Genomic DNA, 143347 nt, shown 5'->3' with positions numbered 1-143347 from the left:
AGAAAATCTCCCTCAAGTCCTATGGTCCTACCGAACTACACCCAAAACCTCCAACGGTGAAACTCCGTATAGTCTGGTGTACGGCACTGAAGCCGTAATTCCGGTGGAGATCGGCGTACCCAGTCCCCGAACTCTAAATTTCTCCTCAGAAATGAATGACGACGGACTGAGAGCAGAACTAGATCTCGCCGAAGAAAGAAGAGAGTTGGCGTGCATAAAAGCAGCCAAGTATAAGGAGCAAGTAGCCCGGTATTATAACCAAAGGGCGAAAAAGCTTCAATTTCAAGTGGGAGATCTCGTCTTGAGAAACAACGAAGTAAGCCGAGCAGAAAAGCTGGGCAAACTCGAGCCCACATGGGAGGGTCCGTATCGGGTGTCAGAAGTCCTCGGCAAAGGGTCTTATAAATTGACTCACATGTCAGGAGAACAAGTACCCCGAACATGGCACGTCTCCAACCTCAAGAAGTTCCACTTGTAAGAGACAAAGTCCGGTCAGTCTGTCTTGTGTCTAGTTCGGTCATAGGGGTACATGTTTTTATTTGTTTGTTTTTTACTTGTACCTTTTACTTGTCGTTTTATAAAAAGTTTAAAGTTTTTTTTCTTTCATCTTTTTCATTTTTTCTCTATGTGTTTTGTCTCTATGTGCTTGTCGTCTCTTACAAATGGTACCGAGGTATATCGTTCTTTAAAGACTGATCCCCTTTTTAGATCGATTATTAAAGACTATTGTGAGTCCAAGCTTCTAAGGAGGATATAAGACCACAATTCAGCTTAACAAGCAGTCCGTCTGAAACGAACTGCAATAAGCCAACGATTGTGAGTCCAAGCTTCCAAGGAGGATACAAGACCGCAATTCAGCTTAACAAGCACTTCGTCTGAAACGAACTGCAATAAGCCAACGATTGTGAGTCCAAGCTTCTCAGGAAGATACAAGACCACAATTCGGCTTAAGAAATAAGCACTTCGTCTGAAACGAACTGCAATAAGGGAAAGTCCGATCCACGCGATAAACCTCGCCGAATTAGGACGACCAAGTTCGGTCAAAGAAGTTTACCTCATAAGACCGAGGACAACCATGTCTAGTCAAAGAGGTTTACTGCATAAGACCACTTCGGTTAACTGGGAAAGTCCGATCCACGCGATAAAACTCGCCGAATTAGGACAAGGGAAAGTTCGATCCCGGCGACAAAAATCGCCAAATTAGAACACAAACCAAGTCCGGTCAAAGAAGTTTCCTTCATAAGATCAAAGACGAGTCCGATCAAAGAAGCTCACTTCATAAGACCGATGACGAGCACGATGAAATTGTTTCGCAGAACTGTAAGCAAGCAGTGATAAAAGCGAAAGGAAAAAATTTCATTTATTAAATCTCGTTCGGCAGACAATTCAGCTCCCCTACGAGAAGGCATTACGCCATTACAAAGGACTATTCTACTGTCCGCGGTTGCTAAAGTTAAGCCACCTATCTGCAAAATCCTCTGGAAGCCGAGTTCGGTTGTTCCGAGCAGATGAAGAATAAGCAGGTCGACGAGATGCTATCCTCGACCCAACGCCTCTTCCCCGAGCCCGAGAAGCTCTAACCCCTCGGCGATGAAGAGTCTCTGCAATAAGCATCTGCTGATCTTGCTCGCTCATAGTCACAACTCCTCGGCGAATTTCAGTCCGTCCCTGTCTTGACGATTCCGGTTGCTCCTGAGCCCGTTCTCGTCTTGACGTTTCCGGCTGTTCCGGAGTTCGTTGTTGACTTGGAGTAGGATTTTGAACAAGGGAACCAGAGGCTTGATCTGGAGTGCGAGCATCTGTTGGCGGGAAATGCCTAAGGAATCTCTCGATTGAGGGACGCCGGGAAAGAATGATGTCGTACCGAGAAGCCCAGCGCCGTAATGATTTCACAACTTGTTGGCAAGCCGAGCTCTCCAGCGCATTGTTCCTCCGGAGTACATGATATTCCTCCCACAGTTCGTCAACTCGACTCTGAACATCTGATATGGTCACTCCCCCGCGCACACGGATGTAATCCTCGTACGCAGTCCTCTCAGCAATGGTCGTATTCAGCTCGGCCTCCAGATCCTTCTTATCGGACTCTAAGTCCTTATTATCGGCCTCCAGCTTCACTAAACGAGCCAGAAGCTCGTCATTCTTCGTCTGATCGGCTATAGCTCTTTTCTCAGCTTCGTCTAAAGCCGAAGAGTACAGCCGTTTCCAGTGAAGTATCTCCTTCTCCTTGAGTACAAAGCAGCTATATTAGTTCGGCAGCTGTACCGAGCAGATAGTAAAATACAACAGGAATAAAGGCGAGTACGAAAAGCTATACGAAGACAAGTGTAGAGAATTTTTCATTCACAAGGAAAATTTTTTACACTAGGAGGGCTTCAAGGCCATTTTACAAGGAAGAAACTAGACTAAGAGAAGGGAGACGAAATCATACTCCGCCAGCTTCGTCTCCGGCTCCTCGGTCTGGTACAGCTTCTTTCTCCTGAGCTACCTCAGCCTCGGCCTCGCATCCTGCCGGCCTCGCCTCCGCCTCCTGATCGGCTTCCTTCTCCGGATGCCCGGCCCGCTCGACTTCGGCCTCCTGCCCCAGCGGCTCGGCCTCACCCTCTCCGTTGTAAGTCGAAGCGGGTGAAACGGGTCCCACGGAGGCAAAGATAGCCTCCAGGTTCTCGTCCCGATCAGCTCGACAACTCCGGACTCGGTCTGCAGAAAGCAGGACCGAGGATGAAGCGAGCTCCTCAAGGAGCGGCAGATTCTGAAGCCGAGCTGCTATCTCTCGGCTGTACAGAGGCAGCACGACGTCGGCCCCCTGCTCGCCCTTATCGGTAATTAGCCTTACCAGACTACCGACAAAGGCCGAGAACTGGCCGCTCAAAAAGAGTTTCTCCGTGTAAACACGGAGAGCCTCCCCCTGGGCAGCCACGGCGGCAGCCTCCTTCTGAGCCTCCCGGTGCTTCGTCTGCTCTTGCAGGATGATGAGCTGGTTTTTGGCTGACCGAGCTTCATCCTGAGCCGAGATCCTAGCAGCTCGGGCCCTCTCAAATTTGGCCTCAGCCTGTTCGGCTAGACTACGAGCAAGATGCAACTCCTTCTGCATCTCCTCGTAGTCGTGGGATGCTTTGGAGAGCTCCACGGAGACGAGCTTGGCTCTCTGAAGATGAACAAGGAAAAAACTCAACAGAATGGCCATCAAGAAATGTGGAAAAGAAGCCAAGTCAGAAAGCTTACCTCCACAAAATTCGTCGGCCATTGAAAAGGCTCAGGGACGTGTTCCGGGATGTCTGCAACCACCTCGGAGATGACCAGGTCTTTCCCCGGCACTCTTGGGGACTCATGAAATTTCCCCTTCCCTTTAGCCGAACACGGCTCCGGCTCTTTCGGATCCGAAGAAGAGGTTTTTTGCCTCTTCGGATTCTTCTCGGCTTCAGACGCCGAGCGAGGGGCTCTCTGCCTCTCCGGCTCCACAAGCTCGGAGGACTTTCGGATAGCCTTATTCAACATGTACACTGCCAAAAAGCAAGAAAGCCAGGTTAGTTTTCTTCGTTAAAGCAGTAGAGCATAAAGATAAAGAGAAATCCTCACCCTCGGCCTCTTCGTCCGAAGACGAGATGTCGAACACGACGTCGCCCTTGACGAGCTCAGACTCCGTGTATTGTTTCCTAACTATGGGAATCTTGTTGAGCTCGCCATCGAGCTCGTCCAACGGTTCAGGCCGAGGATGACGGATAACGGACTTCGGCCCTCTCCAGGGAAAACTAGGAGCCGCGGTCCTATCATAGTAGAAGAAGCGGTTTTGCCACTTCGGCCACTTCGTTTTACAAAAGGCCCTAAACGGCTGTACAGGGATCAAGTAGAACCAAGACCCCTTCCTCTTAAATTGAAAGAATTTAAGGATCGCCTTCAAAGACAAATCCCTTCCTAACCTACGGAGTTCGGCAGCGAAGGCCGACAAGTGCCTCCAAGAGTTCGGAGTCACCTGGCCTAAAGGAAGCTGAAAAAAATCTAGTAAATCTATAAAGGCAGAAGGGAGGGGGAAACGAAGCCCGCATTCTAAGCAGGCCTCGTACACGGTGGCGTAACCCTCCGGCGGGGAGTCAGCCCTATGATCACCGTCAGGTACCACCGCCTTCCCCCCAGGAAAAAAGTATTTTTCGGGTAGGGATATCACAGTATCCTTACTCAAAATACTATGGAAATACTCTACGGTCTTCTCCCCGGACTCTTTCCGGCCAGAAGACCCCTTACCGCCTCTCCTACCGCTACCCGACTCCGAAGAAGAAGAAGAAGACATTTTTCTTACTTTTTGAAGGTGAAGAAAGTCTGAAGAAATTCTTGAAAGCGGAGAGAGAATTTTCGCAAAAAAGAGAGAGTGCAGAAGAAGCAGTCGCAAAAGTGCTTCAATGATGAAGAAAGGAGGTATTTATCAGATTCGGCGAAGATTTCAAAATCGTCGCACCGTTTCGAATCCCACCTTTTCAGGATTCAACGGCCGGATTTTACTGTCGCATTTAATGCAAGGCACGTCCCCTGACATCAGCCTCCCCCTTGCCTTTATCCAGAATGCCGAAGTGACTCACTTCGCCGAAGTGATTCACTTCGCCCTTCGGGGGGGTAGTGATGGGGTACGAACTAAACCCTAATGGCAAGCCCAATAACAGTGACGGCCCATCAGCCCAGAGCCCAAGAAAGAGTATCTGTTCGGCACCAAAGAGTTCGGCACGACCAAAGAGTTCGGACTCAGCCTACAGCTCGGTAAAAGCCGACCAGTCAAGCTCTCCTCTCAGATCGGCAAGAGCTGATCGGTAAAGTCCAGCAGTTCGGTCTCAGCATTCGACCGAACTAGGAGTTAGTGGACTCATGAAAGGCCTCCACGACCTCCGCTATACCCACGATCTATTTAGTGGTACGAAGCAGTTATTGAGCAGTTATTGCTCACCCACGATCTTGTTAGTGGAGCTGCAAACCACGATCCTAGTTCAATGTATAAATAGAACTTAGATCAGATAGAAAAGGGTTAAGCTCTCTAGAGATAAAATATCATATAGCAAGTCTGTGTTGTAAGCTGTAATCCCAGATCAAGCAATACAATCTTGCCCTCCCTTCTTCCCGTGGACGTAGATTTACTTCAGTAAATCGAACCACGTAAATTCATTGCGTCGTAGTCTTTATTCTCTACCAGCATTTACTAACATCAAAAATTCGCGGATTCATCAGTCTATTTAATATATCCTTTGTTATACATATACTCCATCTTTAATCTCTAGTATTATCAATCTTTCCCATCTATATTTTTCTTTCATTTTTGCGAAATTAATTTATCTTCCAAACCCAAAGGAATCTCCTACTACATTTTCTAATACACCAATATACTACACCTTTCCCTCCTATTTTCTCTCATCCACCTTCTCTCTACTTATTTTCGTTTAAATAATTGTGCTACTTCTTGTTAACATTCATGCAACTTCATTTAAATTTGACTTGAAATCGCTCAACATAAATAGATTTATTACTTATTTTTGGTCTAGAAATATATAGTCACATTTTGATTTTTTTGCAAGCATGTATTTTTCAATTAAAGGTAATGGAAATAACTATTCTTGTTTAGTTTGATATACATGGTAAAGACAATTATGGTCAAACCCTTATTATATAGATACGACAAAGATTGGACTGACATAACTAATTTTTATTCGACCGACCAAACAATTGTCAAATTTACTACACAAAGAATCATTATTAATTGTGTCGGTTGGATCTTTATCGTATAGACACAATGACGATTCGACATAATTGTCTTTACCTTTTGTATCAAATTAACCAAACACATTTTTGTACAATTGTTATATACGTGCTCGGAAAAAATGAAAATGTGCGTACAATTATACCCAGGATTTCAAGTCAAATTAAAGTTTCGCATAAACTGTTAACAAGAATTCACACAATTATTAAGAGTTAAAAAAAGTAGAGAGATCAAATAGAATGGAGAAGATGGATGAGAGAAAATAGGGGATAGAAGGTGTTGGGAGTGGGTGTTGTTTTCCCAAAGAGGAATCCACTGGTCCACTTTATTTTGATGTATTAGGAAAATTAGTAATTTTCTTTCCTTCTGAAATTAATTAAGTAATTTAAATTAATTAATGCATTTCACAGCTTCTCACTGCAGATTCCGACTTAATTTATTTGAAGCCATGTGATTGAATCTACATCTAAAAGCATGACCAATTTCATCTTCGAAAATTCAAATCATGACGTGAACATGAAAATAATATAGGCACTGAAAAATCAATATAGCTTAACATTCATAACCAGAATAAACTTTAGTGTTGTCTCTACTGTTACATTAAGTATGGAAGATTATATATAGAGTTGCAGAATAGTTGTTTGATGTAGAAGAGAAGGTGCAATCTCCGAATCCGAGTAGTATTCAGCATCTCATGGGAGCACACAAGCATGTCTGCAAAAACATATGATTCAATTAACAATAAGAAATAATGTGTGTCTACATGTGATAATAATTAACATGAAAGATTGAACGAACCACGTTGAAAGAGAGGGCGCGTTGGCATTTGTGAGGTCGTCTGGCGAGCTCAGAAACGCTCTTCGTTGAACCAGTGGAGACCAGAGTAGTCGAAGTTGAATTCAAAGACGTCGTGGTATTTGGAGAGCAGGCATTCGGAGACAGAGCGAGACACTGATAAGGCCTATTTCATGCATCGGTTTAGGGGCAAAAAGTACGCTACTTGATCGGTTTATCGCGCAAAAGCAAGTGTTAATTGTGCAGGAATGCGCTTGACCAAGGCAACAAGGCCAAACTGATCAAGCAAGTACAACGGGCGAAAAAAAGGCCAAAAATCGGAGAGTTGATCAAGGAGAGTAATCAAGCAGTCAAGAAGGGGACCACTGGCTTCCAGAAGAAGGACACGTGAGGCTAATGAGTTGGATGGTGCGCATCATTCTGTTAGCAAGGACGACGTTCTAGAAGAGGACACGTGTTGATACATGAGACGCAAGGACGGATCTGAGTCATGAATCTGTTTTTGAAAAGCGACGTCATTCTAGAAGGAAGGCACATAGCATTCGATGAGTCGCTCGCTCACAGCGTGAGCGAATATCCTCTGCCAAGATCGTTATCCAGCTGGAGATTGTGCGAAGTGCCTATAAATAGAGGATGTGCCACCATAATAAAAAAACCTTCCTTTTACGTTTAGTTTATGTTTTTAGTTTAGTTTACGTTTTAGTTTAGTCTCCCAGTACTAAAGATAGAGAAATGTTTAGTTAGAAAGGGCGACCGAAGGAAGCGCTACAGAATTCTCGATATATGTCGGCGTTATCTCAAGTTTCTCGCCGAGGACCTCTCGGTTTTACTTGCTTTATTCTCCGAAGAGTTAGCTTAGTTTAATTCTCGCATTGTAGCTAAAGTTTCGATCTTTTTACATTCCGCATGGTCGCTGTACTGTTCTGAGCTTTTAGTATAAAATCGAGTTATTTTGTTTTCGTTCTCGTGTTTACTGTTTTCAAGTTCATTTTAGCTTTTAATCTTTGGCCAGGTGTTTAATCATGTTGAGTGGCAAGGTGTTTCATGTTTTCCGTAGCATGCTTAGTTAGTTGAGTTCTTATTCTCAGCCTGACGTTTACTTGATCCAGTAGTAATCAGTGACTTGATCCTGTAGATAGTTTACTTTGTGCCTAGTGTAAACTCAATAGTAAAACTCTCAAATTTAAAGCGTGGCAGCAGCCGAACTCTATTCACTACGCACACACTCGATACACTCGCTTCTCTGTGGGATCGACCTCGAACCTGCCGCTTTACTGTTAAAGTAGTGCAAATCGGGAGTTATATAAATTACATTGGTTGGCTGGCGAGAGCGAGAGCGAGATCGCCTTGATCAAGTGGCAACAACATTTGCTAACTGATCCATTCGGTTCAGTTATCTTCCATATAGCTTGATCCACTCACGCGAACTCAAATCTCACTCCCTCCACTCCCAACCAGACACCAACTGAATCCTCTGGGATTCGGGTGAGATTTCGGAGATGGACATTGTTTGGGAAATTAAAGATTGAAGAAGAGAGTAATAATTGGATGGGAGTGGATGCGATGCGATAGTGATTGGTTTTATACTTTTATAAGGTGTCATGGCATGTGCTGTTCCTCATCTCACTTGAGTTCTTGTCTACCCAAATTCAGCTACCTGCATTTCGGTTTCAACGCTGCTCTTCTCCTATATTACTTCTTCCTCCTCCAGGGAATACAATACTATTTCCCACCCTTTTATTCACTTCACCATCATTCAATCAAGATTAAAATTAGGCCAGGAAAATCGTGACACTTGTGTCATTTTCAGCTCAATTTGATAACGACTTAATCCAATAAGGTTCAATCCAAACTCGAACATGACCCTTACATGACACATACCCGTTAATTGCAAGAGTTGACACGAAATCTTAATTTACATGACTAGACTTAATTCTTAAATCTAATATTTTGAAAAGAATAAATATAATTAAAATAATACTAATATTTTTTCATAGGTTAACGAAATCCAGTCGAAAATTATGAGATTTCTTATGGATCGATATGATAAGGACATGAAGCCCAATAAACTCTTAAACTTAACTCAAAATCCAATAATTTCGTGCGAGTACTTGTCGGATTTTTGAATTTATCCTATATAAAATTAAATGATTCAAAAAATAATAAAGCTCAACTCATAATTGTATAGTCAAACTAAAGTACAAAATATTGACACAATAGGACACCACGAATGCCATATTTTGAACTACATGATGTTATTCAGAAAGCATGAATTAATTTGTTGCCTACAAATTTTTCTTCTCTTTTTCGGGAATTTCTACAATATGGGCCCCCACAGCTTCAGCCCATTAAATTCCTGAAGCAAAAATATTGGCTCAATAAAATTAAAAAAAGAAAAAATACAGAAAAGGAGAAACGAAGCTGAAAAAAGGTCTTTGAGTGACTGTTGAAAAACAGGAAATCCGCACTCTCTTACTGTTGTTATCTCCTTCATAATTAACTCTCCCAAATCCCACCCCATATTTTACTTACTTGACCTTTTTCGAAAAGAGTGTTGGTTTTACGTGAACTGGATCCGCCTAGCCGGCCCTGCTACCTTCCCAATCTGTCACAGCAATGGCGGGTTACCGGGCAGAAGACGACTATGATTACTTGTTTAAGGTGGTTTTGATTGGGGATTCCGGCGTCGGAAAATCCAACTTGCTTTCTAGGTTTACAAGGAATGAGTTCAGCCTCGAGTCCAAATCGACTATCGGCGTCGAGTTCGCCACCAGAAGTTTGACAGTCGACGGCAAAGTGATCAAGGCTCAGATTTGGGACACTGCGGGTCAGGAGAGGTGCGCATTTGTGTTCGTTGTTTGCTAATCTCTGATCTGCTGTTCTTGCAATTTGTATTCTAGCTATATTATTCGAGAATTGCTGAAATTGATCTGCTGTTTATTGTTTATGGAAATTGTGTTTAGTAGATTTCTAGTTATGTAGGGAGATGGAGGTTTGCTAGATAGATCTGTAGGCTGTGTGAAGCCGTCATTAGGTTTGAGTTTGAGCTGAAAGCGTTTACTGATCTAGGTTTAATAATGGGAGATAATGTTTGATTTTTGGAAAGGCAGTTAGGCAGATTCTTCAAGTGTACCATGTAGATCGAAGGAATATGCCATACTATACTATGCTAGTCTTAGTTTTTCCTATGCACTTACCAAATTGCGCCTTTATTCCCTACACATGGTGGGAACTGGGAAATGAGTTTGGTGTAGCCGTTCGACTAGCAGTGCTGTGTGATCAAGGGATTTTATGAGTTGATTCAAATGCATCCCCAAGTGATACCTATGGAATCAGAAAATTTACAAGGATCTTTATAGAAGTTACGTATTTGGTTTTATGCTCAAAGGCCTGCAAATGTGTTTGCAGGTTTTGTGCAGTCTTATTCTAGATGATTTTCTTGCTTGCAAGACCTTAAGAATATCGTAACCTAGTTGTAATAACAATTTTTGTTTTGTTTCAATATTGTAATAGTGGTGTGGACCGTGGAATGATCATGGCATGGATGAAATTGCTGACCCATATAATATGCCTGAACTCAGCTTGATGATTATCAAAGTTAAAATAATAAGCTTTTCTTATGCCCACGAATAATAGATGCTCGCTCATTCAAGTTAACTACTCCGAGTTATTGAAATCTAGACTGGCATAGTTTTGACGAGTCAACTTTTCTTATGCCCAATTTTAAGTTTCTGCCAAAAAGTTAATAATGATGGGGATATGGATCAGAATCAATTTTCTGTTACGAGTCAACTATAGTTTTAATCTTCCACGGGCTTAAGGGTATATAGTATATACCCTGTCTTGTCATGTTGGGCTATTGCAAAATCCAAACCTGTAAGATCAAAGGTATAGTTGCTATCCTTGAGGTAACAAATCCCAGTGTGAGGTAGCATCGTAGTTTAGAGATCAAACTAACTAAATATCATACAGATGATCACAAGTCAAGGTTGATGCAGAGAATTACTATTGCCAAGTTACACTTCTGTAGTTAAATAGCTTGCCTTTTCGTAGGACTAATCATTTCATTGGGCAGTCGCCTTCATCAGGAAAGATGAGACTTTTCATGGTTTCCATTTCATATGTTCTCCCACTGGTCTCCAGGTACCGTGCAATCACCAGTGCATACTATCGCGGTGCTGTTGGTGCTTTGCTTGTGTATGATGTCACTAGGCACTCCACATTTGAAAGCGTCGAGAGGTGGTTAAGAGAGTTGAGGGATCACACTGATCCAAACATAGTTGTCATGCTTATTGGCAACAAATGTGACCTCCGGCATCTGGTGGCAGTCTCAACAGATGACGGGACCTCATTTGCTGAAAAGGAGTCGCTTTACTTTATGGAAACTTCTGCCCTCGATGCTACCAATGTCGAGAATGCATTCACAGAAGTTCTCACGCAAATACACCGCATTGTGAGCAAGAAGAGCATGGAGGCAGGTGACGACGGGAATGCACAGAATGTCCCGTCAAAGGGCGAACAAATCGACGTGAGCAAAGGCGCATCGGGTGTGAAGCAAGGAGGTTGCTGCTCCTCGTAGATTTTTTTACCCTCGTGAGGTATGATGCCAGCTTCTTTGAGATTGTGGTGTAAACTTTTACCTCTGCAGATGTTAGATATATTGTGATCGACATGCTATAATATTTATTGCTTTCACGGAGTGCCAAATTCACATATGATGTTTGAGGAACGACATACTAATTCAAATATCATACAAGTGTCATTTCAACAAAAAGAAAAAAAAAACAACTGTTTTTTGTTGTTGTTTAGGTTGTTGCTGTAGTTTGTCCATGCTATTTGTCATTACTTTTCTCATGATTTTACTGGTTAGATTTGAAACTGTAGGGTGGGCCGTGGGGTGTTTAAACTTTACAAAAAGTTCTGCTGCTATTTATGAGAGGGAAAATAATATTCCTAACATTTACCCCACGGTTTATAATGAAGCATTTAAACCATCATTTTACTTCTGCAAATATACAATAGGACAAATACGAAAATAAAATCAGCAACTACCCAAATATGTGAACACCAATTATGTAAATTTGGATTTGTGCTGCAAAGGTCGTTGGATAGGAGTGTATGTCGTGCGTTTGGTGAAATTTATTAAAAAATGTTATATGATAGGATTCAAACGATATTTTCACTAAATTAAATTCATTTAATCTCAATAATCATAACCATGCGTGGGCCATGACTTCTAACATTATAAACGGTTGACTTGCAAGTAAGAAAATGCATTAAATCTCAGTAACTATATTCATGCCTGAGTCATGACTAGTAACATGGTACATTAAGAATGGTTGACTTGTAACTTAGAAAAGACGAACTCTTGTGTTCTAGCGGAGTGCATGTGCGTGTTGCTTCCCCTCTCCCCCGCACTCCCTCTTTCATCCTCCCTCCCCCACCGCGGTTGCCTCCTTCACCCTCTTGTACCGCCGTCGACACCCCACCCTCCACTCGCCACCTTCCCCCTTCACCATTCTTGCTAGCTCTTAAAGTTTTTGCCAAAAATGAAAAATGATGCAAGTAGTTTAAGACCCCTAAAATGGAATATCATGTAAGTAGCTTGAGACAGATGGAGTAATATTAAAATTAGATCCATTTCAAGGATCTGTGTTTGCTTGAAAGGATGTGTCGCCAATGGAAATTTATTAAATCTCAAGGACTTATTATACTACCCAGATTTGAAAAATGGTAGTATTGTAAACTAAAAATGAGAAAAAGTTATGTTATGATGTAGTACTACAATTTACCGCTTACAAGGTCTGATCTCAAGATTTATATTTTACATTAGCTAAATTCCTTACAATTTGCTCTATATATGTTACTTTTACTTCATCAACTATCATGTTATTAAGTTTTAAAAGAACATTGGATATGCTTTCCTAGTATATTTCTTTGAACTCGATACTTAATAATTGGTGGTATCATGGTCTACCTGATTTATTATTTAATTTATGCAATTATATATGTTACTTTTTACTTCATCAACTATACATCTATATATGTTACATCTATATATGTTAAAAATAACAATAATTATAAAAAAAGAAGAAGAATAAATGCTCAAATACTAACTACAGAATATTTATTCAATAGTTTGAATTTTAGAAATGAAAATTTAAAAATAATTTTGAAACTCTTTATGTGGACAATGATAATATGATTGTTTAATGTCACTCATTATAATGCAAAATATCCCTTTATTTTAAAAATGAAAATAGTGCTGGACGATCAATTTACATTCCACAGAAAGAGGCTCAGTAATATTATCAATTACTCCATTTATTAATATACTCACAATCATCAAGACCTAATTTATAGTTTATCTATATCTAAATAAGAGTAGTAGTCATGGTGTTAACTACAAGGAGATTTTAATTTATGACTCAACCACCCAAACAAACAAAATTTTTTCTAACCTCTACACTGTTGACAAATAGTAAAATAACATAAAAAAATTACAAAAGAACCTTCTTTCAACATTTCTTTTAAAATTAAAAATTAAAAATTAAAAATAAATAAAAATAAAATCTAAGTCACATCACCCGCCCTCATCCGGTGGTCGCCAATCCCGGCCGCCTCGCTCTCCACCAACCCACGGCGGAACACGGTGGAGCACTCCGGCAGCTCGCCGAGATCGGCGAAGAGCGACTCATCCTCCTCCCTCATCGTGAAAATCATCGCCATCTCGCTGTCGGCACTAATCCTGTCCTCCGCCAGCATCGGGCTCTCCAACATAGTGCAATTTGCCGATTCGAAATCAGCAAACCATCCGAATTCGCCGTTTTGGATGAACCGCCCTTCGCCGCCGTTATTGCTACTGCTGAATTTGTTCTCCGTTATTGCTGTTGCTACTATGAGAAGGACTGATAGAGTGTACACTACATTAATTCAGGGGCCTTTTTGAGAAGACCCAAATTTACGAGGACAAATCTGCAAATCTCCAGAGTTTGAGTCCTTTAAGATGAAGAATAGTTTTGAGAGATGTATGTCCCCAACCATAACCTGCCTTACAATTCCCGCAAAATTTTTGAAATCTTTCAACCAGAAATTAGAAAGAAAAAAGAAAAAAAGATGATCCTTCTCCATCACCTTCTGATTAAAGCTTCATTCCACCAAACTCAACAGCCTTTCCCAATTCTATTTCATATTCATCAAAAACAACACTTATATTCCTTGATTTTGTCTCTCAAATCATTTCCACATATATATTTCCATGCTTGGAAATCTTCTTGAGAAAATACTTTGGGGAGAATTATAAACCTACTATTTGCAGAAGGTGGCAAAGTAAAGATGATGGAATCTGGAATTCCCATATGCAAGACTTGTGGAGAACAAGTGGGATTAAACTCCAAAGGTGAAGTCTTTGTGGCCTGTAATGAATGCAATTATCCCATTTGCCAACATTGTCTGGATTACGAGATCAAGGAAGACCGTACCTCCTGCATCCGCTGTGCCACTCCTTACGCTGAAGGCATACTACTCTTTCTATTTTGCTTTTACTGAACATTCACTTGATCACAGCTTTGATGCATGTTTTCATGAAATCTGAGTGTGGTCATGTTTCACATTTTTTTTCTCAATATATATGTTTTGTATATAATGAATGGACAGATGGTGCAGCAGTGGCTGAAGAATCCGGCAATCATATTCCGACTATACATACTTCTCAGGCAAGAAGCATCATAATGTTTTTTGTTCAAGTTGAATAGTTACTGAGTGATTATAATTTGTTTCAATGTTTAATGGAATGCCAATATATGCTTGAATGTTTTTGCAGGAAACTGGAGTTCATGCTAGAAAAACCAGTACTGTTTCCACAATAGACAGTGGTGAGTGAACAATTTTAACAATAATATCAGCCTACATTGTTGGATGAGAAATTCATTATTTTACTCTTGTCTTATTTTCAAGAATATATGGATGATTCTGGAAATCCGATATGGAAGAATCGCGTGGAAAGTTGGAAAGACAAGAAGAATAAGAAGAACAAAGCTCCGAAAAAGGATAAAAAAGCAGAAATAGTTCCATCTGAACAGCAAATGGATGACCAACCTCATTAAGCACACTGAAACTTACATCATTTCACAACAACTACTAAACTGAATACTACTACGTAACATCCTTGACCTTATACATGTTTTATTTTAAATATTTGCTCTGTCATTTTGCATTATGAAATTACTAAAATTGTGAAGTGGGCATTATAATTAAGGGATCAATGTTATTTTTATAAATAAATAACGATTTATTTGGAAACAAATAAAATAGAAAATATTCTATATTAAATTATTAAAATAGATCGTCATTTTATGAAGTACCTAATCAAACAAATGGAATCTATATGTAGTTTGATCACTCGTAAGGTGTAAAAAAATTATATATATTATACAAATAAGAATTAGAATTATTATTTTATATGTGGTGTTTTATTTTTAATTAGTGACCAACACGTTTTTTTTGCCGGATCTATTTGTGTGGCCACGTAGTAATTCATATGGTAGGACTTTTACATGAGTCATCATCCCCCTATTCTCTTTCATATTTCAAAATATTTTTAAATGCATTCAATATTAGATTTATAAAGGATGATATTAAAAGAAAATATAAAAATATATATAGTTATGTGATATAGATGAAGGAGGAGGGGGTCAGCTTATAAACCAACATTTGCTAACAATACTAGAGGGAGGTGCGTGTGAATGCTTGGGGGAGGGAGAAAAGGCGTAGTAGAAATGAAGAGTCAGGGAGAGATATTGACAATACCTCTGAAATCAAAACCAGGAGCTCGGCTGACGAGCATATGAAAGTAAGGTGTGTATAAATCACGCTTTTAATTTTTCATGTTTTATGTGCTTCTTTGTCATGTGTTAAATAAAGTGAATAATTTGATTATATGACGTGACTCAGATATAATTATGTGTTATTTGATATAGATGGTGAAATATAGTATGGATATGTGATTGGTGCAATGGATATGTTTAATATATTGTAAATGAATTATATGACAGAAATATGTAATTGATGCAATTGATATGTTTGCACGTACTTTTGGAATTATTTGAATCATTGGATTAAAGAGGATCTGTGATAGTCATGTACTGGGTCTGATATCAATGGCAATGGACCTACGGGTCATATATATAATGACAATGGACTTTCGGGTCATATAATATGTATACAATGGCAATGGACCTACGGGTCAGATATACAATGGCAACGGACCTTTGGGTCATATATACAATGGCAACCGACCTTCGGGTTATATATATATATATATATATATATATATATATATATATATACAAATGCAATGGGACCTTCGGGTCATGTACAATGGAATCCCGGGCAGATACCGGACTTGATTTGTCACAGAATAATAAACTGAACAAAGTGACATATGCATATTTATATAGAACTGTTTCTAATAGTTATGGTTTATTGCTATGTGTATTGATCAAAGAATATGGTTGATAATTGTGATGTGAAACTAAAGGTATGGTTTATTTTCATTGAGTTGCGACTCATGTAAACAACTACTATTATTTTTATGGAGTAAGATATGGATGATGTTTTAGTTTACGTGAGGTATGCGTATTATCAGGATCGGCAGCTGACGCATTTCTTTACACGTAGATAAATATATAACATATAGGGTGATGAGAGCGTCCCACTACAGTCCAAAAATATTTTATACTCCCTCCGTCCCGGACTACTTGCACTTATTTCCTTTCTGGGCGTCCCTAGCTATTTGCACTATTTCTATTTTTAGTAAAAATTTTCACCTACAGCCGTAATATTTGACTTTGCTATACACTCATTCCTTAATCTCCGTGCCGAAAATGAAATGTGGGAGTAGTGCGGGACGGAGGGAGTAATATGTATCGAATAAATGTTAGATTTTGAAATTTTATTTTAAGTTTGTTTATTACAATTGTTGACGTAAGATGGGTTGGGTGTGACAAAATAAACATTTATGTATCCATCATTATAGACATACATCTTCTTGTTTGATTACTTAATTGATGAGAATGTCATAACATCAAAAAATTGCAGGTCAGTGGATGCTTCTCAGGCTCTTTCCAGAGTAATCCCTATACCGAAATCCCAGCTCACAGCATACAGAGCTGTGATCATCATGCGACTCATCATCCTCGCCCTTTTCTTCCAATATCGTGTCACGCATCCTGTTGACAGTGCCTTTGGTCTATGGCTGACTTCTGTCATTTGTGAGATATGGTTCGCCTTCTCTTGGGTGCTCGATCAGTTCCCCAAATGGTGTCCTATCAACAGGGAGACCTTCATTGACCGCTTGTCTGCCAGGTCTCTTCTTCTTCTTCTTCTTCTTCTTCTTCTTCTAAAACATGACAAGATTTGCTTAAGATTTTGTGATCTGATGATACTCTAGGTATGAGCGCGAGGGGGAGCCGTCTGAGCTTGCTGCTGTCGATTTCTTTGTGAGTACAGTGGATCCATTGAAGGAGCCTCCTTTGATAACAGCAAACACAGTCCTCTCAATCCTCGCAGTGGATTATCCAGTTGATAAAGTTTCTTGCTATGTATCTGATGATGGTGCAGCCATGCTTACCTTCGAGTCCCTTGTGGAGACGGCTGATTTTGCAAGGAAATGGGTGCCCTTCTGCAAGAAATTCGCCATTGAGCCTCGTGCCCCAGAGTTCTACTTCTCACAAAAGATTGACTACTTGAAGGATAAAATCCAGCCTTCCTTTGTCAAGGAACGCAGAGCAATGAAAGTAAGTGAACTCTTCAGCATTGATCCATTCTTTTCCACTAGATTTATCTCGAAAATCATCCTTTGTTCTACTGTGTTACAGAGAGACTACGAAGAGTATAAAGTTCGGATAAACGCTTTAGTAGCAAAGGCCCAGAAAACACCAGATGAAGGGTGGATCATGGCTGATGGAACATCTTGGCCGGGAAATAATTCCCGCGATCATCCTGGAATGATTCAGGTTCATTCTAGTACCCTCATTCATACATATGTTCTTGTGACACCAATATCAACTCACACTGTCGAAACCATGTTCGTTCGATCTTAGGTGTTTTTAGGAAACACGGGCGCACACGATACAGATGGCAATGAGCTGCCGAGGTTGGTTTATGTCTCTAGAGAGAAGAGACCTGGTTACCAACATCACAAGAAGGCTGGTGCAGAAAATGCTCTGGTGAGAGTTCTTACTATCTTCTTCACCAAACGAAGATGACGATGATGCAGATGATAATCTTGTTTCAGATAAGAGTTTCTGCGGTTCTAACAAACGCACCGTACATACTCAATCTTGATTGTGATCACTATGTGAACAACAGCAAAGCTATTCGCGAGGCAATGTGTTTCTTCATGGATCCTCAAGTTGGCCGCGACGTCTGCTATGTGCAGTTCCCCCAGAGGTTTGATGGCATTGACAAGAGCGATCGATATGCCAACCGTAACACAGTTTTCTTCGACGTAATGACCCTTCTCTATTCAGTAATTAAATCCTTACTACAATCTTGTGCAGAAAATCACTTGTATTCTTGCAGGTAAACATGAAAGGGTTGGATGGAATTCAAGGACCAGTGTATGTCGGGACAGGATGTGTCTTCAACAGACAAGCCCTTTACGGCTATGGCCCTTCAAACCTTCCCACTCTGCCTGCCAAGTCATCGTCATCGTCTTGCTGCTGCTGTCGTAGAAAGAAGCCCGCGAAAGAGAAGGATTTCGCAGAGACGTATCGTGATGCCAAGAGAGAAGACCTCAACGCTGCCATCTTCAACCTCAGAGAAATCGACAGTCAGTTTCTTACATTTCCTTTCATTTCATTTCATAGCAACAGCAATTCATCATGCTTATGATTCTTTTGCAGATTACGATGAACACGAGAGGTCGATGCTCATCTCGCAGATGAGCTTCGAGAAGACCTTCGGGTTGTCTAGCGTCTTCATCGAGTCAACACTGCTGGAAAACGGAGGAGTGGCTGATTCCGCGAATCCATCAACGCTGATCAGAGAAGCAATCCATGTGATCGGGTGCGGGTATGAAGAGAAAACGACATGGGGGAAAGAGATCGGTTGGATCTACGGGTCGGTTACAGAGGATATTCTGACGGGATTCAAGATGCAATGCCGCGGGTGGAGATCAATCTATTGTATGCCGTTGAGGCCGGCGTTCAAGGGATCGGCGCCGATCAACTTGTCGGACAGGCTGCACCAGGTTCTGCGATGGGCGTTGGGATCCGTCGAGATCTTCCTGAGCAGACATTGCCCCTTGTGGTACGGCTTCGGCGCCGGCCGCCTCATGTGGCTGCAGCGCCTCGCCTACATCAACACCATTGTTTACCCTTTCACCTCTCTCCCTCTCGTCGCGTACTGCACCCTCCCCGCGATATGCCTCGTCACCGGCAAATTCATCATCCCCACGGTAATTCAATTCGCTAGTTTTGCCCTAATTTTGTTCAATTTGCCTAATTAGACCTGAATTGATTTCAGCTGTCGAATCTGGCGAGCGTGCTGTTTCTAGGGCTTTTCATCTCGATCATCCTGACGAGCGTGATCGAGCTACGGTGGAGCGGCGTGAGCATCGAGGCACTGTGGCGTAACGAGCAGTTCTGGGTGATCGGCGGCGTGTCGGCGCACCTGTTCGCGGTGTTCCAGGGGTTCCTGAAAATGCTGGCGGGGGTGGACACGAACTTCACGGTGACGGCGAAGGCGGCGGACGACGGGGAGTTTGCGGATCTGTATGTATTCAAGTGGACGACGGTCCTGATCCCGCCGACGACGATCCTGATCATGAACCTGGTGGGAGTGGTGGCGGGATTCTCGGACGCGCTGAACAGCGGGTACGAGTCGTGGGGCCCGCTGTTCGGGAAAGTGTTCTTCGCGTTTTGGGTGATTCTTCATCTATATCCGTTCCTGAAAGGTCTGATGGGGCGGCAGAATCGGACTCCAACCATAGTTGTGCTGTGGTCGGTGCTTCTGGCCTCTGTTTTCTCTCTGATATGGGTGAAGATCGATCCCTTCGTCAGCACCAATGATGCGTCGGCGGCTGCGGCCAGCTGCATCTCCATTGATTGTTAGCTCTTTTCAAATTTACCGCCACCAATAATGGGAACTCTTTATAAGTTGATAGTAATTCAAATTTTTGGGACTTATTTTGTGAAAGAATGATGATCCACATGTTTGCTTAGATTGATTACTCTTTTAATTTTAATGTGAATACGTGGGTTACAACAGATTTGCACAGCGGGTTATTTTTTTATTTTTCGAGTTATGTCCTCAGTCGATAGACAATTAATCTCTGGCATGTTACTTTTTTATTTTTCAATTTATCTCTTCTGCCGATAGTCAAACAATTAATCCCTTTAATCCAACTATTTTAGTGTATTAAATGACTGCCGATAGTCAAACAATTAATCCCTTTAATCCAACTATTTTAGTGTATTAAATGATATTTTGGGAGATTGGCTAAATAGTTTTGCTATATTTATTTAATCTCAGTAACTATATTCATGTCTGAGTCATGACTAGTAACATGGTACATTAAGAATGGTTGACTTGCAACTTAGAAAAGACGAACACTTGTGTTCTAGCGGAGTGCATGTGCGTGTTGCTTCCCCTCTCCCCCGCACTCCCTCTTTCATCCTCCCTCCCCCACCGCGGTTGCCTCCTTCACCCTCTTGTACCGCCGTCGACACCCCACCCTCCACTCGCCACCTTCACCCTTCACCATTCTTGCTAGCTCTTAAAGTTTTTGCCAAAAATGAAAAATGATGCAAGTAGTTTCAGACCCCTAAAATGGAATATCGTGTAAGTAGCTTGAGACAGATGTGGTAATATTAAAATCAGATCCATTTCAAGGATCTGTGTTTGCTTGCAAGGATGAGTCGCCAATGAAAATATATTAAATCTCAAGGACTTATTATACTACCCAGATTTGAAAAATGGTAGTATTATAAACTAAAAACGAGAATAAGTTATGTTATGATATAGTACTACAATTTACCCAAATCGGCCCTGTGAGAGTCGATGGCATCCTTCAACATCATCTTGTATAGGGGATCAGTCGCCGCATGCCACTTGAGCTCGGGAGTGACCTGGGAAGGACCCGCTGGCGCTTCCCCTAGCCATCCGCATCGCGGTCTTTTGCCCTACGGCGGCTGGAAGACGATTGAGGGGTCGGGAACTCTGCCTCGGCGTCGGGGAGTTCATGGGAACCGGCGCTGCTGCTGTACTCGCAGGAGGCGTTGATCTTCGTCTACTTCGGCCAGCCAGCTTCAACACCTGCACTAAACTTGGCGGAAGTCTGCACCACAAGGTAGACCTCCCAATATTTGACTTCCCAGAAACCCAATTCACCGTCGGGGTACTGCTAGTGAAACAGAAGCTTCACATCATCAGCGGACATGCCGCTGGTTGCCGTGCAGAGGTTGTTTTGGTAGATGCAGGAAAATCAGCTGAGGTGCCTCCTCAGCCGCTCCCACTGTTTCCGGCATTGCTCTCCATCGCGAGGCTTCCCACCTGGCGGTTTGAATTGGGGGTAGCTTTGGCTAATGCGCCACCACATTATGTCGATGTGCTGGTTAACCCCGATGTAGGGATCCTCGACTATACCGACCCAGGCCTTCGCCAGCGCGACGCACCCCCTATGCTCCAGATGGTCCTCTTTCTCCCGCCGGCTTCCTTCCCCTCCCCTCGGCCCCCGCCCCACCCTCGTTCCCCGCACGCGAGGACGAGGTAGTGCCATTTCCCTTCCCTCTCCCCTGCTTACTCGTCCTCCCTACCGCCGGTGGCATCTCAGTGGGAGACTCCTTGACTGAAGATAGTCCAACTCCTCAAAAGAGAAAGTTTCAATGCCGGTGAACTGAGTCTCCAGATGAGTACTCTGGGGGGAATCACTAGACAATAAATCCATGTATGGGCGATAGACATTGTCCCCAGGTGATTGGGGGACCCCCTGCCTGCTCCCCCCGCAACGGCAGGCATGCCCTGCATCATCCCGGGCATCATCATCCCGGGCATTTGGGGCATCATCCCACCCATCCCTGCACACCAAGAGTACATATTGTAGTACCCGGGCGTCATCCCTGCCATTTGGGGTTATGGCATCATCGGCACCATTCCATGCATCATCCCGGATATCGGTGCACTTCCGCCGGCATTTCCCCCAACTCTAACGGGAAACGTCATCGTTTTTACTCGCTCGTGGCGGGGGAATCCCTATTGTGGTGCTCCATTTATCTTCAAAAGCAATGAAAGTAGAGAGATAAACTCGTTAAAACAAGTGGTGCGAATGAAATGAAGTTCAACGAGCCATATATATAGAGTTTTTTTAAAAAAAATTAAAAATCGGGACGTCCGCCGTGGCACCGCAATGACGGACGTCGTTAGAAAACCGCAGACCTGCGGTGTCCGCGCCCGCCGGTCTCTCCCTAATGACGAACGTGCGGCACGCCGGTCCGACGTCCACCGGACCCGCTGCTGATGCTTTAAATAAGAGTAGTAGTCAGAGAAACCGACAAGCATTGGTGTTAATTACAACGAGATTTTAATTTATGACTTTCAACCACCCAAACAAACAAATTTTTTTCTAACCTCTACAGTCTACACTGTTGACAAATAGTAAAATAATATTAAAAAATTACAAAAGAACCTTCTCTCAACATTTCTTTTAAAATTACAAATTAAAAATAAATAAAATTAAAAATAAAAATCTAAGTCACATCACCCGCCCTCATCCGGTGGTCGCCAATCCCGGCCGCCTCGCTCTCCACCATCCCACGACGGAACACGGTGGAGCACTCCGGCAGCTCGCCGAGATCGGCGAAGAGCGACTCATCCTCCTCCCTCATCGTGAAAATCATCGCCATCTCGCTGTCGGCACTAATCCTGTCCTCCGCCAGCATCGGGCTCTCCAACATAGTGCAATTTGCCGATTCGAAATCAGCAAACCATCCGAATTTGCCGTTTTGGATGAACAGTCCTTCGCCGCCGTTATTGCTACTGCTGAATTTGTTCTCCGCCGCCGTGAATTCGAATTCGTCGTGAGATTGATCGGATAGATTAATCGTAGGCTTCTTCTCCACTTCTTCCTCCTCGTCTTCCTCTTCCTCCTCCTCCGAAATCGGAGTTTTGACGTTTCTGGCGGCGGTGGTTTTGTGGTAGTTGGCCTTGGAAACCGGCCAATTGTGGTTGTGCTCGCAATAATACGTCACCACCAACATTTTAGGGTCCAATCGACTCCTCTCCACTTGTTTTCTTGCTGGACATCCTTTTGAGCTACTGCACCTATAATACCCTCTGCAATTATACTGCACCAATTAGCCCCAAATTGAACCCTAATTGATTATACTTAGCGGTTAATTAAGTTAATTACCTCGGATATGGGGAGCCTTTGATAGGCTTTTGGCCGTACTTCCTCCACGCCCAAGAATCGGACGGTGGAGAACCAATCTGATCACCCTTCTGCCTTAATCCCTCAATGTCCTTGATCGGCACTGACACCACTCTCTTCTGTGAAGCTCTCCTACTGCAGATTGTAATTAAACCAATTAATCAACTCAATTACTCTCTTAATTGTCTTCATATGCATGCACATGAGAGAATATTTACCTTCTTTTGGAGGAGGAAGTGGAAGCCATCTTGGAGCGCGGGGAATCTCCGCCGCTGTTGCTGGCGGAATAATCGGAGTCGTCCAGGTCGTTGGAGAAGCGGTGGCGGGTGAATCCGGCGTTCATGGCGGCGGAGATGGTGGTGAGAGAAAGAGATTGATGAGAACAAGAAAATGGAGGGAGAGAGGGTTATAATATGGGGCCGACGAATGCTGACAGATGGATTATTGTGTAGTTTATAGACAGAGAGAGGGGACGTGCAAGCAAATGTGGAAGTGATCCAAAGTTGATCATTTTTTTATTGCAATGTGAAAGGGACCATTAGAGCATCTCCAATGATATAATTGTGTATATACAAGTATAATTATACTTGTATAATTATATGTTATATATATAAGTGTGTGTATATACAAGTATGCGTATGTGTGTTAGTTTAAATTTATGGGTGGTTATGTATAGGGATCTTCTATAATATTAATATAGATGGCTTCTTCTTTATTTATTATACATATTTTATGTACACATGGGGTACATCCAATTTAGGAAATATTTTAACTTGACAAAACCTTAGCTGCCATATTATTAGAATAAACATATATGTGATAATACGTGGGAGCTAATGGAGAAACCATGCATGTATTTTGATTAGGTGGACAAATTTAGACCCAATGACTAAGCTTTATAGGACCCTTCATATTTGAGAAAGTATAATTAAGAAAATAAGGAAAAGAAGAGGAACGAGACGGAGTGGAGACAGTATAGAATCTGGAAAAAAGAATAAAAATAATTACATGGTTTGAGCTTAGGTATGTGTATTATATTTTGATCACAATTACACACACATCACGTACATATGTATATCTATATATTTTATCAATCAAAATTTTGCTATTTATATGAATAGGACCTGAGGGTTGTGAATTAGGAGACAGAATAAGAGGTTCGGTTAAACTCTTGTCATAATCAGGTGTGTATAAATCACACTTTTAGTTTTACATGTGTTATGTGGTAGATTGTTATATGTTGAATTGGAGTGAATTATTGGATTATATGGTGTGAAATTGATATGATTATGAATTGTTTGATTTTGATGGTCGAATATGATATGAATATTTGATTGCTGAAATGGACGTGTTTGTTTAGATATATTGGATAATTTGATGGAATATGATATGGATATGTTATTGGTGCAAAGGATATGTTTATGATACTGATTATGTGAATCATTGGATTAAAGAGGATCTGTGACAGCCTTGTACTGGATCTGAAATTTTAAAGGGACCTATGAGTCCAAATACAGAGGGACCTTCAGGTCAAATACAGAGGGACCTATGAGTCCAATTACAGAGAGACCTTCGGGTCATAGAGGAATCCCGGGCAGATACCAGGCTTGACTGTTACAGAATAATAAACTGAATAGAGTGGCATATGCATATGAATATGAATTGGTTTGTTTTTAAATTATGTTATATATTGTTTTTGATTATATGTATTGATGAAAGAATATGCTTGATGTTTGTATCATGTGAGATTAAAGGTGGAAATTTATATATACTGAGTTGTGGCTCATATAAACCACTAAATTTTTCAGGAATAAGATAGCAGTAAAGTTTTGACTTACGTGGGTCATAGGAACTCCACGTGTTATCAGGTTCGGCGGCTGACGCATATTGGCAACCTTCTCCTTCTCATTTTTTTGCATGTAGATAAATGTATAGTATATAAAGTGGTGAGAGAGTTCCACTACTTTACATGATATTTTGAAATATGTATCGGATAAGTGTTGGTTTGAACTTATATAATATGAGTGTTCTATGAATTATACTCGTGTATTGATTGCTTTATGATAAGGGATTTATTTATTATAAGAGTATACGTCAGAGGGGTTGAGGTGTGACATTTTAGGTGGTATCAGAGCAGGGATAAGGATCCCGCTGGGACATTGCATCCATGCATTGCATATGATACGTATTGGTTATAAGCATCATTTGCATTAGTATTATCATGAACATGTGTCACCGAGGAGAGAAGGGTTAGCCGCCCTGCATCATCAATTAATTATAGAAACATCTCATATACATATTGCATCATATGGTTTGCATCATATGGTGATTTCCAATAAATACATGGACCAATGATGAGTCAAAGAGGTAGAAACATTAAATAGCACCAAAAAATAGAATTGTTGACTTTAGGAGACTACTGATCCGACCGAGGCCAAGATATGGTTGAAAAGGATAGAACATGTGTTCAATCAGATGAGTTGTATATCAGAAGAACGTTTTGATTATACAGTGTCTCTTCTTTGAAGCAATATTTACTATTGGGCAGAAACACTCCCACAAGCTATTATGCAATCTTTGGTACTAAGTTCAGACGATTTTCCCTAGAGAGTTTAATGATAAATATATGCAAGAAGTGTATTGTGATGATGAAGTAAAGAGAGATTCTGTCTTTAAACAAGAACTATGTTTGTTGTTGATTATGAGCTGGCATTGTTTCAGTATACACGGTTTATCTAGACTGCCAAATTTATAGGGTTAGGGCAGAAAATTTCCAGCCCGATAAAATTACAGCCCGATTAGCCCGCACCCGATTAACCCGCAACCCGTTAGGGCCAGACCCGAAAACCCGATGGGCTGGCCCGAAAACCCGATAAAATTTATATTGTTCTATTTGTTTGACTCTAATTTGACACTTCATTGATTATTTTATAATACAGATTACTGAAAAAATTACTTTCCATTTTATATATTAAATATATAAATTATATATTAAGTTTTTATTAATATAATAATAGATAAATGAATTAGAAACTTCAAATTCACTAAAAAATATATTTAAATTTCTAAACATGCTTTAAAATTTCTTGATGTTTATGTTTTATGTGGCATAAATCTCAAATATTAGTATTTGATAATGTTAATATTTGAGTTTACGCATATATCTCAAATTTATCATAATTAAATATTTTACATTTTATAAATATAACTAATTTTCACCATTATTTATTGGATTGATCGCATGTTAATTTTATCGGTAGCAACCCGATTAACCCGATGGGCTAGCCCGAAACCCGAGCTTTTAGGGTTAGGGCTGAACTTTTATAACCCGAAAAAATAACAACCCGATTAGCCCGCACCCGATTGACCCGGAACCCGAATAGGGTTGGCCCGAAACCCGGTGGGCTGGCCCGATTGACATCCCTACTTATATTAGCTACATCGGCTTTTTGATTTATTCAAAGTGGAGATTTGCCTGGATTAGTACCTGATCAAGAAACAAAATTCACTATTGAGTTACTACCAGGTACTGCATCTATTTTATTCATCCTTATCAAATGTCTTGATTAGAGTTTCAAGAGTTGAATAAATAGTTACAAGAGTTGCCAGACAAGAGATATGTATGACTCAATGTTTTACTTTGGAGAGCACCAATATTATTTTTGAAGAAAAAAGACGACACACTGCGACATTATATACACTATTGGAAGTCGAATCAAGTGACTGTGAAGAATAAATATCTATTACTGAGAATATAAGACTTATTTGATCAATTTCAAGGTATGCAACTGTTTTCGAGTATGGATTTTCGATCAAGATACCATCAGTTGAAGATAGCTAAAGAGAATACTGCAGAGACACCATTTTAAACTCGATACGACCATTATGAGTTTTGGTAATGCCTTTCAAATTAACTATTGCACCTACAATTATTTATGGCATTGATGAACAAAGTCTCTCAACCATTCCTATATCACTTAGTGATTATTTTTATTGACTTACTAGTATATTTCACGAAGTACATATGAGCATGTTAATCACTTGCAGTCAGTATTACAAGTTTTGCGAGATAAACAGCTTATTGCAAGGTTGGGTAAGTGTGAGTCTAGCTAGATCATACGGTATTATTGGGACGCATGGTATTATTTGAAGAATCGAAATGGATATACAGAATACTGAAGTATTTGTCAACTGAAAAGGATTCTCGATTATGGTTGAATTGATGAAGAAGTTATTACGGAAGAGTTCTCCTCTTATATGAAGTGAAGCATGTCAAAACAGTTTTGATGAGTGGAAGCATTGATTGACTATGTCGTCTATATTGGTTATTTCCACATGTATATGACATTATGTTATTTACAGTAATGCACTGCAACATGGATTTGGTTTTCTTCTATTAAAAAAAATGGAAAGTTTATTGCTTATGCGTCAAGGACAATCACGAGTATATGAAGCTTCTTATTTTATTTCTGATATGGATTTAGCAGTGTTGTTTTCCTTCCAAGATTTGGCATCCTTATCTGCATGGAGAGACTTTTGAATTTCGCCCGATCATGACAAATTGAAATATTTGATGAGTTAGAAGGAGTTGAATATGAGACATTGTATAGTAGAAAATGTAGAAGTTCAGTATATAGAGATTCTAGAAGGGCCAGAGATTGTTCAAGAAACTGTTTCCAAGATTGACATCATTAAAAACAAGATTGAAGGCGACACAAGACAAACAGAAGAGTTATTATGATCAGCATCGGAAAGAAATGGAATACGAGGTTGGAGATAAAGTTTTCTTGCGAGTTTCACCTTGGAAATGAGTAATGCGATTCGGATATAAAGGTAAGCTGAGTCCTCGTTATATTGGGCCGTATGATATTGTCGAAAGAGTTGGACCGTTGGCGTATAGGTTAGCATTACCTCCAGAGTTAGAGCAGATTCATAATGTTTTCCACGTCAGCATGCTTCGACGTTATCAATCTGACCCGTCACATGTTCTGAAAGGTCTTGATATACAGATTTCTGAGAATCTGAGCTACATAGAGGAACCAGATAATATTGTAGACCGACAGGTTAAACAATTGCGAAGAAAAGAGATCCCAATGGTCAAAGTTAGTTGGCGGAATCACAGGGTCGAAGAGGCTACTTGGGAAACTGAAGAAAAAAAATGAGAAAGAACTATCCACATCTGTTTACGGGTTAGAAATTTTATTAAGCATATCAAATTTTAAAGAAATGAATTTTGCGGACAAAATTCTTAAAGAGGGGAAGAGTTGTGACAAAGCCAATCTCTCCAATATCATTTATCACTTATCAACATCATTGTTGGATTTACGACCGTGTGATTTTACGAGATTTCTAAGTGCACATAGAAAATGTTGAAAAGTAAAATGCGGAAAATAAAAGTGATGGAACTCTTGAAGACTACATTTTGATTGATTTGAATTGTTGTTGTTGATACATAGTACATAGGTATTTATAGGACTCTCCACATTAATATACCTAGGAACTATACTTATTGGAACTCCACATTATAAATATTATTCTCTTCCCAACATACTTGTGACTCCACACATTCTTTTCCCAACATACTTGGGACACTTCAAGTTATCTTTCCAACACTCCCCCTCAAGTTAAGTATCGAGTTTTTTCGACACTTAACTTGCACGATCTTCACTTTGATAAATAGTTTATACTCGTATTCAGGAGTTTCTTCAATTCATCATTGATAGTTTATGCTCGTATCATAGAGCTTCTTTTCATTGAAAGTTTAGACTCGTTTCATGGAGTTTCTTCGTTTTTTTCATTGAAAGTTTAGGCTCTTATCAAGGAGCTCTTCATCATTGAAAGTTTAGACTCATTTCAAGGAGTTTCTTCAATTTTCTGTTGACAGTTTTAACTCGTGTCATAGAGCTCTTCAATTTTTGATTGACATTTTTAACTCGTGTCATAGAGCTTTTTTTCTGACTGACAGTTTTTACTCTTGTCGAGGAGCTCATTCGGACAGTTTCGACTCGTGTCGAGGAGCTTTCTTTCAGACTGTTCTCGGCTCATTCCAGCTCAAACTATGAGCCCATTTTTCATTTCTATTTTTTTTTCTTGAGCCCAATAACACTAGCCCAAAATTGCCCATGTTTCTTCTTTACGTGATAACCCCATATTGAGAAAACAATCAAACAGTGCCTCTTTTCTCTTCTCGCCGACAACCTGTTCAGCGGCGCCAAACTCCGACGAGTAATCGCCGTACACTTCTGGTTGGATCCACCCTTTGCACGGAGAGACATCTCGACGAGCTTTTGCTCTCGCCCTCTCGACGTTTTTTCTTCTCATTCCTCCGATGTCGGCTTCTTGTGCCGAACAACTCTTCTCCAGCAGTCGTTGGGTCTTTCTGCTGCCTTTACCGTCAGCAGCCCTTCTCGGTCGCTCAATCTTCTCCAGACATGTCGGTTCCACCACCAGCTCTCTTTCCTACTTCCGACGAGGCTGCCTCCTTCTGGTTTCTTCGGCTGTGGTAGTCCTCTCCCCCTCGGCCGGACAAACCAAGGACTACTCCGTTTTTTTCTCTTGAGGGTTTAGGTCTTCTCGCCTCCTCAGCCGGCGGGCATCCTTTACTTCTCAGCCAACATATATTTGGAGAGGGATTGTTCGGTCGGATACTTTTCTTCTCCCCCTCGGACGGACAAACCAAGGACTACTCCGTTTTTTTCTCTTGAGGGTTTAGGTCTTCTCGCCTCCTCAGCCGGCGGGCATCCTTTACTTCTCAGCCAACATATATTTGGAGAGGGATTGTTCGGTCGGATACTTTTCTTCTCCCCCTCGGACGGACAAACCGAGGACTCCTCTGGTTTCTTCGATTGTTTAACATCCTTTCCAAAATGCATTGCCGCTAGTCTCAACAAGTTCCTCTGGGGCCATCTCTTCTTACTCGTCTTTTTTTTTCTCAATTCGCCAGAATAGCATCCTCGTGAATTTCCCGTCGCCTTTCTCTCCTCGGTTTCGTGGTGACACAACATCGCCGCTGCCAGCGCTGTTCAACCGCCGACCTTGCTTCTCGGCGAACTTCTCGCCTCTACCAACTCCACCGTGGTCGGTCGTTCGTAGAGCAGCAACCTCGTCGGCACTGTTGGGTTCCGCTGCCGTTGAGAGTTGGCGTCTTACTGCCTTCGTTCGACGAGCCCGAGCCGGCTCCGCAGACTTCATTGCGTTGGCTGAATTGACTCCAACGGTCTTGCTTCCTTCACCTTTTGTAGCAGCCTTGGCAGCACGTTGTGCTTCTTGCATTGCCCGCCGTTCGGCTTTTGTTGTCTTCTCTTTCAAAGGCTTCCCTGCAGCTGCGCCCTTCTCCTTCTGCACTTCCGCATCCGCCCCTCCATCTGCAACGCCAGGTTTGGAAGCATTCCAAACCGCCAGTCTTGTCTCTGATATTGATCGCTTTATTAACGAGAAGATAATTCTAGCTGACAACGTTATTGTGAAGCATGCTGTAACTAAAATTAGGGATGGTGATGTTCTTCTGACATATGCATCGTCTTCTGCTGTTGAAATGCTACTTTTACATGCTCATGAACTTGGAAAACGGTTTCGAGTAGTGATAGTTGATTCGCGTCCCAAGCTTGAAGGCAAAATGCTGCTTCGCAGGCTTGTGGGGAAAGGAATTAACTGTACATACACCCATATAAACGCTGTTTCTTATGTCATGCATGAAGTAACAAGAGTTTTTCCAGGTGGCTTCTCTCCAATGGCGGCGTCAAAACTGGTGGTTGGCTTTACTCCTATAGCAGATGATCGTTCGACAATGGCTGATCTTTCCCCCTTCCCTGGATGATTTAGAGTCCTTACGTTCGCAGCCTCTCTCGTCTGCCTCCTCTGTTTTCTCAGCCCTCCTACTTGCCGGTTTCGGCTTCGTGCTGCTTCGATGTCTAGAGACGACAGCGACCACTGCTTGCTTCTTGCCGCTGCCATCTCCACCATGGTTGGTCATTAGAAGAGCAGCAGCCTCACAGTCGCCGACGTCTAATCATCGCTGTCGGGGTTTCAAGGCCGTTGTCATCGCCTTGGCTACCACCGCTGCTCGCTGCTGCTGAGGCCAGAAGTGAGGCGGCTGCTCTGGCATGGTCATCCACTGCTGATGATGGGGCTGTTGCTGATCCTTCCCCATAGGTGGTGGCGCCATTCCTCGTGGCTGCTGCATCATTCTCGGCTGGAGCTAAACCCAAAATTTTCATAGTTGTTTGGTATACTTGGCAGATTCTCGGCTGTATATTTGGGAGGGTTTTGTTTTTTTTTTTGTTTTTTTTTTCCTATAGAGACAGATTGATCCATACGAGGATCGAACCTGCTCTGATACCAGGTTGAAAAGTAAAATGCGGAAAATAAAAGTGATGGAACTCTTGAAGACTACATTTTGATTGATTTGAATTGTTGTTGTTGATACATAGTACATAGGTATTTATAGGACTCTCCACATTAATATACCTAGGAACTATACTTATTGGAACTCCACATTATAAATATTATTCTCTTCCCAACATACTTGGGACTCCACACATTCTTTTCCTAACATACTTGGGACACTTCAAGTTATCTTTCCAACAGAAAAAAGTAGTTACGAGTTTCATATAAAAATACGAAAATGGAGTTTTGATATCAGCTCGCCCACAGTTGACAGTACCTTCATTTAATATCATATTAGAGTTTTGATGGCTCATCTAATCTCATTAACATTATATTGCAACACAAGTTACCTAATATTTTATTATAGTTGGTATAGCTTACAACTCCAGTCGTATGAATGTGACGCATCTTTAAATAGATTAATAGTTTTGGAAGTATGCAATTAATAAATAGGAACATAATTGTGTGCGATAAGTACTAAGATTTATAAAATTAAATCCTGGTATAATTAATAATTTGACAATAACTAAACCACGGAGGCATCAAATCAGAAAGTTCGATACCTTTCACACACACCTTTTTCTTGTTTATTTGCTGGCAAAGCTACTTGGGACAAGAATTATTCAGTGATTATAAGCCGCATATAAACGGTTTTCCTATAAATTATTGAAGGTTTTGCTATTTAAACGCTGGGATTATACACTGTTAGGGTTTTAACAATATATAAAACCTAGATCAATGAAAGTAAAGTATAATTATAATATTATTATGCCGGTATTTTTTTTATTTTAGTAGAAATAAATATATCGTTAAATCACAAATTATTGCGAATTATCACATCTATATGTTATAATGGGCATTTTAGTTATAAAGTTAATTAAATTTAAACCATGAAAAATCTTATTACTGTTTTAATTATACGGAAACGTGTAGATTTTGAAGCACATGGGTTACTTAATTACAAGGCTGCAATTTTCATTAATATCACAGTTGACGTAACGTCCGTTAGTTCTATTTTATAATCTAAATTTTATACAATAAATGAATAAACTAATTTGATGTATGTAAAGTTTGCCACTCCAGTGAGAGTCAAGTTAGAAACATTAATTGCCTAATCATGATAATGAGACCATAATCTTTTTGGGGGTTTTATGTGTGAGATGTTAATTAGTCTAGAATCAATTTGTCGCTTATCCATCTTCTCACTTCGTTGGTAAGGCATTTAAAAGGTCAACTCTGCACAAGAAAAGAATTGTATATTTAGTGTAAGACATTAGCCTTAATTTAATAAATTACACTCAAATAGTTAAACTATTGATATTATCACCAATTATTGACTATTACAATTAAATATCCTAACCCTCACAAAACTAACAAAATGTTTAACTTTCAGACGCAAGAAATTTACCTCCATGACATGTTTGTGATAATTAGTATATTTGGTTATAGTCGTTATTAATAGCAACGACATATATAAATTACTATTATTAATAGTAATAAGTTTAGTTTACGACAAAAACAGGATTGATTGATGTTTATAGCCTCCACATTCCATAAATTTAACTTTGATAAACTATCTAATTGTAGCCATAATTACGCCCAAAGTGTGACATTTGTTGTTCTTTGATAAATTACAAAAATTGACGTCCGAGTGCAATGAGATTAGAGCATAATATATCATATACTTACATGAATATATATCCAACAAGAAGTTCTCCATATTATCTCGCCATCGTCGTGTTCAGGGTCATACCTGAGATTTAGTCCTACAATACCAACTTTCGAGTGCAATTCGATCAATCACATGAAACTATAGTCTAATGTACTAGAGCTTCTAACGGTGAGAAATTTCAGTAGGACATAGTACATTAAAATCTAGTTTCATGTGATTGATTGTTGTTTGAGGCCTTATGTTTTTTATAGAACAATAATTACTACAGTTTTTAATGACTATAATTAAAGAATTCATATATGGGGCCGAAAGAAATATGTTACCGAGATGGGGTTGCGGACTCTAATGTCCCAAATCAATTGGGAAAGACGAATGATATAGTAAGTATTATACATCAAGTAAAAACCGGCAATTCAAGAATTTTATTTTGTAGGTCTATAGATGGGCTCTCGCATCTGTACGTCTACCCATTTCTCAACCTCTTCTAATTAAAGCCCAAGAAGAAACAGGCCCATGTAAGTGTGATGACGTCATTATCATGCGCTTCCCAAAAATAATTTATTTTCTATTTGCACTTAATATATCAATTTATTTTCATTTTCTTCCTCTCACTATTTTGATTACAATTTATATTCTTCATTCATAAAATATTATAATCATTTTAGAGTCTTAGACCCATCATTTTTTTTTGGTAAATAAAGCCTGATTACTAGAATAAATAAAAGAACATAGCGAAATGACTGGAATATAAAGAGCCTCAGAATACACAAACCACATTTATTTAAAAATTTAATTCAAATCTTTTTAGATCCTATTCTGAGAAGGAAGAGCCATGGTGAAGCGTGCATGCACATCGTACAACGACCATAGAGGTTATTCCCGAATATGCTTTTCTCATTATCTGCAATTCACCGCATCCAATTTCTGTACTACACTTTTTATGCTTCACTTCACTTTTTCATTCTTCTATAATTGTTGTCCTTTCTATTAGAAATGAGCCAACCACCCCTTATTAAAAGGTCTCGTAAGGGGGGTTATCCACACTTATATAGAGGAGCTAGGATCATCACCAAGTCGATGTGGGATAGAATTTAGAGAATTTAACATGCCCCTCACGTGTGGGCCGGAATGACACATCGGACTTCCATCACCTGGGTAGGCAAGAGAAGAGATAAAGAGATATAATTCATCATCGACTTAGGCCCGCTCTGATACCATATTAGAAATTACTTTCACAGTTCAAGATATTATGCTGCCTAGAACTGTTCGGTTATGCTTAAGATTCATTTTCACATGATTCAGAAATCAGACCATCAGTTATGGTTTATTAAACTAATTAATTGGGGCTTATTAGACTAATTGGTAACTCTAGCATTGATCAGTACTGGCTTATTAGATAGAGCTTGGCCTTTCTAGATTTCTGTAACCAATTTCTTGAGTGATGGAGTGGATTGATAAAAATAATTCAACATAATCTACCGTTTACTTCGATGGATAGATTAATTTTGAATTTGTTTAGCCATCTTCGTTCAAGTACTCAATCATACTGTATATTTTATTTATCTATGATATCACTTAATTGATAACAAAAGAGCATCGAAAGAGAGTAAAGTTTATATAAATGCATCTTGAACCAGTTATGGAAATGTAGATAATGGCATGGAAATCCTCCTTTTGGCAGAATTAAGTACTGTTCACACACAATGGCATTCTTCTGCAAAGGAGAACTACATTCTCATTGTTCTCCATTTCCTAGTTTCTATACTGTTTGCATTTTGGAGGTCAAGCTCTGCCTTTGACTCTGTTAAACTTCAGCATGGGTGTGGTGGGGTTGGGTATTCTCAAATATTCGCATCTTACGTGGATATCCTTTGTGAGTTCAACGGTATATGCTGTGGAACAATGCTCTTGGCCTCCTTTCACCTTTTCTGTTGCACTCATGGTCCCCCCTGGTCTTGCATATCTTTGTTTATGCTGATCAAGATATGCTTGACTGCTCTTATCAAGAAGTCCAAATGCCCCCCCTATAAGAAAGAGATACAAATGCCTCTTGAACAGATGGCTCATGATAAGTTAGTGAAGCATGTTTAATAAGGTTTGTCCATAGCTAATGTGTCAATGGATGTCAACAATTACTTCCATGAAATGCAGAAAATATGTAGGTATATTCATAGTCCAACTCCAACCAATGCATTCACATGTTAGAGTATAAATATGGTTAGACCATAGATATTGTTAATATTGGGTCAATTCAAAGAAACGGCATCATCTGAGTAGAAAATGAAACACTCTCCTGAAATTTCTAGGAGTAGCATTTAGCCGTGGCAATCATTTATCTCTGATTTTAACTTATTTCATGATATGCCTTGGTTGTAATATTTAGCTGATCCATGTTGATGATCGCACAGAATATGATGAATTGTCATGTTGTAAATTTGTAATATGACTTCCACTGAAAATGCGACATCTTTCCAGATGAAGGACCACACTTCTCGGATGCATATCACTGTCTCAAGATTAGTCATATGGAAATGGATAACTAGGCTAGTCATTTCTCATGCTTTAAAACATGCACACATCAGCTCAGAGCTACTCGCACACAGGTTGGCTTTCATATTATAACCATTCGAAAAAGGTTGGCTGCTTAATTACGCAACTTCCTGTGATATGCGATTCAGATTTTGTTCGAAAAACTTCATTAGAGATAAGGGAACTAGGAATTATTCTAACTTCTATCCTTATGCTTTTACCTGAATATGATTCTACTCTTCTGTTAAAGCATCAACCTGAAAATATGACAGCAACAAAGGCAGAGTTCTGTATTAGTTAATTTGGTGTTATGAGTGAAGTTGTACAAGGGGGAAACAAAACTCGAAACTATATGCAAGTTTTGCAAATGTTTTCTTTGTGTCTCTGGTGTAGGTGAATTATTGGGAAGTCTCCTTCAGCAGACAATCAGTCACCTACTTAGAGTTTACAAGATCTATGGCTTCTTCGACTGTCTGCCAAAGGAGATTTGCTCACTAATTGTCCTACAATATTATTTACCGTCAGTTTACTATCTTCAACTAATTGAGAAGCAGTTTGAAGTGACATGGAGTTTCACTTAGTCATGGTTCAATTAGTTATACAGATTTGGTGGAGTTTTAAGAGGTATTCACATTGGATTTTTAAATGCATATCCTCCTTAATGAGTATTGGTGTCCTGGTGGCGGCCTAGAACTTTTTTGGCAGTTTTGCAGACTCTGGTCTAATCCTACTTGTTCGGAAAACTGTATAATAGGTTATTTCTCATTTGGTATGTGAACTTAGGTTCGAGATATGGTGAACTGATACTGACTCGTGTAGTCGTGTGGATGACCTAGTTTCTACCCAAAAACTGTGTACTTTGCCTTAGTATTTAAAGCCTGTAAAATGTATAGATATCAAGCTTGCTGTGATTGGACTATTACTTAGGTGGTTGATCACAAGTGTCAAAGGCTCCAAATCATGTCATCATTTCAAGTTTTCTATTACATGATACTTTAGTTGAGATACAATTAAGGACATTGGACATGTTACCCTTTTGAACTGCATTTTTACTTAGGGACACCTTCACTTGGCTGATAGAGTCAAGACTACAAAGGAAAGTGACAAGTTATCATTAAATTTATGAAATCTAAGCCTCGAGTGGTTTCATCTTATGCTTGTTTGAGTTTATTTACTAAATGAAGTTTGTGAAATCGGTCACACCAACAGGAACTCAAATACTAGAAACTCAGTTACTAATTAATAGCATTACTAGTATACATTCCAAGAGTGGAAATAGATTCAAGCTCAGGGAATTCATAAAAATTCAGTCTCAAAGATCTGTTGCTTTTTCCCTGCAATATGTAAACTCTACTATGGAATTAATATTATGCTAGAACCTATGTAATGCTACAGTTGGGAATAACCCGAAGTCTGAGCCTTGCTTGTTTAACTAGTAGCCAAAACTCATAATAGCTTGTAGCTTCTTTCTTGGGTGGACTTTTCTGGGTGATGGGAAAAGTCAGCCGGCAACATGTCGACCCTAACCATTCATACACACCAATAGAAGAAACCATTGATTCTGTAATGCAGTAATGCTACATTGTGGGGTTGAATGGCAGGGCAATTCTCCTTTTGGCAAGAAACAAGTATGCATGTGCATTTTCTTCCTGCCAAAGGAGGATCGCACTGTTATTCTCTCCACATCATTAATAAATCTATCTTTCTTCGACTCAATCGATGTAAGTTGGGAGTTGATTTTCATCCTTTATATAGGTCATATCTACGCACCTTCATTGGCATATGCCGAGGACATCGCATATGCTTCCAGCCTATTCCTATCCTTTAGGGTTTTTCACCCTTTACTTTTCTTTGGGTCAGGGTAAAATAATTCTCACCCTCACTCTTCCCCTTTTTTTTGCTTCCATGAATATGCTCTTCTGCTTCGAGCTTATTTTGCCATGTTGTAAGGAATCAGATCCTTGGTTCTTTGCTTTCTTACATTACAAGATTCCTCATTTTTATGTCGTTATTTTGTCTTCACCAGGCTATGCATTCACTATATCAACACAGATGCATGTAGTCATGAATTAAGAATGATGATTATTGTCATTTGTCACATGGAACAGAAAAGGTTTTCTACTAATATTATTACTATTACTTTAGTATATATAAAAAAGATAAGTTGATGATAACCTGCGTAATAAATTTTAGTATGTGACATTGTTTTCTGTGTACATAACTACCGGAGATAATTCATGGTTATTATAGACATAATGTTGTGATCATAACATTATATGACGACATGGTAAACTTGGAATCAAGCATCAGATCCTGTCTGATTTACACAAACTAAATTAAGCAGAATTATTTACTGTCAATAGTAATCTTCAAGTAATTGAGTAGCAGTTGGGATGATGAAGATACACTTAATCATGCTTTAATTTTACAGACTTGGTGGAGTTTTAAGAGATATTCATATTGGATTTTTAAATGCATTCCTCCTTACTGAGTATAGGTGTCTTGGTGGCAGCCTTATAGCTTTCTTCAGCGGTTTTGCAGAAGTTGGTCTAAACCTACTTGTCTGGAAAAATGTATGAAAGTTTATTTATCATTTGGAATGTGACCCTAGGTTTGAGATATGGTATACTGATTCATGTGGATGACCTTGTTTCTACACAGAACTGTGTACTTTATCTCAGTATTTGAAACTTGTACAATATCATCCGATGGATGTTCTAACCTAATTCTCTTATGTGGAGTAGCTAGTAGAACAGGAACACTCGTTCTCATCACTACCAGCGCTGCAAATAATTTCATTTAAAAGAAGAGGGAATATGGTAAATTAATATGACAATTGTAGATTAAATTGATGTGTGGTGCAGTTGTGTTTATGGATTAACCATTACAGTCAGGATAATGGCAAGTTTAGGACCTTCTCTACGTGGAAATGATGTTTTATCATAACTGCCTATTGGATAATTTTGCTTCTTATATGTCATTGCTTTGCTTGCATCTTCTTATACTAAGTAACTTTATGAACTTCATAATTTGAATATACAGATATAAAGCTCGTTGTGAGTAGACTATTACTTAGGCAGATGATCGGATCGTGCCAAAATTTCAGGTTTTTTTATTTACATGATACTTTTATTGGCATCACTTCATTTTTTCAAATATTGTTTGGAAGAATTCAAATCATAGTTGAGATCCATTTTAGGACATTGGACATGTTTCCCTGTTAAACTGCGTTTTTTTTACATTTAGTGATACCTAGGGATTAAATTAACTGAGAGAGTGTAGAGGGAAATGACAATGTCGCTAGCAGTAAACTATTATTTGATGAAGTTATCATTAAATTTGTGAAATATAATTTAGCCTCGAGTGGTTTCACCTCATGCTTGTTTGAGTGTTTTGACTGAACCATGTTTGTGAAATCGGTCACCCCAACAAGAACTCTAATACCAGAGACTCAGTTACTAATTAATAGCATTACTTGTATACTTTACAACAGTGGAAATAGATTCAGGATCACGGAGTTCATGAAAAGTTAGGCTCAAAGATATGTTGCTTTTTCCCTGCAATATGTAGACCCTATTATGGAAGTGATATATAACCTATTGAATGCCGCACTTGGGAATAACCCGTAGTCTGAGCCGTTGCTTGTTTAGCTAGTAGCCAAGTTGCTCCATCAACCAACCAAAATTGCCGGATTGTAAGAACTCATAATATCTAGCTTCTTGCTTGGCTAGACTTGCTTGATGGCGGGTAAAGTCAGCCAGCAACATGTAACAATAGAACTTGAAACAATTAATCACCATTCTTACACACCAGTAGAAAAAACCATTGATTTTGTAGTGCTACATTGCGGAGTTGAATGGCAGGGCAATTCTCCTTTGGCAAGAAACAAGTATGCATGTGCATGTTCTTCCTGCCAAAGGAGGATCGCACTGTAATTCTCCCCACAACATTATTATCTGTCTTTCTTCGACTTGATTGATATATGTTGGGAGTCAATCTTCAGCCTTTATATAGGACCTAGCTATGCACCTTCGCTGGCATATGCTGAGAAAACAGCGCATATGCTTCCAGTCTATACCTTTCCTTTAAGGTTTCTCACCCTTTACTTTTCTTTGGGGTCATGGTTAACAAAAGTTCTCACCTTCACTCTCCCCCTTTTTTTTTGCTCTTCTAGATTGAGCTTATTTTTCTATGTTGTAAGGAATCAGATCCTTGTTTTTTTTTTTTGCTTTTTTTGCATACAAGATTCCTCATTTTTATGTCGTTTTTTCATCTTCACAAGGTGATGCATTCACAATATCAAAAAATGAATGTAGTCAAGAAGCAAGAATGATTATTATTGTCATTTATCACATGGAAATGAATAGGTTTCACTCACATTATTATTTTAGTACGTGTAAAAAGGATAGGTTAATTATAAGCTGTATTTTAAAGTTTAGTGCATGTCATTGTTCTCATAGTATATTGTGTACATAACCACATGAGATAATTATGTGATAATGATATTATAAGGCGACATGGTCAACTTGGAATCAAGCATCAAATCCTGTCTGATTCACAAAAACTAAATTAAGCAAAATTATTTACCATCAATATACTATATTTAACTAATTGAGTAGCTGTTTGAGGTGACATGGAGATGCACTTAGTCATGGTTTAATTTTACAGATTTCGTAGAGTGTTAGGAGATATTTATTGGATTTTTAAATGCATTTCCTTCTTACTTAGTATTGCTGTTCTAGTGGCGCATATAGCTTTCTTCAGTGGTTTTGCAGAAGTTGGTCTAATCTTACTTGTCTGGACAAATGTATGAAAGGTTATTTCTCATTTGGTTTGTGAATTTAGGTTTCAGATATGGTGTACAGACACATGTGAAATGTCATCCTAGATGGATGTTCTTACCTACTTCTCTTATGTAGAATTTCTAGGAAAACTCGGTTCTCATCACTACCTGTGCTGCAAATAGTTTTATTTAAAAGAAGTGGGAATATGGTAAATTTGTATGACTATTGTAGATTAAATTTGATGTTCTTATGCAGTTGTGTTTAATGAGTAACCATCACAGTCAGGATAATGACAAGCTCAGGTCCTTTCTCTGCTTGACAATGATATTTAACCATATTATATAATTTTGCTTCTTAGTTGTCACTGTTTTGCTTGCAGCTTCTTATACTAAGTAGCTTTATGAACTTCATATTTAAATATACAGATATCTAGCACACGGTGATTAGACCATTACTTAGGCGGTTGATCTTACATGTCAATTGTCAAAGGCTCCAAATCGTGATTCGTGCCAACATTTCATGATTTTTATTTACATGCACTTCCAAATTTTAACTGTGGCATTGTTTGGAAGAAATCAAGCATTTTAGGGTATTGGACATGTTCCCTTCTTAAATTGCGTTTTTACTTTTTAGTGACACTTAGTGAGTAGTGATTCAGTTAGATTCAAGATCACAGAATTCATGAAAATTAGTATCAAAGGTCTGTTGTGTTTCACCTGCCATATGTAGACTCTATTATGAAATTTATATAAGTATATAGCTAGGATTAACATATTGATTGGGAATAACCCGAATTGAGTCGTTGCTTGTTTAACTAACTCATAACCAAGTTGCTCCATCAACCAACCAAAATCTCAGGATTGTAAAAACTCATAATAACAGCCAGCTTCTTGCTTGGCTGGAATTTCTGGATGGTGGATTAAGTCAGACAGCAACATGTCGAGCTAAGTCAGAACGATAGAACTTGAAACAATTAATCACCAATATTCATACACACCAATAGAAGAAAACCATTGATTCTGCAGTGCTGCATTGTGAGGTTGAATTGCAGGGCAATTCTCCTTTGGCAAGAAGCATATGCATGTGCATGTTCTTCCTGCCGAAGGAGGATCGCACTGTTATTCTCTCCACATCATTAATTATCTATCTTCCTTCGACTCGATCGATATATGTTGAAGTTGATGTTCAGCCTTTATATAGGATCTAGCTACGCACCTTGGCTGGCATATGCTGAGGATATGGCATATGCTTCTAGTCTATTCTCATCCTTTAGGGTTTTTAACCCTTTACTTTTCTTTGGGGTCATGGTAAAGAAAAGTTCTCACCTTCACCCTCCCCCTTTTTTGTTCTTCTACATTGAGCTTATATTTCTATGTTGTAAGGAATCAGATCCTTGGTCTTTTGATTTTTACATACAATTAAGATTCCTCACTTTTATGTCGTTATTTTTTCTTCATTAGGTGATTCATTCACTATATCAACACCAATGCATGTAATTAGGAATCAAGAATGATGATTATTGTCATTTGTTACATGGAAATTAATAGGTTTCCTACTCACATTATTATTGTTTTAGTATGTATAAAAAGGATGGGTTGATTATAAGGTTTATAATAAAGTTTAGTACGTGTCATTCTTCTAATTATATGTGACGAATCTAGGAAATAAAACTCATGGGTCGAGGGCAGTGAAGGTTGTCATCAACATCATCGGTCATTGACGAATGAAGAAGTTTTTTTTTTTTTTTTTTTTTTTTATCTTTTCGTAGTTGCATCGGACAGATTTTAAGTTCCCGCTTGCGCTGGTGAGGCCGGAGATCAAGCGGCACGCCAAGGGATCTCCGGAAAATAAAGGGGATACGACCGAAAATGGCGCCGCAGTCAATGTGGGTCCTGATGGAGAAGAGGATCATGGACATGATAAATGCCAACCTCACTACAAAAATGAAAAAATTTCGACAGCATTCCAACAATTTTTTATACAAATTAATCAACTCAAACATACACACGCATACATGCATAAACACACTACACGATAACATTAAAGCTTCTACATACGAGCATTCAAGATATCCAAAACGGAGAATTTGTCATGAAGTTTTCCATCCTCTCAGTAAGTTGATAGTATATGATATACGTAGCTAAGCTACTGGAAATAATTCATGGTCATTGTCGTCTATAGACATAATGCTGTGATTATGACATTATAAGACGACACGAGTCAACTTGGAATCAAGCATCAATCATGTCTGGTTTTTAAGCTAAATTAATTTATAACCGCAGGAAAGATTACTATTGTCTTGTATTCTTTATCTTATATTTCTCTTTCGTGAACCAGGAATTTATTGTTGTCTTTATGTCAAAATCGATATTGCTAACCAAATATGTATTACTATCATACGAAGTCATAAATTAATAAATAAAAATGTTGGCAAACTCTCTGCTATTTCCTTACGTGCTTGGAGAAACAACCAATATGTTGGATAAATCTTCCGTGTAGAAACGATGGATGATACATTTATTCTAGCTGCTATACGTAAGAATATGCTTGAAATATACCTAGGTAGAAACCGTGTATAAATATAGAGGAAAGGGCTCTCAATTGTTCATTATAACATGGAGAGCATAGTGAAATTGGGGATGCATTACTGGGTAAATACTCCCTTGGCAGTGGGCAGATAATGCTAACTCGGCAGTCCGAAAACTGCCAAAGGAGATTTGCCCCGCGATGCATCCTTCAATTATTTTTTAATATTTTTTTCTTTTAAGATGTGTTGACAAAATGAGGTAATAGTGTCCTTTGTCAAGTCAACATTACTATATATTTTTTTATAACTATAACTGCCGTTTTTTTTAATTTTGAAATCTATAAGTGCGGCCCCCTACCTTCTTCTTTTCTCACAGCCCCACTAAAAGAAGAGTTTTTCTCGTTGCAGATTTAAGGATTTAAGAAAAAATAAATTAGATGACTTTGAGAAATGTTTTTCTTTCCAGTCGAACTATTTTCTGAAAATATAATTATAAATCAAGCATATTTCTATCGTCATAACATGTTTTAGTTAATTTACTTTCGAAGTATTGATAGTGAATTAGTTGATCATATGATTATGACAATTTTCTTTATATCATGGTTATCTCAACCAAATATGCTAGTGCATGCATGTATTGTATTTATTTTCACATATACTTCAAGAAGCCACTAATAATATCAACAATCAAGTTAATTATGGAGTAATATCTTTAGGTATGTGCACAGTGCACATCATAATACTTATATTCTAGTTGCTTAAAATATACTCCCCACATGTTAACTAAAACTCTATCTAGGTCATTGATTTTGTATGATCAAAGATTGTTTTAATAATAAGCAGTAATGCAAAATATAAAAAGCATAAACATAGAAGTAAAAAGTAATGATGCAAACGTGCCACGAGAATTATGACTGAACTGTCGAGGTATCAGAGAAATCCTAATTTCTTGAAAACCATAGAAACTTAAAATGAAATGGAATAAACTAAAATTATGAAAATTAAAATAAAACCTTAAAAAATACTCCCTTTGTTTTGCTTTAATAGAGGCGCTTCATTTCGCCGAGGAATTTTGGAAATAGATGTTTAGTGCGTTAAGTAGTTTTGATAATAAAGTAGATAAGTGATTTGATGGGTTTATTCAAAATTTCAATAATTAAATTGACATTGTGAATTTTTAATCTATAATGTAGTACATATTTTTTTTAATGGAATAGCATAAATCTACATAAATGAAAATTTATATTCTGCATAAATGAAAATAGACACAAATGAAGACAAAATTTAGATTTTTTTTAATAAATGAAACTTACGCCAATTGCACAAAAAAATTGACAGAATTTACAAAATTAATGAGTCTGGAAAGTGCCGAAAATGTCTAAAATTTAAAAACTAATAAAAATCTAAAGTTCAACAACTAAAAATGTCTAAAATAAATCTAGCCGCCGCCGTTGTCGATAGAGAGGAATCGCGGTGAGAGCAGCCGGAAGTAACGTTCGAGAACAAATTAAAGAAGAAGAAGAGAAGGTGGAGCGGCGTTTACACACACACAGAGGGCGTGAAATGAGGCAAAAATTAGGGTTGGGGGCCGTTTCATTTCTTAGTTTTTTAATAGGTTAATTAAGTTTCTAATGTAATAATGGAGTGATTATTTAATAGTATAATAATTATTAAAAACCCTAATTATTTCCAAAAAAAAAAGAAATGACTCTATTACCTTGGAACCTCTCGAATAGAAAAACGACTCTATTACACCGCGGAACGGAGGGAGTACAAGGTTTTACTAAAATAACGATCTCACCCCTTAGACCTAGATGGCAAAAGCGATATTTTTGACTCGTCAATCCATTTCGCATCCAGTGTGAATTTCAAATCACCTTGAAACAATTAGCGTTTAAGCATCAGCATCGTCTCCTAGGACTCATCGAATAATGTATTTTATGTATATATGTATAGGAGTGTTTTGAAAAAATAATTATATATTTATGCATAATAAATCAACAAGCATTGGATATTCAATTATACATGCAATATATTGCTGGGGATTGGTGCCCCTTGCACAGCGGAAGTCATGCATACATAAATAAATCAGATCTACAGATCTATTTGACCGATTATGAGATCAATTAATCACATGTTATACAATCAATTGCATGCTAGAACGCACATAAATTCATGTTTAAGTAAATTAAACCCTAATTCATGAATTCCTACGGTTTAGAATTACCGATCTGATTCTCCAAAGAATCGACGATTGCTTGCGCCTTCTCCACGTGATGTTCTTCGTACTTAACCACGAATCTTCTAATCTGTATCCCAAACTCAGATAATGACCTTTGGGTAGGCAAAACTTGTCAGAATCGAAAAGGGTTTGATTAGAAAGGAGACAATATCAGTTTTCTCAAAAACTGATTTTTCGTCCACTCCCAGAGGGGGAGCACGAAAATTATCAGTAATTAATCTCCTTTCTAATATCCTTTTATATCGAGTTATGGTGGGCCAGATTAGGGATCATGGAGGTTGGACTTGGGCCAAACCTGTTGGACTTTTATTAATATAAGTCCAACATAATATTATTATCAGTCACTACAGTAAAATAATATTGACTGCCCGTCCAATCCCAAATTACGAGTAATCCGAGATTTACCCCTTTAATTTATTATTTCTCATGTTTAAGATATAAATATCAATTAATGAATTTAAGTTTGTTATTCGACTTTAATTAATTAATATCTTTTTCCAAGAGTTGTCTAGTTCAAAATCTTTATTTATTATTTTGGAATAAATTTCAACCGGCCGGGTTTCTGAATAATAAAACTTTTTTCGAACACCTCTTGAGGATATTATCAAACAGGACTCACCCAGCACACGATTCATTGCATTAACAATACTAGCACCTCTAGACATTGATCACCACAACCCAAGATATCAGGATTCTTGGATTGTGAAAAATCCGCACCATTTGATAAATCAAAGTAGTGCATAATCAATATCGTATGCTCAATGCTATGTCAACAATGATTAAGAAATGACAATCACCGAGACCTCGTCTTTCAGTAAATAGCAAGAAAGACTTATCTCAACTGTTAGATCCTTTAGTGCTATACCACACCAGTATCGTTTATTTCCTAAGGTAAGGAAACATGCGGACTGACACTGCAACCTTTGGCGATAGGTAGCCAAAGCCTATCTAAGTTGTGAAATTCTATTTCTCTTCTACAAAGAACCGACTGCGTCACCTTCTGTCGTTCACGACCAGTCTACTATGCAGAAGAATTAGACTTGTTTGCTTCTTATACATTTAAATGTTTGAGAAACATCTTATAAATGCACAAGCAAACATCGATGCGATAAAATTACTTATTCTCGCCTTGAGTTAAAAGTAGATTGTAGAGTTTATTGTATACAAGCAATTCTATCCGTGCAACATGCTCGAAATATACTTTTCAGTATACCAATCCTAACCTATATTCCATTAATTTACATGTATTAATGTATTTTTATTAGTTTACCCCTGCATAAGATAATCACAATTTATTAAGGTTGTCAAGCTATCATGCATGACATTCCGAGTTGATAAAAACTAACAATATATCATAATAATCATTAGTACTATTATTTTATAAAATGTTTGAGTGCATACATAAGTATTCAAAAAAAGTTTGAAAGATTTGCATGTGCATGCATGCTTTAATTCCTATTCCCCATTAATCCCACTTTTGGCTGCTTTATTTAAAACCACCAGCGCTCGAGTTGCCACATAAAATCACCAAAGAAAAACTACTAATTTTCATATATTCGTCCCGAATTGGGATATGCTGGATATATGTGGCATATGCGGGGACAATTCCTGCCCTAAATTCTTGAAAATATACGAGTATTTCATAAAGATAAATAGGGATGTCAATGTAGCCCGTAACCTGTGGGCTGGCCCGAATAGCTCGCCAAATTTATAGGGTTATGGTTGGAAATTTCTAGCCCGATAAAATCAAAACCCGGTTAGCCCGCACCCGATTAACCCGCAACCCATTAGGGCCAGACCCGAAAACTCGATAAAATTTCTATTATTCTATTTTTTTACTCCTAATTCGACATTTATTGATTAATTTTAACTAAAAAAATAACTTTCAATTTTATATTAAATATACAAATTATGTATTGAATTTTTATTAATATAATAATTAATAAATAAATTAAAAACTTTAAATTCACAAAAAAAATATATTTAAATTTCTAAAACATGCATTAAAATTCTACGAAATATCTCAAATATTAGTATTTGATCATGTTTATGATTGAGTTTAAGCATATATCTCAAATATATCATAATTAAATGTTTTACATTGTATGAATATTAGAAATTTTAATAATTATTTATTGGATTGATCACATGTTAATATTATCGGTAGCAACCCGATTAACCCGCTGGGATAGCCCGAAACCCGAGCTTTTAGTGTTAGGGCTGAGCTTTTATAACCCGAAAGAAATCACAACCCGATAAGCCCGCACCCGATTGACCCCAACCCGAGTAGGGTTGGCCCGAAACCCGACGGGCCGGCCCGATTGACATCCCTAAAGACAAATAAAGTATTCCCTTTTTGTTATAAAAGTGATGGGTCCACGAGTATCAATTCTCATGGCATCCCCTTTCACCCAAGTGACCCCAACCCAGTTTCTTTTGATTCATCAATCTTCATTTCGACAAATTCATTTACTCTCACTGCCACGTTTCGCTTAACTACGGGTGGAGACACGTGTAATGGGAAGGACTACTATTTTCTTCGACCAGTGTACAAATACATCTCTTATAAATATTTGTCCATGTTTGAAGATCTTGAGCGTGTTGAATGGAATTTAATGGGGTTTTCGTGACTGATATTTTCTCTGTTAGAAGAAGAGAAACTGAGTTACTATTTTTTTTGGTTAATTTATACAGTATCTATGAATATTTTGTAAATGAATAATATAATGAAACATTTTAATTAGGTTTAGCAACTTTCAAGTTTTTTTATGTATAAATCGATTGTTAATTATACTTTTATTTGTTAATATTAAGTCCTTGTTAATGTCCTTTTTGGATATAGATTAAATTTTAAATATGCATGGGTCACTGATCTAATTAGTACTACTATATCTTTGAGCAATATATACATAAATATTTGAGACATAGGACCCAAACCATCTTTGCAGGAAACTCATTAATATTCAACTAATTGTATTATTTCCTCGAATGCAATCATCAAACAGGTCAATCAAAAAAAAACTTTGAGGATCTAGAAATTTATTCTTGAGAATGTGCTGTTTGTTATTTTTCATTTATGATTTTGCTAATTTTTGTTTTGGATCATGTACATCAAGTTGTGAAAAAAAGGTTAGACGACACAGGCTGTAGATGCTTAGCTTTGAAGCTCTTTTTTCCAGTATTTGCCTTCTCAATCAAGTTCGTCTCTTTGAATGTTAAAGAGCCATTTCTGCATCATCCATCGAGAACTCGACAACAATATTCATCTTTGTTTTAGCTATTATAACAAATTTAACTAATTTCTAAAAATACCTTTGGTCTGCCAAATGTTTTATCTTTTTATTGTCTCTCTATATGTTCTGAAATCTTGTCATTTCTAGATTCCGATCGACAAGCTTTGTAGCAAAATTAAACATAAAGAAATTATTTGGTGGATCTATATATATAAAAATGCATTTAAATCCAGAAATACAGCCCAAATCTTGGCCCTAGGATTAGATGATCTAATGATCAATAATTAACCAAAAACACAGAAGGTCATAATTAAGCAATTTTAGGTCATATTATAATATTTGGGTTTAATGTTATGCTAAGATCATTTTAGGTCATGCTTTGTTAGCATGACCTAAAAATTAACTAACTATAACCTAAAAGTGCCCTACGTATGTTATTGTTCTGCGTTTCTGTATTTAAATCTAGTTTTGCATAGATCAAAACCATATATATATATATATATATATATATATATATATATATATATATATATATATGTCATACATAGAGTTGGAATCAAATGAAATCATTCTCTTTTTGACGAATTAGAGCATAAAGAATGATTGCGGAATGTACCATTTGTACGACATCGGGGTACACTATATATACATGAACCCACTCGTTCATATTGATCACAACAAACATTACAATATTTGAGATATGCATGTGTATATATGTGTTACGGGGCAATTACTCCTCTGGCAGTAGCACAAGCTAGTCACTTAATAAGCTACCGCCAAGGGAGATTTGCCCCGCAATGCAACTGAATACAAACTCTTACGCTAGTTTAAGTTATACATTCATCTTTTTATACTCATTGTTATCGGTCACAATAATTAGCCCTACTGAGATGCATGTGTACATTTGTATTCCAGGGCATTACTCTTCTGTCAGTTGTATAAGCTAGATTCTTAAGAAGCTACTGCCAAAGGAGATTTGCCCCGCAATACAGTTTAGTACAAAAGTTTATGTTCTAACTCCCTTTTATTTCTCTACTCATCTCTTTGCGTTCATCCACTTCCTAAAGATCGAGGTAACGACTTTTGTCCACATTCCTTTTGTATTTGATGTTGGAAATGTTGGCAGCGTGACCAGCATCGGTCTACCAATTTTTGGCATTTCATATGGCTAAGGCCTTTGGCCTTCAGTTGGCCATAGTTGCATCTTCTATTTAAGTGTCTTGATGTAAGACCTTTCCAAGACCCCTGCTTAGGCATATATGGAAAGACCTAACATCAAGACACTTAAATAGACGATGCCAACTATGGCCAACTGAATGCCAAAGGCATTAGCCATATGAAAAGAGGGCTAGGAGGAAACCATTTTATCTGTGAAAACTATTAACCGATGTGTAATATACTTTTGTGAGAAGAGGGATCATCCCCAACTCAACATAAGTTTTTTCATTTCTCTTCGTGATAATTTTCCTAGTTCATCTTCCCAGTTAGCATATTAGTATTGTAAATAGTTACTCCATCCGTCCCACTCAAGATGTTCACCTTCCTTTTTAGTTTGTCTCACTCAAGATGCTCACTTTCTATATTTAGAAATGAATCACTCTTTTCTAATTAAAATATTCAATTATTTTTCTCTCTCTACTTTTGCCACTTAACAATTCCTCCTAAAATTCTCGGCCACTCAAGAATGTGGACATCTTGAATGGGACGTAGGGAGTACATTACTGCATGCAAAGCTAGTTTTTTTCTAGTATATTTCTAACATTTGGATACACTGCATTAATTAGTTCTATACTTTGTCTCTTAGATGCATATAGTATGCTGTACTTTTCATGGTAATATTAATATCAACTAACATGGAGTGTATAATAATTAAATAATCTGAAATGACGCAATATTAAGTAGAATATTTATAATATTAAAAAATCACGCAACATGTTATGCGTCTCTTGCCTTTAGTTCATTTCTAAAAAGAGAATCATAGACCGCCGTCCCGAGTATTTTTTTAATCTGGAAATTTAGTTAATTGTTTTTCTTGGCTTAGTGAAATTTCTACACATGACAAATACAACAAACATTAAACAATCGAAGTTCTCGTGATTAGATATATGACCAAGTAGCGTTTGCACGTGAGAGTGGAAAGTGGTTGAATTAATCAAACTACGCAATCATTCACAATCATACCAAAAGAAAAGTAATTAAATTTCATAAGAATAAAAGAGAAGATATTTCCCCAGTGCACGTGTTTGGAAATTACCCAAACAGGCAAAACGAGTAATTCAGAGACAGGGGTATTTCCGTCCATAACAAATTCAGGCACCATCATATATAAAACCAACTCCTCTCAAAATCCAAACAAACCACATTCAATACCTTTCAATTTTCATCAGCCGCCACAGCCATTTATGGAAGCTGAAAATGTTCTAAACCTCTTCGATTCGATGTGGTTCCACCTCGGAATCCTCGAGAAAACCCCAACCCCACCATTACTTCAAACCCAACCGAGTCAACCATCAAATCAAAATGTTTCGCGCCAATTATCGTTGCTAGGAAGATCAAAGAGCGATGACCTATCAAGCTTCACGACAAAGAATTCCACCTCTCCCGCCATAAAACCCCACCTCCAAACCATACTCTCCGACAAAGAGGTTTCGGTTTCATTGGAAATTCCGAAAAGTCCAGTGATGAAGAAAGCCGTGATCAAACAGCAGCACGACATGAGAAGGAAGAAGAAGCTGAGCAAAAGCATGTCTCAGCTGGAGTTCGAAGAGGTGAAGGGCTTCATCGACATGGGCTTCGTGTTCTCGGAAGAAGCCAAGGATGACCGGGCCCTCGTTGAGATCGTCCCCGGCCTGCAAAAGTTAGGGCAGAGAACAGAATGCGGTGTTCCAGAAACTGAAGAGAAAAGGAGGAGGAGGAGGAGGAGGAGCGAGGAAGTTTCTAGAATGAGAGGGAGGCCGTATCTATCAGAAGCGTGGGAGTTTTATGAAGAGGAAGAGAAAAGGTTGATGAAATGGAGGGTTCCTCTTCCTCTTCCTCTTCCTCTTCCTGCTGCTGCAACAAATGAGATGGACATCAAGGATAGTCTCAAATCCTGGGCCCACACAGTGGCTTCTGCTGTTAGATGATGATCAGAATCACGATCATGATGAAGAAAAGCTTATGTGTTAATATATTCTTTTTCCTTTTTTTCTTTTAAGTAGCGTTTAGTTATGGTTTTTCTTCTTTTTTAGAGTTCGAAACATTCAAATTCTTTTTCTTGTTCTGTAAGTTTGTAATTGTAAATAGCAATTTGGGCTGCCTTGTTTGTAGAATCAAATAAAGCCAGGCATGCTCTTGTTTGTACATTATAGTAGTATACATTGACGCATTCGTTGATTGATTTTTTTTTTCTTGTATAATTTGCCGGATATGATATGTATGATGCAGTGTGTGTATGGATGATTAGGTATATGAATTTATAAAGCAATTGGAGATATTGAATTAATTGTTTTGATAAGGTGGTTTATAAAACAACCAAACTGAGATTAAATAATGATTTCTCTCATATTCTGTTGGGCCAGTGTGAGGGCTAAGGGATTTACAAGAAGCTCAGAAACTTGAGCCCGATGTAGGCCCATTACATAAACCTGTAATATTGGAGAAAAAATGTGCCTATGATAAACTCATAAAAGTGTATCTCGAAGAAAATGGAAAGAACCAGTTAAATTTTTGTTAGAGTAACGATTTTTGTTAAACGGTCGCAATTATAAGCACGAATTTTGTTAGGAATTTAGCTAAATCTAATTTTCATAATTAATAGAGCGCGAATTCCTCAACGCGCCGCCGATATGACGGAGCCGAGGCGATTAAGAGGGCACAGCGCCGCCGCCACTTGTTGCATCGCTTCCCGAGCCCGACCAGGCTTCATCGCCACAGCCGCCGAGGTCTCGTCCTCTCACACTCTAATTCAACATCTGCGTCTAAAAACAGTTCAATTGAGCTCGAATAGCAAGTTTTTTTCTTCATATTTGAAGTTAATAGTGCTGGCATGCTCTAATTTTTATCGATGTAACTCTTTTATCTGCTTTCGGTGCAGCAATTTCTTAATTTGCTTTCCCATTGTAGGATGGTCGCGTTTGCTTTTATGATTTGCGGTGCAAAGATATGCTGTTCTCTATGGATGTGGAGAATGGGAACCCTGTTTCATCTTTATGCTTTAAGCCAGGTTTGTTTTGATGTTTACTAGTAGTATTAGATTTTATCGCTGTTTTTAATAAATTATTCTCATAATATCGGATAAGATGTCAAGCTAACTTTGACTACCTAAACAAGAGTATTGATCTTCTTTGTTAGAGTGAATGAATGCAAGTCTACCTTTTCTGTAACTATGAAGTACTGTATGTATTATAAGTTAGCTTTTGAGCTAGTGTTTGATAGTTGGAGGGTAAGTAGTTTCTGCTGGTAGTTTTATTTTTTCCTTTTTTCAGCTGTGATACACAATTAATATGCTTAGGTGGTGTTCGGTTTCCTAGATAAAATAATACCAAGATACAATCTAGGATTGAGTTGTGAGATTATTTTAGTCATAAGGGGGTTAGCTATGACTAATTATCCCATGATTATCCATCTAGGATTGAATTGTAGGATTGAATCTCATGAACCAAACACATTACATATTAATCCGGGATACAATCTTGCAAACCGAACACCCCCTTAGAATACACATGCTCAGTAATAATAATAATAACAATAGTATGCTTCTATGCCCTTAGTTATTTCTCAGGTACTTTTTCTTGCATAAAATGATTTTTGCTGTTTCTTTCTCTCTTTTGATGGGAGTTTTTTTTTCCATACATGCTGCAGGGAATGAAGAGATCATCTATGTTTCTGTAGAAAATGAAATCAAGTGCTTTGATTTACATATGGTATGCTTTGATTTTGTCACCTTTTGTTATGTGAATGATTCAGATTGTTAATATTTTGTTAGAAACCAATAACCATAATCCTTATTCTGATAAATCGTGCTTAAAAGTCTCTTTTCACTTTTGTGGTCATTTGCGTTTTATTTTCATTTTCTGATGGTCTTTTTTTGCATAATTAATGCCACAAAGTGAGTTCTAATGCTATTACTAACAGCCTCGTTCAATATATCAGACAAATTCGTGGAAGCAACTAGAAGAAAGCTACAATTATAATAAGGATGAGATAAATCAGGTATGCCATCTTAATCCATATTTTTTCTGTTGTGGATGTTTTTTCCTGAATTGACTGGTTGGTTAGATAGCACATTGTTACTTGAAAAGGAATCAGTGATCAATTCCATAAGTCAAATTTTTTTCCTTGGTCTGAAAGGAGTGATCAACTTTGTTCAGGCTAACATCTTCTCCTAACTCACCAAAATAAGGAGTACAATTAAACCTAATTTGTGGTCATTACTCAAACTTGTGTCATCATTTACAATCTACAGATTGCTTGTCACCCAAAATCATCCTTTCTAGCTGCTGCAGATGATGCGGGAGATGTAAAGGTATGCACTTCTTCTGCATGTGATTTAACGGTTTAGTTTGTTGCATTTCATGTACATATATAATTCAGAAATGTTATGAGAATATCTTCCAAATCAAGGACAATAGCTTGTGCAGAGTTCAATTTTGCACAAGCTATATAAATCCAGAAAACCTTTTAAAGATTTTTTTTATCTTTGAGATTTTCAGAGTATATTGATTGCGGACCTCTCGACTAATGAACAATTTAATGGCTTGCACTTATGGTAAAACCAGTAAGGGCGGGCTGTAATTCTTTTTATATCATTTGAAGCTAGATTTACTGAAATTAAAGCTTTGAGACACAAGTATAAACTATAATGGTGGGGGGAAAGTCTGCTTGTACTACTAGATATTTCAATTTTTTTTGTTTCTCCTTATTATTTTATGTAGTACTTATTTACAATCTATGGACACTTTACTATTGATTTCCTGCATGATTGGCACTCCAAATTATATTGAGGTTTCCTTGTCACGGGTACTATATACAAATGAGTTCATGGAAGAGGTTATGATGATTGCCTTCCTTGCAGATTGTTGATGTTCACCAACAATGTCTATACAAAACATTGAGAGCAGGTCACCAGAGTGTATCCTTTTCTTTGTAATATAGATTGTTTTTTCATAAGGCATTCAGCTTAAACTCATCAGGTTGTCATTCTTCTTTTCCTTCCGAGCATCAATACACAGATCTGCTGATCACTTTTCTTTCAAGCTTTTCCTGTTGACCTTAATTCTGCCAAGGTAGTAAGGCATTTGTTTGTTTCTTAAGAAATCCCTTGTGTTTCTGTTTGATGACTTTTCTAACTCTAATGCCTTTCCGTTATTAACTTGTTTCTTCAGATCTGCAGCAGTGTCCAGTTCCTTCCTTGGAGATCTTGGGAAGGTATTCTTAGTAATATATCTGATTCTAAATGAGTTCATTGTGCTTTATTCTGTTCACCTCCTCAATCCACATTCCCCTCATGTGACTTTTAATAAAACTATCATGTTTCTCATTTTGTTATGTATTTTAGAGAACTGTACCTGATACAGTTAAGGAGTGGAAGATTTACAAGAGGGCAGTGTTGTGAAAATCGCGCTTGGGGCGCGCTTGGGGCGTGGGGCGGTCAGGGCGCGGCTGTAGTCGCCCCAGCCACCCTGGGCCGAACGATATTCATGGGGCGGGCTGGGGCGCGACTGGGGCGGGCTGGGGCGAGCCGGGGCGGTTGGGGCGGCTGAGGCGACGGTGGAGCGACGAAATTTCTGTGTAAAGAGAGAGGAAGAGAGAGGAAGCTGATCCTTTCTTTTTATTAATATTTTAATACAATGAAACTTCATTTGATAAAACCTATTCACACACCACCGCCTCTTTTTACCACCACTCGTTCAGCTTTTACTTTTCCACTATTCTATAATATTAATTTATTATTACTGCCAACTTTTCAACTTTCCTCAAAATAAATTAATTATAAAATTCATTTTAATTATCAAAACAACTAAATAGACTATAATTCCTTTAATAATTATTTTTAGCCAATATAAACATTGAAATTTAATTTTTTTTCTTCCTATTATGTAAGTATAATTATTTATATATTAGTGAATTATATTTAATCATTATTATTACTAATATATAAATAATAAATAATTTTGCGCCCCGATTCGTGGGTCGCTTGCCCCGACGCCCCGCGACCCGGGGTCCAGCCTCAGCGCCCCGGACCGACCCGCGACCCTAACAACACTGCAAGAGGGGAGAGAGAGGAGTGATCTGGCCGAGTAAGTAGCAACAGCAGTAGAGGAGAATTCGAATTAGTTTGTTAGCAACAATTTCTCTGGTTGTTTAGGTTGTTAGGTTGTTAGTCAATTTCCTAATTTCATGTAATTTGAAATTTCAAGCAGCTGATATAGGAGTCTATAAATAGAGAGAACAGAAGGAGAGAAATCATCTCTGAACGTGATCACATTTGGACGACTTCTGTCGTAGGGCCTCCTTGTGAGGATTGTTTTTCCTTGCGTATTTCCAGCAATAAAATTCCCCGTTCCTTTCTCTATAATCCACTGTTATTCAGCACATCTCGTGCTAACTGTGGGTAGCCTTTACTCCTATCAATTGGTGCGGTGAACGTGGGTGTCTCCGCATAACACAGACACCCGTTTGGATGGTTTGGAGAAGGTTGTCGGCGATCTGGAGAAGAAGATGGAGACGTTGGCCACTATGGTCAATGAATTGAAAATTCAATGCCTGAAAATGGACGAAGGTGTGTCGGTGCTGGGGTCTCAACTCGAGAAGTTCAAGGTGGAAATGCGGGCTGCTTTCTTTTATGGGAATCCGAACAGCACTACTGGTTTGTTCCCTAAAGATTCGTCTAACGAGCACGGCTCCAACACGAAAATTCCAGGTGGCACACCACCAATCCCAATCCCCACATTCGACGCGGGCTGAACAGTACTTCCTGGTGTCAAAAATTCCACTGGAAAATCGCGTGAGTGTTGCCATGGAAGCCTTGGCCCTTACCATGGATCCAACTCCTTATGCGACGAATTCCCACTCTATCTTGGGACCGTTTTACGCAGGAAATGATGAAACGTTTTGGTGATTCAATAGCATGGAAACCCAAGAGTGTTGCTGTTCGCCAGGAGATACCAACTATTACCACGTCAGCAATCCACACTGATATCAACACTAAAGCGAGCAATAGAGTGTCCCTGCCCTTGGCGGTACAACAACCCATTCCACCTCTAGTTTTGGTGCCTCTACCATCTCCTCCCTGTCCACCTACACTAGCAAAGGTGACAGCACCGATGTTGTCCTCTAGTCCGCCTACAACAGCCAAGGAGAATACTCTACACGCCATCCAACAGCCCCTACCTATACAGCAAATGTGCACACCCTTGACAGTACAACAACCCATTCCACCTCCAGTTTTGGTGCGCCTCTACCATATCCTCCCAGTCCACTTACACCAGAAACTCCACCTACACTAGCACCAGTGACAGCACCGCTGTTTTCCACCTCCGGCCTTTACATTCTGCAGTTTCAATCTCCGTTCTCGTCCTTGCTGCGATGTTTAGTTTCCGCTGCCCACCAGTCCACACCTATGGCGGTTTCCTTTCCAGGATCTCTATTTTCATTGGCAGACGCTCCATTCTCCTATCTCGTCATGCTGCGATTCCTACATATAGTTGGCAATCTTCTATGGTTCGATGCCCTGGCTACTACTCGAAAGCATGAGTTTGAACCTCCACCGGACAGAGTGATGTGTTTTGAATTTTAACTGAGCCTTGAGGGCAAGGCTGTTTCGAGAGTGAGGCAGTTGATACGGATGTTGGTTGGAGGGGAGTGGTTTGGCCAGAATAATAGGGAAGTGGTTAGAGGGGAAATCCCAATATTATCTCACCTGATTAGTTAGTTCAATTTCAGAGATTTTATTGTTATTTTGAATTATTGTAGATTTGTTTAGCCGCCTATATAAGGCGGGTTCAGTAGGAGTAGCTGATCATCTTTGGAGAGATCACCAATTTGGACGGTTGTAGACCGTGGCCTCCTTGTGAGGATTATTTTCTTGTATTTCTTTATGTTAGGTTATTTCCATCCGTTCTTGTTCTGTTCCTATTCAATCAAATTAGCCGAGAGTTTTATCCCAAAATTCTATATTGTTTTCTTGGAGCATTTTATTAAGACAAATTGTGTGAGCGAGTATATCTTTCTGGAAGAAGCTATCGCGCACACCTTGTGCTGATTCCTCATTGACGGCCTTTACCTCCTAACAATTCAATTGATAGGAGTAAAGGCTACCCACAGTTAGCACGAAATGTGCTGAATAACAGTGGATTATAGAGAAAGGAACGGGGAATTTTATTGCTGGAAATACGGAAGGAAAAACAATCCTCACAAGGAGGCCCTACGACAGAAGTCGTCCAAATGTGATCACGTTCAGAGATGATTTCTCTCCTTCTGTTCTCTCTATTTATAGACTCCTATATCAGCTGCTTGAAATTCAAATTATATGAAATTAGGAAATTGACTAACAACCTAAACAACCAGAGAAATTGTTGCTAACAAAGTAATTCGAATTCTCCTCTACTGCTGTTGCTACTTACTCGGCCAGATCACTCCTCTCTCTCCCCTCTTGTAAATCTTCCACTCCTTAACTGTATCAACTGCCTCACTCTCGAAACAACCTTGCCCTCAAGGTTGAGCTCAAAATAGAAACTAATTCCTTTGTTCGGTGGAGGCTCCCATTCATGCTGCTGGACAGGAGGTGCAAAGCTGTACCAAGGAATGTACCCATAAACAAGAAGAAATAGATACATGAGTGTGCACTGCTCTGCAGCAGCCGCAGGAACTGTATGTCGCCGCAAAGGGAAGAAGGGAGGCTGTGGAATATCAATGCTCGATTGTGCCAGAAATAATTTCTGTTGCAGCAGGGGCAGTAGCATAGGGGAGGACAACAACTTAGGAGTTGTCGCAAACTGTGGTTGTGGCTGTGGTGGAGGGCTGGAGTGCAGCAGAGAAGTTGGTTCAACAACAGAAGGTGGAACCACACGTAACAGAACGTCGTGAAGATGAGGTTGTGGTGGTGGTGGTGGTGCAGGCGGCAGTGCGGCGAATGGCAACTCATCAAGTGGATTTGTTGACGCCATAGCTGCCAAGGGAAATGAGCTGGAAACAACAGCTGACTTTGCTGCTGTGTGTAGGTCAGCAGAGTTCTGTTTGGCACTGTTGGGTGGGCTGGTGTGTAGAGTATTCTCCTGCTTGGTAGTTGTAGGTGGAGAAGAGGAAAAGGACATCAATGGTGTTGTCACGGTGGGTAGGGAGGGTAGGATAGCTGCGGTACCCCCGAAACGTTTCACTAACTCCTGTGCGAACCGGGCCCACGAGAGATCTGGAATCCGTTTCCGCAGCAGCTGGTACCAAGGAAGGGCCACGCCCACCCGATTTTCTGGCGCAGTGTCCGAGATCAAAAAATATTGCTCCGCCCTTGCTAGCCACGCGAGGGCGTCAGTGCCATCAAAAGTCGGCATAGGTGATGTTGATTTGCTGCCGGCTGACACCGAATTCGATTCCCGATTTTCAGAGGACACACCGTGCGTTGCTATGTACTTGTGGTTGAGGGCCGTGAAACCCGCACGCATTTCTACTATCAAGGCATCGAGTTTCGACTCCAACGCTGAGACCCTTTCGTCCGTCTGCTGGAACTGGGCGTTGAGTTCTTCAGTCGCCTTCTCCAAACCGTCTAGGCGTGAATCTCCCCTAGAGTTGACCATCGTTCACCGCACCAATTGATAGGAATAAAGGCTACCCACAGTTAGCATGAGATGTGCTGAATAAAAGTGGATTATAGAGAATGGAACGGGGAATTTTATTGCTTGAAATACGGAAGAAAAAACAATCCTCACAAGGAGGCCATACGACAGAAGTCGTCCAAATGTGATCACGTTCAGAGATGATTTCTCTCCTTCTGTTCTCTCTATTTATAGACTCCTATATCAGCTGCTTGAAATTCAAATTACATGAAATTAGGAAATTGACTAACAACCTAACAACCTAAACAACCAAAGAAATTGTTGCTAACAAACTAATTCGAATTCTCCTCTACTGCTGTTGCTACTTACTCGGCCAGATCACTCCTCTCTCTCCCCTCTTGTAAATCTTCCACTCCTTAACTGTATCAGTACCCCTGCCGGGCATATTCTGTTATTGTAAATAAAATCTTATCTACCTGTGCCCTGTGCTTCACATTTTGTTTCTGTGGTCTACCTAATTATCCTTGTTTCTTATGTCATGTTTTTGCAGTTATCACTGGTGGTCTAGATTCAAAACTTGCGCTTTGGGATTTCTCCAAAGGGCGTCCAAACAAAATTATGGACTTTGGTATGAGTGCCTTGTGCTTTGCTATCAATATCTATGTACTACTTAGTGCTGCTCTTAAGCAGCTTCCCGTGATAATATTACACTTCCTCTAAAAAAATATTATATGCTTGATTTCAGTATAGCTGGTCTGAATGTGAAATAGACGAAAATAAAATTTTCTTAATCATTAATGAGCTTAAGTAATTGTAGTACAAAGTTGGATTCCAGATTTGCAGGATGATATAAAACTTTCGTTAGCTCGAATTAGTAAAAGTGGCCCATTTTCAGTATTTATTTGATATCATCTTTATTCTTGAATGCTTTAGGTTGAGGTGACAGGGGCACTGTTTATTTTTCCATGATATTTTACTCTCCTGTTTCAGACTCCAATCTTGCTAAATAAAAATCATGTTCCATTGTGAATAGGCAGATAAATGCTAAATTATACTACTATCCTTTTTTGCATTCAGAATTTTTATCCCGTGTCTTTTTTGCATTCAGAATTTCTATCCCATACATATTGCTTTCTAATTTATTTAAATGAAAACTTTTGCAGGCAGCGGAGGCAATGCCGGGCAGTGCTATAACCCAGCTTTTGTGCATGCTCTAGTAGTTCCTGACCTTGATTTTGTAGATAGCGTTGGCAAGATCTGTGTTGTGGCTAGGGGCGATGGTGTTGTCAATGTAATTAATCTTGAGCCTGAACATGCTGCTCAAAAATCCAAAAATACATCAAAGCCAAAGATGGGTACTAAATCACAACTGAAAGAGGATTCCCCAACCGTAGATCAAAACGACAGAAACCTACATTTGGACTACTCGAAGGGAGGACATGTGGCTGCAGTATCCTCCGTGTAAGTGATACTACCAACTGCTTGTAGTAATACTCTTTTGTTTTACTTTCTCTCTCTCTCACACACAAAAACACATTTAAAAGAAGTTTTATTCATTGCCGCCGCCATTATATGCTATTCAGGAGCTTTTCTACGTTTGGAGAGAAAGGGAAGTTGATCATTTCTGGTGGAAACGATAAGTCAGTAAAAGTCTGGGATTGGATGAAATCGCATGATGGTGGTGGACAAACTAGCAACGGCAGCAGTGATATTGTATGTTCCAGCATTACTCTGAGTAGAAAGGTGAGCTACACATTCTTGATTTGGTATACAAAGCTTCTGTCCCACTCTCACCTCCTCACCCTTCTTTTTTATGATGGTATCTCTGTCTGATCAGGTGAATTGGCTCTGCACAACTCCCTCGGATTCGGAAAATCTAGTTGTCTGTGATACATCTAAACTAGTAAAGGTTTATACAATTGGCTAAATTCCCAGAATGCCACATTTAGTGGATGAACTATTATCTTTTTGGACTCAGTTGAGATCTGTATTAGCCTGCCTCACATCACAACACATGAGAGTTGGTGCTGGCAATCTTGAATTCAGTGTTATAAGAATGTTCCTAAGATATTTTTTCTTCAATATATTTTGTTCGTAAGAGTAATTTATTTTTGCAATATCTTTCTTGCTTTCTGTTCATTTTATTAAATGTTAATTTTTAAGGATTTAGTTTGGACAACTACGATTACTCGTAGTATTTGCATTGAGTACATAATTCTGAAATCGACGAAATAGGTTTTATATTTGCCAATTCTGGATTAACAAATTATATTCATGATGAATTTCGTACCATATCAAAACTTGACCGTTCATATCGGCCATTATAATATTTAATTTAATTCCTCATGTTTATACTCCTTACTCTTCTTCCTGCTACTAAAGTTTCACATGTTAAATGATGATGATAGCTTTACTCCACGTTAAATGCTGTAAATGCATACTTGTAGACAATGTAATACTAATAACTTATAATGTCAATGATCAAAAAAGCAAACAAAATAAAACATAACAGCAATTTGGAAATGGGGAAACTACGAGGACTGATACAGTGTACACTGCATTAATTCAGGGGCCTTTTTGAGAAGACCCAAATTTACGAGGACAAATCTGCAAATTTCCAGAGTTAGAGTCCTTTAAGATGAAGAATAGTTGGTTGAGTTGGTTGATAGACGTATGTCTAAATAATCTGCTAAATTTCGTAAGTACGCTTCCGCTGACAACCCCTTCAATTGGTATCATAACCAGTCTTTTGGCTCTGATTATTTGGATTTAAATTTTGCGAAATTCATGTATGCATGTGTTTTTTATTTCGAAGCATGATCTTGTATTTAGTTGTTATTATTTTATGCATGATGAGACGTGCAATCCATCGGCACTTGCGCCGAGACGGATCGCGCGACATGTAATCGAAGAAGGGATGTCGATTTAGTGGGAGCAAGGAAGTGATCACGCGGCGACGCGCGAACGAGCAAGGGCTCGTGCACGCCGCCGGCGAGACCACCGATTCTGGATTGCTCCGGAAACTATCACCGATAAGTGGGAGCACGAGAATTCGAACATGCGGCGACGTGAACACGAGCAGAGGGCTCGTCGACGCCGCCATTATGATCGTGATACCGGTGTGGCTCCGGCACTGATGCCGTCGACGAGGGAAACGGCTGGCGTTGCCGCCGGGAAACCCTAACCCTAGCCGAACCCTAGGTCGTGCGATGCTGAACTGAGAGCAGCACCGCCATGTGCGGTTGCTACTGGTTCAGGCGACGTTGCCGGCGGAAGAGGGAAGTCGGCCGGAGCTTTGCGGCGGTGGCTGCGTGCTGGGCGACATCGACGAAGGGAGCGAACAATGACGTGCGCATCATCGCGTTGAATGGCGACTCACGCCGGAAAGGGAGACGGAATCAGTCGCGTTCTATCGTGGGCTGGCGGCGAAAGCTGGACAGCCAACTGCCGTTCCGACGAGCTTTTCGCCGGTGATTTTTCGTCATCGTCGATCGTGCAAACCTCGGTTGACAAGATAAAGATGAAATATTATTTTTATGATTATTTAATTCTGGAAATTAAAAGAAATCATTAAAATATTACTCCCTCCGTCCAGCAATAGGAGTCCCGTTTTTCCGTTTTGGGACGTCCGGGAATAGGAGTCCCGGTTCACTTACCATATTTAGAAAAATTAATTACCCTCCCCCAATTCTCAATTACACTCTCCCACTCTCTCAATTACACTGCCGTTTACTCCATCATCTTCCTATGTGGAAACCTTAATCCACGCCGCTTTGACGAAGATTCACCGCCGCCACCGTCGCGATCTACCCCGGCGTCACGAAGATCGTCGTGAGGGGAGACAGCGTCGTCGATGTCTCAGGGACGATTCCGCCTGCCGCCATCCACGCGCCCCGAGCTCGTGTCCGCCGCCTACGAGGACGGCGAGCTGGTGGTGACCGTGCCGAATGGGGAGGACAAGGAAGACGGCGGCTGGGATTTGGGGAATCGGAGTAGCTTGTTCTTGTACAGTAACCTAATTTCCCCCCTCTTTCTCTTAGCTCCAATTTCAATTTCAAAGAAAACGTGATTCACTTATTTGGTGTTCGTGATTCAGACTCACTTATTTGGTGTTCGTGATTCAGATTTGGTGTTCGTGATTCAGACTCAATTTCGTGATTCACTTATGTAATGGAAGACATTTTTTTATGTTGAGTGTTCTTATTAAATTCAGTTTCTCATTAATTGTGTCCATTTTTTTGGCAGCCTAAAATTAAATTCATGATGCATAAAATTAAATTCATGTTGCACCCCTTGATATGAAAAGGTGCTGCATTGTTGTAGGCAAAAAAGAAGGCAACTGGTTGTATGCAAGCTAAAAAAAGGGTTTAAAACAATTAAGGTGGGTCTCAAATTCCACTATCACACACCATTTATTACACACTCCAAAACTTTCTTAAAACCCGTGCCCTGGGGAAATGGGACTCCTATTGCTGTCCGGAGGGAGTATTATTTAATGGAAATAAAATATTTTGGGAAGATTTCCCTAGATTTTAGGAATATTTTGATTATTGACTATATCTATGGAAATAAATATATTTATTTTATTCCTAGATGATATGGACAAGAATAATTTAATAGTTTCCTAGTTATTATATATATCTAGAATCCTAATAAGGATAGATATGTAGGATTACATTAAATAATAAGATCTTTTCTCTTCCTAATCTTGAATAAGGAATTAATTTAAGTTTAATTATGCATGTTAGTCCAAGATATAAATAATTAAATTTATTTTAGATACATCTTATTGAAGACATGAATATGGATTCAACTTTAATAATTAATATATCTTCCTTAAATAAGATGTTAAAAGTTAATAAAAGTTTTAATTATTCAGTCAATTAAATGTCAACAGAATTTAATTAAGCTTTTTTCTGCCTTAAGGCTAAGTATAATTCATGAAAAACCATAAATCAAATATCTAAGCGATAATTACAAACTATGTTTTGTATATGGTCTCCATCGATTGGTCCACAACTTATGAAGCCATTTTCTGAATATTATCGCCACCCATGTTATGGGGACAATAATCCTAAGAAATAGCGAGTTCATATAGGTGGACTTCTCAAATGTGAATAGTATGGACTAGAAAGTAGTTTTCAATATTATCGTCACCCGTGCTGCGGGGACAATAATCCTAAGAAATTACGAGTTTCAGAAGTCCAAACAGAATTTGCGAGATACCTTGGTCTTGTTATCAACTCATTAGCATTGTTATGGGAGTGTGCTATAGAAACAAGATTCTGTAATGCTAAATCAGATGATCGTGCGTAGGCAACATTTGGCAGCCATGCCGTGCTGCGGGTCTCTGGACTATTCGTCGGTGTTGTGACCAGTAAAAATGTTAAAATTTTAATGTGTATTGACCTCTGCTTGAGGGTATAAAATTTTAATTTTACAGTTGTAAGTTGAAAAGTTCCATGGTTAATCTCTTCAATTTCATTACATAAGTTTATGACAAATAGTAAATCTTCTGTTTTGCAGTGCAACCTAAGCCTTCACAATGTCACTCAATCCTCTATTTGCAATTCTTAAAGAAAACAAACTCGAGGGCCAAAATTAAATAGAATGGAAACAAAATTTAGACATCTTTCTCACGGCTGATGAGTACAAGTTTGTGCTCACTACTCCACGGCCTCCAGTGCCAGCGGCTAATGCCGCGCAGGCAGTGCGAGATACGCATAAACGGTGGCATAAGGCAAATGAGATGGCTAAGTGTTATATGTTGGCCTCCATGTCAACAGTGCTTAGACATCAGCATGCTGCCATGGCGACTGCTGCCGAGATTATGCAAAATCTCACGAATCTTTTTGGTACTCAGAATTGAACGGCTAAGTCTCAAGCTTTTCAGAGTATTATGGCAAAGACTATGAAGGAAGGCTCATCTATGCGGGACCACGTCCTCGAGATGATGAGCCACCTCAATCAAATTGAGGTTTTGGGATGGACGATCGATCCTTAGTCCCAAGTGACTATCATCCTTCAAAGTCTACCCCTTAGCTTTCAGCAGTTCAAGCTCAACTTTGAGATGAACAAAAGGAACTACACCTTGGCTGAATTGTTGACTAAACTTCAGTCGGCGGATGATCTCATGATCCAAGCTAAGTCAACGATGGTTAGTTTCGACACATCGTTCCTCTGGCCCTAGGCCTGGCACAGGAGGAAGAATGTGACGAACCAGGTTGCCGCTAAAGATGCTAAGGGAAAGAAGAAGAAGAAGCCAAACAAGCAGCAAACAGGAAAGTGTTTCAAGTGTGGTGAAAAGGGGCACTGGAAGCCAGATTACTCTAAAAGGGCCAAGGCGACATGTATGCACCAAGCTCTAGTTGTCGAGTCATGTTTGGCTTCGACATCATCTCATACTTGGGTTATTGACACAGGATCTACTGATCAATTTGTTTTGATCCAAACTTAATACAGGTGACAAGGCGGCTGTATGAACATGAGATCGAGGTCCAGCTGGGCGACGCTACTAAAGTGGTGGTCGTTGCAGTGGGAGACGTTTATTTGCGTTTTAGTAGTGATAGATTTTTTATTTTGAAGAATGTTTTTTGATACCTTCATTTAGAAGAAATTTAATTTCGGTTTCTAAATTAGTTTTTGATGGATATTCGATTTCTTTTAATGACAAATGCGTTATTAAGAAAGATTGCTATTATATCTGTCGTGGTATTATGGAAAATAATTTGTACACAATCATATCTACACAATTTAATGATCACAAATCAGAACTCAATAATGCATCGAAAATTTCAAAGAAAAGGAAAGAACCTTCAAGTTCAATGAACGAAACGTACTTATGGCACCTTAGATTTGGTCATGCCAACCGAAGAAGGATTCAAACCCTCGTGGACCAAGACCTTCTTAAAGGTCTAGAAACAGAGTCATTCTCCACGTGTGAATTCTGCTTTGAAGGCAAGATGACTAAGAGACCTTTTAGGGTGAAAGATAATAGGGCCAAGGAAGTACTAGAGCTCGTTCATACTGATGTGATCACTATGTGAACAACAACAAGGCTATTCTTGAGGCAATGTGTTTCTACATGGATCCTCAAGTTGGCCGCGACGTCTGTTAGGTGCAGTTCCCCCAGAGGTTTGATGGCATGGACAAGAGTGATCGATATGCCAACCGCAACACAGTTTTCTTCGATGTAATGAGCCTTGTCCAATCCCTAACTAAATTCTTACTACAATCTTGTCCATAAATTCACTTTGTGTTTGCAGGTGAACATGAAAGGGTTGGATGGAATTCAAGGACCAGTGTATGTCGGGACAGGATGTGTCTTCAACAGACAAGCCCTTTACGGCTATGGCCCTTCAAATCTACCCACTCTGCCTGCCAAGTCATCGTCATCGTCTTGCTGCTGCTGTCGTAGAAAGAAGCCCGCGAAGGAGAATGATTTAGCAGAGACGTATCGTGATGCCAAACGAGAAGACCTCAACGCTGCCATCTTCAACCTCAGAGAGATCGACAGTCAGTTTCTTACATTTCCTTTCATTTCATTTCATAGCAACTGAAGCTCATCATGTTTATTATCTTTGTGCAGATTACGATGAGCACGAGAGGTCAATGCTCATCTCGCAGATGAGCTTCGAGAAGACCTTCGGGCTGTCTAGCTTCTTCATCGAGTCGACTACATCAACACCATTGTTTATCCTTTCACCTCTCTCCCTCTCGTCGCGTACTGCGCCCTCCCCGCGATATGCCTCGTCACCGGCAAATTCATCATCCCCACGGTAATTTAATTCGCCTAGGGTTTCCAATTTAGCCCTAATTTTGCTCAATTTGCCTAATTAGATCTGAATTGATTTCAGCTGTCGAATCTGGCGAGCGTGCTGTTTCTAGGGCTTTTCATCTCGGTCATCCTGACGAGCGTGATCGAGCTGCGGTGGAGCGGCGTGAGCATCGAGGCGCTGTGGCGTAACGAGCAGTTCTGGGTGATCGGCGGCGTCTCGGCGCACCTGTTCGCGGTGTTCCAGGGGTTCCTGAAGATGCTGGCGGGGGTGGACACGAACTTCACGGTGACAGCGAAGGCGGCGGACGACGGGGAGTTTGCGGATCTGTATGTATTCAAGTGGACGACGGTTCTGATCCCGCCGACGACGATCCTGATAATGAATCTAGTCGGAGTGGTGGCGGGATTCTCAGACGCGCTGAACAGCGGGTACGAGTCGTGGGGCCCGCTGTTCGGGAAAGTATTCTTCGCGTTTTGGGTGATTCTTCGTCTGTATCCGTTCCTGAAAGGTCTGATGGGGCGGCAGAATCGGACCCCCACCATTGTTGTGCTGTGGTCGGTGCTTCTGGCCTCTGTTTTCTCTCTGATATGGGTGAAGATCGACCCCTTCGTCAGCACCAATGATGCGTCGGCGGCTGCGGCCAGCTGCATCTCCATTGATTGTTAGAGAGGAAGCTCTTTTCAAATTTACCGCCACCAATAATGGAAACTCTTTATAAGTTGATAGTAATTCAGATTTTTGGGACTTTCATTTTGTGAAAGAATGATGATCGACTTGTTTGCTTAGATTGATTACTCTTTTAGTTTTAATGTGAATACGTGGGTTTGAAGGAGCAATTTCTATCTTGTAACCACTCCTCCATTGCTCCAACAATATGCATCATTCCTAATTCACAACAAAATAAAATAATCTTAATACAAGTGATATTGAGTTTATTTTATTTTATTGTGAGTATTGGAATAGGAATGGTGCACCATTATTGGAGCAGGAGATCCGCTTCGGATTGATAGTTAAGTTTTCTAATGTGTTCATTAGAAGTTTAGAACAAGATGAAGGGATTTGCACGGGCGGGTTGTTTTTGGTTTTTCGAGTTATCTTTCCTGCCAATAGTTAGATAATTTATCCCTTGATCAAACTATCTTAGTGCATTAAATGTTGGAGATTTGCTAAATTGTTTGCTCCAATTATATTCTTTCTCCTTCCATAAAAATATAAACATATGATATGTCACGAAAATTATGATGGACATCTTGAGTGGAATAGAGGGAGTATCATTTTAGCTTTTGTGTGAAAAATGGGTAAAGATACTTCTTTTAAATTGAAAAGGATGAAATATCTTTTCAATTACTTTTCTCATTGAAGAAGAAGCTTTTATGAAGATGTAAATATGTTAGTTTTTCTCTTTTACCTCTATATTTACTTTCTCGGAAATGATCTTATTTGAGTTTTTTAATTCATGACTTATAAGGTGTTGGAATATATTCCCTCAGTTCACTAATAATCATCTTATTTCATTATCTTCGCTTGTCTATCAATAAATTCATTTGTTTTTACTCCTTCTGTCTCAGTCTAAATGGAACATATCTAATTCAGCACAAAATTTTATGTAATATGCTGTATTATTTTGTGAGTAAAGTGAAGAAAATCAAGTAAACAAAAAAAGTAGAGAGGGTGATATTTCTATATTTAGAAATATGTCATTTACAGTGAGACATCCAAAAAAAAATGTAATAATTCTTAGAATGAGACGGAGGGAGTATACGATTAATACTCCCTCCGTTCCGCGGTAATGGAGACGTTTCTTTTCGGCACACGATTTAAGTAAATGAAGAATAAAGTAGAAAATGAAAAAGATAGAAAAATGAAGAGAGAATAAAGCAAGAGAGAGTAAAGTAACTTAAAAGAAATAAAAAAATTCTCTGATACAATCAAACAGAATGGATAATACGAACTGACCAAATTTTATTCATTTTATTCTTCTCTTAAATCCATCTTCGTGCATCCAATTTTTTTGTTCTTTTATTCTTCATTATTTTAATTTTAGTCATTCTTAATCCACCATTTCTAATAATTTGATTTGCAACATCAACTTAATAAAAGTTGTTATTTTTAATAATTTAAATAAATTCGATAATAGAAAAAAATATAGTACAATAAAATTGGTAAGGGCTTAAGTCCATCTGCAACGCCGTCCCTTAACCGTCCCTTAAATTATTATTCATGGGCCTCACTGTACTTTTTTACTCTATCTTTTAACTAAGGGACGGAACCTGCAACCCTACGTCCCTTAACCGTCCATTAAATTATTATTCATTCAATTTCATTTTTTTATTTTTATTTCCAACCAAATTCAACTAAAAAAACACACTTCATTAAAAATAAAATAAAATTACAACATAAAATAAAAATACAACCTAAAATTAAAAAAAAATAAAAAAACACATAATTAAAATCCTAAAAAATAAAAATGACGTAATTTAAAATACAATTTTATAGAAAATAAAAAAAACTACACCGCCGGCGAATCATCCCCTGGAGGCGGTGGAGGTGCACTGAAGCTGTGAGGAGGCGGAATGCCAAGTTGTGCTGCCATAAACGCAATTCCGTTAAGATAGGCTTGGTATTGGGGAGGCGTCATGCGAGAAGTGTCCGCCATTGTGGCAGTTCATGTACATGGACATAAGGGAGTTCGAGGGTCCCCCCGAGGCCGAGCCCGCCTGGCTTGATTCGGCTCGGCTCCTCTTCCCTCTAGCCTCCTTCGCTGCATTTCTCCCTTGCGGCCGACGACGCCCACGGGAGGACCCACAGGCATCGTCTGTCGGGGCCTCAACCTCCTGCGAGGCAAACTCTTGTGGCCCGCTGCCCGAACTGCCCTCACCAGACGAGTATTGGCCACCCGCCGTGTGCTTTGTGCGCTTCGAGGTCGAGCCCGAGCTGGACCGGACACTGTCGGCCCACCTTTCCTTGTCCTTGATGACCTCCCAAACATCGACATATTTGAATTGTTTGCCGGTGTCGTCGAAGTAGACCCGCAAAGCCGACCTTAGAATGTCGGCTCCCGTGGCTCCGCTTTGGTAATGAGCCGCTTCATTCTTGTGGATGGCGCAGAATCGTTTGACCTCTCTGTCGACTCGGTCGAAGTGAGCGCGGAGCATCTTATATGTGCGGCGGCGGGACCCCTTCGGCTTAATCTCGTGGTAGGCCTCGGTGACCTTTTCCCAGAAGCACTTCCGGGGTTGTTGATTCCCGACGATGGGATCGTACGAGACGTTGATCCAGGCATTGTAAACCGGCCTAGATCCTCCTCCTCCTCGTCCGCCTCCGCCTCCGCCTCCGCCCTGGAGCTTCCACCGCCTCGGCCTCCTCCCCTGCCTTGGCCTCCTCCACAGCCTCGGCCTTCTTCCAGAGTGGGATCAACGGAATAATCCTCCCGAATCTGGGATAATCCCTGCGAATACCTCGAGGCAGAGGGACGGGCATATGCATCCACATCAAAATGGGGTGGCTGGTACCCCCAGCATCGACAAACCCTGGGTGCCCGGCGTCGACGAACCGGAACCACCACCGAGGACATTGTACATGCCCCCCAGTTGCCGAACGCGTTGATGTCGAACCCGCCGGAGCCGCCACTGCCAGAGTTTCTGTCGCCGGAAATTTTGTGATGAGAGGTTAGATGAAAATTGAAGAGGAAATGGAGATGATTTGGGAAGAATAGATGTATATTTGTGTGTGAAATGAGGATGAATTAGTAGTATTTATAGAGTAAAAAAAAATAAAAAATAAAAAAAATAATATAACGGTAATATTACCGTTTTTCATTTTTTATTAATTTGTTTATTTTATTTAATTCTAATTTTTTTTAAAAAAAGAATTATTGCGTCAGTGTGACGATGCCCACTTGCGGGCCGGCGAGTGGGCGTCACGCGCCGGAGCGCGCCACGTCGCCTCGGCGCGTGGCGAGACGTCTCGCTAACCTGGGGACGAGACGGGGTGCTGCAACGCGTCACGCCGTCATCCCGTCCCTTCGTGACGGAATACGGGCCACCGGCGTGACGCGTTGCGGGTGGCCTAAGTTCCCCCTTAAATGTCTTATTCTCGAACCATTGTTAATTAAATTTGTACATATCTCAATATTTTTTTAAATTAGTAGTAACTAAACAAGCTTATTTAACTTACAACTTTTATACTCAATCAATTGTACTACTAAGTAACTAGTACTACAAAGGCTAGTTCGTGTTGTCCCTTAAGAGCATCCACAATGCCGCCCGTCCCGGCGGACGTCTGGCCGGCGTGCCGGAGTTTCGCGTGGGACGTCCGTTATTGCGCAGTGGTGACGCGGATACGGACGTCTGCTGCGGACACCGGAGTTCCGAGGCGTTCCCGGGACATCCGTCGCGACATCCTTGCGAACGTCCGACATTGCGTTGATCCCACGGACGTCCGCGCGAACGTCCTGATTATTTTTGAAATTTTTATTCCGTAATCGTGGCGAAATTTTAATTCCGTAAATTGTTTAATTTGGTGAATTTGTGAATTTTTATTATTGTGGGAAGTCCGTCAGGATGTCCTTGGGAATGTCCGCCACTATGCAGTGAGAAGTCCTTATGACGTGGCAGTGCAGTGGGAAGTCCTTATGATGTGGCAGGAGGTGTTTTTGGGATGTCTGCGGGACATCCGAACCAATGTGGATGCTCTAATCACACTAGACACGTGGCAAGCAATCAAGGCAGACACGTCACAATCGACCGGTAATACCGTTTCCATTCTTGATTGCTTTGGAAATCAAGAATTATTCATCCAAGCACAAGAAACAAATGTGAAACAAATGTGAAACAAATCTTCTGGTATACATTGAATAAACACTCTTGAATTGCGTTTTCCACCTCCTTCAAACTCAATCACAAGAAAAAATCAAAGAAAAATAAAAAACAAATCTTTAGTTCTTCCCAAGATGGGATTTTTCCTAGGTTACATTCTGGGTTTCGCTGTTGCCTTCGGATTGATTGTGGGATTCGCCAAATACCAAAATATCAGATCCAAAAAGCGAATTGATTTGGTATTTTTTTTTTGCATGAGTTAATTTTTCTAGAATAAAAAAACAATTAAATTTTACTTTGCCTAATTGTATGAAATTAAACAGGCAGCAGCAATAGCAGCATTGGCTCGAATAACTATGCAGCTTAAAGGAAGGTTTTTCCAGACAAATTCTACCCTTCTTGGATTGTCTTTTCACAGAGGCAGAAGATGAGTTAGTTATTACATGAATTTTGATTCTGTTTTGATATTACTATTTCATGTTATCAAATGTGATTGATCTCATTTTGCAGCTAAACTGGCTTAACCAACACCTAGATAAAATATGACCTTATGTTGATCGCCTTGACTTTTCGCCTTGTAACATCAGAGGCCCCTAACTTTTAAAAATACCACCACAGGGATCTGACAAAACATATAATCACAAATCGTGTATATTTTGCCATTTTTCGGACGAAAATACCCAAATGGGGTGAAGGGCAGTTTAGACCTTTTGAGTGCATTAGGCTGCACCCCTATGACTGCATTTGCAGGTGCGGTCTTGTCAAACACCTGTGTAATCATAATTCCATTTATATATTTTCAATTCTGTTTCATTATTTCTTCCCTCCATTTTCGTTTCATCTACCCCTTTCAAGTTCTACTCAAATTCTTCTTTCTCTCTCAAAACAGTATACGCGATTTTACCTTCTTCGGCATCGGGCAATTTAGGGGATTTCATATCTTCGCCAGCCGTTCGGGATCTCGAATTTAGTGGATTTCATCTGGATTTTGCTGAATTTAGGGTATCAAAGAGGGTTTTAGGCGATTTCCGTTGGAATTTTATTTTGCAATTGTTGGTTGATTTTTTTTGGTTGTATGGTTACTGTCGGGCATTTGAAAATTATTTTTGCAATTCTTGGTCGATTTGATTTTTGTATTGTCAAACTGAATTGAATTCAGGTCGTTACGCAATGTCTTCTTCTTCTTCTCAATCGTTCGGCTCAAGCTTCAATTGGAATTGGCCTCGTCCAGAAATTGTGAAGTGTAATCACGATCTTGAGGCCGAGCTCGTTACATCTAGGACGGCTGCTAACCCGGGTAGACGTTACTATCGCTGCCCTATATGGAAGGTTAAAACCATGAATTTTGATCGTGTTGTCCATTAATTTTGTTGGCATAAAGATTAATGAGAAATTATTATGCAGGACGATGACTGCAAGTTTTTCGATGGTTTGATGCGAGTCTATCCCCAAGTCAAGACAGTTATTTTCAGAGAGTGAAACTTGAGCGAGACCAATTCGAAGCTGAACTTCGAAGCAAATCTCTACTCGAAGGTGTGCTGCACGAGAAATTGCGCTTGAAAACCGTGGAGTTTGAAGACTTGAAGCTACAACTTGGTATGAAAACTGAAGAGTGTGACGCATTGGCGGTGAAAATTGGTCAGATGGCAACAACTCTCCGACACTTAAAAATCACAATCTTGTTCTTATGTATTGTAATTTTTCTACTGTTATAACAATGCTATGTCGTGTTCACTCTGTGGTTCATTTCTGAAATCACAAACTGAAATCCTGATCGACTACGCTTTGCTTTGTTGCTATTCATTTATGTCTGAAAGCCACGAATGAGGTTACACAACTATGACTGAAATCACAAACCATGTACACAAATGAATACTACCAAACTGAAATCACAATTGAAGTTACTCAAATATGATTGAAATCACAAACCATGTACACAAATGAATACTACCAAACTGAAATCACAAATGAAGTTACGCAAATATGATTGAAATCACAAACCATGTACACAAATGAATACTACCAAACTATCACTGAAATCACAAATGAAGTTACTCAAATATGATTGAAATCACAAAGCGACATACGCTATCCACAAAAATATCACCACCAAAATTTTTCCACAGAACTTTACTTCCACCAAAATACTAGTCTGTTACAAAATAGTCTGTACCATACAAATCATACTATTCATATCATCACTGACACAAATTGTTCAACCCATCCGAAACAAACCAACGTTAATAAGTAAAGGCCATCAATCTTGATCACCGCAGCGGCCGCATCTCTGAGGATGAGTCCTTGTCCGACTGCTTGGTCTCGGATTCGAAACATTAGGCTGCAACAATTAATAGTGTAGTAAGTATACATGCTTAAGCACTGTGTACAATTACATAATATAGTTGCATATGCTTACTGCATAGTACCTCTTGGCGTTGGGGATTGTTTGACGATTCAGGTAAAGTACTGTCACCATGTTCACGCGAAGTCTCCCCAACCTGAGAACGGGCATCTGTCCGAGGATCATTGCTGCATGTCCTCCTATTATGACCTTCTAGACCGCACCGACGACATTTCATCATGAAGGTGGGACGCAATGACTCACCTCCATCTGCATGAAGACGAATCTGGGGCTCCTCACGTCTCAGTTTCTTCGGCCTACCACGCTGTCGCTTTGACCTCGGGGGCGCCATTTCCACTGAACTATCCGCAGTACTCTTCGGCCAACTGGCTACCCCATTGATGGGGTAGAGGACATTCTCGTACAGCATGATCATTGTTGACTTTAAATAGTATCGGGAAACGAATCACGTCACGTCGTCGCCATTCTTGTTGATAGTTGCGATAGCATGCGTGCACGGGATTCCGGTTAGCTGCCACAATCTGCAAGAACAAGTAAAATCGCGCATGTTGACAACATATTGGCCAGACGGCCCAGACACTTGGTACGAAGACTGTCCGTTCCATGTAGCCCTCCACGATGAAGCCCTCGCGAACCACTTATCAACAAGCTCCTTGATAACAGGCGGGACTGCGTGCTCGTAGCTTTTGATCCATTGGCCTCTGATCTGAATTCTTTCCATTTGACTTGTTCGAATGTCCTCCAACATGCTGATAATTGCTTTCTCGCGAGCCAATGCAATCTTCGAATTGAATGTCTCACAGATGTTGTTCAGGATCACATCACAACAGGTGTGTGGAGAGAAAAAGGCCTTGACCCACTTTTCTTTGGGAGCTACTCCAGAAAGTCACTGGTGTGCACTGGGATATTCGATTTGCAAAGCATCCATCAAAGCCACATATTGTTCGAGGGTGGTACTCGAGGCAATCTCCCACAACCGGTCTTTGAGGTTCAAGTCCGGACATTATCAATTCATCCGGAATCTCCTCGATAATGGGTGCTTCCGACTGCACTTGACGTTGAGCTTCGGCTGAAAAATCCAGGGTCGGTTTGTACACATTATCGTCAACATGTTGAACATCTTCACTATGAGAAGATTGTCCCATCTGCTTTAACATAAATTCACAAATTAACACTATGCATACAATCATAAATCACAACTCAATTACAATAGGTTAGGTATGCACTAACCTCAGCCACGCTATCAACATGGTCTACAATTGCATCGGTTTCATGATGCCCAATCTGAACAAATTATGAAATCATATATGAATACCAAACATAAACAACAAATCACAAACATGTACCACCGTCGTGTACTAACCTCTGCATGGCTAACCTGTTCACAAATGTCTACAACCTCAGCCTCAGGTTGTATACCGTGTTCACCATGGCTAACCTATTCATTAACGTCTTCAACCTCAACCTCAACTCCACATTCGCATTCATGGACATCTCCTTGTCCAACAACACCAACCACTGGTTCATTCCCTTCAACATCAAACACAACAGCTTCTGCTTGCTCTGCACTACATGATGCAAATGCATCCATCAAATTCTTACGGGCAGCCTCCTCTTGCCTCTTCCATTCGCGATGTTTGTCTTCTAAACTCGTGGTCAAATACTCTTCAAACTCAAGATCCCTAGGGTACCACTCAAGCATCGTCAATTATGGGCAGCAATGGGCCTCCTATTTCCACGCCACTACAACCAGCACTGTACGTTGGATGAACGTAATAGTACTCACATATGAGCTTCCTATTGTAACCCAACCGCACTACCATGCCTGCCAGATCTACGAAATCGAACTGACGAATCCAGCAATAGTCAAAGAATGTCAATTGCCCCCCAACATACTTCTTCTTTCCATTGATTTCGAAGATTGACCCTCCGTGATGAAAACCGACGGAAAACATCCCGGGATGGTCCCCTGTTATGGTTTGTACAGAGTTAGCAAACGTCCAAATTTAAACCAACTTTTTTCACATATAAAGTCCTAAATCACAGTCCAAACAATTTCCCAAACGAGGACATCAAAACAGTTTCACAAATCAACCAATTTTCGGAGCCCTAAATCACAATCAAAAACCTTGAAACCAATTTTAAATTTGAACTTACTATATTCTTCTTCCGGATAGAAGAAATCAAGCAGAGGATCGCGAATGCTCCACGTTTCTGGGTCTACGTCGATTATCTCCGGTCCCCGACCCCTTCTACTGTGTCTAGGTGATGTCGGAGGTGATTGTGACGAAGACGATGGAGTCGTCGGCTTACGAGCGGAGGACGCTCCAGCGGCACTTCGTCTCCGTTTTGGAGCCATTGATGAAAAGGATTAAAATGGCGTGAAAGGCAGAGGCGATAGGCAGAGGCTAATTATTTTGGCGAAATGACAAATTGATGAAGTGAAGGTGGAATTGGAGGGAAAAAATATAGAGAAGCCTGGCGAAATGTTTTGGAATGGCAAAAATTTGTGAAATTTCAATGCAGGTCCGATTGCAATTCATGCGTGTGAAAATAATAGGGGACAACAAGCAATGCAACCTGTCACACCAATTGCAATTCGATGTCCCGTCAACAGTGCTGCAGCTGACACAGCACTGACGGCCATGCAAAAGCCCGATTTTTCCCTTACAGGCCCTGAAGGTCTAATGGTCCGAAAAAACACGATTTGTGATTATATGTTTTGTCAGATCCCTGTGGTGGTATTTTTAAAAGTTAGGGGCCTCTGATGTTACAAGGCGAAAAGTCAGGGCCCTTTGGTGCAGTTCACTCTATTACATATCATTTTCTCGTTTTTTCGGTCACGAGTTGTTACTCTGCTGACGTATGTGGTGCGCAGGCGGCATCACAAGTGATAAGGGACTCAGTAGAGCCAATTCTTGAGCAATATAGGCCAGTAATCTTGGCTTCTTCAAGTTCTCCACATTGACTCTTGGAACTGTAGCACCACAATTCACAGGTAGTTTTTTGATTTGTCATGATTAGTAATGTTGTTTGATTGTTAATTAACTTGCATATTTTTTATGTGAAATAGGAGTTGCCATATTGGACAGTGAGCCTAATGAGATAGTTATGGAAATGGACATGCAGTGGGATGGAAATCAAGACTCGAGTTGGGGTGGCACTGCCAATACAGGCACCCCCTCCATCTCCCTCACCATATAGCTATGTGTGTATGTGAAAAAATGCAATCTTTTTGAATTCCCAACTCCATTTTTGTGGGATGCAGGTCAAGAACATTGGATTCACAGGTGTTTTTAGGCTGATATTCAAACCTCTAGCTGATGAGTTCCCATGCTTTGGAGCTGTTTGTTTTTCCTTGAGAGAGAAGGTCAATCTGAATCCTAAACATTTTTGCATTTCTTGTTTTTAAGGCTGTTCTAAAACTTGTAGTTTTGAGTGCAGAGGAATCTTGATTTTTACCAAGTGCCTTCCTATCACACAGAACTAGGGATGTCAATGTAGCCCGCAACCCGTGGGCCAGCCCAAATAGCCCGCCAAATTTATAGGGTTAGAGCTAAAAATTTCTAGCCCGATTAGCCCGCATCAGATTAACCCGCAACCCGTTAGGACCAGACCCGAAAACCTGATGGGCTGGCCCGGAAACCCGATAAATTTCTATCGTTCTATTTGTTTGACTCTAATTCGACACTTCATTGGTTATTTTATAATATATATTACTAAAAAAATAACTTTCAATTATATACATTAAATTTGTATTAACATAATAATAGATAAATAAATTAGGAACTTCAAATTCACTAAAAAAATATATTTAAATTTCTAAATCATGCTTTAAAATTTCTTGATGTTTATGTTTTATTTTGCATAAATCTCAAATATTAGTATTTGATCATGTTTATGTTTGAGTTTAAGCATATATCTCAAATTTATCATAATTAAATATTTTACATTTTATAAATATAACTAACTTTTATTATTATTTATTGGATTGATCACATGTTAATTTTATCGGTAGCAACCCGATTAACCCACCGGGCTAGCTTGAAACCCGAGCTTTTAGGGTTAGGGTTGAACTTTTATAACCCGAAAAAATATAACCCGATTAGCCCGCACCCGATTGACCCGCAACCCGAATAGGGTTTGCCCGATTGACATCCCTACACAGAACCTTCTGATATTTGGCACGTAAAAAAAAATTCAGCCTCGCTATTAAACAGCCTTAGTGATATACTTTCCAGTGAACTACTGTCAATCTTTACCCCCATTCAGTTATATTCAGAGTTGATGTCCTGAACATCCAGCTGCTTGAGGTATTGAAACCTCGACCACATGCAGTGTACAGATGAGCTCATATGTCAAAGCCTATTAAGCGCAACTTTTGTATTTTCAGATTCCGTATCCAAGCGTCTGGAACTATGATCAAATCAAGCAATACATGTGACCCTTGCTAATTCTCTTCATTTCTTACAAACTAGTATCACACTCGCACGATGCACGGATATACTTAATTTCATCACGATAAATTTATATTTTGAATTAATTACTTTTAATCAGATATAACTATATTATCTAGAGGTTAAAAATTATAAACGTGTAATACAATTTAAATATACAATCCCGAAAATTAAAATTAAATAACTTTATAAATCAACTAAGCACTTAACATATTGCATATAATTGTATATATTGCATATAATTGTATTGAATGTGCATTATTCATAAAGTAATTCAAAACTTTCAATAACCACTTTATCGGCCACAAAATAACAATCATAATTTTATAACATAAAGTAATTCAAAACTTTCAATAACCACTTTATCGGCCACAAAATAACAATCATAATTTTATAATGGACATTATAAACACTCCCATATCATTCACATCAAAATATTAACACACGATAATAATAATAATAATAATAATAATAATAATAATAATAATAATAATAATAATAATAATAATAATAATAATAATAATAATAATAATAATAATAATAATAATAATAATAATAATAATAATAATAATAATAATAATAATAATAATAAAATAATAATAATAATAATAATAATAATAATCATCATTACTAAAGATTCATTGAAATATAGATATAGAGTAGCTAAGTATGCAAGACATAAAAAAGTTTATAAGATGATAGTAATATACTAGTTCAGAAGTTTTGGAAAAGTTCTTTATAAAAAATATTAACAGTGAAATCACAAAGTATCATCGACCTAGTATATACAAAACAAAATTTTCAAAACAATTAGTATCTTTGAAAAAAATGATACTATATTGCTTGCAATAATTGTACATGAAAATTATTTCCAAGACTAACCCCGATATTTAAAACTCTAAACTCAAACCTAAACATAGATATAAATTAAATAATAAAAGAAATCTTAACCAAAAATAAATACAATGTCATTTCTATCTAGCAAGACTCACAAGCATGCCATTGAACTCAACCTAGCAGGAATCACAAGCATGGAGGACATATATCACACAATGTGGCATTTATCAACCATTTTTTACATCCATTTTTTTTATTCCAAAATCATCTATATATACACACATTCATCATCCATTTTTTACATCAAATTATCTCTCACTCATTATTCTCTCAAATTATTTCATACAACTCACCTACATCTTCCTCTCTCACTCACACTCTCTAAATTAAAAAATAGATCCGAACGCCTCCGTTGATATGGACCGGATCATTGCGGAAGCGGAGCGCGAAGAACAAGAATACTATCAACAATACTGTGCCGTTTATGAAGCCTATGTCACTGCCAACCCGCCCTCTTCGTCGATGTTCGAGATCAAATCGCCGTTGTATCCCTTGTGACCGGGAGGGAGCCCACGAAAGGCTCGTGAACGACTATTTTTTCGTTGAGCCACGGTTCCCGGCGGATTACTTACGGCGTCGTTTCTGCATGTCAAAACGCTTGTTTTTGCGTATTGTGAACACATTGTCCGCTCGTGATGAATACTTCCAATCACGGACAGACGCAATCGGTCGGCAAAGTCTCTTGTCGTTGCAGAAGTGTACTTCCGCCATCCGACAACTTGCTACCAGGCAAATCGGTTGATATATTCGGCGAGTATTTGCAAGTGGGGGAGTCCACTGGCAATCGGTTTTTGGTGAGGAATTCCTTTGGGCGCCCACCACCGAAGATTGTCAACGGATACTTCTTCACCCAGTAGTCCACAGATTTCCCGGCATACTTGGAAGTGCAAGAATTGCCCGACTGCTTGGAGGGGGCAACACTTAAGCCGCCACAAAGGCGGCGGCCCAACGCTCATACTTGAAGCGGTCGCCGACTACCGCCTATGGATTTGGCATGCATATTTCGGTGCGGCTGGATCCAACAACGACTTGCACGTACTCTACTCTCCCCTCCCCCTTTTCAAAGATCTTTTAGATGATGCAGCACCGGTGATCGACTTCACCGTCAACGGCCATCCATACCACATAGGGTACTATCAAGGTGGCCGACTTTCGTGAAGACGCTCAACATGCCGCAAGACCCAAAACGGATTCTTTATGCACAGCATCAAGAGGCTGCTCGGAAAGATGTCGAAAGAGCTTTTGGGGTCCTTCAAGCCAGAAGGCCCCGTCTCGGATGTGGTACGTTAACAATATTGTCGACATCATGTACACGTGTATTAACTTGGACAACATGATTATAGACGACGAAGGACCGAGGGTGGCTAATTTTTCGACGAGGATGAAGCCGGAAGCTCAACCGCAAGGTCTCCCCCATGCCAAGGCGTGCATACTACGATGCGCGAGAGGAGCGAAAGAAGATTGACAATGCGCTATACCAAAGCCCACATCGAACTACAAGAACACCTAATCAAACATATTTGAGTGAAATTCGGCCACGAGTAGTGGGTTTTTTAAATTTTATGCACATAAAAACTTTTTTTTAATAGATAAGAGTTAAATTTAAAGTCCGTGTACTCCCTAGCCTTAATTTTTTGATGCGTTTCATGAGGGATGGGCTGCGTTTTATACACAGCAGCAGAGGATCCATCCCCAACACGGGCCACACGCAGCTACATAATTTTCTGAATCCGTATGTGAGAGAAACAGATATGGCGACGATACTGAGATGGTACAAACCCTTGTTTCCGCTCTGCCACCCACTGGCCGTGAAATCTTTCAATTCGAGGACCAAATTCCGCTTTCGCACCACTTTCTCTGCTGCAAAGTCGACCTGCTGTGAAGTAAAGAAAGAGCTTTGGCTATACAGCATGATGAGCAAGCAAAGAGAGTTGTTTAAGCCCAAGGTGGAAGGCAAAGTAGGAATGTACGTTTGCGGCGTCACCGCCTATGATCTCAGCCACATTGGCCACGTCTGCGTTATGTTGCTTTTGATGTGCTCTACAGGTCTATCTCTCTTGATATTTCTGGGAAAATAGAGTTTTTTAAAAAAACATTAGGGCATCCACAGTGGGGCGCCCTAAGAGGCGCCCTAAGAGGCGCCCTAAAGCCCGCCCTATGCACCGCCATGTCAGCATTTTATCCTCCTGCCCTTCCACCTGCAGAGGCGCCCTATAGATTTTACTATTGTTTTGTTAATTAATTTAAATGTTTTCAAATATATAAATGCAAACTAATTAAAAAAACACAACGATTAAATAGAAACGACAAATAATACATTGATTAAAAAAAGTTACAATGGTTATAAATAAAAAAAATTGATTATTCTACAAAAGCCCCAACTTCCGGCGCAACTCATCGATCAACCCCTGGAGGTATTCGGCTCTGGTCGGATCCGTACACTTCATAAGGGCGTTGTGCGTATCCAACAACGTCCGCGCCATCAAGGTCGTTGCCAAATCCGAGTAGGCAATTGTCGCCGGGGTTGGGGTAGGGGTCGGGGTCGGGATCGGCGATGGGGGGCGGCGGCCGAAGAGGATGTCGCCTTCGCCTTCCCCTTGTTCTTCGCAGCCTTGACGCCTATGGGACGCTGCCGGGAGGACATCGGTGTGCCGGAACTCTCTTCCTCCGTGCACGTCCGGTTGAGGTCCATCGGACGAGTTCCGCTTTCGCTGGTCGTGTAACCATCAGTGTCGGTGGTCTTCGTCCTCTTTGTCGCACCGGTGTGCAGAATCCCGCCTTGTAACTTCTGCTTGACCCTCAAGAGCACCCAGATGCTGAAATGTTTGAAGTCGTCGTACATGGACCGGTACGACAACAGCGCTCTATCGCGCACGTCACTCAAGCTCTCTCCGTTTCCCTGATCCCTCGAGCACTTCTCGTACTCTGCCGCGAACAGGTTGACTTGCTTCTTCACCTGATCCCAGTGCTTGCGGAGCTGCTCCCTTTGGCGCTTGTACGCACTCGGCGGCTTCGCCTCATTGTAGCGCTCGGCGATGCGCTCCCAGTACGCGAGCTGCTTTTGGTTGTTCGCGAATATTGGGTCCTCCGATATATCCACCCAACACCTCGTCAAGACGAGAGTTTCATCCGGCTGGTAGTTCGTACGGCAGGGGGCGTACTCTTCATTCGTTGCCAGAGGTGGCAACTTGTACGCGCGGTGCTTGGTCCGCTTCTATCTGGCGAGGGCGGCGGCCGAGGGTTCGGTGGCGGAGGGGGGGCGGCGGCGAGTTGGAGACGGCTCCATGTCAGAGAGACCGTACGAATCCGTACTGAAGTCGGGGTCGTACTGCGTGTTTTTGTCGAACGACCGATATTCGCCAGGTTGTGTACCCGGCCACCGTGCGCCATCTCCAAATATCGGGCTATCAGGACTTGAGTATCCACCGGAATCCATTTTATAGCGTAATTTGAGAGTTGAAAAGTGAATCGAAAAGTTAGAAAAGAAATCTGAGGATGGGGTATTTATATAAACAAAATTTTCAAATTTAAAAAATAAAAACTAAAACGCGTTGCATCGTCCGCGTCGCCCACAGTGGGCGGACGATGCCCTATCGTCCGCGGACTAAGCTTAGGGCGCGGACGACGCATCGTCCGTCGTCCGCTCCATTGTGGATGCTCTTAGGCAAATCTGCAGAATCCCTCTCTCTCTCTCTATTGTAATGTTGCAGTATCATATTTTGAGTGATGATTATTACTGGAAGACTGGTAGTAAAGGGATTATTGTTTGGAACATACTATTTGTTTAGTAAAGATGTGAAGCTTTGACCTTTATTTTGAAATTAGGCAGATACCTTAAGCATTTGGGATATGAGGTTAACTACGTCTGCAATTTCACTGATGGTGATGACAAGGTGAGTTTGATAAACATACTTATCACTTACAAATTGATTTGGAACATCTGTAGATTAGTCTTCAAGTCTTTTTGTATGATTTACTAATGGATGTGTTTTGTTTGTAAGTTGTCGTGAGAAGGTTAAGACTGTTACTTATAAGTATCGTCTACTTGTTACGAATTTTATGACAGGATAGCTGAGTCCCCATTTTCGAATTCTGTAGATTATTGCCCGAGCAAATGAATTGGGTGAGGATCCGATTAGTTTGAGCAGAAGATTTTGTGAGGAATTTCATCAGGACATGGCGTATCTGAATTGCCTTCCTCCTTCCGTGGAGCCTCGTGTCTCTGATCACATACCGCAAATTATTGCTATGATAAGACAGGTATACTTGTCCGACCATTCATTTGTCTTCCTTCTTCTGTGATGTTCATGAGCTGACGCTCTGTTTCTTCCCTGATAGATACTGGATAATGGATGTGGATACGCAGTCGAGGGTGATGTGTACTTCTCCATAGACAAATTCCCCGAGTATGGACGATTATCTGGACGTAAACTGGAAGATAACAGGGCTGGTCAACGAGTTGCTGTGGACTCTAGGAAGAGAAACACAGCTGACTTTGCTTTATGGAAGGTGAAAACCCATTTTATCAAAGTGTTCTTTGTTATATGTTCTCCAGATGTTTTGCTCTTGAGGTTCGTCATTTGCTTATTTTACAGGCAGCAAAGGAGGGAGAACTTTTCTGGGAGAGTCCATGGGTTCCCGGAAGGCCGGGATGGCATATCGAGTGCAGTGCTATGAGTGCTGCTTATTTAGGTTATTCTTTCGACATACATGGTGGTGGAATGGGTCTTGTATTTCCCCATCACGAGAATGAGATTGCTCAAAGCTGTGCTGCCCACCATGAAACGAATGTAAGTTATTGGATCCATAATGGATTTGTGACCATCGATTCTGAGAAGATGTCGAAATCTCTTTCACCATTAGAAAGGTACGAGGACAAAGGCTCTTTCTCCAACAGTTTGCATACATTTGATAAGTTTTTATTGTTTCTAACTTTAGTAGTCGGGTTCAGGTACTCGAACTTTATCATCCACTGGCTCTGAGGCATTTCCTTTTGGGAACTCACTATCGTTCCCCAATTAATTACTCGGAGTTACTGCTTGAAACTGCATCAGACCGTGTTTACTATATCTATCAGGTAAAATGCAGCAAGCATTCAGCTCGGGATTAGACGTGACAACTGTTTTGTACTCCATTTTCTAGTACATAGTATCATTTAGGTTTTTTTAGGCCGAATTCTCGTTGATGTGAAATTTTATGGATGCAGGCATTACATGATAGTGAGAGTATCACGGCCCAGCATGATGAAGCTAGTTTGAAGGATTCGATTCCAGCAGAAGTTGCAACTTGCATCAACAAATTTCGGGATGAATGTTCGATATCAATGACAGATGATCTACATACTTCTGTTGCATTGGCTGCAATTTCTGAACCATTGAAAACCATGAATGATCTTTTACATACCCGAAAGGTACTTTACATGTTCCAGTCCCAATAGTTTTTTCCTCTCCGAGTTGTAATATGATTTCTGAACATCCTTTTCCTGATACGATCTTGGGTGCTTCGTGCAGGGAAAGAAGCAACAACTCAGAGTCGAGTCACTTGCTGCTTTAGAGAAGACCGTTAGGGATATTCTTGCTGTTTTGGGGCTTTTGCCAGATAGCTATTCTGAGGTAAAACAAATGAACTTCGACGAATGTGTGAGTGAATAATGTGTTGTTGATCGTGATCTCGAGATTTCCTAATAACTTGTCTTGCGGTTTACATGAAGGCGTTGAAGCAGCTGAAGGATTACGCTCTGAGGCTTGCAAAGTTGACAGAAGATCATGTTATGCACAAGATCGAAGAAAGGAATGCTGCGAGAAAAAATAAAGAATACGAAAAATCCGATGCAATTCGAAAAGAATTGGCTAGTGCAGGCATTGCACTCATGGAAAGCCCAGAAGGCACAACTTGGAGACCTGCTCTGCCTCTGGCATTGCAAGACCAATAGTTCGAGCATCCGTTTTGGAAAATTTTTGACGTTTCGATAGCTTGAAATAAATCACCAATTCTTGAAACAACTTCATTCCAGGTAACTGTGATTAGTGGTAAACTGGAATTTTGATTCTCCATCAAATTTTTACTATTACTCTGTTGGAAACTACATTTACTTAATGATACAGATTACATTTGAAATCTATATTGCTTCGTAGAAACTAGTCGTATATCATGAATCTTGGTAGGGGGCTATGCTTTATCTGCAGGCGGGGAGGCTGATAGGTATCTGAGCAAATAGTATAGAGTAGGGAGCAACTGTTATCGGTTGTAAAACGTCTACTCTTCTCGGGTTTAACGGAGGTATTTAGCCTGAAGAATTCAGTTGCAGTATTTCCCCATTTAGAACAGCCTGCTCAAGCGTCAGTTTCTCGACTGAAACCCCAACTTGAACTGTAGTGGTGTTGCCTAGATTGATCAGTGGCAGTGTGATTCCATTCTGCAAAAACACAGTGTAAGTTTAGGGTTTTTACTCGGACGAGATCTTCTATTTCAAAACGACGTTGCATCTTCTATTCAGGACCCTTCTTGAATAGAGGATCGAGCTCGTCTGGTTTCCCACTTACCCTGTTCTTGGAACAATGAGCGTATGCACGCATCTTGCTCGTCCCGCTGAAGCTTGTCGACACAACCCGTCTTCCCATGAGACCATGCCAAAGTAGTGCACTGCACATACTCGAAAAGTGAGTCAAGCCTTCTCATTAATCGGAATCATAACAATGAGACGGTGGACCACCTGTAGTAATCGGGGTTAGGAACGAAAGTGTTCGTGTCGATCAGACCGTAGTTCCCACCAACAAAGGACTGTCTGCAGTATGTTTTGGAATCATAGGCAGCAGACATCCCTAGCTGATTCAGATACCTTTTTTCACAGTAAATGGTTATATTTAAACTTCATTTCATTTCAAACACTTCAAAAATAGTAAGAATTTTACCAGAAACTAAACACAAATGCATTTGTCACAAGATTTCTGCCGCTGTTATAAGCCCCTCCAGCTTCACCAACCCAAGCAACAGCTCCACTTGCCGAGCTCTTCACGATGCTCCGGAGATCCTTAAAAGTCTGTGCTTCGCCGTCAAGATACGAAGGGTCGAGTATCTTTTCAATCAAATGCTCATCCACTCCTAGTTCACACGAAACGAAAAGTATAAAGATTCACCCCAGAAGAGAAACTAACAAAACGGTCGCCCTCATTGTACCTGGCCCGAGATTGTAAATGTGGTGCGTGATGACTTGAAGTGATCCGGATGCTCCCTTGAAGAATCTTGCAAACCACGTTCCATCAAAGAAGCCGCCCGGAACCAACGGCTTGGTGTCAAACCCCTTATAGATCTCCTGCACTTTCTTGTCTAGTGTGATCACATCAGCCGCGTATTGATCGGCTGCAACACTTGCTCCAATGCTGTTTCCACTCAGTTCGTTTCCTGAGACGAATATAATATACTCGGTTTGTTAGTCTTGTGTCCGATTTGAAGGAGATGAAATGCAGATCAAGAATTTGTTACCGAGCTCCCATCCATGGATGGTGTAGCCACTGTTGACAGTGTGTCTCATTAGAGATTCTGCATTTGTTACCGTGCACACGCCACCGGGTCCAATAGTCCGGCCAGTCAGCGCGTTCAGACCGAATATAACCTTAGCTCTGCAGTGCAAGAAAAGACAATATAAGGGTCTGAGCAAGTTTCTGTCTTTCACAAGATTCGTCAGCATTTGATGAGCGACGTACCCTGCTTTTGCAAAGAAGGTGTTGAGCTCGTCCCATCGCTATAGGGGCAAGCAGCCGGGACCGAATCCGAACATCTCGGAGCTATTCTTGATGAACTGAGTGCATGGAATAGTATCATCTGATGTTTGGTATCTGAGTTTGTCTTGTAGAGTTCCACCAAGTCTGATTTTCAGAGGAGAAAATGCTGAAATCAGAGTATTGTTTTCAGTTCAAATGCTTTTATATAGAGATAATAGCTATTTAAATTATGACGTTTAGTCAAATTTTGGATAGTCCCACATGGTTTGAAAAGGAAATATTAAACCACGGAGTTTCAATTTTTTTTAGGTTGTCCAGTACGTGTACAAAATGACGTTTTTGGTGATGGCCAAAATGATGTTACTTAAGAATCAATATTTTTTCTTGTATATTCCTTTCTTTTGTTTTCTTATTTTTATTAAACATCATTTTGAGCATCACCAAATTTGTCCTTTTATACATGTATTGTATGGGACAATTGGGAAAATTTGAAACTTTGTGTTTCAAACATTGTGGAACTGACCAAACTTCGAAGTCATGCTGTTTATATACCTTTGATAGCATTCAGAAGATGTACGTATTATCCATTCTTAATTTTAAATCTGTTTGATTCTGATTTTTGGTATCAATAATTTTAAAATTACATATTAAAATCCAAATTTACTACAGTATTTTTTTATAACTTCTACGAAATTAATAAGTAATCAACTCAAGCATTAAAAAAAAATTAATAAAATTAAACACCTTAAAACCCTAAAATCAAACCAAATATAAACAAGGAAATCTAAAAAAAGAAAGAGAATCTTACATTGCATAACATACTAATGTAACAAAGTAACTATGATGGTAACAAACAGTACTAGTAGAATCAAACTACATACATCATACTAATCACAAACAATTCGAAATTTATTCGATATCACCAACACCTTGTATCTCCACTTTCTCCAACGCCTCCTTCTTCTCAATCAAACGACACTCCATCTCCGACAACTTCCCCAAAAGATGACGTTGACAATCACGACCACGGCCAAGACGATCTAGAAACTCCTCCCCCATCCCCTCTGATGGATCCGCGAATTTCTGATGTTAGTAAATGCTGGTAGAGAATAAAGACTACGACACAATGAATTTACGTGGTTCGATTTACTGAAGTAAATCTACGTCCACGGGAAGAAGGGAGGGCAAGATTGTATTGCTTGATCTGGGATTACAGCTTACAACACAGACTTGCTATATGATATTTTATCTCTAGAGAGCTTAACCCTTCTATCAGATCTAAGTTCTATTTATATATTGAACTAAGATCGTGGCTTGCATCGCCACCCTAAGTCGTGGATGTCGTGTAGGTCATGGCCTAAGATCGTGGATGTAGCGTAGGTCATGGCCTACGATCGTGGCCTGAGTTGACACCACGTGGCAGTGGGTGTGTTGGAAGTTGTGGAAATCCTGTATGGGTCCACTAACTCCTTGTTCGGTCGAATACTGAGACCGAACTGCTTTGGTTGCCGATCTGAGAGTAGAGCTTGATGCCGACCTGAGAGCAGAGCTTGATTGGTTGGCTTTTACCGAGCTGTAGGCTGAGGCCGAACTCTTTGGTAATGCCGAACTCATACTCTTCCTTGGGCTTTGGGCTGATGGGCCGTCGTTGCTGTTGGGCTCGTCGTTGCTGTTGGGCTTGTTTAGTACGCACCCCATCACTACCCCCCCCGAAGGGCGAAGTGAATCACTTCGGCGAAGTGAGTCACTTCGGCATTCTGGATAAAGGCAAGGGGGAGGCTGATGTCAGGGGACGTGCCTTGCACGTGACTGCATTAAATGCGACAGTAAAATCCGGCCGTTGAATCCTGAAAAGGTGGGATTCGAAACGGTGCGACGATTTTGAAATCTTCGCCGAATCTGATAAATACCTCCTTTCTTCATCATTGAAGCACTTTTGCGACTGCTTCTTCTGCACTCTCTCTTTTTTGCGAAAATTCTCTCTCCGCTTTCAAGAATTTCTTCAGACTTTCTTCACCTTCAAAAAGTAAGAAAAATGTCTTCTTCTTCTTCTTCGGAGTCGGGTAGCGGTAGGAGAGGCGGTAAGGGGTCTTCTGGCCGGAAAGAGTCCGGGGAGAAGACCGTAGAGTATTTCCATAGTATTTTGAGTAAGGATACTGTGATATCCCTACCCGAAAAATACTTTTTTCCTGGGGGGAAGGCGGTGGTACCTGACGGTGATCATAGGGCTGACTCCCCGCCGGAGGGTTACGCCACCGTGTACGAGGCCTGCTTAGAATGCGGGCTTCGTTTCCCCCTCCCTTCTGCCTTTATAGATTTACTAGATTTTTTTCAGCTTCCTTTAGGCCAGGTGACTCCGAACTCTTGGAGGCACTTGTCGGCCTTCGCTGCCGAACTCCGTAAGTTAGGAAGGGATTTGTCTTTGAAGGCGATCCTTAAATTCTTTCAATTTAAGAGGAAGGGGTCTTGGTTTTACTTGATCCCTGTACAGCCCTTTAGGGCCTTTTGTAAAACGAAGTGGCCGAAGTGGCAAAACCGCTTCTTCTACTATGATAGGACCGCGGCTCCTAGTTTTCCCTGGAGAGGGCCGAAGTCCGTTATCCGTCATCCTCGGCCTGAACCGTTGGACGAGCTCGATGGCGAGCTCAACAAGATTCCCATAGTTAGGAAACAATACACGGAGTCTGAGCTCGTCAAGGGCGACGTCGTGTTCGACATCTCGTCTTCGGACGAAGAGGCCGAGGGTGAGGATTTCTCTTTATCTTCATGCTCTACTGCCTTAACGAAGAAAATCTGACTTTGTTGTTTTTTTTTTTTTTTTTTTTTGTTTTTTGACAGTGAACTTGCTGAATAAGGCTATCCGAAAGTCCTCCGAGCTTGTGGAGCCGGAGAGGCAGAGAGCCCCTCGCTCGGCGTCTGAAGCCGAGAAGAATCCGAAGAGGCAAAAAACCTCTTCTTCGGATCCGAAAGAGCCGGAGCCGTGTTCGGCTAAAGGGAAGGGGAAATTTCATGAGTCCCCAAGAGCGCCGGGGAAAGACCTGGTCATCTCCGAGGTGGTTGCAGACATCCCGGAACACGTCCCTGAGCCTTTTCAATGGCCGACGAATTTTGTGGAGGTAAGCTTTCTGACTTGGCTTCTTTTCCACATTTTTTGATGGCCATTCTGTTGAGTTTTTTCCTTGTTCATCTTCAGAGAGCCAAGCTCGTCTCCGTGGAGCTCTCCAAAGCATCCCACGACTACGAGGAGATGCAGAAGAAGTTGCATCTTGCTCGTAGTCTGGCCGAACAGGCTGAGGCCAAATTTGAGAGGGCCCGAGCTGCTAGGATCTCGGCTCAGGATGAAGCCCGGTCAGCCAAAAACCAGCTCATCATCCTGCAAGAGCAGACGAAGCACCGGGAGGCTCAGAAGGAGGCTGCCGCCGTGGCTGCCCAGGGGGAGGCTCTCCGTGTTTACACGGAGAAACTCTTTTTGAGCGGCCAGTTCTCGGCCTTTGTCGGTAGTCTGGTAAGGCTAATTACCGATAAGGGCGAGCAGGGGGCCGACGTCGTGCTGCCTCTGTACAGCCGAGAGATAGCAGCTCGGCTTCAGAATCTGCCGCTCCTTGAGGAGCTCGCTTCATCCTCGGTCCTGCTTTCTGCAGACCGAGTCCGGAGTTGTCGAGCTGATCGGGACGAGAACCTGGAGGCTATCTTTGCCTCCGTGGGACCCGTTTCACCCGCTTCGACTTACAACGGAGAGGGTGAGGCCGAGCCGCTGGAGCAGGAGGCCGAAGTCGAGCGGGCCGGGCATCCGGAGAAGGAAGCCGATCAGGAGGCGGAGGCGAGGCCGGCAGGATGCGAGGCCGAGGCTGAGGTAGCTCAGGAGAAAGAAGCTGAACCAGACCGAGGAGCCGGAGACGAAGCTGGCGGAGTATGATTTCGTCTCCCTTCTCTTAGTCTAGTTTCTTCCTTGTAAAATGTCCTTGAAGCCCTCCTAGTGTAAAAAATTTTCCTTGTGAATGAAAAAATTCTCTACACTTGTCTTCGTATAGCTTTTCGTACTCGCCTTTATTCCTGTTGTATTTTACTATCTGCTCGGTACAGCTGCCGAACTAATATAGCTGCTTTGTACTCAAGGAGATGGAGATACTTCACTGGAAACGGCTGTACTCTTCGGCTTTAGACGAAGCTGAGAAAAGAGCTATAGCCGATCAGACGAAGAATGACGAGCTTCTGGCTCGTTTAGTGAAGCTGGAGGCCGATAATAAGGACTTAGAGTCCGATAAGAAGGATCTGGAGGCCGAGCTGAATACGACCATTGCTGAGAGGACTGCGTACGAGGATTACATCCGTGTGCGCGGGGGAGTGACCATATCAGATGTTCAGAGTCGAGTTGACGAACTGTGGGAGGAATATCATGTACTCCGGAGGAACAATGCGCTGGAGAGCTCGGCTTGCCAACAAGTTGTGAAATCATTACGGCGCTGGGCTTCTCGGTACGACATCATTCTTTCCCGGCGTCCCTCAATCGAGAGATTCCTTAGGCATTTCCCGCCAACAGATGCTCGCACTCCAGATCAAGCCTCTGGTTCCCTTGTTCAAAATCCTACTCCAAGTCAACAACGAACTCCGGAACAGCCGGAAACGTCAAGACGAGAACGGGCTCAGGAGCAACCGGAATCGTCAAGACAGGGACGGACTGAAATTCGCCGAGGAGTTGTGACTATGAGCGAGCAAGATCAGCAGATGCTTATTGCAGAGACTCTTCATCGCCGAGGGGTTAGAGCTTCTGGGGCTCGCGGAAGAGGTGTTGGGTCGAGGATAGCATCTCGTCGACCTGCTTATTCTTCATCTGCTCGGAACAACCGAACTCGGCTTCCAGAGGATTTTGCAGATAGGTGGCTTAACTTTAGCAACCGAGGACAGTAGAATAGTCCTTTGTAATGGCGTAATGCCTTCTCGTAGGGGAGCTGAATTGTCTGCCGAACGAGATTTAATAAATGAAATTTTTTCCTTTCGCTTTTATCACTGCTTACTTACAGTTCTGCGAAACAATTTCATCGTGCTCGTCATCGGTCTTATGAAGTGAGCTTCTTTGATCGGACTCGTATTTGGACTTTGAAGTAAGCTTCTTTGACCGGACTCGTCTTTGATCTTATGAAGGAAACTTCTTTGACCGGACTTGGTTTGTGTTCTAATTTGGCGATTTTTGTCGCCGGGATCGAACTTTCCCTTGTCCTAATTCGGCGAGTTTTATCGCGTGGATCGGACTTTCCCAGTTAACCGAAGTGGTCTTATGCAGTAAACCTCTTTGACTAGACATGGTCGTCCTCGGTCTTATGAGGTAAACTTCTTTGACCGAACTTGGTCGTCCTAATTCGGCGAGGTTTATCGCGTGGATCGGACTTTCCCTTATTGCAGTTCGTTTCAGACGAAGTGCTTATTTCTTAAGCCGAATTGTGGTCTTGTATCTTCCTGAGAAGCTTGGACTCACAATCGTTGGCTTATTGCAGTTCGTTTCAGACGAAGTGCTTGTTAAGCTGAATTGTGGTCTTGTATCCTCCTTGGAAGCTTGGACTCACAGTCGTTGGCTTGTTGCAGTTCGTTTCAGACGGACTGCTTGTTAAGCTGAATTGTGGTCTTGTATCCTCCTTAGAAGCTTGGACTCACAATAGTCTTTAATAATCGATCTAAAAAGGGGATCAGTCTTTAAAGAACGATATACCTTGGTACCATTTGTAAGAGACGACAAGCACATAGAGACAAAACACATAGAGAAAAAATGAAAAAGATGAAAGAAAAAAACTTTAAACTTTTTTTTAAAAAACGACAAGTAAAAGGTACAAGTAAGAAACAAACAAATAAAAACATATACCCCTATGACCGAACTAGACACGAGACGGACTGACCGGACTTTTGTCTCTTACAAGTGGAACTTCTTGAGGTTGGAGACGTGCCATGTTCGGGGTACTTGTTCTCCTGACATGTGAGTCAATTTATAAGACCCTTTGCCGAGGACTTCTGACACCCGATATGGACCCTCCCATGTGGGTTCGAGTTTGCCCAGCTTTTCTGCTCGGCTTACTTCGTTGTTTCTCAAGACGAGATCTCCCACTTGAAATTGAAGCTTTTTCACCCTTTGGTTATAATACCGGGCTACTTGCTCCTTATACTTGGCTGCTTTTATGCACGCCAATTCTCTTCTTTCTTCGGCGAGATCTAGTTCTGCTCTCAGTCCGTCGTCATTCATTTCTGAGGAGAAATTTAGAGTTCGGGGACTGGGTACGCCGATCTCCACCGGAATTACGGCTTCAGTGCCGTACACCAGACTATACGGAGTTTCACCGTTGGAGGTTTTGGGTGTAGTTCGGTAGGACCATAGGACTTGAGGGAGATTTTCTACCCATTGTCCTTTGGCTTGTTCTAACCGAGCTTTTAACCCTTTCACCAGAATCCGGTTCGTTACTTCCGTTTGTCCGTTTGCTTGGGGATGGGAGACCGAAGTGAACCGCTGTTGAATGTTCAGCTCTTGGCACCAATTCTTGAACGTCTTGTCGGTGAACTGAGTCCCATTATCCGAGATGAGGATGTGGGGTATGCCAAATCGGCACACTATGTTCTTCCAGACGAAGTCCAATGCCTTTGAGCTCGTTATCGTAGCTAATGGTTCAGCCTCCACCCACTTCGTGAAGTAGTCCACGGCAACGATAAGGAATTTCATTTGCCGAGGAGCTTGAGGAAGTGGTCCCACTATGTCTATGCCCCATTGCATGAAAGGCCAAGGGCTTTGCATAGTGTATAGATCGGTCTGCGGCATCCTTGGGACATTTGCATGAATTTGGCACTTCGTACACTTCTTGACGAGCTGCACTGCCTCTTGTACCATGGTTGGCCAATAATATCCCCATCTCAGAACTTTTGTAGCTAAAGCTCTGGCTCCGATGTGGCTACCGCACGATCCTTCATGAACTTCTCTGAGGATGTAGTCCGTCTCTCCTGGTCCTACGCACCGCAATAACGGCTGGAGGTAAGACTTTCTAAAGAGGACTCCTTCATGAAGTTCGTACCGAAGTGCTCGGCACGTGATCTTCCGAGCTTCTCTCTTATCCTCGGGCAATTGTCCTTGATCCAGATACTGCAAGATCGGCGTCATCCAGTTCGGCGAGCTGGATACTGAATGTACCTCGGCTTCATCAATGCTTCGATGCATTAATTCTTCCGCCTTTGAGCTCGGATCTGAGGCCAACTTACTTAAGGTATCTGCTCGGCTATTTTCCGCTCTGGGAATGCGGATTATCCGAAAATAGGAGAAACTTCGGCTGATGCTTTGCGCTTTGTCCAAATACTTCTTCATTCTCTCGTCACGAGCTTCACTTGTACCCAACATGTGATTTACTATGACTTGTGAATCACAATGGACTTTGAGAGATTTGACGAGCAGACTTTGCGCTAACTGGAGTCCGGCCAGGAGGGCTTCGTACTCGGCTTCATTATTAGTAGTGGGGAATAGGAACCGAAGTGAGTAGGTTACCTCGTGTCCGTCGGGAGCGACAAGTAAAATACCAGCTCCACTTCCCATCTTGTTTGAAGCTCCATCTACGAATCCGCTCCAGCAGTCCGGCGGCTCTACTTCGGATTCCAAGGGCTGTGCTAGTTCGGCATTGGCAGAATTCTTCTGTTCGGCAATAACAGGAATTGCTTGATCGAACTTTGCTTCTGCAAGAAAATCTGCCAAGGCTTGTCCCTTGATGGCTTTCCGAGGTAGATATTCAATTGTGTGCTCTCCCAACTCTATAGCCCACTTGGCGATTCTGCCTGATGCTTCTGGTTTGGTCAACACTTGCCGAAGTGGCAGATCAGTTAAGACGCATACCTTGTGAGCATAGAAGTATGGCCGCAGTCTCCTTGCTGCATTTACTAATGCCAGAGCAATCTTTTCCAGAGGTTGATACCTGGTTTCTGGACCTCTTAATGCTCGGCTTGTAAAATAGATGGGAAGCTGCTTTAGGCCTTCTTCTCGTACAAGCACCGCGCTGATGGTTTGATCCGATGCCGCTAAGTATAAGAATATTACTTCGGCTTCGGTTGGAGCAGAGAGAATAGGAAGCTCGGCTAGATAACTTTTGAGCTCGTCAAAGGCCTTTTTCTGCTCGGCTCCCCACTCGAACTTTGGTGCCTTTTTCAACACCTTGAAGAACGGCAGTTGCTTTTCGGCTGCTTGGGAAAGGAATCGATTCAGTGCGGCTAGACATCCGGTTAGCCTTTGCACGTCATGTATGGACTTCGGCATTGCCATGTTCTGAACGACTTGAACTTTCGAGGGGTTTGCCTTGAGTCCGTCCTTTGAAACCCAACAACCCAGAAACTTTCCCGAATCTACCAAAAAGGTACACTTTTGGGGATTAAGTTTGAGGTTGGCTTTCTTGAGCACGTTGAGAGTGGACTTGAGGTTGTGCTCGTACTCCGAAGTGCTTTTGCTTTTGACGACTATATCGTCAACATACACTTCGACCTCCTTTCCAATCAGGTGCCGAAAAAGCTTGTCTACCATCCTTTGATAAGTGGCTCCGGCATTCTTTAAACCGAATGGCATCTTTTTATAAGCGAAAATGCCGAAATCAGTAATGAAGGCCGTTTTTGAAGCGTCAATCTCATCCATTAAAACTTGATGGTATCCTTTGTACAGATCAAGAAAACAAAAAATTTCAAAGCCTATCAAAGCTTCTACTTTTTTATCTATGTTCGGAAGGGGATAGCAATCTTTGGGACAGTGCTTATTTAGATCGGTGAAATCTATGCACATCCGCCATCCTCCTTCCTTTTTCTTGATCATGACAGGATTGGCCACCCACGAAGGATACTTCACTTCGAATAACACATCCGCCTTCAATAATTGACGGACTTCGTCATGGATGACTTGACTTCGTTCTGCCGCAAAGAGTCTTTGCTTCTGTTTTATCGGCCGGACCGAAGGATCAATATTTAACCGATGAGTGATTACCTCGGGGGGCACTCCGGTCATGTCCAACGGAGACCATGCAAAGACGTCTTTATACTCCTTGAGGAGCTGGATGGTTTTTTCCCGAAGTAGAGGCGTTCCCGCGAAGCCGATCTTAACCGTTCTGGATGGATCGTCTTCGTACAGCTGAACTGTCATCGAATTCGGCTCCGGTATGACTTCGGTCATTGCCTCTGACTCCGGCTGCTGTGATTGCTATGCTTGGTGGTGCCGATCTGACTGCTCGGCACTTCTAAGCGCAATTTGCAGACATTCCTTTGCTCTCTTTTGGTCACCTCGGATGACCGCTATCCCTCCTTTAGTAGGGATCTTGATGGTGAGGTGATAAGTGGAGCAAATGGCCCGAACTGTGTTGAGCCAGTCTCTTCCCAGGATGACGTTGTACGGGGACCGAGCTTTCACCACGAAAAACTCAATCATCGTACTGGAGCTAGTAGGCGCTTTCCCCACCGTGATCGGAAGGCTGATAATACCTTCAGGGCGGGTGTCCTCCTGGGCGAAGCTCTTCAGGGGAAGCGGAGCCGGACTGAGCCGAGCTGGGTCCACTTCTAGTTTGTCGAAGCACTCTTTAAAAAGAATGCTGACTGACGCTCCTGTATCCACAAACACCCTGTGGATCAGTTTGTTTGCCACTCCGGCTTGGATGACAATGGCGTCTTGGTGAGGAGAGATGGCCGGGACGGGATCAGCATCCGAGAACGTAATCACTTCGTCCTGCTTCAGCCTTTTATGCGTTGGCTCCTCTCGATTGGAGCCTCTGCGCTCTGACTTCAGGGACGACTTGGTCTTCCCGGCAGGGAGAGCGTCAATAGTCTGGATTACTCCATCATATTGCGGCTCGTCATCGTCTTCGGGATCCGGCTGCCTTTTCGGATCCTGAGGAGCGCAGTTCGCACCTCTCTGCTTCTTATTCTTCTTTGACTGCTTGCTTTGGTATTTTTTCAATGTCCCTGCCTTCACAAGAACATCGATACCTGCAGCCAAGTTTCTGCACTCCTCGGTATCGTGACCGTGGTCTTGATGGTAGGAGCAGTAGTTATCCTGGGGTCGGCGCGCGGCTGATTTCGTCATCCGCTTTGGCTTTTCGAACAGGTCAGAGTGCAGTTCGAAAATTTCCGCTCTCGGCTTGTTCAGCGGTACGAACTGAGCGGGCGGCTTCTCGGGATTGAGACGGGGTCCCAATCTGTCTTGCACCGGAGCCCTTTGAATTCTTTCAAATGGAGTCCGGCGAGGATGCCCCTGATCGCTATGATCGGGCTTCCTTCTGTCTCCTCGGGACGATGAGCTGTCTAACGACCGTTTGCGACGGTCTGCCTCATCGGCCCGGGAGTACTGGTCCGCAATGTCCCACATTTCCTGAGCTGTCTGCGGACCGCACTCAACGAGCTTCCTGTAGAGAGCTCCGGGCAGGATTCCATTTTGGAATGCCGAGATGACAAGCAGATCGTTGAGATCGTCTACTTGCAGGCATTCCTTGTGGAATCTTGTCATAAAGTCGCTGATTTTTTCGTCGCGACCTTGACGAATGGAAAGCAGCTGAGCCGAAGTGATTCGGACTTCCGCTTTCTGAAAGAACCTCCTATGGAATGCATCCATTAGATCTCGGTAAGATCTAATGCTGCCTTGGGGGAGGCTATCGAACCACCTTCTTGCGTTCCCGATGAGCAGCTCGGGAAACAGCTTGCACATGTGGACCTCGTTGAGACCCTGGTTCGCCATGTTATATTGATAGCGTCCCAAGAAATCATGAGGATCCACGAGTCCGTCATAGGTTATCGACGGAATTCGGTAGTTCTGTGGTAGGGGAGTTCGGGTAATATCGTCCGAGAACGGAGTCCTCAATGCTCCGTACATGGCGAACCCGACATCTCTTCGGTATGGAGGAGATGGAGTTCTCCTGTGATTCCGGTACCGAGGATTCTTTCTCCTGGAAGACATGACACTACTGCGGTAGTGACTGTCTCGTATGGAGGGAGAGGGAGAATCCGCCGTTTTCGTCTCCGGCTGCTTTTGGCTTTTTTGCAGGAAGGTTAAGAATTCCTCCTGCTTTTCAGCCAAAAACAGCTTGACAGCCTCGTTCAAATCGGGCTGCTGGGAAGACTCGGTGTGACGGCTTTTGGAGCGGCTAGTTCCTTCACCGTGAGAACAGGAGGTAGTCTCCCGAGGCTGTTTCCCAGAGCTGCGGGCTGGACTAGCTTCCTCCTGGTTATCGCGAACGGTGTTACGGGTGTTACGTGATCTGGTACGCATTTTTGGGGTGGAAAAAGGGTCAAAAATTCGCTTTATCACAAATTTTGTTCTCTGTTTCCCACAGACGGCGCCAGTGATGGATCCGCGAATTTCTGATGTTAGTAAATGCTGGTAGAGAATAAAGACTACGACACAATGAATTTACGTGGTTCGATTTACTGAAGTAAATCTACGTCCACGGGAAGAAGGGAGGGCAAGATTGTATTGCTTGATCTGGGATTACAGCTTACAACACAGACTTGCTATATGATATTTTATCTCTAGAGAGCTTAACCCTTCTATCAGATCTAAGTTCTATTTATATATTGAACTAAGATCGTGGCTTGCATCGCCACCCTAAGTCGTGGATGTCGTGTAGGTCATGGCCTAAGATCGTGGATGTAGCGTAGGTCATGGCCTACGATCGTGGCCTGAGTTGACACCACGTGGCAGTGGGTGTGTTGGAAGTTGTGGAAATCCTGTATGGGTCCACTAACTCCTTGTTCGGTCGAATACTGAGACCGAACTGCTTTGGTTGCCGATCTGAGAGTAGAGCTTGATGCCGACCTGAGAGCAGAGCTTGATTGGTTGGCTTTTACCGAGCTATAGGCTGAGGCCGAACTCTTTGGTAATGCCGAACTCATACTCTTCCTTGGGCTTTGGGCTGATGGGCCGTCGTTGCTGTTGGGCTCGTCGTTGCTGTTGGGCTTGTTTAGTACGCACCCCATCACCCTCCCTCCTCAGGCACCTCAAATCCACCTCCGTAAAGTGCTTCTTCACCTGAACCCTGCCTGCCGCCACCCGCCCCAAGGTCACGGCCACGTACAGCTTCCCGGCATTCCTCCGGGCCCCCTCCAACCTCCCCATTCTCTCTTCAATCTCACGCACCTCATTCTGCCCATCAAAATCCTTCTTCTGCGGTGTCTCCAGCAGTGGTGGATCTCTTTTCTGGTCCGTGGCTGACGTCCGCCCCTCGCACCCCTAATGGCGGACGTCCTGCACGCCAGTCCTACGTCCGCCGGGACATCATGCTCTAAGTCACACACCACCCGCCTGAATTTAATGGGGAGTTACTATTCTACTAGTTCTGCATAATGTCATGATTGTGTGAAGCAATAATAGTAGATTAATCATCGATTTTAGGAATATTAATTATCGGTAATAAATGACGTGACATTATTTTCATATAAATAAATAAAACAGATAAATATCGATTTCGGACCTCTAACGGTTGGTATTCCAGTCTTATGTTTTGCTAAATAATTAATCTAATTAGTCTTATGTGTAGCTAAATAATTAATCTAATAGTCCGTTTCCTAGTTTTGATCATTTTTATATTATTTCATAGCACTCCTGTAGTATCCAACTCAAGTGTTGGAACCTGCGTTTGACTCATCATTGACCTACAGTGAGTTTTGATACTTTGATTTTATGAAATTGAATTAATGAATTGATACTTAGGTTTACATAAACATTCCAATAGTGCTGATTTGCTGTGTGTATCTAGCTTTTTATTTTTTTGATACGTTGGTGATATTAAACATGGGCTTTGTGTTAGGATGAGTATAGATAATTTTTTTCCGGATGTTATTTGGTAATGAAGATGATATTTGAAATTCTCTGCTTACTTAACACGAAATGATATAATTACCCTTACCCTTTACTTGTACACTTTTTCAAGAAAATATTAGTGATGAAAGTTTTAAATGACACGTTATAATTTATTTATTTTTTTTGTATAAACGATGGAATGTGGAGTACTAGTAATAAAGTTGGTAGTAGGAGTAATATTTTAGTTGGGTATTTATTTATTGAATAGATAGCTTCTTATTTTTTTGGACATTTTTTTATCATTATAAAATGAATATGAGAACACAAAGTTTTACTATCCTACTACTATCATCTTATGTTTTGTAAATATAAACAAAAGCAGGGGTATTATTACCTCACACCAACTGTCACTCACTCACTCACTCACTCATCATCATCCCTCCCTTCATAAAACTCGGACAATATTTGTCCAAACCAACATACACTAAATCTTTTTCTACTCCGTATTACAACGGTAAAAATGGCACCAGATCCTTCTCCCCTACTCCTCATCTTCCTCCTCCTCCTCCACCACGCCACCTCCGCCGTGCTACCCCCCCACCTCCGCCCCCACCCCTAACCCAAAACCCCCCGCCCGATCCTCCCCCATTCCCTCCTCCTCCTCCTCCTCACCCCTCGACCCCAAACAACTCCTCGCACTCCAATCCCTCAACCTCCCCACCTCCAAAAACCCCTGCTCCTCCGCCGCTGCCTCCTGCGACTCCTCCTCCCCCTTCCGCCACCTCCTCTCCCTCACCCTCGCCAACTGCTCCGACGACATCGCCCTCTCCCTCACCGCCCTTAAATCCCTCTCCACCCTCACCTCCCTCACCTTCTCCAACTGCCCCGTCACCCCCATCCGCTTCCCCTCCCAACTCACCTCCAACCTCAGCTCCTTCACCTGCCTCAACAGCCTCCACAAGCTCACCGGCGTCTGGCTCAGCCGCCTCCACAATCTCACCCACCTCACCGTCTCCTCCGTCCCCATCTCCGCCAGCGGCCCCACCATCATCCTCGCCTCCATGAAATCCCTCCATTCCCTCACCATCTCTAGCACCAATCTCTCCGGCTACCTCCCCAAACACTGGCACCCCAACCTCACCTCCGTCGACCTCTCCGCCAATCACATCAAGGGCAAGATTCCCATCTCCCTCACCCTTCTCGAGAATCTCGCCCACCTCAATCTCTCCTCCAATTCCCTCAACGAAACGATCCCAACCACCATCGGCGACTTGACCTCTCTCCAGAATCTCTCCCTCGCCTCGAATTCGCTTACTGGCCAGATTCCGGAATCCTTAGCGGCATTGCCTTCGCTGACGCATCTTGATCTGAGCTTCAATCAGCTCAACGGGACGATACCCAATTTCATCAGAGATATGAAGAAGCTAAAGTACTTGAATCTCGCAAGCAACTCCTTCCATGGCGTGTTGCCTTTCAATGCCACGTTTATAAAGGGATTGGAGGTGTTCAAGGTCGGTCAAAATTCAAATCTTTGCTACAATCACACGGTTTTGGGGTCAAAATTGAAGCTTGGGATCGCCGCATGTGATAAGCACGGGCTGCCGCTGTCGCCGCCGCCGGCGAAGGGCTCGTCGGCGGATGATTCGAGCGATGGCTCCGACGATTACGATGATGATGATGATGACAATGTGGTGGAGAAGAAGCATCACAATGGGCCGAGTAAGGTTGTTCTTGGTGTTGCGATTGGGCTTTCTTCGATTGTGTTTTTGATTGTTTTCTTGGTTCTTTTATCTAAATGCTGTAAATGAGATTGAATTTTTTGTTCTTGGTTGATTGGGTGAGGGGTTTATTGAGTTTGTTTCTATGATTTATTTTGGCGAAAAGAATTTCGAGAAAGGATGATTCTTTAGTGTGATTATGTTGACTACTTTTTCGTTAATTTATTGCTTTGAGCAGAAAGGCTGATTTCTGCTCCGACATTTACTTGTGATAGTGAAAAAGGAAAAAAATAAAAATGAATAAAAAAGTGGCTGGTTCAACTTTTTTATGTATGTGTATACATGCAAGAATCTGCTTTCGCTGCAGATTTCAGCCTTTGATTTTCTTACATTGATCTGGCCCTTTTCTTCAGTATCTTTTTTGAACTATTTGGTATGATTAATTGAATTTATGAAGATGCAGTAGTTTTTATTCCTCTTGCAAGAAAATTTAATTGTTTATGTTTGTGGTTTATTAAGTTTGGGGCCAAAGTGTTGCATCCCCTTTAAATGCATAATGAAGGATGGCGTGCAATATTATGGCTTTTTTGAGGAGGTTTTTTCTTCAAGTCTTAGATTCATGTCTTGAATGGGTAGGGCGTGAATTCATTTATCTAACTTCACTTAAATAACTCTCCAAAGAATCATATCTATCTTGCTTCTTATTGAATTCTACCCACCAACCTTACCTTAGTAAGTACTAGTATTATTGTTTAGGTATATGCATGTGGGATCATTTTTGGTGTTCTACTTGCGAGTATTATATTCCATTTCGAGTTCTTATATTTTAATTTAATTTACATTAAATAAATTTTACTGATGTGCATTGAAAATCAAAGTAGAGCCCAGTTGAGATATACGAGGATTTATTATTGGTCACAATAATAGTATTTGACAATGCGGATGATGATATGGACCTTTTGCCATATTTAAAATATTATCCAGTTCCTAGTGTTATTGGGGTTTTCTATTTTTAATTTTTGAAAGATTAAACCATTTTTGCCACTACATTAAAAGGGTGAGTCCTAAACTATAATTAATCTTTCCGAAAATTCCATGCCTCTTATAATTTAGAAAATTTATAATATTAGTATATTCTATTTCTGTGACAGTAGAGACAGAAATGCCACGATTGCATAAGTGGATGATATCATTCGTCTAAACAACCTATTATGGGCCTGCCCAGTAATCATTTGGTCCATTTAGTACCTTGGGACCCCAAATCAATTTAATCTTATGCTTGCCTGGAAACTCAAGTTTGCCACCTAATTTCATCTCTTAATCATCTTTTTTTTCCCCTTTTTTAAATAGGGAAAGGGTAATAATTGAATCACAAACCTATCTTTTTATATAGACGATGAGGTTTATCATACAAAACTTACTAACTTTGCCTCTTAATCTACCCGGATAAAAATAACATCTCTATCTGTTTATACTAGACAAGAATAACATCTCTATCATATTTGTTTATGCTAGACGACAACAATTGATAAGACATTTTCCCTTCAATCAATAGATTGAGGTTGAGGAATTTAATTACTAATGATACGTGAAGTGTAAACATAAAATTGAGTTATAATTAAAAAAAAAGTCGTACTTTATGGTTTATTTCACAATTAATTGAATATTTTAAAACCATGAGAAGAAGATAAAAATAGCTTGAACTATTCCGTGCATTTAATTTAATTTTTGCTTTACTCATCTTCCAATTCATAATTGTTATGCATTTTATATTTGTTGGGTCTCACACATCAATTATTTGGTGTGTGCTTATAATGGGTTTAGTAAAATATAGATCTGTGTATTTTTATAGAACTTACCATTATAAGATGTTAATTATTTCTTTTTTAGATTTTTCAAAAATTTAATACACATGCCTAGTTTCAACAAGCTGATATCTGATATTGCCATTGCTGATCTGTAAAGATTCTTGATTGTATTGAACACAATATCAAGAATCAAACTGAAGCTGCTGACTGTTTGATTCCTATACAGGAACAGGCAATTCAATGCGGATTAAATCAGAACAAATTCCCAGGAAAAAACCAAGGGAGAATGAATGCTAAAACTAGACAAGCCATCAAGATATTACAAAGTGGCTGCCCCTGCAAACATCGTCTGCCTCCATACGATGCGCTGCTGTCGCCCCCATCGCCTCCTCGTCTCCCCTCGCTCCACTCCTCCGTGAAACCGCTGTCGCCAACACCACTTATGTTTCTTGCAGCCTCTCCACATATTTCACACAATCTACAACCCCATAAATTTTGCATAAACCAAAATAGCATTATATGATATTCTATCAATAATCAAACTAAACAGATAAGTTAAAAGACAGAATTACCTCTTCCCTTTAATGCTAAACCAAGCCTTGGCGCATTGCAAGTGAGCAGATCCAAGCTCGCCTTTACATCCGCAGCCAAGCTCGATCAACTCAGCCCTGCTCTTCCCAATCTCCTTTGCACTCAAATGGCATACTCTACAAACCCTCTCATCCACCGAGCCAGACGAACATGCCTCCCCCCTCTCCACAATCCACCACCGATGACTTGTTTCGACCTTCTAATTCACTACTGCCTCCTATTGCAATCACAGTTCCCAACTTTCTTGGACTGTCACATGAGTCTTTGTTGCTCTCTCTCAGCTCTTGATCCATTAGCAATCTCTTACAATTTACATGGCATACTTTTATTGGCTAATGGGAAGGAGAAACGTTATGGAGTTCCACACTATTGATAAACAAGTATGAAAAAACAGAGGATTTGCTTAGCCTGTCGCTCTCGAAATGACTACTTCTCTGCCTTGGGTTGGAAGTTGACTTCTCTCTCTCTCTAATTGGCTATAGACAACTGTATTTCTGTTGGTTCCGAACCCAGAGCAAGAGCTGGTTGACATTAGTTATTTCGCCTATTACAGATGATTTTGGACTTATTATCTATGTGAGTTGTATGTCAAATCATTGAATTCTCTCAACAAATGATTGGAGGCTTTCTTTAATCTGTCCTGTATATAATGTCATCACTCATCAGTTTAGGTATACATTCCAACTACCAAAAGTAAGCTTTTTGGAAGCTTCATCTCAACAACAGAACGGATGAAGGAAGCAGCAAATCCTTCCAAGTATCTGCTTGCATTTGAGATTTGAAGTAGATATGGTAGCGTATTCCATGTGCAATTTTGGAGACGATAGAGAAAGGAAACATCCAAGCATATCTCCTTCTCAAGCGTTTGAAGAAAGCAAATTAATGAAACAGAAGCACAATATGTTCGAGTTCATGAACTTTCAATGAATTGTTCTGGATTTTGATTGCCCTCGTCCATTAAATGGTTGCAGACCTCCTCTCACCCACTGAACTCGAACGTTTCAGGAATTTTTCATCTCAGGTAAATTAGGCCTTTTTAACAAACAAAATCTATGAGTTGCATGAATGTTGCTTTGTTGATCATCATCAATAGTTAATTGTATTCTATTACTAATTTGCTGCTTTTTTTAAGTGATATTAGAGAGTTAAATTTGCTGCTTTGATTAACTAACGCGGAATAACCCAAGCCAAAAGAGATGGTTGGAACAAATGAAAAAATAATAGACAAGGGAAGGGGAGAGTGGTGATCTATCAAAACACTGATAGGGGGATCATGATGGAGGGAAGAATCTGTTGAGGTTGAAAGGAAGAGTGTAGAACTCCTCGTTGCGAGAGTCTCCTTTGAAGGTTCTGAACTTGGCCCACCAAGGCATCCCGCGCTCCTTGGCGCTGTCCTTGTAGTCCAGTGTGTTGTCGAGGAACACAGAGACGAGGAAGGCCACAGTAGGGGACGACAAGAATATAGTGTTGAGAAGATCATTGAACTGTATTAACTAATGAGTTAAAATGCAATTCCATGAGAAGAAATCAAGGAAAACAAAGTGAAACTGACCCATCCAGCCTTGGTGTGAGCAGGGCTATGAAGAGCAGCACTTGTGTATTCTCTGAAGTACTCGGGAATGGACAGTCCCAGGAAGAGCGACACCCCAACTATGAAAAGGTTCCTCATCGAGTTCATGTCCGTGAACTGAAGGAACGATAGCCCCACTGAAGCTGCACCATCAATAATCAACCATTTAATCACCTTTTACATGGAACAAGACGAAGAGGAAGAACAAGATGAAAGAACGCTCACCAACAAGGCCGAACATAACGCAATATATAGCTGCAAATATAGTGAAAGGTATTGATGCAAATAATGCTCCAAACTTGCCTGCACATATTCAAACATGTCACTAAAAGACTCTAATCAATCTCTTACTTGGGGGGTTCTGAGATTTTGATGATATGATAATGCTTACCTAGAATAGCGAAGAAGATCATGAAACCAGCCGAAATTTGGATTACACGACGACTGCCAACTCTAGTGCTTCCAAGAAGACCAATATTTTCACTGTTTTCATGTAGAGAGAGGTCAGAGGAAGTAAATCCTATAATCAAAAGCCATTGAGACAAAATGAAACACTCACACAGAAACTGTGGATCCAGTAGCGGTCCCGAACATACCATCCAACAGAATCCCAATGCCCTATACATACATTAATGAGTTTCATAATGCCGGAGAAGAGAGAGAGCGAGAAAGGGAGCGAGAAAGGGCGAGGGAGAGGAAGTAGAGACCTGCCAGCCGATTCCGCGGCTAAGAACATGAGCAGGAGGTGGTGTGGCACTTGCCAAACGAGACGCTGCCTTATATGCTCCGGTTGACTACATACAAGACAAGAGAAAGGCCTTTGAGAGCAATGTGCATATTATTAACTTTTAAAAAAAAGGTACTAGAATTTTGATGTACCTCAATCATGGAGACTAGTACAGCAGCCATCATTCCAAAAGCATGGCCAGCATCGAATGTAGGCGCGCCCCACTGAAGTGGATATGGGATTTTGACCCTATTCAAGAAACAAACTTTATATGAGTTTTCCATCCATAGAGAATGGCAATGACATCCCCTCAGATCAAACTATCTAACTAACCATGGTGCAGAAGAGATGAGGTTTGCTTTATCAGTGCGGCAATGCATCTGAGTTAACTCGTGATGATGCTTGTATGCGCCACTCGCTGTTAGGAGATGTGCATAAGCCCATATAACCATCACTGATAGCAGAAGACCGAATCGCTCCAACACCGGGATATCTCTTGTTTGGAAGTGCTTCAAGTACTATTCAACAGACCAAAACATAGCCATTTTAGCCAATCATACTTACTTCAGTTAAAACTGATATTGGACATTACCTGAGAGAAGGCAATGAACAAGATCAGCATTGGAATGCCAATTTCTACACATCGTCCAACCTGAATAACCACTTGGTTAGCTCATCAATTACTTACCATTATTTCCAGTCAAAAAATAAAAACACATACCACTGGAAAGCCTCTATCAAGAAGACCAAATCCCACTAGAGAAATAACTGGAGCCATCCCAAGTGGACTAAAAAACCTGATCAAGAAACCATTTTTATTCCAATTAACTCAACTCACAAATAAAAGAGTTCAATATTAATCTGAGTGTGAAATTTATACCTGGAACATATAGCCCACAGCTGACTATATCCTAAAATTATCTGCACACTCGAAGCTACAATCAATGCACCTTGTATTGCTCTCATTGAACTCTCAAACCTCTACAAGTAGTAGCAAATTTTCAAATTAATCCATCACAAAACACTCAATATGCAAGAGAAAAGCAGAGCATACCGCATGAGGGTCTGTGATTCTCTGCAAAGATGGATCATGGATGATTGAAATTATAGGGACCATGAATGCCCATGACCCTCCTATAACAGTTGGTAACCTCGTTCCAAACAAGGTCTGAAGCAGAGTGTTTACACCTCCAACAAACAGCAATGTTTGAACCACCCTCACTTTATCATCCTAACCACAAAACAAAACTAAAATCATAAATACCTGAAACCTCCTCACAGTCACAGCTGAGCCAACTTCATGATTAGTTAAGTTAATAAAATAGAGTGGATTACATCGTTTCCGCCCATCAATGGTACAAGAAAGGTTGGAATCATGACAGCCGTTCCCAACGCCAAAATATAATGCTGGAATCCAAGTGCTATTGCTTCCGCTGTTTTGATATGTTTATAGTATTATTAAATGAAAAAAAATCAGAGGCTTAACTCCCACAAAACGAACAAGATGGAGAAGGAATCAGCCTACCCCAAGAAGGATTAGAATCGATGCAATACTCCAAGCCTTGGAGCTGGTCCATTGGTGGATGACTTATTTCCTCTGGTTTTGGAGCAGCCATCACTACTCACTCACTCACTCACCCTATCTCAAGCTTCACTCACTCTAAAAGGATGAATCAACAATACAGCGAGAGCTAATGCAAGTAAGTCTTAGTTTCTCAATTAGATAGAAAGCAATGGGAAAAGTAAAAGGAGGGAGGGGATGAATGAATTGAGGAAAAGAAAAGCAGACAAAGTTGACACAGGAGGAGAGGAAATGAGACAGGGGAGTCAATGTGATTGGACCATAATCATGTATTTGAATATTTATATGAACATGTAGGGCGGTTTAGACTTTAGAGAGAGTGTAAAGCATTTTCTTGATTTTTGTTTGTTTGTATTTTCCTTATTTTTGGAGAGTGGATGTTCCGATATTGCCCCTCAAGGAACTGCCAAAACAAGATGTTACCGTTGGACTCTGGATTTCTGACTTACTATTTTTTTATTTGGTGAACTCTATTTATTTAGCAACCGGAAAGCGACTAACTTCTCTTTTTTTTTAAGAATAATTTTGATGAGTGAATATTATATACTGCGATGAAAAGATGGTGAATGTTTGCAGAAATATGGAATATACTTTGTCATGGCTAAAAGTTGAAAAGATTGTATTCACGTAATACAGTATATTAAGTAGAATCAATCAGATTAAATTACAATTAAAATATCAACGTCTCTATTGCCAGTGGAAGGACAAAACAGCTTTGATATTCGAGCTCCACTGCTATTTTATCTCTCTCTCCAACTTTGGGTGGAGAGGGAAGCCGAAATCTCATGGCATTTAAAGCCTATTCTCTTTCAGCCCAACAAACATTTAGAAAAGTGACCCACCAAATGTAATGCTACTCCACTTTGAGAAATAAAAACAAATTGTTTAAATGTGAAGATAACTGGTCCCCAAAATGGTAGTAATAAAAAAAACATCAATGACATTGATTTTGCAGTTTTACTTCTCAATCATGTTTAGATTTTGAGAACGTATGGTATTTCGTACTTTTGCTATTGAATCATTATGAAAATTGAATTTATCAACTATATAAGTAGTACGACACTTGCTGCAGAAAAATGATGATTGAGCAAATTTATTTTGCTTTAAAAATGAAGATTAATTGACAGTGGGTTGTGGAAAGGGTGCACTAAGGTTAAAATAAATCAAGTGTAAGCAAGTAGCAATAGCCAATAGAAACAAAGTTGGAGAGTGGTCATCGTTATTCCTTTCTGATTTAATACAATGATGGCATTTGACTCCAGATAATGACACGATAGATATAGAACCAATTACAAATTACTACTACAACTCACTATGACACAAAACACACGGACAGCATAGGCCCACAAAATATCTCTGAAAGATTACATAAAACTGGCCAATAAATTTCAACAAATTAACAGCCGTTGAAAATTCAAGAACCAAGATATTACCTGACACTCAATTAAGACAATACGTGATCAAGCATTTACTATGCTGGAGTATATGCCATCCATTAGTGTAGCCACCAAAATACTGGTGATGTTATCTCAAACTTGTCGATGGCCGTTCTGAACATGGTATACGGCCTTGAAATCTCCATAAAGAGTCAATCCTTTCATCTTCATGTTAGTAGCTGTGGCTAATGTTGGATGTCCAGGCTTAGCATCAAGAAGGACAACTTCATTATCTTCTGTCCGATTTTCTATCACTGGATCGTCTATCTTCTGCCTCCTTCCTTCTTTGTTGCCTGTCATCCAACCAATCTGAATCATTCAAATACATTTTGGCAAACACATTTTTGCATGAGGGGAAGAATGAAAGAGAAAAAAGGAAATGGAAGTCATGCGCCTATCTCAGTGGGACTTGACCCAGCAATGTGCATTCAATATTTGGACTTCTTTTGTAAGAAAAACAGAGGTGCGGAAAAAAGTGAATCAACAATTCATTCAGACTTAAAAACTAACACTATGAATGTTTCTTTTTGTGCTTCAATTTCACTTTTCAGGTCAGACTATTCTATCCCCTTGCATATAATTTACATATTTTCAGAGGTGTTTCATTTAAAACATTGAAAATTCAGGCTGATTGTCCATGGAAAATTGGTAGGTTTAAACCTGCAATGCATCTAGAACTATGTATCAGATAAAATCCACAAGAAGTCAAGAACTAGTCCCTAATAAAGCTGGTGCATATAGCTACCAAACTTAACTAATAGAGAAAGAAACGGTAAATACATAAGTCAAGCAAGAGGAAGCCGGTATCTAACATTTCATCTATTGAACTTCAAATATTCTCCTTCAAGATTTCGAGGGATACCCTAGAAAAAATATATAAACTGTTAAACAAACATATCATCATGGTTTAAATCGATATCTACTTACCAAAATCTTAAAATTGTACTCAACGGCCATGATATCATCCAACTTCATCTTCCACGTAAAATGGTGTGGTCAATGGGCGTTCATTTACTTAACCATACAAGCATTAGACTTGCACGAGCTTACTGCAATATACTCCTATAAAGTAATAAGTAGTACATTTTTCACTTCTATATTTCCCCAACAGCTTAAGATCTCACAAATACAATGTGACAAAAACCCCATTTAGACATAGGTGATTTTTTTTGGGAAAATATCATACTAAAGATTCTAAATTTTCATGACAGCTGAGCTAACATTGGGAAAACATGTAAGCTAAATTCGGGAGACTAGCAATCAAACCTATTTCATCATAGAAGTCGCTTTTGTCATATCCATGAGGGTCAAATACATCTTTACGGAAGCAGGATCCTATCTGATCGATATCTTGGTAAGTCACAGCATGCAGCAGGAAATCAGGATTTCGATATTCCTTTCTATTCTGCACCTCTGCATTAAAGCTTCTTCCAGTAGTCTTCTTTAGAGCAAGAAACCTACTAATCTTCTCCTGAAACAACAAATCAGAAAGAAAATTTTAGATAGTTAAGTGAGAATCTGAAATAAAAGATTCTGTAGCATGAAATAAATAATAGTATGTTCTAGATTGACACACCAAAATGTGAGAACATACAGCACATTAATATATTGATTTATCAATCACAAACGCCCCTTCTTCTGCCTACATGTCTGCACTGACAGCAGCAATACTCTATTGCAAAAAGTATATACGCAAGTGTGGGACAGAGAATCAAAAAAATCTCTAAGGAAAATTTCAGATAACCTTTAGACTATAAAGAAATACACCAGCAATGTTTCCGTGCTTGAGTGCTTCTGACTTTCTATGGCTTGTCTCATTCACATTTTTTGTTTTCTTGGTCCACTATACAAAAACATCCTTTTTATGTAACTTTAATTTATACATGTGATGAAGCCAATAGCCATATGCATTACAGGCCTTACCAGAATAAACAGCTAACTAATGTCTAATGTTCAAAGCCAGGATCTTGCAGAGCATCAGATAATCATGAAGTTGAGTAGTTGACTACTCTGGGATCTAGGACTTAGAACAACTCAGAGCCTACGCCACTTTGAAATTCATATTTTTGTGCTTTAACAAACATGGCCGTGTTTACAGTGAACCAAGATTGTTTAAAACAAGAAAAGACTTTGTTTTTGTCACATTTCATATGAAGCAGTAGTTCAATTTTAAAATTTCTTTGAACTACTTACTTGCAGTTCTTCTGAACATTTGGCCTTGGGAGGTGGGGGCAGAAAGTTATTCAATGGATCAACATTCTTTTGATCCTCGACAGAAACCATAACAGCATCCTCAGTACCTGCAGCTTCTGATTCATTTGTAGCATAACTCATGGTATCTGTTTCAGGCTGATCAGCTGGATCCAATGATTGCGCGGTAGCAGCTTGAGTGCTATGTGTTGGAAGCCGAGCCACACCTGGTGATATCTTTTCTCGTGATTCACCTAAAGCAGAAGCAAAGACTGTAACAACTCTTGCAAAGACCTAAAATAAGCTATAAAATGTTCTTTAGCTTGCATGTAACAGGAACCTAAGTCTTTGAACTCATACATTATAGAGAATTATATGCGGGGGGATTGAAGGTGTAAATATGAGTTTATGACTATCAGGAACACACTGAGGATACAGTTAATGCATTATAATGGAGTCTAGGGAAGCTTAACCATTTGATTTGTCAGCGTGCAATCCTTCTATACGTTAATGGGTTTGAAGATTTCTAGTTTGCTAGGAATTATAACTTCAATGTTCCCCCACATCAGAATCTTAGAAATTACATGAGGTATAAACAATACTAGCATTATGCAAGACAAATCAGATAAATACAGAAGCAACATGAGACAGTCGAGAATCAAGGCCATAATCAGGTCATCAAAAGCTTTCACTTACCATCACTACTTTGAAGTTGCTCCCCATACATTACTCGACCAGTCGCCAGAATTTCGCCTTCCTGCAATCATATGTGTTAACGACCTAATTTCAGAAAATAAAGTAAAACAGAGAAAAATATCAGCCGTAAACATAAGAAACCTCTGCTTCTGGAGACATCGCGGCCTCTTCATGACCATAATCCACAATAGTCGGTCGACTCTTTTGGCTCTGAACATTATTCAAATCCGAACTAAACTGCTGTGCTTGCAGCAGCTCTTGTGGCGAGAAGAGGGTTTGTTGTGGAGTCGCGGATGCTGGAGGAGTGTAGTCGTTGAATTGACCTCTCTCTTCATGTTGCCGCTGCATATGGTCATTGCCGAAATCGCTAATACCATCTTTATCGTTTACGGCGACGGCATCCGACGCCGGCAGTGGAACTCCGTCTTCATGAATATTTGCTACTTCCTCGTCGAGTTCTTCCATCTCATCATCTTCGTCGCCGTACATCGAGAGCAAAGCTATGCCCTTCGATGCTTTCTTCTCGGATGCCATTCCCCCAAATTGAACCCCAATCTAGGGATTCCTTTCTCCTCTTTCTGCTGAACAAAACTAAATCTCTGAGCCGACTACAAAGAAATCGCGAATTAGTGAAGTTTGGGGTTTAAATTAACGATTGTTCGTGATTTGTGAACGCATAAAGTAACAATGAAGAAGAGTTCAACTTCAGTAACTTAGGTCTCTAATTATTTTAACATTTGAAGTATTTGAATATACGTTCATTTTATGATTTTAGCCATATACTTTATGAATATTTCAACTTGGATCACAATTGATCCTACACTAACAATTCCGTACAAAAATTCAAAAGATAAAGTATAGGACCGAAATCATAAAATAGGCATATGTTCAGGACTAGTTTTGGCCTTTACTCTTAAATAAACTTATTTCTACATTACTACTCCCTCCTAAAAGTAGTTTTACTCCAACCACATATTTGGTGTTGTTTTACAAAAAACACTAAAAATAAGTTTGAGTTTGGTGTATGGTGGGAGAAAATTTTTATGCCAAAATTCATTTTTGGAGTATGATTGGAGATGGTCTTAGACATTAAATTATTGCATGGACTGTTGACACTATTTATCTATTCTAAACTCTGCATTCTAAAGCCAGTGATCAGAAAATAAATGTCATGATCCCATTTGATTAGAATTGAAGAACATGTGAACTACGAGCAGGGACGAAGGGATAATGGGGCCTGGGGGCCAGGGGCCCCTCAACAATTCTGAAAAATCAAAAGGGTATTTTAGTAATTTCATAATTAATAAAAAATATCGATTATTTTATATTTTCTTTCATTCACCGCTGTAGCCGTTCTCTCCTTTCTGCTAAACCTAGGAATCTGTCATGGAGCTTTCAGCTCGTCGCCGCCGCAGCATCCATTGTCGTTGTTGTTGCCTCCGCGTCGCTGTAGGCTTGTTGCTGCGACTGTCCTCGTTGTTGCCGCTGGCCGCTGCCTTGTCTTGTCTCCGTGTCGTTTTTCCCTCAAATTCTGGCAAGTGTAAAATCAAAACTGCTATGCAGCATAGAAAATTAAGAGTCTGCGAATGATTTTATTATGTTGTGTTTTATATTTAATTATCATGTTCATTGCAATTTGCATCAATCTTATAAATATTTGTAATTTGTAAACATGTTCTTGAATCTTGAGGCAACCATTGAAAGGGCATGTTGCGGTACGATATGTGGATAAGAATGGATGTCCCAATGAACGTCTTCTTGGTATTGTGCATGTCAGTGATACGGTTGCAACCACACTTGAGAAGGCACTTGATTCTTTGTTATCGACTCATGGTTTAAGTGTATCAAGTTTGAGAGGTCAAGGATATGATGGTGCAAGCAACATGAGAGGATAATTCAATGGGTTGAAAAGTTTGATTCTCAAGAGAAATCCTAGTGCTTATTATGTGTATTGTTTTGCACATCAGCTTCAACTCACAATTGTTGCTGTTGCTAAAAAACATACAAGTATTGGGTCTTTTTTTAATCCTGTCACCCGTTTGTGTAATATTGTTGGAAGTTCATGTAAGCGCAGAGATGTGCTACGAGAGAGTCAAAGAGCGAAGGTTGTTGAAGGGGTTGCAAGTGATGAAATTAATACCGGAAGAGGATTAAGTCAAGAGAAGTCATTGACACGACCCGGAGATGCTCGTTGGAGTTCGTATTATGGTACTCTCATCAACTTGATGCATTTATTTTCTTCTATTAATGATGTTCTTGAGTAGAAGAGGAGTGTTATAACATAATTGTATGGAACTATGCGTTTACAACATTATATTTATATTATGTAATATTATTTATGTTTTCATTTTATTATTTGAATTTTTTATTTGGACCCCCCAACCGTAAAATTCTGGCTTCGTCACTGACTACGAGCCAGGTACAAATGTTACAAAATTATACTCTTATGGGTGTTCAGTTTGCAAGATTATATCCCGTGATTAAATATGTAGTCTGTTTAGTTCATTATATTCAATCTCACAACTCAATCCTAGATGGATAATCATGAGATAATTAATCATAGCTAACTCCATATAATTAAAATAATCTCACAATTCAATCCTAGATTATATCTTGGTATTATTTTATCTAGAAAACCGAATACCACCTTATTGACTCAATTAATACTTTAGATGGTGCGTATAAGTTAAGAGAGAATGACATACTAATAAATAATTTACTTATCATAATATTAATATATTAGTAATTTAATACTCTAATAATGGTTAGTGACTGCAGTATTTTTTTTATGTGGGGTGTAATTTACAAATACAATCATAATTAGAAAAAGGTTAGCAACTTTGTTTAGTTAAATACTACTCCTACTAGTATAAAAAAAAACTTAATAATGGTACTATCAATATTCATCCGTAAAAACTACTAATGGGTTGGATCGGCCCAGTAAATTCACATTACTTTGGGCCTCGATTATTATTTCAAATTTAAGTACTGTATTTAAGTGTAGGATTGTTGAATAGCACATAATAGAAAACACAAACAAACTAATTTATACTCTATATAAATGGCAAAATTATAATATATTTCCTTGACAGTTGTAACCAATAAAAAATTAGAAAATGAAGTTTCTAAATACGAGGCCAACATAACTCAAGAAAAAGAAACCAAACTCCTGGTCTCTTCAATTAAATAGCGGAAATCATTTTCTTTCCAATTTGCTTAAAATCTCGCTTCAATTTGGATTTATCTTTTTTATCAATTAATGAAAAGTAAAAACAGATATAAACGAATCATGTTTTTTAGAAACAAAATATCCAAATTTGAGGAAGAGAAACTCTCAACCTAGTTAAATACTGTAGGCCATATCACTCCATTGTAGTGAGGAATCCTGGCGCATTTATAATTTTATTAGGGATGGTAATCATAATAAATTATTATACTATAATATGCAAACAAAAAACAATGCTAATAGTGTTACATCTTAAAATATTATCACAGATTTGGTTCTCTGGTTCCCACAGACGGCGCCAGTGATGATTGGCGAATTTTTGATGGTAATAAATGCAGGTAATAAATATAGATCACGACACAGAAAGTTACGTGGTTCGATTTACTGAGGTAAATCTACGTCCACGGGAAGAAAGGAGGGCAAATTTGTATTGCTTGATCTGGATTACAGCTTACAATACTGACTTGCTATATGAGATTCGATATCTAGAGAGCTTAACCCTTGTCTATCTGATCTAAGTTCTATTTATACATTTGAACCAAGATCGTGGCTTGCAGGTTGACAACTGCTTCATACCACTAGATAGATCGTGGGTGTAGTGGAGGTCGTGGAGGTCCTGCATGGGTCCACTATCTCCTTGTTCGGTCGAATACTGAGACCGAACTGCTGAACTTTGCCGATCAGCTTTTGCCGATCTGAGAGTAGAGCTTGATTGGTTCTTTTGCCGATCTGATAGTAGAGCTTGATTGGTTGGCTTTTACCGAGCTGTAGGCTGCGACCGAACTCTTTGGTTGTGCCGAACCGAACTGAACTCTTTGGTCGTGCCGAACTGATACTCTTTCTTGGGTTTTGGGCTAATGGGCCGTCACTGCTATTGGGCTCGCCATTAGGGTTTAGTTGTTTAGTTCGTACCCCATCACTACCCCCCCGAAAAGCGAAGTGAATCACTTCGGCATTTTGGATGAGTGTAAGGGGGAGGCTGACGTCAGGGGACGTGCCATGCGCGTGTCTGCATTAAATGCGATAGCAAATCCGGCCGTTGAATCCAGAAAAAGGGGGATTTGAAACGGCGCTACGGATTTGAAATGCCTCTGTGAATCTGATAAATATTACCATTTTCCATCATTGGAACACTTTTGCTATTGTTTCTTCTGCATTCTCTCTCTTTTGCGCAAAATTTCCTTCCGCTCCTTCAAGAATTTCTTCAGAACTTCTTCAGACTTTCAAAGAGTAAGAATCATGTCTTCTTCTTCTTCTTCTGAGTCAGGTAGCGGTAGGAAAGGGGGTAAGGGATCTTCTAGCCGGAAAGAGTCCGGGGAGAAGACCGTAGAATACTTTCACAGCATCTTGAGTAAGGACACTGTGATATCCCTACACGGAAAATATCTTCTTCCCGGGGGGAAGGTGGTGATTCCCGACGACGATCATAGGGCTAACTCGCCGCCGGAGGGTTATGCCACCGTTTACGAAGCCTGCTTAGAATGCGGGCTTCGTTTCCCTCTTCCCCCACCTTTTGTAGAGCTTCTTGATTTTTTCCAACTCCCTTTAGGTCAGGTGACTCCGAATTCTTGGAGGCACTTATCGGCCTTTGCTGCCGAACTGCGTAGGCTAGATAAGGATCTGTCTCTGAGGGCAATCCTTAATTTCTTCCAGTTTAAGAGGAAGGGATCTTGGTTTTACTTGATCCCTTTACAGCCCTTTAGAGCCTTTTGTAAAACCAAATGGCCGAAATGGCAAAATCGTTTCTTTTTTTATAATAGGACTTCGGCTTCGGACTTTTCCTGGAGAGGGCCGAAGTCCGTTATTCCTCATCCTCGGGTAGAACCGTTGGACGAGCTCGAGGCCAGCTCAATAAGATTCCCATGATTAGGAAGCAGTACTTGGAGTCTGAGCTCGTCAAGGGCGACTTCGTGTTCGACTCCTCGTCTTCGGACGACGAGACTGAGGGTGAGGATTTCTTTTTTATGCATTACTGCCTTGACGACGAAAACTAACCTTGTTTTCTTGCTTTTTGGCAGTGAACTTGCTAAACAAGCTCGGTCGCAAATCCTCCGAATCTAAGGAACCGGAGAGGCCGAAAACCACCAGCTCGGCGTCTGATGCCGAGAAGAATCCGAAGAGGCAAAAGACCTCTTCGGATCCAAAGAAGCCGGAGTCGACTTCGGCAAAGGGGAAGGCGAAGCTTCAGAAGCCCCCAAGAGCGCCAGAGAAAGACGTGGTCTTGGCGCCTCCTTCGGAACATATCTGTGAGCCCTTTTTATGGCCCACGGACTTCGCCGAGGTGAATTCTCTTCTTGATTTTCTGGCCTTGCTTTTTTCCTGTATTTTTTGTGGCCCCTCGGTTGACTTTTTCCTTTTTCCATTTTCAGAGGAACGATATGCTCAGCAAGCTCGTCGCAGTTGAACTCTCTAAAGCGTCCAGCGACTATGCTGAGATGCAGAGGAAGTTGACTGCTGCTCGTCACCAGGCCGAACAGGCTAGGGCAGACTTTGAGAAGGCAAGGGCTGCTAGGATCTCGGCTCAGGATGAGGCACAGCGGGCAAAAAACGAGCTCATTATCCAGAGAGAGCAGTCGAAACAGAGGGAGGCTGCTGCCGTGGTTGCCCAAGGGGAGGCTCTCCGTGCTTTCGCGGAGAAACTCTTTTTGAGCAATCAATTTTCGGCCTTTGTCGGTGATCTGCTGAAACTGATGACCGATAATGCTGAGCAGGGACCCGAAGTCGTCCTTCCGCTGTATGGCCGAGAAATTGCAGCTCGTCTCCAGAGTCTGCCGCTCCTTGACGAGCTCGCGTCTTCCTCGGTCCTGCTTTCTGCTGACCGAGTCCGTAATTGCCGAGCTGACCGGGACGAGAACATGGAGGCCATCTTTGCCTCCTTGGGACCTGTTTCACCCGCTCCAATTTTCCAAGGAGAGGGTGAGCAGGAAAACGAGGCCGGCAAGGAGACCGAGCAGCCGGATCGGCAGACCGGCGACGGGCAGGCCGAGCAGGAGGTGCAGCAGATCGGCTATGGGGGCGCCGAGCAGGCTGGGGGGAGTAGGGAGGCTGAGGCTGAAGCCGAGGTGGACAAGGAGGGAGAAGCTGAAACCCGGAGGGGAGCCGGAGATGAAACTGGCGGAGTATGATTTCATCTCCCTTCTCTTAGTTTAGTTTCTTTCTTCCTTCTTGTAAAATGGCCTTGAAGCCCTCCTTGTGTAAAAAAAATTTTTTCTTATGAATGAAAAAATTTTCTTTCTACACTCGTGTCTTCGTATGGCTTTTCTTGATCTCTTTTACTCCTGTTGTGGTTTACTGCCTGCTCGGTAAGCTGAAATGCCGAACTGACCTAGCTGCTTTGTATTCTTTAACTCTAAGGAGCTGGAGGTACCTCACTGGAAGCGGCTATACTCTTCGGCTTTAAACGAAGCTGAGAAAAAAGCCATAGAGGACCAGATGAAGAATGACGAACTCTTGGCTCGTTCAGTGGAGCTGGAGTCTGACAATAAGGACTTAGAGTCCATAAGGAAAGATCTGGAGGCCGAACTGAATACTGCCGTCGCTGAGAGGACTGCATATGAGGATTTCATCTGCGGACGCGGGGGAATGAGCATATCTGAAGTTCAGAATCAAGTTGATGAACTGTGGGAGGAGCTTCATGTACTCCGGAGGAACAATGCGCTGGAGAGCTCGGCTTGCCAACAAGTTGTGAAATCATTGCGGCGCTGGGCTTCTCGGTACGACATCATTCTTTCCCGGCGTCCTTCAATCGAGAGATTCCTTAGGCATTTCCCGCCAACAGATGCTCACACTCCAGCTCAAACCTCTGATCCACTTGCTCAAAATCCTACTCCAAATCAGCAACGAACTCAGGAGCAACCGGAAACGTCAAGACGAGAACGGACTCAGGAGCAACCGGAAACGTCAAGACAAGGACGGACTGAAGTTCGTAGAGGAGCTGTGATTATGAGTGAGCAAGATCAACAAATGCTTCGTGAAGAGACTCTTCGCCGCCGAGGTGCCAGAACTTCCCGGACTCAGGGAAGAGGCGGTAGGTCGATCAGAGCATCTCGTCGACCTGCTTATTCTTCAGCTGCCCGGAACGCCTGAACTCGGCTTCACGAGGATTTTTTGAATAGGTGGCTCAACTTTAGCAACCGTGGACAGTAGAATAGTCCTTTGTAATAGCGTAACGCCTTCTCGTAGGGCAGCGGAGTTGTATGCCGAACAAGACTTAATAAATGAAATTTTTTTTCATTTCGCTTCTATCACTGCGTACTTACAGTTCAGCGATTTTATTTCGCTTCTATCACTGCGTACTTACAGTTCAGCGATTTTTTATTTCATTTATTGTACTCGTCCTCGGTCTTATGAAGTAAACTTCTTTGACCGGACTCGTCCTCGGTCTTATGAAGTAAACTTCTTTGACCGGACTCGTCTTTGGTCTTATGAAGTGAACTTCTTTGACCGGACTCGTCCTTGGTCTTATGAAGTAAACTTCCTTGACCGGACTTAGTCCTCGGTCTTATGAAATAAACTTCTTTGACCGGACTTGGTTTGTGTCCTAATTTGGCGAGTTTTATCGCTTGGATCGGACTTTCCCTTTGTTAACCGAAGTGGTCTTATGAAGTAAAATCTTCTTTGACCGGACTTGGTTTGTGTCCTAATTTGGCGAGTTTTATCGCTCGGATCGGACTTTCCCTTTGTCCTAATTTGGCGAGTTTTATCGCTCGGATCGGACTTTCCCTTTTTGCAGTTCGTTTCAGACGAACTGCTTGTTTCTTAAGCTGAATTGTGGAGTCTTGTATCTTCCTGAGAAGCTTGGACTCACAATTGTCTTTAATACATGTTCTAAAAAGGGGATCAGCCTTTAAAGAACAAGATACCTCAGTAACATTTGTAAGAGACGACACGCACATAGAGAGACAACGCACATAAAGACAAATAAAAAAGACGAAAAAGGTTTTAAACTTTTATAAAACGACAAGCATGAAAAAACAAGTAAAAAACAAAGAAAGCACATACCCCTAGGACCGAACTAGACACAAGACTGACTGACCGGACTGTCTCTTACAAATGGAACTTCTTGAGGTTGGAAATGTGCCATGTTCGGGGTACTTGTTCTCCTGACATGTGAGTCAATTTATAAGACCCTTTGCCGAGGACTTCTGACACCCGATATGGACCTTCCCATGTGGGTTCGAGTTTGCCCAGCTTTTCTGCTCGGCTTACTTCATTGTTTCTCAAGACGAGATCTCCCACTTGAAATTGCAGCTTTTTCACCCTTTGGTTATAATACCGGGCTACTTGCTCCTTGTACTTGGCTGCTTTTATGCAGGACAATTCTCTTCTTTCTTCGGCAAGATCTAGTTCGGCTCTCAGTCCGTCCTCATTCAGTTCTGCTGAGAAATTAAGAGTTCGGGGACTGGGTATGCCGATCTCAACCGGAATCACGGCTTCAGTGCCGTACACCAGACTGTACGGAGTTTCACCGTTTGAGGTTTTTGGTGTAGTTCGGTAAGACCATAGGACTTGAGGAAGATTTTCTACCCATTGTCCTTTGGCTTGTTCTAACCGAGCTTTTAAACCTTTTAAACCTTGTGGGTGGGAGACCGAAGTGAACCGCTGTTGAATATTCAGCTCTTGGCACCAATTCTTGAATGTCTTGTCGGTGAACTGAGTCCCATTATCCGAAATGAGGATATGGGGTATGCCAAATCGGCAAACTATGTTCTTCCAGACAAAATCCAATGCCTTCGAGCTCGTTATCGTAGCTAATGGTTCAGCCTCCACCCACTTCGTGAAGTAATCCACGGCAACGATAAGGAATTTCATTTGCCGAGGAGCTTGTGGTAGTGGTCCTACTATGTCTATGCCCCATTGCATAAAAGGCCAAGGGCTTTGCATAGCACATAGATCGGTCTGCGGCATCCTTGGGATATTTGCATGGATTTGGCACTTCGTACATGTCTTGACGAGCTGCACTGCTTCTTGTACCAAAGTTGGCCAATAATATCCCCATCTCAGAACTTTTTTAGCTAAAGCTCTAGCTCCGATGTGGCTACCGCAAGATCCTTCATGAACTTCTCTAAGGATGTAGTCCGTCTCTTCTGGTCCTACACATCGCAATAACGGTTGAAGGTAGGACTTTCTGTATAGGACTCCTTCATGAAGTTCATACCGAAGTGCTCGGCATGTGATTTTCCGAGCTTCTCTCTTATCCTCGGGCAGTTGTCCTTGATCTAGATACTGTAAGATCGGCGTCATCCAGTTCGGCGAGCTGGTTACTGAATGTACCTCAGCTTCATCAATGCTTCGGTGTAGTAATTCCTCCACCTTTGAGCTCGGATATGAGGCCAACTTACTTAAAGTATCTGCTCGGCTGTTTTCCGCTCTGGGAATGCGGATTATCCGAAAATAAGAGAAACTTCGGCTAATGCTTTGCGCTTTGTCCAAGTATTTTTTCATCCTCTCATCTCGGGCTTCACTTGTACCCAGCATGTGATTCACTATGACTTGTGAATCACAATGGATTTTGAGAGATTTGACAAATAGACTTTGCGCTAATTGAAGTCCGGCAAGGAGGGCTTCGTATTCGGCTTCGTTATTAGTAGTTGGGAATAAGAACCGAAGTGAATAAGTTACCTCGTGTCCGTCGGGAGCGATAAGTAGAATACCAGCTCCACTTCCCGTCTTATTCGAAGCTCCATCTACGAATCCACTCCAGCAGTCCGGCGGCTCTACTTCGGATTCCTGGGGCTGTGTTAGTTCGTCATTGGCAGGATTTTTCTGTTCGGCAATAACAGGGATTGCTTGATCGAACTTTGCCTCTGCAAGAAAATCTGCCAAGGCTTGTCCCTTGATGGCTTTCCGAGGTAGATATTCTATTGAGTGTTCTCCCAGCTCTATGGCCCACTTGGCAATTCTGCCTGATGCTTCAGGCTTAGTCAAAACTTGCCGAAGTGGAAGATCGGTTAAGACGCATACCTTGTGAGCATAGAAATATGGCCGCAGTCTCCTTGCTGCATTTACTAATGCCAGAGCAATTTTTTCCAGAGGTTGATACCTTGTTTCTGGACCTCTTAATGCTCGGCTTGTAAAGTAGATGGGAAGCTGCTTTAGGCCTTCTTCTCGTACAAGCACCGCGCTAATGGTTTGATCTGATGCCGCTAAGTATAAGAATATTACTTCGGCTTCGGTTGGAGCAGAGAGAATAGGAAGCTCGGCTAAATAACTTTTGAGCTCGTCAAAAGCCTTTTTCTGCTCGACTCCCCACTCAAACTTTGGTGCCTTCTTCAACACATTGAAGAACGGCATTTGCTTTTCGGCTGCTTGGGAAAGGAATCTATTCAGTGCGGCTAGACATCCAGTTAGCCTTTGCACATCATGTATGGACTTCGGCGTTGCCATGTTCTGAACAACTTGAACTTTTAGCGGATTTGCCTTGAGTCCTTCCTTTGAAACCCAACAACCTAGAAACTTTCCCGAATCTACCAAAAAGGTACATTTTTGGGGATTGAGTTTGAGGTTGGCTTTTCGGAGCACGTCGAGAGTGGACTTGAGATTGTCTTCGTACTCCGAAGTGCTTCTGCTTTTAACGACTATGTCGTCAACATACACTTCAACCTCTTTTCCGATTAGATGCCGAAATAGCTTGTCAACCATCCTTTGATATGTGGCTCCGGCATTCTTTAAACCGAATGGCATCTTTTTGTAAGTAAAAATGCCGAAGTCAGTAATGAAAGCCGTTTTTGAAGCATCACTCTCATCCATTAAAACTTGGTGATATCCTTTGTATAAATCAAGAAAACAAAAAATTTCGAAGCCTATCAAAGCTTCTACTTTTTTATCTATGTTCGGAAGGGGATAGCAATCTTTAGGACAGTGCTTGTTTAGATCGGTAAAATCTATGCACATCCGCCATCCTCCCTCTTTTTTCTTGATCATCACAGGGTTGGCCACCCAAGAAGGATATTTCACTTCAAATAACACATCCGCTTTCAGTAATTGGCGGACTTCGTCATGGATGACTTGACTTCTTTCTGCCGCAAAGAGTCTTTGCTTCTGTTTTATAGGCCGGACTGAAGGATCAATATTTAACCGATGTGTAATTACCTCGGGGGGCACTCCGGTCATGTCCAACGGCGACCACGCAAAGACGTCTTTGTACTCTTTGAGGAGCTGGATGGTCTTTTCCCGGAGTAGAGGTGTTCCCGCGAAACCGATCTTCACCGTTCTGGATGGATCATCTTCATATAACCGAACTTCCATCGAGTTCGGCTCCGGTGTGACTTCGGTCATTTCGCCTGCCTCTGACTCCGGCTGCTGTGATTGCTATGCTTGATGGTGCCGATCTGATTGCTCGGCACTTTTAAGCGCAATCTGCAAACACTCTTTTGCTCTCTTTTGATCACCTCGGATGACCGCTATCCCTCCTTTAGTGGGGATCTTGATGGTGAGGTGATAAGTAGAGCAAATGGCCCGAACTGTGTTGAGCCAGTCTCTTCCCAGTATAATGTTGTACGGGGACCGAGCTTTTACCACAAAGAACTCGATCATCGTACTGGAGCTTGTAGGCGCTCTTCCCACCGTAATCGGAAGGCTGATAATACCTTCAGGGCGGGTGTCCTCCTGGGCGAAACTTTTCAGAGGAAGCGGAGCCGGACTGAGCCGAGCTGGATCCACTTCCAGTTTATCGAAACATTCTTTAAAAAGAATGCTAACTGACGCTCCTGTATCCATGAACACTCTGTGGATCAGTTTGTTTGCCACTCCGGCTTGAATGACAATGGCGTCTTGATGAGGAGAGATGGCCGGGACGGGATCGGCATCTGAAAATGTAATCACTTCGTCCTGCTTCAGCCTTTTATGCGTTGGCTCCTCTCGATTGAAGCCTCTGCGCTCTGACTTCAGGGACGATTTAGTCTTCCCGGCTGGGAGAGCGTCAATAGTCTGGATTACTCCATCATATTGCGGCTCGTCATCGTCTTCGGGATCTTGTTGCCTTTTCAGATCCTGAGGAGCGCAGTTCGCACCTCTCTGCTTCTTGTTCTTTTTCGGCTGCTTGCTTTGGTATTTTTTTAACGTCCCTGCTTTCACAAGAACATCAATACCTGCAGCCAAATGTCGGCACTCCTCGGTATCGTGACCGTGGTCTTGATGGAAGGAGCAGTAATTATCCTGACTTCGGCGCGCGGCCGATTTCGTCATCCGCTTTGGCTTTTCGAACATATCGGAATGCAGTTCGAAAATTTCCGCTCTCGACTTGTTCAATGGTACGAACTGAGCGGGCGGTTTCTCAAGATCGAGACGTGGTCCCAATCTGCCTTGTACCGGTGCCCTTTGAATTCTTTCAAAAGGAGTTCGGCGAGGAAGCCTCTGATCGCTATGATCGGGCTTCTTTTTGTCTCCTCTAGATGAGCTGTCTAAAGACCGTTTTCGACGGTCTGCCTCATCGGCACGAGAAAACTGGTCCGCAATGTCCCACATCTCTTGAGCTGTTTGCGGACTGCATTCAACGAGCTTCCTGTAGAGAGCTCCTGGCAGTATTCCATTTTGGAATGCCGAAATGACAAGTAGATCATTGAGATCATCTACTTGTAGGCATTCCTTGTGGAACCTCGTCATGAAGTCGCTAATTTTTTCATCGCGACCTTGACGAATAGAAAGCAGCTGAGCCGAAGTGATTCGGGCTTCCGCTTTCTGGAAGAATCTCCTATGAAAAGCATCCATTAGATCTCTGTAAGATCTAATGCTGCCTTGAGGGAGGCTATCAAACCACCTCCTTGCGTTCCCGATGAGCAGCTCGGGAAACAGCTTACACATGTGAACCTCATTGAGACCTTGGTTCGCCATATTATACTGATAGCGTCCCAAGAAATCATGAGGATCCACTAACCCGTCATAAGTCATTGACGGAGTTCGGTAATTCTGCGGCAACGGAGTTCGGGTGATATCATCCGAGAATGGAGTCTTCAGCGCTCCATACATGGCGAACCCGACATCTCTTCGGTATGGTGGAGATGGAGTTCTCCTGTGATTCCGGTAACGAGGAGGAAGAGGAACATGTCGGTGGTGAGGATTCTTTCTCCGGGGAGATGCGACACTACTGCGGTAGTGACTTTCATGTCTGGATGGAGAGGGAGAATCCGCCGTTTTCGTCTCCGGCTTTTGGCCTGTTTGCAGGAATGTTAAGAATTCATCCTGCTTCTCGGCCAAAAACAACTTGACAGCCTCGTTCAAATCGGGCTGCTGGGAAGACTCGGTGCGATGACTTCTGGAGTGGCTTGTTCCTTCACCGTGAGGACTGGAGACAGATTTCTCACGAGGCTGTTTTCCAGACCGACGGGTTGGACTAGCTTCCCCATGGTTATCACGGACGGAAGCACGGGTATTATGTGATCTGGTATGCATTTTTTTGGTGGAAGAGGATCAAAAACTCGCTTTTATCACAGATTTGGTTCTCTGGTTCCCACAGACGGCGCCAGTGATGATTGGCGAATTTTTTATGGTAATAAATGCAGGTAATAAATATAGATCACGACACAGAAAGTTACGTGGTTCGATTTACTGAGGTAAATCTACGTCCACGGGAAGAAAGGAGGGCAAATTTGTATTGCTTGATCTGGATTACAGCTTACAATACTGACTTGCTATATGAGATTCGATATCTAGAGAGCTTAACCCTTGTTTATCTGATCTAAGTTCTATTTATACATTTGAACCAAGATCGTGGCTTGCAGGTTGACAACTGCTTCATACCACTAGATAGATCGTGGGTGTAGTGGAGGTCGTGGAGGTCCTGCATGGGTCCACTATCTCCTTGTTCGGTCGAATACTGAGACCGAACTGCTGAACTTTGCCGATCAGCTTTTGCCGATCTGAGAGTAGAGCTTGATTGGTTCTTTTGCCGATCTGAGAGTAGAGCTTGATTGGTTGGCTTTTACCGAGCTGTAGGCTGCGACCGAACTCTTTGGTTGTGCCGAACCGAACTGAACTCTTTGGTCGTGACGAACTGATACTCTTTCTTGGGTTTTGGGCTAATGGGCCGTCACTGCTATTGGGCTCGCCATTAGGGTTTAGTTGTTTAGTTCGTACCCCATCAACCTGCACCTTAAAACACAAAAAAATGAATTACAGAATAACATTGTGAGTCATTACAACACAAACAACAGCAGGGTATTTTAGTCCATTTGAATGGATAGAGGAAGTTCTTTTTTCATAGACAATTTACCAATATGGGTTATTTAATATCCAGTCCTAACAACAAACCGCAATTTAATTAGTACAATCGAAGATTTCAAGTCATCTCAAATGCTATGTTATACTCCATGGGTCCCGGTGGTGCACATCCGAACTCCACATTAGTTTGATATTATCCGCTTTGGGCAAAGCCCTCACGGTTTTGCTCTTGGGGTACTCCCCAAAAGGCCACATACTAATGGAGTTGGGGTAGCTCATTTATATGCTTGCAACTCTTGTCCATTCTCCGATGTGGGATATGGCTTACTTCACCACAATCCTCCCCTCAAACCAAGACCACCAGACCAAGACCACATGTTTGTGCCCCATGTTACAGGTCACCAAGTCACCACAGGTCTTGGTCGAGCTCACGCAGAGACATCGGAGAACTTGCAAGCGCAACCCACCGAACCCCGAGCCACACAGGCCAGCCCCTGAACCAGGGCTCTGATACCACTGTATGGATCAGACTTAGATCGGATTCACTAATTACCAAGACCTCTTTGTTCTTTATGAGGGAGCTCAGTCAAACTCCAACCAAGCGACTGATATTACAAGGAATTGAATATTGAATACAGAATAGGTGTCTAACTATTACACAAGATACGAATCTTGTTCAAGCTTCAGTATCTTCCACCTGTACACTCAACAACCGAGTCAGTAACACAAGAAACCGATCCTCACGGTTCTAACAAGGTTACACAAGTAAACACACTGAAACACAAAGCAAACACACTGAAACACACTGCTTCGGCTCAGACACCCGTCGATAGCACTAGCCTATTCTCAAGAACACAGATCCAAGGGAGCACAACTGAATCCTTAGGTGATTAACCTCACACTCCAGATTCCAGCACCAACAGGCTCCACAGCACCAGATCTATCACCTCTGAGAACGATCTCACCAGAAAACCCTTACACACCCTAATTCGCCTAACACATCAGCAACCGAAGTGGTTGCTTCCTTAGTTACTGTAGCAAGATCCTTTGAACTTTCAACCGTCCAAGATCATCAGAAGAACCAACGGAGAGCCGTCGGAGAAGAAAGCAGAAGGGGAGAACGAGAGAGAGCGCAAGAGAAGTGAGAGAGTGTAAATGAGTGAATGATAAGAACCGAAAGGTCTAACCTCTCACATAACAAGCACACATCGCCATCCAACGGCTGAGAGCCTTGATCCGGGTGGGAGTACACATGGCGGCATCTGGAGTATGAGGAGTAAGTATTGGGCCAAGCCCAATTCAATCATCACATGGGCCAAGGAAATAGACAAGCCCAAATAAAAGTCCACCAATCATTCAACACGCCATCTAAAAAAATTCAACCCCAATATACATGTGCATAAATGAAAGTTTTATTACGCAAACAAAAATTAAAGTGAAAATGATCCTTACAAAGTATTGCCCGATGTTTACTTCTCCATTTTGTCGTAAATAGAAATTAGGGGAATTAACATAATCCCCACACGGCATAATGACTCCGACGTTTTTCCATCATGCAATCAAACACACATAGTTGTCTCCTTTTTTCCTTTTTTCCAATACTATTTTGTATGCCATTCATGGAAAATAACATTATTTGTCCAAAACTAACATTATTTGACTTGAAAGTCTGGCACATGATTCATATATTGATTAGCTTTTCATTAGTTTTGATATATCTTTTCATAAAAAACATACATTGTTCTCATTTTGTCTTTGTAACTCCGGTGGTTCGATCCACAATCTATTGGTAGAAAAAGAAGTGTTTTACCAACTAAGTTGTCATTATTTGTTTGATTTATATTTGTAGTTTGTGACTTTATGAGTTTTTTTTATAAATTTTATAATAATAAAATTCTTTCTTGCAAGTATATATATCATCATTAAAAAGTTAATATAAAAAGATATAGTACTTGGTACCATCAAGATTAAATATGATTAAGTTTGGAAAATAGTCAAAATACCGATAATGTAAAAGAGAAATCAAAATTGAAAACATGGGCAAACAATCAAAACAAGAGACTTTCAAAATTTTGAATCGATTTAAAATTTTAAATATCATTTCACGTTTCTTGTGATATAAAATGGTGAGCATTTAAAAGGGTTTATTAAAATGGTGAGCAGAAGAAGGCTGCCATTAAGTCTGAAGTTACTGATGTTGCTTTTAATTTTTCATTTATTATTATTATTGGAATGATCTTCGATTATTTCTTTTTGAATTACAAATTATAAAAAAAATGCGTGAATTTGATTAAAGCTGTGTATCGTTATAAAATGGTATAATTATCGTAGTATTATACGTAGTACTATTAGACTTTATAAAGTTCTTGCATCTTTGTAAAGTAAGATACTTCAATGTATTATTTAAACAGTACGTGCAACAGGCACGGAAATTATTAGTACTACACCACTATACTTATTAATTAATGTTGTCAAAAGGAAAATTAGAATTTATGTATATACGATGACATTACCTATAAAATCATTACTATGCTCATATGGAGTATCAATATAATCTTCATGTGTAGCCAATTATATGGCATGCACCGTCTCTTCAAATTATCATCTGCTGATTGAACTAGCCAGAGAGTTATTTTATATACACCTATTTACTACTGAGCTATTGCTGATTAAACGAGGGGAATAAGGCCACCCGCAACGCGTCACGCGGGTGGCCCGTATTCCGTCACGAAGGAACGAGACGGCGGCGTGACGCGTTGTGGCGCCCCGTCTCGTCCCCAGCCCGTTCCGTGTTCCGTCACGGCGTGACGAATGGCGAGACGTCTCGCCACGCGCCGAGGCGAAGTGGCGCGCCCCGGCGCCATGCGTGACGCCCACTCGCCGGCCCGCGAGTAGACATCGTCACGCTGGCGCAATAAATCATTTTTTTAAATTCGAATTAAAAAAAAATTTAAAAAGTGGAAAACGATAATATTATCGTTTATAGCCGTTTTCCATTTTTTTAATTATTTTTTTACTCTATAAATACTCCCAAATCATCTCCATTCCTCTTCAATTTTCATCTAACATCTCATCACAAAATGTCCGGCGACGGAAACTCCGGCGGTAGCGGCTCCGGCGGGTGGGATCTCAACGCGTTCGGTGACTGGGAGAGCATGTACAACACATTGGGTGGTTCTGGTTCGTCGACGCCGAGCACCCAGGGTTCGTCGACGCTGGGGGGTACCAACCACCCAATTTTGACGTGGATGCATACGCATGTCCCTCCGCCCCGCGGTATTCGCATGGATTATCCCAGATTCAGGAGTATTATTCCGTTGAACCCACTCCGGAAGAAGGCCGAGGCGTTGGAAGCTCCAGGGCGGAGGCGGACGAGGACGATGAGGAAGAGGATCTAGGCCGGCATCCGTACGGCCCCAAAGAAACGCTGGCGGTGTACAACGCCTGGATCAGCGTCTCGTACGATCCCATCGTCGGGAATCAACAACCCCGGAAGTGCTTATGGGAAAAGGTCACTGAGGCCTACCACCAAATTAAGCCGAAGGGGTCCCGTCGCCGCACATAAAAGATGCTCCGCGCTCACTTTGACCGAGTCGACAGAGAGGTCAAACGATTCTGCGCCATCCACAAGAATGAAGCGGCTCATTACCAAAGCGGAGCCACGGGAGCCGACATTCTGAGGTCGGCTTTGCTGGTCTACTTCGACGACACCAGCAAACAATTCAAATATGTCGATGTTTGGGAGGTCGCCAAGGACGAGGAAAGGTGGGCCGACGGTGTGCGGTCCAGCACGGGCTTGACCTCGAAGCACACCGCGAGTGGCCAATACTCGTCTGGTGAGGGCGGTTCGGGCAGCGGGCCACAAGAGTTTGCCTCGCAGGAGGTTGAGACCCCGGCAGACGATGTCGGGGGTTCTTCCGTGGGCGCCGTCGGCCGCAAGGGAGAAATGCGGCGAAGGCGGCTAGAGGGAGAAGGGGCCGAGCCGAATCAAGCCAGGCGGGCTCGGGCTCGGGTGGACCCCCCAACTCTCTTATGGTCATGTACATGACCGCCACAATGACGGACACTTCCCGCATGACGCCCGCCCAATACCAAGCCTGGCTTGACGGAATTACATTTATGGCAACACAACTTGGCATTCCGCCTCCTCACGGCTTCAGTGCACCTCCACTGCCTTCGGGGAATGATTTGCCGGCGGAGTAGTTTTTTTTATTTTCTATAAAATTGTATTTTAAATTATGTCATTTTTATTTTTTTAGGATTTTAATTATTTTTTTTTATTTTTTTGAATTTTAAGTTGTATTTTTATTTTATTTTTAATGAAGTGTGTTTTTTAATTGAATTTGGTTGGAAATAAAAATAAAAAATGAAATTGAATGAATAGTAATTTAAGGAACGGTTAAGGGATGGAGAGTTGCAGGTTCCGTCCCTTAGTTAAGGGATGGAGTATAAAAGTACAGTGGGGCTCGCGAATAGTAATTTAAAGGACGATTTAGTGACAGCGTTGTGGATGGCCAAAGGAAAGTGGGAGGCCTTTGTCATTTTATCTTTGGTAATACGATGAAAATTTTGATTTGTTTAATGATAAATTATGATTTGCTTAATGATAATTATAAGGTATGTAGTTGTAGATAGACAAGATACCAAAAGTCAGAGTATCTCTCAAGTTCTTTTTTCCATTTGTTCTCTTCCATCTTAGCTTCCATATTAGTACTGTTGACTTAATATTAGAGACAATAAAACAATCTGTAAGCAGTAATCACTGGTGCATATTTTTGTGTTGTGAAACTGAAAGTATAAAGTCAATTTATCCATTCAATTGTTCAATTCGATCCTTTTGTCTGACCAACCCGACCTTACCCAGTCTTTATACGCGACTAGTCCTTTAAAAGGATCCAAAGCTTGATTGTTACGAATTTTGACTCTTTTATATTGGAAATATGTCTCTTTATGAGCATTACCTATAACTCAAATGGTCTCTTATCATGAAAATTTCTTAACTTTTGAGATTCGATGCCTACTATTACTCATCCATCAAGAATACGTACTCACCTTAGATATACTATATGATTGATTATTGAATGATTGAGATTTTAGTTCTGCGTTCAGATAAACTCATTTCATCTAAACTGATAATTATTTTATTTATTAGATAGTGAAAACCTAGAATAAATGCGGCTCATTTACTCGATGAATGCAAGTCTTAGTTCAATTCCAACTCATTTACTAGATGATTGCAAATATAAGTCAGAATCCTAGATGTGACGATAGAAAGAAAAAATCAATACAATTAATTTTACTGGTATTACAATTACTTTATATATACAATACCATAATGGTTCCAACCAAACGAAAATGTTTACGTTCCACCGTATATGAGATATCTAATTTTGTGTTAAAATATTTATTTGAGACCAAATAATATCATCTCACAATTTTCCGCACAACCCGCGGGTATCCCACTAGTAAGAAAAAAGCAAAACTAGGAACAAAGAAATATGGTCCATTCTCTTCATCTATAAAAACCAGCAATAAAAAAATGTCCCCATCCATATATATAAGGTATTTAGATCCAAACTCTTTGCTAAAGATTGTCGTTATGCACTTTAATGTACGCAGAGGAATATTGCTTTGTTGTAGCTTTGAATAAATTCAGGGAATATCATAAATTTAAAGGATTAAAGCTACATATATATGTAAACAAACAACAACAAAAAGAGCAATCAAACAAAGAAAAAGAAAAAGAAAATGAATAAAGACAGAAAAAATGCCAAAGAGTATTCGATGTTGATCCAGAGTCTCATGACTCGTACTGAAATTCCCTTTTTTGCCCCTTGTTATTACCACTTATTTCATGTATAATTGTTCACATTCACATTCTTTGCGTATAAACAAATGATGGTTAGTTACTTAGCATGTGTACTAGTACTAGTATTTGTAATATTTTTGAACTTTGATTTTTGTCAATTTCCTCTCGATGCCATTCGGAATAAAATAGTGACTTTAGCAAAAGAGTTGAAAAATATCTTCTTGAGCCATCAAATAGAGTAATGTACAAGCCAAAATAATTGAAAGCTCGATTAAATATAGCAATTCAAATCTAAAAAAAAATAAACATCTGAATTCAATCGTGACTTGAGACCATTTCCAAGGGGGTCGGATGTATATCTTTAAGCAAGCCCAAAACTTGTTGCATGGTCGGCCTCTTCTCCGGCGACTCCGCCGTGCACAAGTACCCGACTCGGAGGCACTCCACCATCTGACTCACCGAGTCGCCACACCCCCTCAGCCTAGAGTCGAGCGCGGTCGCCCCCTCCCCGCCCTTCACAAGCCTCCTCACCCCATCCACCGCGTCGCCCGAGCCCCGTTGACCGGTCAACAGCTCCACCAGCACAACCCCAAAACTGTACACATCATCCTCGGTGGACCCCCCGGATCGGTCCTGGCTCGCCACGAAGTCGGTGATCCGCGGCTCGAGGTCATCGGCCAGCAAGATGTTCGACGGCACCAGATGCCCGTGCACCACGGGCTTCGACCGGGCGTGGTGGAGGTAGGCGAGCCCACGCGCAACCCCGAGAGCGATGCGGTGGCGCGTGTGCCACTCCATCTTCTCGGGGCTGCTTTGTTGGGCCCCACTTTGGATTTCCCACGTGTCGGCGCTCCAGTCCTCCACGTTGGGCGCCCCCGTTGGGAGCTCGTGCAGCCAACGGTGGAGATCGCCGTTGGCCATAAACTCGTACAGTACCAACTTTTCTTTACCTGCGCACAACGGAACGGAATTAAACCCAACTACCTCATTAAATTTGCATTCGAGTGTCATGTTTCAACCGTCCTATGTTACATGAACAGTCCATGTCCTAACGCCTTTTTAACTTCAAAATCAACACTAAAATCACATGCTATATACACAAATATCCAAATATTATCCGCAGCCATTAACAATTTTATATTAATAGGAAAAATAACCTGAAAGATTGAAAGTTTTAATACAAATCCCGAAATCACAAGATCTCCTAATTTGACTTTAATAGTCTACACCAACTACGAAGCGCCCAAGTAGAAATTTTTAGAGTCCAAAATTGAATCTTGCACTAGTTTCAAAGACTATAATCACGAAAATCTATTACTAGTTGTAATCATATCTGATCTTGCTTCTGCAAGAATATTTGTATTGGCATTTTCTAAGCTCCCAAATCTCACGTGAACTCATTAAATGTAGTAGCTCAAGAAAACGTTAAAATTAATTATGTGTATTGGTTGACAATAATACAAAAAACAGAGAAAGAAAACAGTAGTACCTGATTGAAAATTTGAAACAGATTTGAAGTTAAAAAAAATTACCTGCAATGCAGTAGCCAGAGACAGGCAGCAGATTAGGGTGTTTGAGCCTCGAAAAGTCTTCAAACATGGCGGCAGCGTCGTCGCGGCTGAGGCACCTTGCATTCTCAAGAACCTTGATCGCCACGTGGATGTCACCGGGCAGCACGGCGCGGTAGAGGGGCCCACACCTCCCCTCCGCGAGCAGGGACTCCTTGCCGAAATGTGACGTGGCGGCGATGAGGTCCTTGAATGTGAGGTTCATCAGTGGCTTCTCGAACATGACTACGGCGGCGGAGGTGGGCTCTTTGATGTCGGCAACCCACGACGACCCTGACTCTGTTTCGAACGAAAACGGCCCTGATTTCTCCATTCTGAACGGGGTTTGGATCGGCGTCGAGATGGACCATTTGCTCTGCCTCGCTCTTCTCCTCTTTCTGCACACGTAACACGCCAGCACGGAGGCGAGGGCGAGGGCGGCGATGGATGAAGCTACCGACGCCGCAAGAATGAATCTTTTCCGAGTTTTCGATCTGGGTTTCGGTTTCTTGATTGGGCCGAGGTTTATTTCTTGGTTTTGCGGCGGCGGTTTGTGGCGGAGAGTGGGCTTTATATGCAAGTCAGGGGCGGTGGCTGCGGCGGTGGTGGTGAGATTGCCGGCGTGGATGAAGGAGGAATTGCCGAATCGGTCGATGTATTTTGAATTCAGAAAACCCGAGAAGTTATTGAACGAGACGTTCAAGAAACTCAGATTAACTAACGACGGAATATCAGCCGGGAAATTACCGGTAAAACGATTGATGGAAATATCCAAGTATTTCAAGGATTTAAGACCAGAAATCGGCCTTAAACTCCCCGAAATATTACAGCCGGATATGTCGAGCTTTTCGAGATTAGTTAGGTTGGTGAACCAAAACGGAAGCGCAACTCGAAAATCATTACCGGAAAGATTGAGAGAGGTGAGATTAGGAAAATTGGATAGATAAGTGAAGTTTCTGAACCTATTAAAGGAGAGGTCGATTTTTTGGAGAGGCGAGGAGTTGAGCGAGGCCGGTTTAGGGAGTCCGGCGGCGCCGCCGAGGCGGTTGCTGGAGAGGTTGATTTGGGTTAAGTTGGGGAGAAGCCATAGGGAAGGTGGGATGGAGCCGGTGAGGCGATTGGCGGAGAGATCTAAGGCGCGGAGGTGGGTGATGTTTGTGAGGTGTTTCCATGAGATGGCGCCGGTGAGGTTTCTGGAGGAGAGATTGATGTGGGAGATGGAGCAGGTGGTGTTGAAGAACCAGGAAGGTTTGAAGCCGGAGACGGAGGCGAATGCCTTGGCGAGGAGGGCGCGGTCTGAGGTGTTGGTGCAGGTTGATGATTCTGATAGAGAGAGGAGAGAGATTAGGAGCAGCAGTCTCAGCATCATTCTGATAGGGATGAGGGAGGAGAGAGTGAGATATTATGTAGTTGAAGTAGTTATTGAGGGCGGTGTGGTGAGTTTAGGCTCGTCAACTACTCAATTTACAAACACGGAGAAGACTAAACCAGAACCACTAGCAAATGCAAATCAACACTGTTTAGTGGGCTGCTGTCCATGTCCAACTAGATTATGACTTGTTTCAACATTTTCTTTAATTATTTGAGATTAGTTCTATTATAAAAGAACTAAAATTCATAAGCTAAGATTAATTCTATACGACACGATTTAGATATTAAGTCACATCCAACATAATCAATGGAATACTACTCCTTTCATTCCATAATAAATGACACGATTTAGAAATTAAGTCACATCCAAGATAATCAATGGAATACTACTCTCCTCATCCCATAATAAAAGTCACGTTTGGTGTGCCCAGTCACATATGGCGTGGACATATATTTTAAAAAATGTAAATAATATTGAATTGAAAAAATTAGTGAAATATGATGTCCATTTTTTATATTAATTTTATAATAGAATGTGAGTGAAATGAGTTAATGGAAAATTGAAATGTGACTCTTATTATGGAACATAACAAAATAACAAAATATGACTCTGATTGTAGAACACAACAAATATTATCTAGTGTATAATTTAGAATAGGGAGATTTGGTGGGTGTGAATATGATTAATGTATGATTGTCAAAATTTCGCTCGTTGTCCTCGATGGATCTATGTTTATAATTATATGCCTAGCTAGGGAATTATGGTATATAGAATGAATAGGTATATATTATATTGTTTGTACCATGCTGCGTATATAATAATTGAAGAGGGATAGAGATTGGAGGAATTGATTTGAAGCATAGTCAAAGACAGAAATAAGACTAGGAGTCGGCCACCCACGACCCTGGTTTATGATGATTCCGCGAATTTTTGATAATGATAAATGCTCGTAAAAATAAATTACGACACAGAGAATTTTACGTGGTTCGATTTACTGAGGTAAATCTACGTCCACGGGGAGAAATGGGGGCAGGTTTGTATTGCTTGATCTGCGACTTACAGCTTACAACACAGACTTGCTATATGATTATTTCTCTAGAGAGATTCTAACCTCTTTCTATCAGATCTAAGTTCTATTTATACATTGAACTAAGATCGTGGCTTACATCATCACTCTAGGTCGTGGAGGTCGTGTAGGTCATGGCCTAAGATCGTGGCCTGAGTTGACGCCACGTGGCAGTGGGTGTGTTGGAAGTTGTGGAAATCCTGCATGGGTCCACTAACTCCTTGTTCGGTCGAATACTGAGACCGAACTGCTTTGGTTGCCGATCTGAGAGTAGAGCTTGATGCCGACCTGAGAGCAGAGCTTGATTGGTTGGCTTTTACCGAGCTGTAGGCTGAGGCCGAACTCTTTGGTAATGCCGAACTCCTCCGAACTCTTTGGTAATGCCGAACTCATACTCTTCCTTGGGCTTTGGGCTGATGGGCCGTCACTGCTGTTGGGCTTGTTTAGTTCGTACCCCATCACTACCCCCCCCGAAAGACGAAGTGAATCACTTCGGCGAAGCGAGTCACTTCGGCACTCTGGATAAAGGTACGGGGGAGGCTGACGTCAGGGGACGTGCCTTGCATGTGACTGCATTAAATGCGACAGTAAAATCCGGCCGTTGAATCCTGAAAAGGTGGGATTCGAAACGGTGCGACGATTTTGAAATCTTCGCCGAATCTGATAAATATGCTCTTTCTTCCTCATTTGAACACCTTTGCTGTTGCGTCTTCTATACTCTCTCTTTCTCGAGAAATTTTCTTCCGCTTTCAAGAGCTTCTTCAGACTTTCTTCACTTTCAAAAAGTAAGAAAAATGTCTTCTTCTTCTTCTTCGGTGTCGGGTAGCGGTAGGAAAGGGGATAAGGGGTCTTCTAGCCGGAAAGAATCCGGGGAGAAGACCGTAGAGTATTTTCACAGTATCTTGAGTAAGGATACTGTGATATCCCTTCACGAGAAATATTTTTTACCTGGGGGGAAGGCGGTGGTTCCCGACGATGATCATAGGGCTAACGACCCGCCGGAGGGTTATGCCACCGTTTACGAAGCCTGCTTAGAATGCGGGCTTCGTTTTCCTCTTCCCCCACCTTTTGTAGAGCTTCTTGATTTTTTTCAACTCCCTTTAGGTCAGGTGACTCCGAACTCTTGGAGGCACTTATCGGCTTTTGCTGCCGAACTGCGTAGGCTAGATAAGGATCTGTCTCTGAGGGCAATCCTTAATTTTTTCCAGTTTAAAAGGAAAGGATCTTGGTTTTACTTGATCCCTTTACAGCCTTTTAGGGCCTTCTGCAAAACCAAGTGGCCGAAATGGCAAAACCGTTTCTTTTTTTATAATAGGACTTCGGCTCCGGGCTTTCCTTGGAGAAGGCCGAAGTCCGTGATTCCCCATCCTCGGTTAGAACCGTTGGCCGAGCTCGAGGGCGAGCTCAATAAGATTCCTATGATTAGGAAACAGTATTCGGAAACTGAGCTCGTCAAGGGCGACCTCGTGTTCAATATCTCGTCTTCGGACGAAGAGGCCGAGGGTGAGGATTTCTCTTTATCTTTATGCTCTACTGCTTTAACGAAGAAAACTAACCTTGTTTTCTTGCTTTTTGGCAGTGTTCATGCTGAATAAGGCTATCCGAAAGTCCTCCGAGCTTGAGGAGCCGGAGAAAGAGAAGGCTACCAGCTCGGCGCCTGATGCCGAGAAGAATCCGAAGAGGCAAAAGACCTCTTCGGGTCCAAAGAAGCCGGAGTCGACTTCGGCAAGTAGGAAGGGGAGGACCCAGAAGCCCCCGAGAGCGCCAGAGAAAGACGTGGTCTTGGCGCCTCCTTCGGAGCATATCTGTGAGCCATTTTTATGGCCCACGGACTTCGCCGAGGTGAATTGTCTTCTTGATTCTTTGGCTTGGCTTCTGTCCTGTATTTTTGGTGCCCTCTGTTGACTTTTTTTCTTATCCATTTTCAGAGGAACGATATGCTCTCCAAGCTCGTCGCCGTCGAACTCTCCAAAGCGTCCAACGACTATGCTGAGATGCAGAGGAAATTGGCGGCTGCTTGTCACCGGGCCGAGCAGGCCGAGGCAAACTTTGAGAAAGCCAGAGCTGCTAGGATTTCGGCCCAGGATGAAGCTCAGTTTGCCAAAAACCAGCTCGTCATCCAGCGAGAGCAGACGAAACGGAGTGATGCTGCCGCCGTGGTTGCCCAGGGGGAGGCTCTCCGTGTTTACACGGAGAAACTCTTTTTGAGTAGCCAGTTCTCGGCTTTTGTCGGTAGTCTGGTAAGGCTAATTGCCGATAAGGGCGAGCAGGGGGCCGACGTCGTACTGCCTCTGTACAGCCGAGAGATAGCAGCTCGGCTTCAGAATCTGCCGCTCCTTGAGGAGCTCGCTTCATCTTCGGTCCTGCTTTCTGCAGACCGAGTCCGGAGTTGTCGAGCTGATCGGGACGAGAACCTGGAGGCTATCTTTGCCTCCGTGGGACCCGTTTCACCCGCTTCGACTTACAACGGAGAGGGTGAGGCCGAGCCGCTGGAGCGGGAGGCCGAAGTCGAGCGAGCCGGGCATCCGGAGAAGGAAGCCGATCGGGAGACGCAGCAGATCGGCTACGGTGGCGCCGAGCAGGCTGAGGAGAGCAAGGAGGCAGAGGCAGAGGCTGAAGCTGAAGCAGATAAGGAGAAGGAAGCTGAACCTCACCGAGAAGGTGGAGACGAAGCTAGCGAAGTATGATTTCGTCTCCCTTCTCTTAGTTTAGTTTCTTCCTTTATGTAAAATGGCCTTGAAGCCCTCCTTGTATAGAAAAATTTTTTTTCTTATGAATGAAAAAATTCTTCTTTCTGCTCTTGTGTCTTCGTATAGCCTTTCGTACTCTCTTACTCCTGTTGTGGTTTACTACCTGCTCGGTAAGCTGAAATGCCGAACTGACGTAGCTGCTTTGTATTCTTAACTCTCAAGGAGCTGGAGGTACTTCACTGGAAGCGGCTGTACTCTTCGGCTTTAGACGAAGCTGAGAAAAGAGCTATAGCCGATCAGACGAAGAATGACGAGCTTCTGGCTCGTTTAGTGAAGCTGGATGCCGATAATAAGGACTTAGAGTCCGATAAGAATGATCTGGAGGCCGAGCTGAATACGACCATTGCTGAGAGGACTGCATACGAGGATTACATCCGTGTGCGCGGGGGAATGACCATATCAGATGTTCAGAGTCGAGTTGACGAACTGTGGGAGGAATATAATGTACTCCGGAGGAACAATGCGCTGGAGAGCTCGGCTTGCCAACAAGTCGTGACATCATTGCGGCGCTGGGCTTCTCGGTACAACATTGTTCTTTCTCGGCGCCCCTCCATAGAAAGATTCCTTCGGCATATCGCGCCAACAGATGCTCGCACTCCAGATCAAACCTCTGGTTCCCTTGTTCAAAATCCTACTCCCAGCCAACAACGAACTCCGGAACAGCCGGAAACGTCAAGACGAGAACGGGCTCAGGAGCAACCGGAATCGTCAAGACAGGGACGGACTGAAATTCGCCGAGGAGTTGTGACTATGAGCGAGCAAGATCAGCAGATGCTTATTGCAGAGACTCTTCATCGCCGAGGTGTTAGGACTTCTCGGGCTCGGGGAAGAGGCGTTGGGTCGAGGATAGCATCTCGTCGACCTGCTTATTCTTCATCTGCTCGGAACAACCGAACTCGGCTTCCAGAGGATTTTGCAGATAGGTGGCTTAACTTCAGCAACCCTGGACAGTAGAATAGTCCTTTGTAATAGCGTAACGCCATTTTGTAGGGTAGCGGAGTTGTGTGCCGAACAAGATTTGAAAATGAAATTTTGTTTTTGTTTTCGCTTCTAACACTGTGTATTTACAGCTTAGCGAAAAAATTTCATCGTACTTGTCCTCGGTCTTATGAAGTAAACTTCTTTGACCGGACTTGTCTTTGGTCTGATGAAATAAACATCTTTGACCGGACTCGTCTTTGGTCTGATGAAATAAACATCTTTGACCGGACTCGTCTTTGGTCTGATGAAATAAACATCTTTGACCGGACTCGTCTTTGGTCTGATGAAATAAACATCTTTGACCGGACTCGTCTTTGGTCTGATGAAATAAACATCTTTGACCGGACTCGTCTTTGGTCTGATGAAATAAACATCTTTGACCGGACTCGTCTTTGGTCTGATGAAATAAACATCTTTGACCGGACTCGTCTTTGGTCTGATGAAATAAACATCTTTGACCGGACTCGTCTTTGTGTTCTAATTTGGCGATTTTCGTCGCCGGGATCGAACTTTCCCTTGTCCTAATTCGGCGAGTTTTATCGCGTGGATCGGACTTTCCCAGTTAACCGAAGTGGTCTTATGCAGTAAACCTCTTTGACTAGACATGGTCGTCCTCGGTCTTATGAGGTAAACTGCTTTGACCGAACTTGGTCGTCCTAATTCGGCGAGTTTTATCGCATGGATTGGACTTTCCCTTGTCCTAATTCAGGCAAGTTTTATCGCGAGAATCGGACTTTTGTTGCAGTTCGTTTCAGACGAAGTGCTTGATTTTTAAGCAGAATTGTGGTCTTGTATCCTCTTTAGAAGCTTTGACACACAATCTTTGGCTTGTTGCAGCTCGTTTCGGACGAACTGCTTGTTTAAGCTGAATTGTGGTCTTGTATCCTCTTTAGAAGCTTTGACGCACAATCGTTGGCTTGTTGCAGCTCGTTTCGGACGAACTGCTTGTTTAAGCTGAATTGTGGTCTTGTATCCTCTTTAGAAGCTTTGACGCACAATCGTTGGCTTGTATATGTTCTAAGAAGGGGATCAGCCTTCGAAGAACAAGATACCTCAGTAACATTTGTAAGAGACGACACGCACATAGACAGACAAGACGCATATAGACAAATAAAAAGCACATAGAGACGAACAAAAACCAAGCAAACCAAAGAAAGCACATTGACCGGACTGTCTCTTACAAATGGAACTTTTTGAGGTTGGAAACGTACCATGTTCGGGGTACTTGTGCTCTTGACACGTGAGTCAATTTGTAAGACCCTTTGCCGAGGACTTCTGACACCCGATATGGAACTTCCCATGTGGGTTCGAGTTCGCCCAGCTTTTCTGCTCGGCTTACTTCGTTGTTTCTCAAGATGAGATCTCCCACTTGAAATTGCAGCTTTTTCACCCTTTGGTTATAATACCGGGCTACTTGCTCCTTGTACTTGGCTGCTTTTATGCAGGCCAATTCTCTTCTTTCTTCGGCCAGATGTAGTTCGGCTCTTAGTCCGTCACCATTCATTTCTGAGGAGAAATTGAGTTCGGGGACTGGATATGCCGATCTCAACCGGAATCACGGCTTCAGTGCCGTACACCATCGAGTTCGGCTCCGGTGTGACTTCGGTCATTTCGCCGGCCTCTGATTCCGGCTGCTGTGATTGCTATGCTTGATGGTGCCGAACTGATTGCTCGGCACTTTTAAGCGCAATCTGCGAACACACTTGCTCTTTTTCGATCACCTCGGATGACCGCTATCCCTCCTTTAGTGGAGAAGGTGTTCGGCGAGGATGCCTCTGATCGCTATGACCGGGCTTCTTTTTGTCTTCTCCAGATGAGCTGTCTAAAGACCGTTTTCGACGGTCTGCCTCATCGGCACGAGAAAACTTGTCCGCAATGTCCCACATCTCTTGAGCTGTTTGCGGACTGCATTCCACGAGCTTTCTGTAGAGAGCTCCGGGCAGGATTCCATTTTGGAATGCCGAAATGACAAGTAGATCATTGAGATTATCTACTTGTAGGCATTCCTTATGGAATCTCGTCAGGAAGTCGCTGATCTTTTCGTCGCGACCTTGACGTATAGAAAGCAGCTGAGCCGAAGTAATCCGGGCTTCCGCTTTCTGAAAGAACCTCCTGTGGAAAGCATCCATTAGATCTCGGTAGGATCTAATGCTGCCTTGGGGGAGGCTATCGAACCACCTTCTTGCGTTCCCGATAAGCAGTTCGGGAAACAGCTTGCACATGTGGACCTCGTTGAGACCCTGGTTCGCCATGTTATATTGATAGCGTCCCAAGAAATCATGAGGATCCACGAGTCCGTCATAGGTTATCGACGGAGTTCGGTAGTTCTGTGGTAGGGAAGTTCGGGTAATATCGTCCGAGAACGGAGTCCTCAATGCTCCGTACATGGCGAACCCGACATTTCTTCGGTATGGAGGAGATGGAGTTCTCCTGTGATTCCGGTACCGAGGATTCTTTCTTCTGGAAGACATGATACTACTGCGGTAGTGACTGTCTCGTATGGAGGGAGAGGGAGAATCCGCCGTTTTCGCCTCCGGCTGCTTTTGGCTTCTCTGCAGGAAGGTTAAGAATTCCTCCTGCTTTTCAGCCAAAAACAGCTTGACAGCCTCGTTCAAAACGGGCTGCTGGGAAGACTCGGTGTGACGGCTTTTGGAGCGGCTTGTTCCTCCGCCATGAGAACTGGTGGTGGATTTATCCCTAGGCTGTTTTCCAGACCTATGGGATGGATTGGCTTCCTCCTGGTTCTCACGGGCAGGAATACGGGTACTCTGCGATCTGGTATGCATTTTTTGGGTTGAAAAAATGGTCAAAAATTCGCTTTATCACAAATTTGGTTCTCTGGTTCCCACAGACGGCGCCAGTGATGATTCCGCGAATTTTTGATAATGATAAATGCTCGTAAAAATAAATTACGACACAGAGAATTTTACGTGGTTCGATTTACTGAGGTAAATCTACGTCCACGGGGAGAAATGGGGGCAGGTTTGTATTGCTTGATCTGCGACTTACAGCTTACAACACAGACTTGCTATATGATTATTTCTCTAGAGAGATTCTAACCTCTTTCTATCAGATCTAAGTTCTATTTATACATTGAACTAAGATCGTGGCTTACATCATCACTCTAGGTCGTGGAGGTCGTGTAGGTCATGGCCTAAGATCGTGGCCTGAGTTGACGCCACGTGGCAGTGGGTGTGTTGGAAGTTGTGGAAATCCTGCATGGGTCCACT

At 41.4% G+C, this 143347-nt stretch overlaps 9 protein-coding genes and 3 pseudogenes across 16 annotated transcripts; 6 read left to right on the top strand and 6 right to left on the bottom strand.

The window, feature by feature from the left end:
• Positions 1–8934: 8934 nt before the first annotated feature.
• On the top strand, positions 8935–11337 carry LOC121810972 (ras-related protein RABA1c). Its single transcript, XM_042211721.1, has 2 exons — positions 8935–9366; positions 10673–11337. The coding sequence occupies exons 1-2, from the start codon at positions 9146–9148 to the stop codon at positions 11106–11108; spliced, it is 657 nt and encodes a 218-aa protein (XP_042067655.1). The 5' UTR covers positions 8935–9145; the 3' UTR covers positions 11109–11337.
• Positions 11338–13648: 2311 nt separating this feature from the next.
• Positions 13649–19802, top strand: LOC121811235 (cellulose synthase A catalytic subunit 8 [UDP-forming]). Of its 5 annotated transcripts, XM_042212053.1 has the most exons (13): positions 13649–14045; positions 14186–14244; positions 14352–14403; positions 14486–14629; positions 15018–15024; positions 16628–16894; positions 16980–17325; positions 17407–17544; positions 17632–17757; positions 17826–18038; positions 18113–18362; positions 18436–18989; positions 19058–19802. In XM_042212053.1, exons 1-13 carry the CDS (start codon positions 13865–13867, stop codon positions 19643–19645), a joined length of 2925 nt encoding a protein of 974 aa, XP_042067987.1. In that variant the 5' UTR covers positions 13649–13864; the 3' UTR covers positions 19646–19802. The 5 variants fall into 5 exon arrangements, with proteins under 5 accessions (XP_042067987.1, XP_042067985.1, XP_042067983.1 ...); XM_042212051.1 differs by lacking the exons at positions 13649–14045; positions 14186–14244; positions 15018–15024 and adding an exon at positions 15207–15380 and having other exon boundaries at positions 14349–14403; positions 14486–14687; XM_042212049.1 differs by lacking the exons at positions 13649–14045; positions 14186–14244; positions 15018–15024 and adding an exon at positions 15207–15385 and having other exon boundaries at positions 14349–14403; positions 14486–14687.
• A 2283-nt stretch (positions 19803–22085) lies between these two features.
• Positions 22086–23448, bottom strand: LOC121811237 (probable WRKY transcription factor 65). Its single transcript, XM_042212054.1, has 3 exons — positions 23177–23448; positions 22941–23093; positions 22086–22864 (listed from the first exon to the last, which is right to left on the bottom strand). Exons 1-3 carry the CDS (start codon positions 23299–23301, stop codon positions 22279–22281), a joined length of 864 nt encoding a protein of 287 aa, XP_042067988.1. The 5' UTR covers positions 23302–23448; the 3' UTR covers positions 22086–22278.
• Positions 23449–50732: 27284 nt separating this feature from the next.
• On the top strand, positions 50733–51455 carry LOC121810767. The gene has a single exon (XM_042211500.1). The coding sequence runs from the start codon at positions 50733–50735 to the stop codon at positions 51453–51455; it is 723 nt and encodes a 240-aa protein (XP_042067434.1).
• A 545-nt stretch (positions 51456–52000) lies between these two features.
• LOC121810766 lies at positions 52001–67590 on the top strand (annotated as a pseudogene).
• Positions 67591–83198: 15608 nt separating this feature from the next.
• On the top strand, positions 83199–85450 carry LOC121740961 (cysteine--tRNA ligase, chloroplastic/mitochondrial-like). Its single transcript, XM_042133627.1, has 8 exons — positions 83199–83285; positions 83491–83652; positions 83731–83901; positions 83988–84259; positions 84334–84469; positions 84599–84802; positions 84903–85004; positions 85103–85450. Exons 2-8 carry the CDS (start codon positions 83569–83571, stop codon positions 85322–85324), a joined length of 1191 nt encoding a protein of 396 aa, XP_041989561.1. The 5' UTR covers positions 83199–83285; positions 83491–83568; the 3' UTR covers positions 85325–85450.
• An 86-nt stretch (positions 85451–85536) lies between these two features.
• LOC121810764 lies at positions 85537–88172 on the bottom strand (annotated as a pseudogene).
• A 12202-nt stretch (positions 88173–100374) lies between these two features.
• Positions 100375–101800, top strand: LOC121742050 (annotated as a pseudogene).
• A 1762-nt stretch (positions 101801–103562) lies between these two features.
• LOC121810763 lies at positions 103563–104723 on the bottom strand. Its single transcript, XM_042211499.1, has 3 exons — positions 104697–104723; positions 103990–104207; positions 103563–103895 (listed from the first exon to the last, which is right to left on the bottom strand). Exons 1-3 carry the CDS (start codon positions 104721–104723, stop codon positions 103670–103672), a joined length of 471 nt encoding a protein of 156 aa, XP_042067433.1. The 3' UTR covers positions 103563–103669.
• A 448-nt stretch (positions 104724–105171) lies between these two features.
• LOC121742049 (nucleobase-ascorbate transporter 2-like) lies at positions 105172–108152 on the bottom strand. Its single transcript, XM_042135077.1, has 14 exons — positions 107831–108152; positions 107641–107738; positions 107360–107536; positions 107186–107286; positions 107027–107102; positions 106898–106957; positions 106639–106823; positions 106458–106554; positions 106286–106372; positions 106138–106196; positions 105970–106061; positions 105804–105881; positions 105561–105721; positions 105172–105492 (listed from the first exon to the last, which is right to left on the bottom strand). Exons 1-14 carry the CDS (start codon positions 107919–107921, stop codon positions 105280–105282), a joined length of 1575 nt encoding a protein of 524 aa, XP_041991011.1. The 5' UTR covers positions 107922–108152; the 3' UTR covers positions 105172–105279.
• A 919-nt stretch (positions 108153–109071) lies between these two features.
• On the bottom strand, positions 109072–112912 carry LOC121811078 (SAP30-binding protein-like). Of its 4 annotated transcripts, none has more exons than XM_042211857.1 (5): positions 112351–112912; positions 112210–112270; positions 111517–111767; positions 110590–110794; positions 109072–109616 (listed from the first exon to the last, which is right to left on the bottom strand). In XM_042211857.1, the coding sequence occupies exons 1-5, from the start codon at positions 112741–112743 to the stop codon at positions 109417–109419; spliced, it is 1110 nt and encodes a 369-aa protein (XP_042067791.1). In that variant the 5' UTR covers positions 112744–112912; the 3' UTR covers positions 109072–109416. The 4 variants fall into 4 exon arrangements, with proteins under 4 accessions (XP_042067791.1, XP_042067793.1, XP_042067795.1 ...); XM_042211859.1 differs by having other exon boundaries at positions 109407–109632; XM_042211861.1 differs by having other exon boundaries at positions 109490–110186.
• Positions 112913–132594: 19682 nt separating this feature from the next.
• Positions 132595–135398, bottom strand: LOC121742306 (calmodulin-binding receptor kinase CaMRLK). Its single transcript, XM_042135414.1, has 2 exons — positions 133934–135398; positions 132595–133351 (listed from the first exon to the last, which is right to left on the bottom strand). Exons 1-2 carry the CDS (start codon positions 135315–135317, stop codon positions 132717–132719), a joined length of 2019 nt encoding a protein of 672 aa, XP_041991348.1. The 5' UTR covers positions 135318–135398; the 3' UTR covers positions 132595–132716.
• Positions 135399–143347: the final 7949 nt, after the last annotated feature.

This window comes from Salvia splendens, chromosome 7, assembly GCF_004379255.2.
Source record: "Salvia splendens isolate huo1 chromosome 7, SspV2, whole genome shotgun sequence".
NCBI classification, from domain to species: Eukaryota; Viridiplantae; Streptophyta; class Magnoliopsida; order Lamiales; family Lamiaceae; genus Salvia; species Salvia splendens.
The sequence above is the reverse complement of the archived record's forward strand: the minus strand, read 5'-3'. Positions and strand labels throughout refer to the sequence as shown.

Bases quoted from the DNA above. Each gene is read 5' to 3' on its own strand.
- LOC121810972 (XM_042211721.1), top strand. From the start codon at position 9,146: ATGGCGGGTTACCGGGCAGAAGACGACTATGATTACTTGTTTAAGGTG. The intron at 9,367-10,672 runs GTGCGCATTTGT...ACTGGTCTCCAG, and splicing joins GACACTGCGGGTCAGGAGAG to GTACCGTGCAATCACCAGTG.
- LOC121811235 (XM_042212053.1), top strand. From the start codon at position 13,865: ATGATGGAATCTGGAATTCCCATATGCAAGACTTGTGGAGAACAAGTG. The intron at 14,046-14,185 runs GCATACTACTCT...ATGAATGGACAG, and splicing joins TGCCACTCCTTACGCTGAAG to ATGGTGCAGCAGTGGCTGAA. The intron at 17,545-17,631 runs GTTCATTCTAGT...GTTCGATCTTAG, and splicing joins ATCATCCTGGAATGATTCAG to GTGTTTTTAGGAAACACGGG.
- LOC121811237 (XM_042212054.1), bottom strand. From the start codon at position 23,301: ATGAACGCCGGATTCACCCGCCACCGCTTCTCCAACGACCTGGACGAC. The intron at 23,094-23,176 runs GTAAATATTCTC...TACAATCTGCAG, and splicing joins ACTTCCTCCTCCAAAAGAAG to TAGGAGAGCTTCACAGAAGA. The intron at 22,865-22,940 runs GTAATTAACTTA...GTATAATTGCAG, and splicing joins AAAGGCTCCCCATATCCGAG to AGGGTATTATAGGTGCAGTA.
- LOC121810767 (XM_042211500.1), top strand. From the start codon at position 50,733: ATGGAAGCTGAAAATGTTCTAAACCTCTTCGATTCGATGTGGTTCCAC.
- LOC121740961 (XM_042133627.1), top strand. From the start codon at position 83,569: ATGGCGTATCTGAATTGCCTTCCTCCTTCCGTGGAGCCTCGTGTCTCT. The intron at 83,902-83,987 runs GTGAAAACCCAT...CTTATTTTACAG, and splicing joins CTGACTTTGCTTTATGGAAG to GCAGCAAAGGAGGGAGAACT. The intron at 84,470-84,598 runs GTAAAATGCAGC...TTATGGATGCAG, and splicing joins GTGTTTACTATATCTATCAG to GCATTACATGATAGTGAGAG.
- LOC121810763 (XM_042211499.1), bottom strand. From the start codon at position 104,723: ATGAAGCTTCCAAAAAGCTTACTTTTG. The intron at 104,208-104,696 runs GTAGTTGGAATG...GTAGTGAATTAG, and splicing joins TTCCAAAAAGCTTACTTTTG to AAGGTCGAAACAAGTCATCG. The intron at 103,896-103,989 runs GTAATTCTGTCT...ATGGGGTTGTAG, and splicing joins TTTAGCATTAAAGGGAAGAG to ATTGTGTGAAATATGTGGAG.
- LOC121742049 (XM_042135077.1), bottom strand. From the start codon at position 107,921: ATGGCTGCTCCAAAACCAGAGGAAATAAGTCATCCACCAATGGACCAG. The intron at 107,537-107,640 runs GTAATCCACTCT...TTTTGTGGTTAG, and splicing joins CATTGATGGGCGGAAACGAT to GATGATAAAGTGAGGGTGGT. The intron at 105,722-105,803 runs GTGAGCGTTCTT...TTGATGGTGCAG, and splicing joins CGTTATGTTCGGCCTTGTTG to CTTCAGTGGGGCTATCGTTC.
- LOC121811078 (XM_042211857.1), bottom strand. From the start codon at position 112,743: ATGGCATCCGAGAAGAAAGCATCGAAGGGCATAGCTTTGCTCTCGATG. The intron at 110,795-111,516 runs GTAAGTAGTTCA...TTGTTGTTTCAG, and splicing joins AATGTTCAGAAGAACTGCAA to GAGAAGATTAGTAGGTTTCT. The intron at 109,617-110,589 runs GTTTGATTGCTA...GTTGGATGACAG, and splicing joins CGACTTCTATGATGAAATAG to GCAACAAAGAAGGAAGGAGG.
- LOC121742306 (XM_042135414.1), bottom strand. From the start codon at position 135,317: ATGATGCTGAGACTGCTGCTCCTAATCTCTCTCCTCTCTCTATCAGAA. The intron at 133,352-133,933 runs GTAATTTTTTTT...CGTTGTGCGCAG, and splicing joins CTCTGGCTACTGCATTGCAG to GTAAAGAAAAGTTGGTACTG.